Genomic DNA, 144179 nt, shown 5'->3' with positions numbered 1-144179 from the left:
AAGGCCGTGAATGTTCCAACTACCTACATTAAGATTAGTCTGCCTAATACTGTTGACAGTTGTTGTTTTCATCATTATTCTATTCTCCACGATACGGGGTTGCAGGCCACAAATTTTTGTTTTTTAAATGAAAAGTAATAAAAAAATTTAAAGTAAAATATAATGACATTGATAATTACTTAATGTTGTGATGATGATCTGCTGGAATATTGAAGTTAAATATTAGTAGTTGTAGTAGTCATGGTTTATAATTCTATTGTTTGTCTGCCTCTCTGATCGTTGAATGTATTTGTTGCCTGTATGTTGATAGCTCTTGTTTACATGGTCATCTTCATAACCTCCACTGTGATAGTAAAATTGGTCAGTAGCTGCAGGACTGTAGTGAGAATCTTGATGATCATTAACATATCGTCGATGTGAATGATGTTTCTTGGAATGATCATAGTAATATGCACTGTCGTAATGGCTATTATGGTCATAGTAGTTTTCACGATTGTTGTGTCTGCTATGGTACTGAATGGGACGATTGTATTGTTCATCATGATGTTGTATGTAAGCCTGGGTATACTGATACTGATCATGGTTTTGGTTTCTGGAATTATTATTCCAATCTGATCTTGGTTGATAAGACTTGTGTTTGTCATATTTGTGATACTGTTGTTGATCATGTTATTGCATTTAAGTCTGGTTGTACTGTTTATATCATCTATCACTGTGTTTATGTTAGCTTTATCGTTGAACTGTGGTAGAATACATGACACTGCTGTCAGCCCACTAAACTTTCCAGTGGCACAGTCAATTAAACAGTTCATTTGTTGACCAACTGACTCTGCACTTGTTTTCTCGGATACATCATTAGTTCCAACATGTAATATCACCATTTTAATCTGCTCCTGGTTTGTGACATTGGATATATAGCTGGATGCCTCAGAGATGGTTGATGTGCGAATTTTCTTCACCTTTTTATATTTATACATCTGATTAGGGTTGATGTGTTTTGTCATGGAATCTCCAATAATTAATATGTCAACACCCTCTAAATTATGATGGGCATGTTGTTTCAACTTGGCCACATCATTTTGTTTGTCCTTGATAACAATTACTTCTGAGGTAGTAGGGACATAGTGTTTTATTTCAGCTTGTAGGTCAGTAGAGGAAGTGTTTTCGTCATTAGCACCCTGTAAGCAGGCATACCGATTTTGAGTTTCAATTGGCTCTGGTTGAATATTCTTAATATCTGATGGTTGAATATTCTTAATATCTGATTTTACCTTATCCATTTCCTGCTTCCATTCCTTAGAAAGTGCAACTTGTCGACTTTTTGCTTCTATTTCCATTCCAGTTTGAGCTTTCACCAAATCGTCACGCCACTTTTCTCTAATATTAAGCAATTGTTGTTTAAGTTCGTTAATCTCTGTCGCCATGGCTGTGTTTTTGACCTTGAGTGTGCTTATCTCTGCCTCAAGTTTGTTTTCCTTAACCTTTGTAACACGATTTTCCAAATTATATTTCGATCCGCTTCACACAACTCAAGCATGATATCGGTAGAAACTATCGATCGACTTACATTTCCTTTATTCGAACTAAAATGGGTTAAATCCTGTGAAAATCGAAACACCAGAGCAATATGAATCAACCCGTCTACGCGGATATTTTGAAGCAGAGGCTCGTGCATGCGTAAATGTTTGGAACTGCGCATGGGTGGAGCTGCGCATGCACGAGCCTCTGCTTCAAATGTACAGCGTAGACGTATCAGAGGCTATTACCCTGACCATAATGAACGACGTAGCAGAGACATATGACGTCACCAGTTTGTGCGTTCTGCCCTCGGAGCAGATCTACCCCGTGGTCGTTTTCCAGTTGCATAATCTCGTGGCTGCGCACTCCTTACGAACAGCTGACGGATATATAACAAATACTACCGGAAATCAGCTAAATGTTCCGTATGAGTTTTGCATTTCGTAACACACTGGTTTCCAACAACGATGTTATCCGTAGATTAAATTCGACATTCCCCCGAATCTGTTCATAAAAGACATGTGTCGAGTGCAAACTTTCGTTCCGTTTGCAAAAAATTCCTTCTTTGTCTGGTTACGGTGAGCGAAACTGATGTTCTGGGCAGAATTCGGGAAGAATCTACATTTTAACCACATTTCTGTTTCACAAGTTTCACATATTACAGCCAGGTAGGCAACTTGATTGTTATTTTTCCCCACTGTGAATACGATGTGATTGCGATGGCGACCGTTAAATTTCGTACATTTGTATCGACTTTCGGTCACGATTTGTGAATTAACAAAATTTTTCTATTCTAAATCATTGAGAGAAAACCTCATTTGACCAGAAACGTGCAAAGCGTGTATGTACAGAAAACTGCCTGTCATCATCAACCCGATGGTCGAGTTACTTATAGTTTCATACACGGGCGCTTGCAACAGGATTTATGGTTAAGGGAGATAGGCTTGGGTAGGGTTATATACTAGTATAGAAATAAAGACAGGGTATGAAAGAATTGGGGGCATTTCGCCCAATTACCACTTCGCCCGAACGGTTTCGCCCGATTACCTGTTCGCCCGATTGCCATTTCGCCCGATTACCAGTTCGCCTGATTCCTCGTATGTTTGATATTTACGTGTAGTCAAAACAAGATAACGTAGAAGTCGAAATTTGTTTTTATAAGGTGACGAACGTGAAGTTTACAACGGGGTTGTAACGTAATTTTATGCCGTTGCGGCCATCTTGTGTGGGTCATACCATTTGTGTATTGTGGAGGAAACAATGAGTCATAATTCAAAATACCAAATGTTGCGTATTATTGAATATTGGTAATTCCCAGTTACATTTAACATTAACCATTTCTCTGACTGTAAAAAAGAGGAAATAATATATTATTGGTACTATATAAATTGTATTTAAAACTTTAAAAATACGATAACGACGTCGTGATTTGCGAGTTTTATTAGATTGATAAACGCCGAGGTTGGCTTTAGGTACTACTTAGTGTTCCAAGTTCCCAACACCGGAGGGCGTACAAAGGTTCCGTCAATGGTCAATCTTTGCATAAAATGCGCCGATTGAAATTATTCTGCTAACTACATCACTGTGAAAGTATTTTATTCAAACACCGATGTCGAAACAAGTGAAAAATCTGTGTATGACGGCCGATGCATACTTGTCCCATTGCCTGTCGGCCACCCTTCTATTGTGAATGGGGATGATTATCCGCAATGGCAGACATCAGTTGCAGTGATTGTTTGCATCGGCAAGAAAACCCTGACTAAAATGCGATCATATGGTAGATTTTATGCATTTTACCAGATGTACATTTCGAATCAAAACCCCCAGTAGGCCAACTGTGTAACATCGATAAATCGGGCGAAAAGGAAAACGGGCGAAGCGGTAATTGGGCGAACTGGTAATCAGGCGAAAGAGTTTGGGTGAAGTGTATTTTGGGCGAAGTGACTGTACCCCGGTATGAAACGTCCGCACTTGGAATCGCTGTACACCAAACGAATACGGCTGGTTTGTGAATAAACTCGCTCACTACACTCACCAAAAAACCAATCCACTTGACTATCAGACTCTTATTTATCCAATTTTGTCATACGTTTGTAATAATTTGTCTGTAAATTCGCAAAAAAATGATAATTTCTGGCACTATCGAGCGTCGCAGCGTGAAAAACACAACTACTCCCTGACAAGCTCCGCCCATCGAACGCTCATTGGTAGAAAGGGCTCGGGTCAAAGGGTCACCCTGATTTCAAATACAATAGCGGTCACTACGAATGTAAATACGGGAGCCAAAATCCGGAAAAAATGGGCGTTTCATCTCTTATGAAAGCTGGAAGATGGCATTTTATAGTTATTGGTAGGTACTATCGCATATAACATCAACTATTTTACACCAATCTCAATGCGTTGGTAAATGCTTTTTCGAAAATTCGCTGCTTTACAGGGGGTGCCACTCTTAAAGTAGCATTTCGTCGAACACGGTCTCGCGTTCGGACCGATTGCTTTAAAGTTAAAACAACACTTGTAAAACACGTTTAAAACGCTATTACATGTATATCTTATAATGAATAGATAATCGAATATGACTGTAATCGTTAATATGAATAAATTAGAATTTATTTTTCACCATAAGCATACATCAATCTACACAGTATATACACTGCAAGCTAGTTCGTCTCCTTTTACTGAAATTCTGTTTTTACATGTATATGTATATACAGGATTTTGTCAAACTTGAGAAGTGCAAATGAGAGTGATTGTATTGTGTGTGGGTCAGTTTACAAAGCGTGTTCTACGTCATTTGCGGCCACCACTGGGAGCGACAAGATTGTCAGTAAAAAGGTACATAGACTAGGACTTTGTTTGTTTAGTAATGTATAATATCATTATTTTCCGATTTCAATGGCAGATATTTTCTAGAGCTCTGAAATGTCTTGTAATAACAATATATAGGTCTAACCACAATAGACAACAGATGGCTGTGATTGGAAATAATAAGACAGAATATATACCGAGAAGTGAAAAAAAGACACGTTGAAGGTGTGTAAAGAACGTAGACAAACCGGTCACACTGTTCACGCTTACGACTGGTCACAATCACCCTCGTTTCCTTAGCTTATGTTTCCAGTCAAACTCCAATCACAACGTGACTGAGTCAATAACGTCACTGGATTTGTTCGGCCTCTAGGGGTACTCCCGTTGAAAAGATATACACATATGTGCCACCAGATGGGGTTCCAAATTCAGCATTTTTATATGGAAAGTGAAAATACCATCGCATAGCCATACCCAAAATAATCTGATTGTTAGGTGTCCGGTCCCTCGTGAAATTGAAATATTATGAGTTTATATTAAACTTGTATCGTTGTCATTTTTGCAAGCCTTTGTAGCTAATTTAGAAATCAATGTATCTGTGCTCTCGCTGTCGCTCGCAAATGTCGTAAATTACGAAATTTGGACGAGATTTACGAACAAAATAAATATCTATTAGTAGGATTTACGAACACATTTTGTACAAAATACCCTCGCAAATCGCCCTCATTTAATTGTCAAGACTCGACTATGATCATCACGCGTGTTACGGTTTGAGTGATTGTCATTTTAAAGTTAAACAATGTCCCGTTACTTCTAAGATTGCAACAATTGTTACATGGTGATCGCGATCAACACGGAACTGCCACTGAATGCATTTTTCCACTCTAAAGTTATTTTGGTGCCATCGCACATGCGTAGTTTAGTCGACATGTGTTTCAAGATACCCCGCGACATTACTCTCAGTATGGAACGGTTTCATGTCGCCCTTATCAAACACGTGATTTGTTTATTTATTGAAAATGGAGACTACGTCAAAAAGGAGCAGACAACTGCTCGACGAGTATTTTTCACGACGAGATGGAGAAACCGCTAAATCGTGTTCAGAACCAGAAACATATGGGTGTCCTAACCCTGCCAGCACCAAGAAACGGAAAGTTGATCGTACTGCAGCACGATTTCAGAAATAATGGAAGGTTAGCTGCGGTTCCGTAGCTCTTTGGTGCGTCATACAATCTAATTTTGCCCTACCAATTTCATTCGGACGTCTTGTTTTTATTTTTGTTGTTGTATGTCGAACATGGGCCGGCCAGTGTCTGTCACGTAAATAATGCGGTCGGCAACATAGGGCTATGATTCCACAGCTAATGGAAGGTGAGACAATGTTAGCGAATCGATCGAAAAATACTATAATTTGTGTAACATTCTTACCGGGCATTCTTAGCATTGAGATCGAGTTACAAGACCGAAAGTTACTTTTTCACTTTAATTCAGAAATTTCGATGAAAATAAATAGTCATTTTGTGTCGTCATAAACGTCAACATGCGGGTTTGCATGATGAGCACGGGAGATTACTTCATAATAATATTGATTGGCATAGAGTTTTTTTCTGAGAAATTTCCCGTGAAAATTTATTCACAGACTTGTGTTCTAGGCAGTGAACTTTTGAATGATGACTATTTTCCCCACTGTTAACAATGTGAGCTTATCATGAATATGTTTAATTAATACTGAGTTATTCAAATAAAGGTTCTGGTGTCTACCAGATGTTTTGTGATGTTTTGTTGTACCATCATAAATGGTACATTTTGTGGAGCAGACTGCCTAATTTTATGTCATGAAATTACACACAAAATTAGAGCTCAGGTTGCACCAGCAAGCACCATTTTCAGCATGCTGTTCTTGTTTTCGGCGGACGACAGAGGGGACACCTCCCTCTCCTTCCCCGTTGTGCTCGGTCGCGGGAAAATGCTCCGCAGTTTCCAGACAAAGTTTACTAATACTTTTTTTTCTTGATTAGTAAATTTACTATTACCTAGCAAATTCCAGAGAGAGCCCAGTGTATTCAATCGGTTAGTATGCGTGCGCGTTGATTTGCCCATCCTTCTTCGTGCACAATTCCAATGCAAAATCACAATCGGGTATTTCGTTATTTAAACAATAATTGCAGTGGCTAATTATTATACAGTTAATTTGTAATTTATTATATGCAATTATTACTCGCAGTATATTTTTCCAAGTGATTGAGGCTTTCACAAATTTTCTTCATGGTCCCTGTCATAATAATCTGACTGTATTTCAGTCTAGTTGAGTACGATGTGTATTTTCTTTTCAGAAATATACAGAGGTATAACATGGTGCCACAATAAGGATGGATATAACGAATCACTTGATATATGTGAAATCGCAACATTAATGTTGAATAAAAGGTTCTTTCAGTCTGATATTACCAGTAACACTGTAACCTTGTGAAAGCACATTATCCGAGAGAAGCTGATTGGTATCAACATTATGTCTGTAACGTTTACCAGTGATGACTGACTCCTTTAGTGTTAAGATAAATGACACGGCAGTTGATTTGAAACAGTATGGGTTTCCAACAGCCATGTTTTCTACAGAATATAACTTAGATATTCTAGTACTCTTCTTAGGCAGGATAAAACTATGCACTGGTGTGACCAAACCATGTAATATTATTGTCACACAAAACCTATTAATTGAATCTAATCCAGTAAATAGTAAAACTGTTCAAAGTGTGCGTGATATAAAGTGTTGTCGCATATTATCATAGCCTTCTGCTTCCGATATTTGTAGTGGCTGTCAGCAAAGTTCTGCTATCAGAAAAGCTACCAGCCAAAAACTTTAGATGAGCTTAGCCCTGATAGGAAGAAATGTGTCGTTTCGGAAATTATGTAAGGGATGTGTTAAACATAATAGCACCGAACGATGATTCAAACATGCTTTCGTTATTGACTCCAATAATCAATAATAGTAAAGTGCAACCCAAAGAACGTAGTTGGGACAGGGCAGTAATCCAGTTTGCAATTCAACTTTGGTGCAGGAGTTCAAAGGTTACTAGGATATCATTGACAACAAGTACTTGATTCTGCCGTCCACGAGATTGTTAATGATGTATAAAAATGTCATCAATCAAAGGCCTGGATTCAACCCAGATGTGTTTAGGTGGATGTACGACAATATAATAATGGATGAAATGAGCATACAAGAAGATTTGCAGCTTGAAAATAAGGGCGGCAAAAATCAATATGTCGGTGAAATTGACCTGGGCGAAGAATTCAATGACATTGACACCATTAAGCATCAACGGCGAGATGCCAGACTTGCGACGAAGCGGAGAGAGCACCAACCACCGTCAACGAAACGAGTCACCTTTTGATTATATAGGGTGATATCCCCCGGTGAGGTGAGCGAGAGTGTGACCTTTGACCCGAACCCTTTCTACCAATGAGCGTTCGATGGGCGGAGCTTGTCGGGGAGTAGTTGTGTTTTTCACGCCGCGACGCTCCATAGCGCCAGAAATTATCATTTTTTGCGAATTTACAGACAAAACGTATGACAAAATTGGATAAATAAGAGTCTGATAGTCAAGTGGAATGCTTTTTTGGTGAGTGTAGTGTGCGAGTTTATTCACAAACCAGCCGTATTCGTTTGGTGTACAGCGATTCCAAGTGCGGACGTTTCATACCCTGTCTTTATTTCTATACTAGTATATAACCCTACCCAAGCCTATCTCCCTTAACCATAAATCCTGTTGCAAGCGCCCGTGGTTTCATACACATTCTGGACGTGCAGTAGCTGCGGCTCCGTAGCTCTTTGGTGCGACCTACAATCGAATTTCGCCCTAACAATTTCATTTGGACGTCTTCTTTTTAATTTTGTTGTTGTACGTCGAACATAGAGCCACGGTTACTAACCGTGATAGAGCTACGGGATCTATCACCATTTAAAAACAGAAATCTGGCATACGTAAATTAAATCGCTTTTGCTTTCGATTACGATGGTGTGACGTACCTTTATTGTGAATTGATCGCTGGATGAATAACATTTGTGTTTGCATTTGCAATTTTTGTTTATAAATAAGCAATAATTTGTGATATTTTCAAACAATTCCCGCGGAAACCAAGCAAATTACGAGAAAACGGCAGCCATTGACATCCCCTCACACTCCCTGGCGCAGAATAAATCTTATCTCGTTTGGCGGTCATGTGATACAGTGGTGGAATAATAAAACTCACTCTTCCCATAACCAGTTATTCTCATTGTTCCAAGAAAGCAATCACATACAGTATTTATAATTGTATGATTTTTGTTTAATAATAGAAACTAGTTGCATAAACGCAATTTATCTACTGATTTCGGTCACGTGGTACAAAATTATAGGTCTCGCGTAATTTGCTATGAACTCTGAAATACAAAATGGCGTCTTTTGTCTTGTTATTTTTCTGCGACTCGGTGTACGGTAAATAAAGTCAATTTTTCATGACCACCTTCATCATTTCACAGCGCAAATAGGTTCTGGTCATTGTTTGGAAGTAAATAAACATAGTGAGTACTTTCGAAGGTCTTAAAATGTGATTTTCGCGACGACCAAATTTGGCATGTGGATTTTAACCGGTATTCAGTCGCACAAGGCACAGTCAGCTGGCGCACACGTGATAATAAAATAAATATGATATTTACTACATGGGGGCCGCCATCTTGAATGACACATAAAACTAAATAAGAGACAAGTTGTGAAACCCGTTTTTGACTCCCATGTGCGAAGCACAAAATGGGAGTCTTTGCAGTTAGTGTGTATGTGTGTATGTATGTCCGACTGTTCCACTGCTATCTCAAGAACCATACATCGGTTTTTGATGAAACTTGGTGCATAGATGCTCTGGGCCAATGCGCAGATATGATTAGGTTTTGGTAAAAATCCATGCTCGTTAATTACCTAATTTGCATGATAATTAGCTAATTTTTAGCTGTTCTATGACTGTTCCACTGATATCTAAAGAACCACTCATTGGATTTTGATGAAACTTGGTACATAGATGCTCTGAACATGTGAGCAGATTTGATTAGTTTTTGGTAAAAATCCGTGCATATTAATTACCTAATTTGCATGATAATTAGCTGATTTTTAGCTGTTCCATGATTGTTCCACTGATATCTAAACAACCACTCATTGGATTTTGATGAAACTTTGTACATACATGCTCTGAACTAATGCTAGGTTTTGATTAGTTTTTTGTAATAATCCGTGGATACTAATTACCTAATTTGCATAATGATTAGTCAATTTTCGATTTTCCACTGATATCTCAAGTACTAATCATCACATTTCAATGAAACTTGGTACATAGATGTCATATGACACTGCACAGACCTGATAGTTTTATGGTAATATCAGTACATATTAATTACCTAATTTGCATAATTAATTAATTTTCAGCATTTGATATAAGTACTAATCATCACATTTCAATGAAAATTGGTACATAGATGTCATATGACACTGCACAGACCTGATAGTTTTTATGGTAATATCAGTACATATTAATTACCTAATTTACATAATTAATTAATTTTCAGCATTTGATATAAGTAGTGAGCATTACATTTCAATGAAACTTGGTACTTACATACTCGAGGACTATGCAGAGATTGATTGTTTCTGATAAATATTTGTGCATATTAATCACCTAATTTGCATAATTAGTTAATTTTCAGCTTTTCCACGGGTATCTCAAGTACTAATCATCGCATTTCAATGAAACTTGGTACATAGATCCTTTAGGACTATGCAAAGACCTGATTAGTTTTAGGGCAAATAATTGTGCATATTAATAAATAATTTGCATAATTAATTTTCAGCTTTTCTACTGATATCTAAAGTACTAATCATCACATTTCAATGAATCTAGAATTATGCAGACCCAATGAGTTTCTGGTAAATATTTGTGCATATTAATCACCTAATTTGCATAATTAACCAACTTTCACACTGATATCTTGGGTACTAAACATCACATATCAATGAATGTACATGGATGCTGTAGGACAATAGACAGACCTGGATAATTGTCTGTACATATTAATTACCTAATTTGCATAATTAACCAATTTTAAGCTTTCACACTGATATCTAAAGTACTAATTATTCCATTTCAATGAAACTTAGTACAAAGATGCTCTAGGACAATGTACAAACCTAATTAGTTTGGGTTAAAAATCTGTTAATATTAATTCCCTAATAAGCATAATAATTCATAATTTTTTGGTTCTAATCACATTTCAATTAAAATTGGAAACATAGATTTTCTGTTACATTGCGCAGACCTCATTAGTTTTACACTCAAATCTGTTCATATTAATTTTCTGATTTGCATAATTAGTTTTCAGCTAAGTAATTTCGAATTATATTTAATGTGTCTCCAATACTCTCAGCACATGGGAGTTCTTTCTAAGCTTTCTTTGATTCAGATTCCTACAAATCAGGACAAAAATACCAATCTTTCACAAAAATATGGTCCGTTGGGGTTATATTAAGCCAACCGATAACAAAATTCGGCCTAATTCGTCTTTTTTGTGTGGAAAAATCCCTTGCATACAAACACCTAATTACGCGAAGAACCTAGAACACTTTCCTGGGGTATTTAAAACTAAAAATTTGCATTCCAGCTCAGCGGCCAATCAGCGACGGCCTAACGCTTAGATGACAATTTCGGTTTCAAATACCCCGGCTTAGTGTTAGTTGTCTCTTATTTAGTTTTATGCGTCATTCAAGATGGCGGCCCCCATGTAGTAAATATCGTATTTATTTTATTATCACGTGTGCGCCAGCTGACTGTGGCACAAGGCTTCATAGCCCTATGAGCCGGTCAGAGTCAGTCACGTAAATAATGCGGTCGGCAACATAGGGCTATGATTCCACAGCTAGACGTGCAGTCGGCTGGTCATCACCCAGTCACTAAAATGAAATCGCGTCTTTCACTGGGGCGTTCACATAAAAAAAAAATTATGTACGCAATTCCACCAATAATCTATTCAGAAGCTCAAGACGATATGCTGTCTTTGGACCATGCATTGTTGAGGTCTGTAGACTAACAGTCGAGAAACATATTTAAAAAAGAAAACAAACAATATCTTTTGTATACATAGTTAACTTGGGGACGACGTCAAAAGATCAATGTTGGATAAAAAACTTAATTCCTTTAGTTTTTTCCCAAACGCCCCCCACCCCCCACTGAAACTTAATTTATAAATATTGATCATGGCGTCAGACTACATTCACCATTAAATACAAATTGATAATCGGACAGTACTATGGCATAGGACTAGGTTGTAATAATGAAGGAGAATATACGCATGCGCAAACTACTTTTCTAGGTTCTGCGCATGCACGCACATATTTGAAAAACTTTGCTGTGTCAACTCATATAATTATCTTGGAATAATCTTTCAGTCAAATGGTAAATTTACAGAAGCTAGAGACAACCTAGCAGATAAAGCAATCAAAGCCATGTATGCACTAAAGCAGTCTTTACCAAAAGAAACAGACTGTAAAACGTACATCCATCTGTTTAATATATGTATCAAACCAATTTTACTGTATGGATCTGAAATTTGGGGAATGAAAAATATGAGTAACAATAACTGGGACAAAACTAAAACAGAAAAAGTGCATCTAAAATTCATTAAACAACTACTTGGGCTTAATAAATACACAGCGAATAGTGCATGTCGGGGTGAAATTGGAGCATTTCCATTGATAACTGAAGTGAAAATCAATATGATTAAGTTTTAGTCCCGTGTCACAGACAAGTCACAAAATAATTATACAAAGATAGCGTTAAGCGATCAGACTTTGTCAAAAGCACAATGGGAAACATCAGTCAAAAATATCTTGAAAGATGTAGACCTCTCTAAAACATCACAGCTATCACATCAAAATATTAAGGAAATTAGCAGCACTATTAAACAACAATATAATAACATACTGGAGAGAGAATATGACAAAAGAAAAAACAAAACTGAAAACATACATTAAGGTAGAGATGCAGTTTATTTGTGAATTTCAATCAAATATAGTTTTTTTCGTTTTTTTATATAGATTTTTATCTAAAGAACATTCTGTGAAAATTTGACCAATGAATTCTTATTGGAACACCGTTAAAATTGCTGTTTATTTTCTGGTTAAAAATAAAAAACACTCACACGTGGCAATGTTTATGTCCAATTGCCTAATTTGCATGAGTAACCAAATAACAGGACCTTTGATTGACAATATGCAAATCGAGATTGTACGGGTCATAGTTCATTCAATTCACGCACATGTGCAATTCATCTCAAATCAGTTCTCGCTCGCTAGCAAACCAAACATTATATTTCCTCAGCGTTTTTTCCTAATTTTTATCATTACATTATGCGTGGTGTGAAAAGAAAGAGGTAGAAAGAAGATTCAGATGATTTCTATGTCGGAAGAGGCAAAAGCTACACTGAAGGCATCAGCCCACCGAACGAAAAACAAAATCGATGTGAGCGTCCAAACATGACTTTCCCTGAAGGCATGAATCCGAGTTTCTGATTGACTGAGAGATTTTATTTTTAAATAATTGTTCTCAAAAAATAAACTGAGCATGTGAAGAATAATTTAACATTGTTTACAGTGATAACTGCTCATTGTCGAAACGAAGCTTACCCATTCACGCTAGTCACAATAAACATCATACTCTTGAATAGGCGTCAATGACTACGGTAAAACTTAGAAAATGACGCCAAAATACACCTTAAAAGTCCCATTTTATTTTTTTTCTAAATCCCATCCCGAATTTACGGCAGAATCTGGTCCCTCAAATAAGGGGCACGTGAGCTTTGATTCTAACCAGATATATTGCACTGGGTCGGGGAGATACAAACTTTTGTGTATCTTTTGTCCAATGGGTACCTGTACTTCGATCATTCGCAAGTTTTGCTAGGTGGTGCGAGACAGCTTTGTTTGCAACCGGACGAACTCCGTTTAATTCAATGAAGCAAACAACTGACAATGCTAAAATAAATTGCAGAGGTACGCTAAAATTAATTGAAAACAACCAAATAATTTCAATGAAAAATTAAAGCTGCAAGCAGCATCACAGGGGCCCAAGTATACATGCCATAAATAATGTCAAATGATACACATGATACACAATTAGTTTGAATGATTAGTACCATGAGGTCGAAATGCAGTTGGTTCCATATATTTATTTGAGATATAAAGGTTATTAATATATGGTCATGTGTTATTTTAATCAAATCTCTTGTTCAACATAGTCATGATAACACAGGATTCATCTTCCTAACTGCAACAGTGTTTGAGATACAACGATTATGCATATTAATGAGCTCACATGACCATATATGGTCATCTGTTATTTTATTCAAATCTCTTGTTTAACATCATCATAATAACACAGGTTTCATCTTCCTACCTGCAACAGTGCTTGAGATATAACAGTTATGCATATTAATGAGTTCACATGACCATATATGGTCATATGTTATTTTAATCAAATCTAAGGTTCACTGTTGTCATGATAACACAGGAATCATCTTCCTACCTGCAACAGTGCTTGAGATATAACAGTTATGCATATTAATGAGTTCACATGACCATATATGGTAATCTGTTATTTTAATGAAATTGCTTGTTCACTGTTGTCATGATAACACAGGAATCATCTTCCTAACTGCAACAGTGCTTGAGATGTAGCAGCTATGCATATTAATGAGGTTAGAAGCCCCCCACCCCATGGGCGCGTAGCCACATGACCTAGCCATATGCCATTCAGGGGAAAGAATGTATCTAAAGAGTAGAATACACATACAAAATTTTATTCCAATCGGACTAAAACAAAACATGTAGTTGCATAATTTCAATTTTCACAAAATGCAAGATGGCGGCCAAACCACGTGACTTATCGAAAATATATTATTTTTTTCATATGCAGTTGAGACCAGGCATGGTAAATATAAAAACATCTAGTAGATTCGTTGAATCACCTCTGAGAAACAAATGCCCAAACTTTTGATAAATTTTGTTTAAAATCCAAGATGGCGGCGAAACCATGTGACTGATCTGAAATTTCTTTTAGGTTTCTGAAAGGGTTAGATAGGCACATGCCATGACGCAATATTTGAGATTAACGCTCAAGTGTGGCATGAGTAAAAAACTACGGTACTTCCTGTTGAGAACAAACCCAAAATGGCGGCCAAACCACGTGACCAATCATAATGAATTTCTCAAATCTAAATCTGCTCCATATGTAGAAGCTAAGTACTGAATATGAGAACATTTTACTTGGCGGTTCTGAAGAAGAAGATTTTAAAGAGTTTTTTGCCGTTTTTAGGAAAAACAAAATGGCAGGAAAAGTCACATGACCGCTAAAGTTTTTATTGATGATATCTATTACACATGAGTTGTACTATATACCATAAAAAAATCTAGACGCCTAGACCCTCAGAAAGTGGTCAAACAGCCACTTCCGGTTTTATTTCAATCCAATATGGCTGCCAAACTAATTGGCCAATCAAAATTCTGAAAGCATGTTGCACCAGTTCACATTAGGGACTATCAGTATAGAGCATTATCAGACTATTCCGTTCAGCGGTTTTCTCAAACGGCTTGACGAAAAAAGTTACGGAAGAAAGAAGAAAAAAACGAACAATAAGAATAGGGGCCACGCCCTACAGGCTTGGGCCCCTAAAAACCGAACAATAAGAATAGGGGCCACGCCCTACAGGCTTGGGCCCCTAATAAATCACAGAGAGAGGTAACTTGATACATTACGGTAACAACTCTTGACGCGCTGACCGCTTCTCTGCGTTACGTCTGATGTTTTGTTTTCCTTGTCATAATACTTACTGATTGATGATTTTGTTTTGATTTTTGAGTTTTTTAGCCTGCAACTCGGCCACGACCTTTGCTTTTTCCGTGAAAAATGGGGAAGTTTACGTCAATTTGACGGACATTCCATTTTTTTCAAACTAACGAAGCACACTGTTTAGCACTCCAATTTTTTTCATTTGCCGATTTCTATTCAGAAAAATTCGACCGCTCGAAAATGCACCTTAATTTTGCACTCTTAAAACGTGTCAGATTTCCAACACAAATTATTTAAAACCGGTCGAAATTTTAAAACTTTACGTTAGGAACTGGAGCTCTCTTCTTGCAGGTGACCGTCGCCGGTAGTACAACAGCATGTTTTGTACATCCGTGCGCTGATTGTCTGCGACTGTCTTAGAAAATCCCTGAATAAGGCATTGCCAAAATCGGAAAAAATATAAAAATGCCTCCTTAAAAATCGAACAGAATTCAAATATTTCTTTTAACAAACATGTTGCAGTGGGAAAAATGGGATTGGAAACGATGAACAAAACTTCTGTGCCTCGCGTTTCGATTCTAGGATTACGCGATTATTCATTATTGTGCGTTCGCTTCCTGGAGTTGGTTCTCAATACTACATAAAAATCATCAAGGATAAATAATTTAATATCCCACTTTGTACTCTTCACGGTAAACCATAGGCTCTGAAATACTCGTAGATTTGTTATTGAAAATACATCAAAGAGAAGCCATGATGTTTTGATCGTGATAAAAGGTCACCTTCCTAGGACCGCCCCCTGTTTAATAATTCATGAGATGACGTCATATTTACTGGGCATTGCCACGTGTTTTTACCGACCCCATCAAAACACTGGTATGAATGACGTGTTTCTGATTTATATATTCAAGAGCACTTGTTCTGGTCCAACGATTTTACATAAAATGTCTATGTCTATACGTTAACTTTCAATTTCAATAGTCTAAAAAGTATGACAAAGCAGTAATTCCCGGTATAACGCGCAAATATGCAAATTAGCCTTTTTCTCGTCTTCTATTTTTAGCTCCGCTGTCGACTTTGTCGAGCGGAGCTTATCATATGAGTGATTGTCCGTCGTCGTCGTCGTCCGTGTCAATGTTTTACTTTTTCGACTTCTTCTTGAAAACTACAAGCCTGAATGCTTTGATACTTGGTGTATATGTACCTTGGGTAGACCTCTCTCAGATTTGTTCATTTCATGATGATATCTTCAATTCTCTAATTTTGGTGAATATTTTTGTCATTTTTAGTAAAAAGTGATATTTTCGACTTCTTGTTGAAAACCGCAAGTGCAATTGCTTTGATATTACATATATAGGTACTACATGTGGACCTCTCTCAGATTTGTTCATTTTGTAATGATATCTTTAATTCTCTAATTTTGGTGAATATTTTTGTCATTTTTGGTAAAAAGTGATATTTTCGACTTCTTGTTGAAAACCGCAAGTCCAATTGCTTTGATATTACATATATAGGTACTACATGTCGACCTCTCTCAGATTTGTTCATTTTGTAATGATATCTTCAATTCTCTAATTTTGGTGAATATTTTTGTAATTTTTGGTAAAAAGTGATTATTTCGACTTCTTGTTGAAAACCGCAAGTCCAATTGCTTTGATATTACATATATAGGTACTACATGTGGACCTCTCTCAGATTTGTTCATTTTGTAATGATATCTTTAATTCTCTAATTTTGGTGAATATTTTTGTAATTTTTGGTAAAAAGTGATATTTTCGACTTCTTGTTGAAAACCGCAAGTCCAATTGCTTTGATATTACATATATAGGTACTACATGTGGACCTCTCTCAGATTTGTTCATTTCATAATGATATCTTTAATTCTCTAATTTTGATGAATATTTTTGTAATTTTTGGTAAAAAGTGATATTTTCGACTTCTTGTTGAAAACCGCAAGTCCAATTGCTTTGATATTACATATATAGGTACTACATGTGGACCTCTCTCAGATTTGTTCATTTTGTAATGATATCTTTAATTCTCTAATTTTGGTGAATATTTTTGTAATTTTTGGTAAAAAGTGATATTTTCGACTTCTTGTTGAAAACCGCAAGTCCAATTGCTTTGATATTACATATATAGGTACTACATGTGGACCTCTCTCAGATTTGTTCATTTTCTAATGATATCTTCTGTTCTTTAATTGCCATGTGCATTGCTAACAGCGGAGCTATCTCAGCCGACAGGCTGCTTGTTGGTGAATTCTTGGGGTTTAAATTAAAATAGCTGATAAACGCTTTGGCCATTTGCCTCGAAATTTTCACACATTATTGACAAGGTGTTCCCCCTTCAAAATGCGTCCGGACAGTTTATTACGGCGAGTGGAACAAAAATAACAAGTCTGCAATTAACATGGATATATAAATTATGCAAAAATAGAAAAGAGTGAACTTTGAGGTCATGCTGTGCGACTTTGAAAGCCGTTAGAGAGATGAGTGGACGCATTTGAATTAGTAGTACCGGTATACCAAGGTATCCAGTGATGTAATTTTACCCACAAACGGACTTGAAGTTTTTAAGCTAATTTTTTTTAAACCACTTTCGTCCAAAAAAGCATATTTTTGACCCCAAATCAAAAACGCATTCTGGATATTTAAAATAAAGAAAAGTTTTACAAAGTTTGTATAATAAGCTTTCAGAAAATATATAACATGTTGGATATATAATACCATCTTCATTGTCTAATTAATTACTCAATTAAAAAGCAAGCCAAATAAACTGCATCTTTACCTTAAATTTAAAATTAATTACAATCTGGAAAATTACATTAATGTTTTGGATAATAATCAAAGAATATCAATGGCTAGATTCAGGACAAGTAGTCACAATCTGGCCATTGAAAAAGGCAGACATACCAATCCAAAAACCCCATTAGAAAATAGGATTTGTAAACAATGCCCATTACAGGAGATCGAAGACGAAATGCACTTTCTTTTAGTTTGCCCACGATATCAAACAGATAGAAATGATTTTATTTCCAATATTTTATTCCCCAAAGAAATCATTACCAACCTGCAAAAATTCACATATTTAATGAAAAGTAATGACAGAAATATAATAAAACTTTTAGGGGAATTTTTACATAAATCATTTATTTTAAGAAATGAGCTTTTTTTGGATATAATACCTTGACTCTTTTTTTCTATTTTTTTTTTTTACGTTCTCATACTTTGATATTTTTAATCACTTATATATTTATTGCTGTAAACCAATAGAACATTTGTAATTCTAAGGATGCAATAAAGTTATTATTATTATTTATACTCGGACCACAGTCAGCTGGCGAATGGCGGCCCCCATATAGTAAATATCGTATATATTTTATTATCACGTGTGCGCCAGCTGACTGAGTCGGACCAAGCCATTTTCTCGTCTTGGATGTGTGTTTTTTCATTTTCTGTTATTTTTGTCTATGGATTGGATAGAAAAAAACGAACTACAAATACTCCAAGATATTTTTGACTTCATTAAAAAATAAAATCGTTTTTGTAGGATGGAAACTTTTTGAGGTCAAAACCCCCTCACCCCCAAACTAAAGCAAATAAGTTCTTTATCCACATCGATTTTTTGACGTCGTCCCTTAGTGTTTTCTTGTACATAAAATGTATATACATATCTATATATTTTTTTTTCTTTTCGCTATTTCTTTAACAAGCCCTAATAATTAATTATTATGACCATTTATTTAAGAAAATGGGAACGGACTAGATTAGCAGTCACTTGACGGCTATTTTCCAATCCTATTGTCACTTGTGTTCTTGCAATGTCTTTAGTTTTTGAGGCACGGTTCTAGAACCCGTACCTACACACGAATTGGTGACGTCACAAAATACATGCCCTTCAATCGGGGTTGTTTCCTCGGTATATACGAATTGGTATATACAAATTACAATAAAGAAACTTAAAGTGCCTGTGCAATGCCCACCCTCACGTTTCCCATTTTAGATCTGTGTCCCACTGAAAAGGATAGTTATTGATTTTTTTGCTGAAAATGATTACTCGTATCCAAGTAAATTTGGGATATTTCTTGTGTTGTAGCCACGCCCACCTATCGTGAAACGGTCGACTGTTTCCGGATTTCCGACTCTCGCCGAAAGTGCGCCACCAAATGACAAAATGTGAGAGGAAGTCATACCCCTGAGCCATAATAACACTGGTAGTTCAGTATACTTTTAAACGATATACATTTTTCGGTCGGCGTTTTTTCTTTTTTTTTGTCTACCGGTATTTTTTTTTTTTTTTTTTTTTTATTTGAGAGAGAGTTTTTAGATGTTGTGTTGTGGGCAGTTGCAGTGAAACGTATAGCCATAGTGTATGTATTCACACGTTTCTAATCGATCCAAAGTTGCGACATCACTTAACCTTAGATTCATTCAACTGTCCTCGTCCATAAAAAAACGACTAGGTTTAAAGAGAAACGCCAACAACGTAAATCTGGCGCAACACTTTTGAAAGAAATAGATTCCGGACCAGCCCATGATCACCGAGGCGGATTTCAGAAGAGAGAGAGAGACGTCCGGCAAGTGTTTCAAGTCAGTTGACTTTTTTTGCGATCCTGATTATCGTTTTATAGAGACCATTTTAATAGTCCCTGTTAAGTAAAAGGTCGCAATAATTTTGACATAGACACGAAAACGAAGCTTCGGACAAACAGGAAATTACACAGCCCTTAAACACTGCTAACTGTTTTCATTTTCGAAGGCTAAAAGTTTCTGAATTGTTTGGTGATTGGTGTTGAATGTCGAATTCACACCTCTGTTCTTTTTTACCTCCATGCTTGCAGCTTGATCTGCGTAATAATTTATGAAATAAGAATCCGGGCTTGGTCAATGTGTTTGAGGGTCTATGGTTAATGGTTTCCACCAAATAAAGTTTTAATACGATGTTATAATTATGACAATCACGCCATGGATCAAGCTAACTCGAATCCACTCTGAATGTATCTGTATGTGTGTCGATCTCGATCTCGATTATTATTGTTATCCAATTAAACGCCGCTTTTAACGCACTTGCCCTCGCCGCAACCCGACGCGTTTAGCTATTTCAACAAAATGTCAATTTATTTCCACACGGCTGTCATTTATTTAGTAACTGTGATTTGTCGTTTTTTTAATTATTTTATAGTGATCACTATAGTCTAATGTTTAGAATGTCAAAATATGTTCTCTTTTATTTTAATTTTGAAAGTTTTACTCAGATGATTGATGAAATAAAAAAGTGTAGTGACGTGCCTAGTAACCTGCTAAATAACGAGATAATTCCGACGTCAAATTCTATTTTGTCCAGCAACAGTGTACAAACGTGCGCCGGTGTCGGTGACGATCACGGTGACCAGCTACACCAGAACGGACATATTTCGCATCTAACTCAACCCCATGCAACAAAAATTGATACTATGTGTTCATTATGGTCCATTCTTCCTCGACGAACAAGTACATAAGTGACAATATAGTCAAATACGAGAAAACTGCACAAGAAATTTGCCTTATTTACACGTATCGGCAATGCAAGCTGCCATGCGACTTTCCCTTCTGACGTCACAAGGGGAATGTCTGTATGCAAATGAGAAGCTAATGAGGAGCCTCGTTTTAAAATACACAAAAATAAAGTTGCCATAGACTAAGTTTAAAACACATTTTTTCACTTAAAAAAAAAAATTCATGCTTAGAAACATAAAAATTAATAATATTTATGTATCAATTGATAATTTTAGGCGTGAAAATAGCAGCCATTTCACAGGCACTTTAAGACATTACACATAAGGTAAAACAAATCACGTGACAATATAATGATAATAACGGTAATAAATCCTAGGTTAACAGTTGAACAGAATGATCATATCAGTCGGGTCACGCCAAGGGTCACGCACTTCGTTCCAAAATGGCCGTGTGATTGAAACTGGGTCTTGGCGTGACGGGTGAGGAAGACATCATTAAACAATCACAATATCACAATAAGACGGGGAAGTGGTTGCATATTACAGCGTAGCCAACATGGGAAATAAAAAAACGCTCAATACAAACGACATGGGTTCGAATCACTCTACATACACACTCACCAGAACCGAAGCAATCAGAAACCAGCAATTGTTTTGGCTTTCCCGTTCAACTCATCGGTACATTGGAGTAGTTAGAAAAATGAGTGTGCCATCGAGTGTGCCATCGAGATAAAACAAGATTAGCTTGAAAAGGCAGTGGGTTCGAGTCCCGCTCAGAGCTACCATAAAAACGTAAATCAAATAAAATGAAATCCTTCAAACCGTAACAAGTAAACTAAAAACGTCGCGAAAAAATAATAAACCTCACGAAACTCCACCATGCAAAACTGAATGAATAAATAATAAAATAACTCACGTCTTAAACTGGACGACGCGCAATTTGTGACAAGAGATAAACAAGACCCAGGTCAAGGTAAGTTTTGTTAAAGTGTCGATGGCGTTCCCTATATTACGAAAACAATTCATGCAATAGACCAATATCTTCTGTGGTGTTGTGGAATTTATACTGTGTCTGCAAAATTGTTGATTGAGGGTTCGGAGTCAGCAGTTAACATGTTAGAAAGTTTCACAATTAAATCAAATATCCAATGATACCAGTATATTTATTTCATTATTTTAACAACTTGTAATTGTGTGAATTAATCAAACGCGAGTTGTTTACACCAAAATATAACAATTTGTAATGGTGTAAAATTATTAAATGAGAGTTGTCTACACCAAAATACGTCTCAAATATTTGTCCACACATTTATTCTCTCAATTTAACAACTTGTAATTGTGGGAATTAATCAAACGCTAGTTGTCTACAACAAAATAAGTTTCAAATATTTGTCCACACATTTATTCTCTCAATTTAACAACTTGTAATGGTGTAAACTATTTAAACAAGACTGATTTGTCTACACCAAAATAAGTCTCAAATATTTGTCCACACATTTATTTTCACAATTTAACAACTTGTAATGGTGAAAGTTAATTAAAAGTGACTTGTCTACACCAAAATAAGTCTCAATTAAAGCTGCAAGCAGCATCACAGGGGCCCAAGTATACATGCCATAAATAATGTCAAATTATACACATGATACACAATTAGTTTGAATGATTAGTACCATGAGGTCGAAATGCAGTTGGTTCCATATATTTATTTGAGATATAAAGGTTATTAATATATGGTCATGTGTTATTTTAATCAAATCTCTTGTTCAACGTTGTCATAATAACACAGGATTCATCATTCTAACTACAACAGTGCTTGAGTTATAACAGTTATGATTATTAATGAGCTTAGAAGCCCCCACCCCATGCAGTTGGTTCCATATATTTATTTGAGATATTATTAATGTTATGAATATTAATGAGTTCACATGACCATAAATGGTCATCTGTTATTTTAATCAAATCTCTTGTTCATTGTTGTCATAATAACACAGGTTTCATCTTCCTACCTGCAACAGTGCTTGAGATTTAACAGTTATGCATATTAATGAGTTCACATGACCATATATGGTAATCTGTTATTTTAATGAAATTGCTTGTTCACTGTTGTCATAACACAGGAATCATCTTCCTAACTGCAACAGTGCTTGAGATATAGCAGCTATGCATATTAATGAGGTTAGAAGCCCCCCACCCCATGGGCGCGTAGCCACATGACCTAGCCATATGCCATTCAGGGGAAAGAATGTATCTAAAGAGTAGAATACACATACAAATTTTTATTCCAATCGGACTAATACAAAACATGTAGTTGCATAATTTCTATTTTCACAAAATCCAAGATGGCGGACAAACCACGTGACTGATCAAAATAATATTATTTTTCTCGTATGGAGCTAAGGCCAGGCATGGTAAATATAAAAACATCTAGTAGATTCGTTGAATCACCTCTGAGAAACAAATGCCCAAACTTTTGATCAATTTTGTTTAAAATCCAAGATGGCGGCGAAACCATGTGACTGATCTGAAATTTTTTTTAGGTTTCTGAAAGGGTTTGATAGGGACATGCCATGACGCAATATTTGAGATTAACGCTCAAGTGTGGCATGAGTAAAAAACTACTTCCTGTTGAGAACAAACCCAAAATGGCGGCCAAACCACGTGACCAATCATAATGAATTTCTCAAATCTAAATCTGCTCCATATGTAGAAGCTAAGTACTGAATATGAGAACATTTTACTTGGCGGTTCTGAAGAAGAAGATTTTAAAGTGTTTTTTGCCGTTTTCAGGAAAAACAAAATGGCGGGAAAAGTCACATGACCGCTAAAGTTTTTATTGCTGATATCTATTACACATGAGTTGTACTATATACCATAAAAAAATCTAGACGCCTAGACCCTCAGAAAGTGGTCAAACAGCCACTTCCGGTTTTATTTCAATCCAATATGGCTGCCAAACTAATTGGCCAATCAAAATTCTGAAAGCATGTTGCACCAGTTCACATTAGGGACTATCAGTATAGAGCATTATCAGACTATTCCGTTCAGCGGTTTTCTCAAACGGCTTGACGAAAAAAGTTACGGAAGAAAGAAGAAAGAAAGAAGAAAGAAAGAAGAAAAAACCGAACAATAAGAATAGGGGCCACGCCCTACAGGCTTGGGCCCCTAAATATTAGTCCATACATTTATCCTCTCAATTTAACAACTTGTAATGGTGTAAAATAATTAAACGACAGTTGTCTACACCAAAATAAGTCTCAAATATTTGTCCACACATTTATTTTCACAATTTAACAACTTGTAATAGTGGAAGTTAATTAAACTTGACTTGTTTACACCAAAATAAGTATTAAATATTTGTTGAGACATTCATTCACTCAATTTAACAACTTGTAATTGTGGGAATTAATCAAACATGAGTTGTTTACACCAAAAAAAGGATTAAATATTTGTTGAGACATTCATTCATTCAATTTAACAACTTGTAATTGTGGGAATTAATCAAACATGAGTTGTTTATACCAAAATAAGTATTAAATATTTGTCCACACATTTATTCTCTTAATTTAACACTTTGTAATTGTGGGAATTAATGAAACTCGAGTTGTTTACACCAAAATAAGTATTAAATATTTGTTGAGACATTTATTCTCTCAATTTAACAACTTGTAATTGTGGGAATTAATCAAACATGAGTTGTTTACACCAAAAAAAGGATTAAATATTTGTTGAGACATTCATTCATTCAATTTAACAACTTGTAATTGTGGGAATTAATCAAACATGAGTTGTTTACACCAAAATAAGTATTAAATATTTGTCCAACCATTTATTCTCTCAATTTAACAACTTGTAGCAGTGTAAAATAATTAAACGAGAGTTGTTTAATCAGTTGACATCAAAGCAACTTACCCGCAGACAGTGCACAACATCATTATTGAGCAATTATTAACAGGAACGTATCTTGGCATTAGGGTTAGGGTTGGGTCAGATATGGGCAACGGAATTATTAACAGGAACGTGTCTTGGCATTAGGGTTAGGGTCGGGTCAGGTATGGGCAACGCAAATGGCAAACACCCAATTGGCAAGATGTACACATGTACACTAACAGGTTATGGCACGCATATAGTTTAAAAACACAAAACTGTCAATTTTTTGGACAATTGTAACTCAATAATAGAAATATGTTGTATTTCTATATATATACACACTATATAGTCTCATCAAATGCAAACACAAGCAGGCAATCCACCGTGGTCTTGTGGGTCAGTTGTCTACATAGTGATCAGGAAGACCTGGGTTCAATTCCCAGTCTTTTCTCGCAAACACTAATTTGCAATAAAGCTAAATATGACAACAAATCATTTATTTGCATGACTACCCACATGGTTCAGTGGATATGTACAATGCCAGCAATGTGAGAGATTGCTGGTTCGAATCCAGTATGGTTAGTACCATTTTTGAATGCTGAAGAGTCGTCAAAGTACGAAGACAGTTGACAGCTGCAAGTCACGTGCAACAACAACTGACACGAGGAGCATTGCTGCTCTCCAAATGGGTCCCTTCTTCTGTATTGACCCCCTAAGGATTGCTAATCCCCCTTTCTAACTCTTCCCCCCCAAAATAATATATCGCCTCTTTTAGAATGTATTGACCCACAAATTAATGAATATTCATGAGCACAGAAACTGCTACATCATGAATAAATTAGCATAATTTTAAAAGATTTGCATAAAGTGTAGGTACGTCTTCTGGAGTCCTGCCGTTTTTAATTCTATTATTGTATTGGTTATAATAAGGAGAATAAACTTATTTATTTATTTATTATTTAACCATGGAGATAATTTCTACCCATACGCAAATTATCCGCTGAATTATCTTGAGAGTTAAATTATTGAATACATGAGAAGAAGTTGTAATTTTTGATGCGTAGAATAAATGATATTCAAATTGTATTTTTTCAGTCTAGCAATACTTTTAGCTCCGCTGTCGACTTTGTCGAGCAGAGCTTATCATATGAGTGATTGTTCGTCGTCGTCGTCGTCCGTGTCAATGTTTTACTTTTTCGACTTCTTCTTGAAAACTACAAGCCTAAATGCTTTGATACTTGGTGTATATGTACCTTGGGTAGACCTCTCTTAGATTTGTTCATTTCATGTTGATATCTTTAATTCTCTAATTTTGGTGAATATTTTTGTCATTTTTGGTAAAAACTATATTTTCGAGTTCTTGTTAAAAACCGCAAGTGCAATTGCTTTGATATTATATATATAGGTACTACATGTGGACCTCTCTCAGATTTGTTCATTTTGTAATGATATCTTTAATTCTCTAATTTTGGTGAATATTTTTGTCATTTTTGGTAAAAACTGATATTTTTGACTTCTTGTTAAAAACCGCAAGTTCGATTGCTTTGATATTACATATATAGGTACTACATGTGGACCTCTCTCAGATTTGTTCATTTTGTGATGATATCTTCAATTCTCTAATTTTGGTGAATATTTTTGTCATTTTTGGTAAAAAGTGATATTTTCGACTTCTTGTTGAAAACTGTAAGTCCGATTGCTTTGATATTACATATATAGGTATTACATGTGGACCTCTCTCAGATTTGTTCGTTTTGTGATGATATCTTCAATTCTCTAATTAATTTATTTTGGTGAATATTTTTGTAATTTTTGGTAAAAAGTGATATTTTCGACTTCTTGTTAAAAACTGTAAGTCCGATTGCTTTGATACTATTCATATTGTTCATTTTCTAATGATGTCTTCACTTCTTTAATTGAAATGTGCATTGCTAACAGCGGAGCTATCTCAGCCGATAGGCTGCTTGTTTTGAATTCAGGGCTATACTGCAAGATGTGTTTTAATGTCTAGTAGTAAACATGTAGCTTTAAATTCACAAATTTGGTTGCTTTTTGTTGCTTGCTTATAAATATGTGCACCAAATTCAGGCCATGTTAGCCTAGGCTTGTGAATTTATACATACCGGTAGATTTTCATCCCGTCCTTAACAAGCTCAGCGTTAGTGCGAGATTTAATATGTTTTCCTTGACAGTACTTCATTTTTATTTCAGAGTTCATCAATCATGGGCCGATACACCGGGAAGTCATGTCGACTATCGACTATGCTGATTCTAACAGCTTCTTTCTTCTTAGTTGAGATAATTGTTGGTTATTTGACCAACTCGATGGCGTTAGTTGCTGACTCATTTCACATGCTGTCAGATGTTGTGTCTTTACTTGTAGGGTTTTTTGCTGTGAGGGTAAGTCACTTTTTAACTCCATAGTCATCAAAGATGACAAGCGAATCTGTTTGTATAGGTGATTGTCTGTTGTTCCACATCCTGTGTCAACCTTTTTTCAAACGACATCTTCTTGAGAACCATTAACTCTGTGGCTGCTGGGTGGACCTTTATGAGATTATTTTTGTCACAAAAAACACGTATACCGTACTCGACCGCGTTAGCACCCAGTGTCCTCAACTCAGCAAATCATGATTTTATAGTTGTGGACGCTTGCCGTGCATCCCCCTTGGAAAAGAGAGCAAATACAATTTTAGTTCACCATGTGACAGATTGAGGGGGATATTGCGACTTTGTGGGAAAATAAATTTTGACTTTTACAATGAAGAAACAGAAATGGTCATAACAAATATGCACATTTGATTACAATATTTATTACGTACCCCCCAAATTTACAAGGTTAACAATATTAGAGTCTGTTGGAACACAGTCAAAATCTTCTTCATTATCGTCATTGTCGATTGTGTTGGATCGTACGCAAACTCTAGATGAAAAGCAATTTCCGCATGAAGTTTTCTTGCATGTCAAGTCTGTTATTAACCAATCACAATGCCAATGCAATTTTTCAGAAATTCCCAAAGACTTTCTGGTAACGCAATGCAGAAGTGAATTATTAATGTCACAGTATGATCTGTTGGAATTGATTTCGACCAATAAACGACATGATTTTTTTTTCAAAAACTGGTAACTAGTAGCAATTTTTGAGAGGTAAACTGAATACAAGTATGCCATGAAGTATTCACAGCATATAACACTTTTATTTTGTTAACAGGTCATTGTCGAAGTGTAGTTCTCGCATGATTACCGTGGTCTACGCATTCACAACATATTCATGGCAGTCGATATCCACACTGTAACATATAAAAACGATTACCAGTACCGGTATTCGGAAAAGTTAAACAATGGTCAAAGACCAAGTTTTATAGACATGTAATATTGTTGTTACTTGCACAGGGAACTCAATTGCCAAGTCTGAAGGATCTGGCTATTTTTCACCTGTAATTGTACAACAAATACCGGTATGCATATTGTGAGCTTGATCTCAAGATGTAGCAAGTTCTTCTGTTTCTTGATAATCTGTGTACTAATTTTGATGGCACTGAATAAGTAATTGTTACAAAGTACATAAACACATGATGGACCCTTGACTTCTAAATGGTTGCTGTGTCGACCAATTCACAGGCACTAACAACTAACATTTTTACATTTCAGATAGCAAGAAGAAGAACGAACAAAAACACATTTGGTTGGGTGAGAGCAGAGGTATTGGGAGCCCTTGTAAATGCTGTGTTTCTAGTCGCCTTGTGCTTCTCCATTGTCGTGGAGTCATTAAAAAGACTTTTAGATGTTGAGACAATTGAAAATCCAAAATTGATCCTTGTTGTTGGTTCTGCTGGTCTTCTCCTCAATCTCATTGGATTAGCACTCTTTCATCAACATGGTATGTCTAAACTTCGTACTTCATGAATATTAGATGCCTAACTGTTTATTTATCTATAAGTTGAAAACTGAAGTTTCATGATTGATTTGATTATTTTTTTTAGGTCATAGCCATGGAGGAATGAGTCGTGGACACAGCCACGGCAAATCAAGCCGGGACAAGCACAGTCATGGTCATGGTAAGCATGGCCACAGCCATGGTGGCCATACTCATATACATGAGGAGGATAGTCTTGATGACCATAAAAAAGAATTATCTGATACTGCTCTCAAAAGCATAACAATTGTAGATGAAATACAGGATGATATAAGTGATGTTATAATGGACAACCCAAAGTTAGGTAAGAATGCAGACCATAGTTCTTAGAATTCAAGGCTTTTATATGATTACTGATAATATTGAAAACAATACAACTAATCTGTAAGTGCTTCACTTGCTAAGAATTATCCTTTTGCTTTGTTAGTCCCCGTTTCAGGGGATTTCTGATTTCAATTTTCCGTCTGTGATGTCTCTAACATTTTCTCGAAATTCTGCAGCAGATATCGATGAAACTTGGCAGGTTGATGAACAAGTCTCTGCCAAATATGCAAAATATGAAAATCCTAAGTGGGTCTTTTTCATGATTTTCATCCAACACTACCTCTCCCAACACTACTGAGAGAACATAGTTTGGTTGCACTTGTGTACTCTGAGATTTTGGACCTGGGTCAATGAAAGTTTTCAGTTATCAGATTAAGGGAAATCACTTTATGATGTTTGCATATGTTTCATGTATTATTTTAACATGAGTATTTTATAATTAAATAACAGGGACTGTGATATTCATGTCTTGTTTTTGGGAGTTTGCAGGCAACAGCTCATTATAGTAAATGAATACAGTACAACATATTCTCTGCTTCTTGTTCTATGTACAGCATCCAGTGCCCAGCTGAATATGCGAGGAGTATTCCTACATGTATTGGGTGATGCATTAGGTTCTGTCATTGTAGTAATCAGTGCATTAGTTATATGGTTTGTAGAAGGTGATTGGAAATATTATGTAGATCCAGCAATGAGTTTGGCTATGGTTATGATTATCCTGTGTACAACTATACCATTGTGTAAGTATACTGTTATTATTAGTCTCTAATGAAAAAGCGTGTAAACCACAAAGTTGGATATCATTCTCAGTTTATATTCTGTGACAGGGTATTTACATCAATGCATGTATCTCAAATTAAGCAAATGTGGTGTTATGTCATGTACAAACATGTAGACAATAATGTAATAATAATCACTGAACTCAAGACTGCATTGAAGGTAATGATGAAATTGAGATGTTGTTCAGATTCAATTAATCTATCATCACTTGAAAATTAGTTATAAAAGAAGTACAGCACTGTGCAGACAGTTGGAGGTCAGACTATGGCAGCCATGACTGACATCATTATTAACCATTGACACTTGATGCAACAAAGTTTATTGGTTAATCAAAACCCTGAGACCAGAAAGCACTAAGCTCAATTTTTACTGTTGACAGATGGTATTAAATTACCAGCACATGAACAAGGCTGTCAAGGGAGCTGTAAATATAGGATTCGGGGTGCGGGTGGGGCATAATTCAAGTTTCTGTAACTTGATCTTGATTTTTATTGATTTCATGGTGTTTTTAAGCTCCGCTGTCGACAAGTCGAGCGGAGCTTATCATATGAGTGATTGTCCGTCGTCGTTGTCCGTCGGCGTCCGTGTCAATGTTTTACTTTTTCGACTTCTTCTTGAAAACTATAAGCCTGAATGCTTTGATACTTGGTGTATATGTACCTTGGGTGAACCTCTCTCAGATTTGTTCATTTCGTGATGATATCTTCAATTCTCTAATTTTGGTGAGCATTTTTGTAATTTTGACTTCTTTTTAAAAACCGCAAGCCTGATGGCTATGATACTACATATATTGATACTACATGTAGACATCTCTCAGATTTGTTCATTTCGTGATGATATCTTCAATTCTCTAATTTTGGTGAATATTTGTGTCATTTTTGGTAAAAAGTGGTATTTTCGACTTCTTGTTAAAAACAACAAGTCCAATTGCTTTGAAACTATATACATAGGTACCTCAGGTAGACCTCTCTCAGATTTGTTCATTTCGTGATGATATCTTCAATTATCTAATTTTAATGAATATTTTTGTCATTTTTGGTAAAAAGTAATATTTTCAAATTCTTGTTGAAAACAGCAAGTCTGATTGGTTTGATACTATGCATATTGTTAATTTTCTAATGATGTCTTCAGTTCTTTAATTGAAATGTGCATTGCTAACAGCAGAGCTATCTCAGCCGACAGGCTGCTTGTTTGATATTCAAATGTGTTGAAGTCTAAATAATTTATACTTGATATATTATATTATGTAATTTTTCTCTCTTAGTGAAAGAGTCTGCTATGATATTACTACAGACAGTACCAACTCATATCAAAGTGGAAGATATGCAGTCTAAACTAGTGAGCAAGGTAATGGACATTGACAGTAGTCTAGTATCTGATCTCAGATCTGCATACTTCTACAACTCTGTTTTCACACACTTAGCTTTCCTTCTGTCATTGCACAAATTAGGCAACTGTACACTAGTCGGGTATCTTCAAAATACTTATCAACTGATTCATCAAGTGTGAATTGTTGTCATTTAGTTCTAAATTTGAATACTGTATTTACTCTATTAGTGGCACATGTGCTTATGTAAATGAGAGAATGTGTTTGTGATGAAAAAGTCCAGTATACAATATATGCAATTTTTTGTTCAATTATAGTATTTACGCTAGCGATTTTTTTTACATCAGGTGAGTGGAGTATTAGCTGTACACGAGTTCCACGTTTGGAGACTAGCTGGTAATAAGATTATTGCTTCTGCACATATACGATGTAAAAATTTGACAGATTACATGCGGATTGCAAGTCAAGTAAAAGAGTTCTTTCATGATGAAGGTATACACTCAACTACTATACAACCAGAATTTGTAGAGGTAAGAACAAATATATTATGTTATTGTTTAACACATTGGCAGACAAAACACTCCTGGCAGTGTTTTTCGCAAGATTTTGGTCAAGGGTGATGGCTAATTTGCATAATGATTAGCATACAATTTATTTGCATAATTTATTCATTGGGAATAATTGTTCTGTATTTTGGAATGAAAATGTGAGTCATTGCTTGAATCAATAAAAAAAGAAAATCGTAACGCAAATATTGTTTTTGATGTTTCTATTATTAGGTTACTACACCAACAAATTACCAACACTGAGTACATTTTATTGGCCTTGAACACAACACCAAAAATCAAAATAATTTATTACACACTTTTGACACTTCAATTTTGCTTTTACCTAGTTTCAGACAGATCATATCCAAGCTTCAGAAATATCATTTGAGTGTAGTACTGTAAAATCTGTATTAGAAGCCACGGCTTCTATTAAGGTAGCAGGATAGTTTTTTTGCATGAAAAATGTAAACATCTATAATCGGAATAAATTTTACAAGAAACCATACAATCTATATATGTTTGGAAAGCTCTTGACTTGTATTTTCCTATTATTAATATTTTGTGAACATTGTGTTTGTTTTAGCGTCACGTGATTCTGAAAATCAGCGGGGCTGATAATTTAACTAACGTGAATAAAATTTTAATTGTCATCTCTACAGTCATTCATGCAATCAAAAACTTTACACTGTTTTGAAGCAAAGGTCATGAAGTTTAAATCCCTATTTCTATTTTTTGCATTAAGTTTTTTTCTTTCTTTCCGAAAGTCACAAATTTCAAGCACGTTTTTTGGTGTTAAAGTTAGAGTATACCGGTGGTTTGCGCGAGGTTTGTGAAAACACGCAATAGAATTTTGCAAATATGTAAATACGGATATGAAGCCAACATATCCAAGAGTAAGAAAAGCTAAACGGTGACATTGTAGCGCTATTCACTGAAACGCCATTTAAAATTAGGTCAACGGTAATTGCCAGAAACCGAACACCGAGAAATCGGCACTTTTATGATTTCAAACTTCAATCAACGTTAACTCCCGTTTTAGCAGCAAAATTTACTATTACTACCGGTATTTCGTTCCCGTGCATTTTGTTCGCATGAGTACATTACATAAAACAACCAAGTATTTGACCAGACAGATTTATTACATGTAACATAATTTACGAATTTAGAAAAACCTAAGCATGCAAGTATACTTGGTGAAAACTCCTCTGAAAAATGGATTATATAAACCAGGTCCCAGCATATTCTTATCATTGATCAACCTTTACATGTAGTTTGTGGCCTGTTATCAGAATGTTCATGCAATGCATAGCCACCACAGATGGCCGTATTTTATGGTTTGCAACCATATTTTGTAAAAGGGAGCCCCCTCCCAATGTAACTGCATTAACCCCGTGTTCAGACACCTTTCAATGGCAAAGCCAAGAAAAAATATTACAGAAATTTATTGTAAGTTTTTATTCTGTTAACATATAATTACATTGAAGTGGTACATTCATGTACTTTTTTGTTTATTCAAAATTTGTTGTTTCGAAAGCGATTGTTTTGTCTTTGCTGTACTTCCTGTCTAAAAAGGCAGCAGTGCACACATCTTACCAGCTGTGTGTAAAAACTACAAACAGATATCTTATCAGAAAACGGGGACTTATGTTTTGCCCTGTGTGCGTCCGTGCGTGCATCCGTGCGTCCGTGATCACCTGTATCTCGAACATGCATGGACCGATTAAGTTCAAACTTCACTCATACATCACACATTATATGGGACATATGCACATGCATTTTTTTCATGATCCGATTGAAGATAACCGAATAGCGGCCATTTTAAGGCTGAAAATGCATCAAAATCGCACATTTTCACCATTCCGGACCCGGATCTCAGTTATGCATGGACGGATTTCGTTCAAATTTGGTACATACATTAAACATAATAGGACCTTGATGCACGTCCTTTTTTTTTCCGGATCAAGTTCCAAATGACCGACTGGCAGCCATTTTGTTTTAAAGAATTCAGTTCTGGATCCGTATCCGAGACATGTCTGTAGTGATCAAGTTCAAACTTCACACACACAAGGTACATCATGTCACAAATATGTATGTGCATTTGTTTCGTGATCCGCTTAACAATAGCTGAATGATGGCCATTTTAAGACCGAAAATGCATTAAAATCACGTATTTTCACAATTCCGGAACCAGATCTCAGTCATGCATGGATGGATTTTGTTCAGATTTAGTACAATGTGTTGTACATATGCAGGTGCATTTCGGTCATGATCTGCTTTGAATGTATATGTCACTCAAATATGAACGGAACGGGGACGTGTCATTGACAATGACTTGTTTGTAAATAGCAAATAAAGAAAGTGGCCCAACTTAAAACTATTTACCCTCAGTTCAGTTATGTTTGTAAACCATGCATATTAATGAGATGCACTAGTTGGGTGTACACTGGATAAACAAAAACTTGGCCATTTGTTTGCACACAAGAAAAGATTCAGTTTACTTGTACAAGATATTTTTTTTTCAATAAAATAAATACACCAATGTATGTAGCATGCCTTAGGGAGCTATTCGTGTGATTTTCAAAAAAAAATGTGAAAAATGCCCAAAAAACTATTCTGCTACCTTAAAATGGTTCAATGCAACAGAGGGGATGCGGCTTATATTAGAGCATCTACACATATGAGAATGATGAATTTTTGGTTCTCAATTATTGAAAAAGAATTGGTGTGACTTCTATTAGGGATGCGGCTTCTAATACAGATTTTACGGTACTTAACATTGTATATATCAATCAGGCAATACTTTTCTCTTTTCAGTACACTGAAATTGATGGCCAGACTGACTGTATGTTAGAATGTTCACCTGATAAATGTGCTGAACAGACTTGTTGTGGTAATCGCAAACAATCTGTCCCACTTCTGGAAACCAATGGTGTCAGACAGAGAATTTCTGCAGGAACCTCCATGCATCAAGAATACTCCAGTCCTCATAGCTTGAATACATCACCATGTATGTCCGATGCTGTCTGTCAGGCTTCTCCTGAATGTATTATGATGAGGATAACATCCAAAGATGGTGAGGACACTCATTTGTAAAGTGCTGAACAACTTAGTTGATGATCAGTTGTTGGTGTTAACAGGGCCACGTACATCAAAATGTACATATTTTGTTTGACCAAGTTTTAAAGATTACACATGTAAGGCCAATCCAACAGTTGTGTTCAGGGTATTAAATATATATTATATATTTAATATTAAAGTTATTCCAGTATGTTTGCAAATTGCCTTGACCAAGTGGTGTCCACTCAATAGAGGTGCCTACAGTTTGTTGGACGAAACTCAATAAAATATAAATACATATTCCCAGTCATTTCAACTTTGATTTCTCAGTACAGTAACCTGGGAGATACGGTACATGAGTATACCATATTTGTCTGATACACCATCATCCCAAACCTCTCTCTCCCTTGGGCAATATTTCAGCAGGTGGTTACAAAAAACACTTGTCAATGTATTTACAGAAAATATCTCGTGCTGATCAAAGTTCCAGAATTATGTTATTTTTAGAACGATTCAATCTAACCTGGTGCCTAAATTAAACTGACTTGCGTGAATGGGTAAACTGTTTGACAATGAGCTGTTATCACTGTGATCACAATGATCAGTACATGTCTAAAGTGACCAGTTTACATGACTGTGATGTTGGCTACTAAACCAATGTTTCAATGTTTATTTTAAACTAGTTCTAAACTTTCATTTACCAACAAAAATTAACACCAATGCATATTTATGACATTAGAATCAGAATATCAGTTTGTTATCCTGAGGAAATGCAGACAATTTTTATTTTGGGCTGTAAAAATTTCAGTTGTGATACTGTGACTGCTTTATTCTTGGTACCTTGCAACCCCATATCATGACTAATGTTTTTATACTATAATGAATTAAAATAGAAAAATTGAAGCCAATACTAGCCTGAAAATATGCCCATTCTTTCAAAACATTGCGCAGGGCTGGTACATACATGTACGTAATACTATTGTATATCAATGCAAATACAGGAAGTAGTACCGTAAAATCTGTATTAGAAGCCGCATCCCTAATAGAAGTCGCACCCATTCTTTTTAAACAACTGGGAACCAAAAAATCATTTCTCATATGTGTAGATGCTCTAATAGAAGCCGCACCCCCTCTATTGGATTGTACCATTTTAATAGAAGCCGCGGTTTCTAATACAGATTTTACAGTAATCCTTTTGTAAGTTGAAAATGACATACCAAAATGAATAGTTGTATGATATATAATAGTGAAACTTTCAAATGGACAATGTATTTTTTATTGCCCATGGTCATCCAGGGGTGCTTAGTCCAAGCTAGCTGTTCAAAGATATGTCATTATATGCTAAGGTCTGGACTGAGTTTTAAAAGGGGATCAGATCTAGTTTTGGCTATACTAAGCATTCACACATAGTTTCTTAGTACAGGCTAACGTCATTGTCGTCTTCGCCCATTCGAAGGAAGGAAGTATGCATGAATGCAACTATGTTCTGAAAGTTTGGTTGTTCAAAGTATGCAAATATATCATAACAGAAGGTTTGGGGTTGAAAATTACCAAATGAGTACAATAGTTTATATATATATATTTTGTTGTTTATTGCATACAACGTTTACTTTCCTAACTTTTTTTTAAATTCCATGATACAAAAAGTACCTAAGTACAAATATTGAGTGCTGTAAACATGGCAGGCCAGAAATAGAGGGACTGTCAGCAGAATAAGAAAAACAAACAAAATAGCACTGTGCTTAGTTTAACTATCTGACTATAGGTTATTAGACCCAAGATTGTGACACCTAATGTCACCAACATGTATACTCTACATGTCTACTAAGTTCACTATATTTTTGTGAATGCATCACTTAATGACTCAGTGATTAAAACTCCAGTAAGATCTATTTTGAGATTATGTTTATGAGTAGTCAATATTAAAGTGCTGAATACTTGCCCCTAACTGTCTTGCATATATGTATGCCCAGGTACTGAATGATTTTTTAAAGTGCTTTTTATATACCTAATACATAATTGATTAACATTGTGATGACTGTCTATTTGAGCCTTATAGGCACCTAAATGTGTTCTTCTCAAAGAAGGTTTTTTGCTGTCAGAATATTTGTCTTTAAATTATCTAAATGTTATTGGCTGTATTTCGTTTTTAAGAACCAAGCTGAAACCTCTCTTCTGACATTTACAATGTTCATATTAATTTTTAAATCGCAGTTTTAATGTACATGTAATTGAACCACCAAATGATGATGATGTTGCTGAAAATCATACAAGGTGCAATTTGATTATTCATAGTTTTTATTGAATCTTCACAATTTATGATGTTCTCGGTTAATGTGTTTTTCACCCTCTGAACATTTGGTTTCTACTACTGGTAGTTCATGGTGGGTGAATGCTTTTTAGTACAGAGCTACATCCAAGTTGATTTCTCATTTCATTGATGAACGAAAAGTTGTTGATTTTCTATATATTATTGAGCATTTTTTTTCATGATCAACATTTGAAGTCTACTAATATTTACTTTTTTTCCTGTAAACAGTTCAATTGTCGAAAACTATTGCTATGTTCACACAGCAGCATTCTACTGTAGCCGAACTACTGCTCCTCCCACCAATTAACAGGAGATTATCTCTAATGCGTTCATACGGATGGGAGCCGAACAAGATCTGCCACAGTTAGATTCAGAACGGAACAGTGCCCTCAAATAATTAGTATAAAAAAACGTGGCTGAAAACGATATTGGTGTTGAGCTTGTGTTTTTTTTTTACATGGCATGATTCTGTTGAGCTGGAAGAAAAAATACACACTCACGATCGAGTCTGAGCATTGAGGTAGAAAAGTCAATGAACTGGTGTTATGATTTAGGTAATAGTATCTTGAATAAACAGGAAACGCTGCAACTAAAATGTGTTACAGCCTATTCGCTTAAGTTATTGTTCAACTGTTGTGATATGTGTTAGTTGTCAATCTAAACTTACTAGGAACATGTCACCTTACCATGACCGCTTCTACGATTTTTATCTCTGGTGTCTTTAAAAAGTATTTTCAATTTTCATTGGATCTGTTCAGTCCTTCTTTCAAGTTTTTGTTGCTTAATTTCGTACGCCATTTTTCTGTTTCCAGTTGACCTGTCAAACTATCGCAGTATTTCTTTACTCTGCCAAATAGATATTAGGACGTGTACCTCTTTGTCAAATTGGAAATTGCGTGAAGTTACGAACGATGTTGTCTCCACCATAATTAAGTGAGAGGTTACTTCAAGTTGAAGAAGACAATTGAAGGTGTGATTTGGGCTTTCGATAGTTGGACCCTGCATGTACACAGTCATGTCGGGGCTCAACCCTATTGGAGTTCAACCCAGAGGGTTTATTGGAGCTGAATTTGGCTCGAGCCGAGCACTTATACATGGCCATTTTTGTTGGCTTAAGCTGTAGGGCTCCGATAAAATGCTGTCGTGTGAACATAGCAATCATATTGCAATAGCTTTTCTTAAACTGTTCTGTAAAACCTTAGGTTAATCATTGTCTATATTCACACAATACTGTATTTGCTCTATTAGTAGTGCATGCACTTCACATGTCATGTTATTGGCTGTATTTTATCAATACAATTTTTGGTTTAGTTTTGTTGGAAGATGAACTTGTAATGTATCAAATATTGTATTTTTTTTTTTTTTCCAATGATTGTTTGTCTGTGTGTGGATGGGTACATGCATGCATGCATGCATGTTGTGAAGTCACTTGATCTCGTTCATTCCCATTAGTAAAATATTAATACTACAAGTCTGTAATACCTAATTTGTTTTATTTATTCATGTAACATTTTCAATATTTTTTCAAATTGTACTCATATTTGTATTAATGTTTGACCATTATGCAATGATTGTGAAATAAAGTACTTTGATGTGATGTGTATCATGCTGTTTCTGTGACCAACATTGAACCTACCAACCACATATTTTTTTTGGTCAACCCCATGATTTTTGCTCAAACAATAATTTATTTTCCTCTAGCAATTCAACAACCTGGCAGGAAATGGTCGCATTCACATTTGTCTTCCATGTGCAGAACACAATGGAAGGCTATGTCTGTATAGATAGATGTGTCAAATTCTGCTTATACTCCAAATTCTTCAATTAAGTTCTAACTTGCTCCACAGTCAAAACTTGAACACTGACAATTGTGTGCTGGCACATCAACAACAGTTATTTTATCTGCAATTTATGTCCTTTTTTGCACATTTCAAATTAGGTCCCTACGTGTTTCAGATACAATTGCAGTAAAGCTCGTCAATGGGAGTTGATTTGTGTCACAAAGGAATCTATGACAGTTGACTGGCATATTATTTTCATCTTCTTTTGCACAACTCTGCTTATTTATCAAATTCTCCCTGTTTAATCAGATCAAAAATGGTTGGTTCAAATACAGCTGTATTCAAGCACATAAAAAATCTGTTGTTCTAATCCATGATTACTGACAGGGAAGCCATTTGATTTACATCAGTTTACGTCATAGAAATGGTACATCCACAGGGATTTTTTTAAACAAGGAAACAGAGGTGCAGCGCCCTCATGCCATGGCCATGCGCCCCTTTACCCTGGGAAGCAGATCCTCTGGCAACAATAAAATTCTGAATGACCAGGGATCACATGTGGCAACGGTCTTCAACTGTAACCTGTCTGATAGTAATTTTGGCCCCAAGGAAGCCATAGAATGCTCCATTTTAACTTAGAATTATAGTTAATATACAAATTTATAAGTTTATTATTAAACCTTTATTGCAGGATATAAAGTGAAAATGTTTAATAAATAAACAATATATAAAAAGACTTAACATTCAGATTATCTGTGGCCTATACATAAGTTTACGGTATAGAACATAAAACTTTGAACATAAATGTGTTTCAGATGATAAAAGCACTGCAATGATCCTATTATCACTTTTAGTTAGACGCGTATAGAGTGAAAAAAGCATGTTTTTACAAACTATGCATGTGCAAATTTTGAATCTTCCTGTGATTTGTTTGTGTATTTGTGATAGCCAGAAACAAGTGATTTTTCAGTAAGTTCTGATGGAAAATTTACTTCAAAGTAAAAAATACATATACCTATAGATCTCAAAGGTCATCAAAAACAAGAACGGATTTTAAAAATGAAAATGGATTTTAGCTATTGTTGGAACACTTGATTGACTATTTTTTTAATTGTTTTTTGTTTTGTGGATCACATGTGGCAACGGTCTTCAACTGTGACCTGTCTTATAGTAATTTTGGCCCCAAGGAAGCCATAGAATGCTCAATTTTAACTTAGAATTATCAACAATTTCACACCCTAGTATGAAAAACCCTATCTCCCTCACTTGATGGCGCCACTGAATTGCTGTGTATTCTTGCAGTTTTTTTCTAGAAAAACCCCTGATACACTTGTACAAGTGTTCCAACAATAGCTAAAATCCATTTTCATTTTTAAAATCCGTTCTTGTTTTTGATGACTATTTTTTTAATTGTTTTTTGTTTTATTTTCAATTTATAGTGTATTTATCATTTAAATTTCGACAAGACAATGTTTTTATAGAGCTGAGTCGACTAGTTTAACAATATCAATAGCTATTTGATATGCCATATCTGCTGAATCGGCTACATAAGCATATCTTACGTAGCAACAAAATTGAGAGAATAATTGATAAGTTAGAGGGTCTGAAATATATGGTATAAATAGCAAAGGCACCCTGCTCTGCCTCTAACATCAGACGTGACGAATAAAGTTGACCAGTGCAGTGTCGCTGTCAACCTTACCGTTACGTTGTCTTGTATGTAGCGATCGAGTGGACGCGAACACTCGGGGATTTCGGAGGTCGAAATACTGCGAATTTAGAAACACACAACGTGTGGTTGACCAGTGCAGTGTCACTGTCACCCGGTTTGTTGTGTTTCAAGTTCGGAGTCTCCTTCGCCTGTTACGTGGTCGCCATTTTGTGAGAGAGTGAACAGTATATAAGGTTGGTATATTCAAAATTATACGTGAGAATACTGCTGTAATTATAACATGATCGGATTTATGTTGACGTCTGCTGTTCATACAAATGGCTTACTAATATTTCTTGCTGCCCTTATTCTAGGTTAAGTACATGTACCGGTAATTTACTGCAGAAGTAAACATGGTCTAGTATAGATCCATGAGTAAACACAAATATCACGTCTTGGTTGTGTGCTGTGATTGATCAATTTATGGTCACATGGGGGCAATGCAGTTTCACACTTGAAAGGAAAAGAAAGATCCTGCATTATATTCCATGACAATGTAGCATTTAATTAATATGGTTATGAGAGAAAATATGAAGAAAACAATTGTTCGAAATATTTTTAATAATAAGACACTTTGCGATGGACGTCTTTCACGATCAGTGATATTCACGAAAATATTTGTTCACAATTCTGTAGACTTTTTATAACTGGTTTTTCAATTCCCATCACCAATTAGATATAGTGTCGAGCCATGTCAGCTCATTTTTAACAAATCCAAAATCTCTCTGGATACTAGTACTAGTGCATGTGTGCAAATTTAATGGACGTACACTCAAAAATGTTTCCATAAAATGTTAGTAACAGAATTTATTATGTACATTGTAATCTGAAAAAGAGAAAGCATTTTCCCTTGCTATAATTATGCATTTTTTCTCTCTGTAACTTTATGTGGGAATCATAATGAATGAGGTTTAAAGTTCACAACTGGCAATTTTGCAATATATGTTGTCCATGGGGAAGGATTTTTTTTTGCAAATATTGTATTCACTCACATTTATTTTGTATTTACATGTTTATGTATACCATGGGGTAAAGTCCATTTATCTTTCTCTTACTGATTTGACTATATTGTGTAGTGTTCTTGTGGATTGTTGTCAGTCATTTGTTTTTTGTTCCTGGACTTTCCCTATATGACTTTTGTACAAAAAAATCAACGTTTCAATAGATATATTATTTCAGCAGTTTATTGTATCCAGTATACAGTGTTCTCTAGTATAAAAGCCGTAGTGTTAGAAAGTAGAAGATTGTAATGTGAATTTCTTTCATTAATGCTGTATAGTTGCTCTATCTTCTAGGCCTACCTGTGATTCTTGAGTCATATGTTGACTATGTCCTGGCCTCTTTACTTGCTTGTCAGTGTCTGTCTGGTATATACAAAATGCGACCAAGAAAACATCAGATTAGTAAAAAAAAGTAAAGCTAAAAGTCACTTGCTAAAAGTCAGCCATCGCTGTCCAAGGCAGCGATATGATTTCAAACACAGAAATTGAGAACTGCCAGTGCAGACACAATACATAAAAATGTACACTAAATACAGCTATCCCGACCAGCTATCGAATCGACAAATCGCCATGAGTGATGTAACTGGTGTTTCCATCTATTTATCTCTATTCTCAATATCTATAAAACACTTAATGTTGTCAAATTCAAGAAAATGTTCTGAACAGGAAGTCCATTCTGGGCTAGTACCATTGTCAAATGTTGGATAGTTGAGGACTATTTATACGGGAGATGTTCCAATAAAGTTGTTAAAATTTTCGATTGGCATAATAAAATCCTTGGATCAGAACTTTTTTTGTATTCACCAAAAAACAGTGCTGCTATGTTTCTAGACACATTTCCTGTAATTGTACACGGGAAAGTTTACTAATAATACTGATATTTATAGAGTAGTGGGTATAATTTGTAGACCTAATATGTCAACAAATTTCTGCTTTTTTAGCTCCGCTGTCGACCTTGTCGAGCGGAGCTTATCATATGAGTGATTGACCGTCGTCGTCTTCCATGTCAATGTTTTACTTTTTCGACTTCTTTTTGAAAACTACAAGTCTGAATGCTTTGATACTTGGTGTATATGTACCTTGGGTAGACCTCTCTCAGATTTGTTCATTTTGTGATGATATCTTAAATTCTCTAATTTTTATAAATATTTTTATAATGTTTGGTAAAAATTGATATTTTCGACTTCTTGTTAAAAACAGCAAGTCTGATTGCTTTGATACTATACATATTGTTCATTTTCTAATAATATCTTCAGTTCTTTAATTGTAATGTGTATTGCTAACAGCGGAGCTATCTCAGCCGACAGGCTGCTTGTTTTTCCATAGCAATCATACATAGTGATGACCAATAATCCACTTTACACCAATATCTGAATCTGATATTTATACAGCTAAAGTATCAGTTTACAAATCAGACTGAAATTTTTTTTTTACTCTTTTATAGAATCTAGAACTCAGTTGATTAACAAGTGAGTATGGCATGTTCAATTGACAACTTCAATTACAAGTCTATATCTGTCAATTACTGGTGTGCCTATTGATACAATGGAAGGCAGAATATCACAGTGACTTGTGAACACAGGCCAATTTTCAGCTGTTAAGAATATTCATATATTTATTTAGTTATATACAAAGCTATGATATTTACCGATTACTATCATTTCAGTCATTCTTTGAATGATATTATTTACATAAATATTGCTGCACTGCTTCAAGTTATTATCAACATTGCTACAATGTTTATTGAAGTTGTTTTGCTACAATAAAGATTGTTTTGACACATTCACAGCGCACCCAGACTTCATGTCGCCAGCATCGGAGCAGCCGACAACGCATTCAGTTTCAAGTTTTAATAAGTAGTGAAAACTTCAATAATTGATCACTTTGTATTAGTGTATCAACATTTACATAAACATTGTCATTCAAAGAATGATTGAAACGATAGTAATTATATACTCGTCCAATGCTTTTTTCAGATATCAATAATCATGGGACGCTACTCTGGAAAGTCATGTCGTCTGTCAGTTATGTTGTCTATGACCGCAACTTTCTTCTTAGTTGAGATAATTGTTGGTTATGTGACCAACTCGATGGCGTTAGTTGCTGACTCATTTCACATGCTGTCAGATGTTGTGTCTTTACTTGTAGGGTTTTTTGCTGTGAGGGTAAGTATATTATCAGTCATACAGTTTGTATCTTATGAGATTAAAGTATGGTTATGTTAACAGATAAATAATAGAGATGACATTCTGAAGTTGACACACTTGAAATTTTGGGCGAAAATGCAAATTGCAACCATTTCTAGGCAGTGTTGTGGTTTTCCATTCATCCCAATGTTGAATTACCTACAGTGTTCATCACCTGGTACAGTCGCAGCGTCTGTTCCACTGATATTTCAAGAACCATACATTGATTTATGATGAAACTTGGTGCATAGATGCTCTGGGCCAATGCGCAGATTTTATCAGGTTTTGGTAAAAATCTGTGCAACATTAATTACCTAATTTGCATAATGAATAATAATTTTTGGCTTTTCCACTGATTTCTCAAGTACTAATCATCATATTTCAATAAAACTTGGTACACAGATGTCATAGGACACTGCACAGACCTGGTAGTTTTTTAGTGTAATATCAGTACATATTAATTACCTAATTTGCATAATTAATTAATTTTCAGCTTTTGATATTTCAAGTAGTAATCATCACATTTCAATGAAACTTGGTACATAGTTACTGAAGGACGGTGCAGAGACCTGATTAGTTTTGGGGTAAATATTTGTGCATATTAATCACCTTATTAGCATAATTAGTTAATTTTCAGCTTTTCGCCTGATAACTCAAGTACTGATCATCATATTTCAATGAGACTTGCTACGTAGATCCTCCAGGACTATGCAGAGACCTGATTAGTTTTAGGGTAAATAATTCTGGATATTAATTACCTAATTCACATAATTAGTTAATTTTTTCCATGAATGTTCCACTGATATATAAAGAAACACTAATTGGATTTTAATAAAACTTTTATAGAGTATTCATCACATTTCAATGAACCTAGGACTATGCAGAGACCCAATTAGTTTTTGGTAAATATTTATGCTTATTAATCACCTAATTAAAATAATTAACACTGATATCTCAATTACTGATCATCACATTTGAATAAAATTTGGTACATAAATGCTCTAGAACAATAGACAGGCCCGATTAATTTTGGATTGAAATTTGTTCATATTAATTCTCTAATAATAATTCATAGTTTTTTTGTTCTAATCCCATTTCAATGAAACTTGGTACATATATATTACATTACGCAGGCCTTATTAGTTTTACATTCAAATCTGTTCATATCTGTTACCTGATTTACATACTTAGTTTTCAGCTATTCTATCAATATTTCAAGTACAAGTAATTTTTAATGGGTCTTCAATACTCTCAGCACACAGGAGTTCTTTCTAAGCTTACTTTGATTAAATTTGTTGAACATATGTTCTCAGTTTGCTATTTTTATTTTGAATTATTTTTTCCACGTATTCACAAATTTTGTTTTTAATTTAAGATATAATTGCCTTTTTTAAATTCTCACACTCGCACTTGAGATTTATTGGAATTGCTGACCATTTAGGGACAACGTCAAAAGATCGATGTCGGATAAAAAACTTATTTCATTTAGTTTGGGGGTGGGGGGTTTTGACCTCAAAAAGTTTCCATCCTACAAAAACGATTTTATTTTTTAATGAAGTCAAAAAAATCTTGGAGTATTTGTAGTTCGTTTTTTTTTTCTATCCAATCATGGACAGAAATAACCGAAAAGGGAAAAAAACAAACAAACAGAAAAATGGTTTGGTTCGAGTGTAAATCTGTGCGTCAAATGAGGTGCATTTGCAAAATCTTTTTACACCCTCCCAACAACCAACTGCTATGCAATACTACTGTCCGATTATCAATTTGTATTTAATGGTGAATGCAGTCTGACGCCATGACCAATATTTATCAATTAAGTTTCAGTGGGGGGGGGGGGGGGTGGAAAAAAACTTAAGTTTTTTATCTGACATCGATCTTTTGACGTCGTCCCTTATTCATTTCATATTACATTTTGAGGCAAATTGTGCTAAACATGGTAAGAAATTGCATTTTCATCCCAAACCAACTTGAAACTTTTTTGACTTAGTCTTCTGAATAAAAGTGCCTTAGCTCTTGGACCAAAATCATCAACACAAGCATAATTTGCATATGTCTTTGTTTTAAATGCTCCTGTTGTAAATTAATTCCTATCCATCAACTAGTCTGTCCAAATACCAACCTACTCTTAGGTTCTCCCAACATTGCATCTCTAAGATGATAAAGCTTTGGCTATATGCACTGAGATTTGTGGTACTCTTTTTCTGGAGTGGGATCATTCAATTCACGGGGCATAAACAGACTTGGGTCATACAACTTATTTTTTGGTTTGCAGATTGCAAGGAAAACAACTCCAAGGAATACATTTGGTTGGGTGAGGGCTGAGGTGATGGGAGCAATGATAAATGCAGTGTTCTTGGTTGCCTTGTGCTTTACCATCATGGTAGAGTCCCTCAAAAGACTTCTTGAAATTGAGAAAATTGACAACCCAAAATTGATTCTGGTAGTTGGTACTGCAGGCTTAGTGGTCAACCTTATTGGCCTGGCTCTTTTTCGTGAACAGGGTATGTCTCTTCAATTCATGTATTCGTAATATTAGTTTCATTTTTAGCTATAGACAGGGTTTATAGATTTATTAATAGTATATTGACAGAAATATGCATTTAATTTAGTCTGGTTTTCAAATGGAATTCTGGTATTTGTTCTGATGTCATCACCTCCAGTATTTTAACATTTTGATCTTGATTGATGAGAAAAATTGGAAATTTTCCAGGAAGCAAACCCAGCAAGAAAAGTCAGAGTGGCAGTAGTAAACATGGCCATAGTGACAATGGAAGTGAACATGGTAATCTTGAAGGCCATTCTGTCAAAGTAGAGCTCAGTGGAGTTTCTAGCAATGAACCTATTACCAGTATAGTGACTTTGGATGGTGTCCATGGTGATGGACAAAAAGAAAAGGATGAAAATCCCAAGATGGGTAAGTATTGATATAAAGTGTCCTAATTTAATCTCAGATGAAAGCATTCAGTTGGGTTGTAATTAATTTCAGAGCAAGTGAAATAAACTTTATCAAAGTATTATTATAAGCCTACAGTGAGCTTTGAGAAGATATATCACTATGACAGATGACCCTGGTGTATTGTGCTTTCCACCTGAGTGTATCGCTTTATCTTGTATTATTATCCAACTCTTTTAATGCCTGGAAACTCAACCTCATTCTAATGGCAATTTGTACATGTTTTTGTTCTCAGTTTCCAGTGCCCAGCTGAATATGCGAGCTGTGTTCCTCCATGTAATGGGTGATGCATTAGGTTCTGTCATTGTAATAGTCAGTGCACTGATTATATGGTTTGCAGAAGGTGATTGGAGATATTATGTAGATCCAGCAATGAGTTTGGCTATGGTGACCATCATCTTGAGTACCACTATGCCATTATGTGAGTATATAAAAGTGTATACTGTTGATAATTCTTTCAGATAATTTTTCAATCGGCAATGTAGTTTGGGGAAAAGCCTTTACCGTATTTGTCTTCAATTAGGCGCCACTTTGTTACACTTTCATGTCATGGTGGCGCTTATTTGTGGTTAAATTTGAGCAACTTTGTTTCAAATGGCGCTTATTTCAAGCACTTCAAGTTCTAGTACCGGTAACTGTGTTACAAGCCATTGTTTTTGCTCCATTCTGGTGATAGATTATTGACAATATTTTACATTACAGTCTGACGCTTAGTCACTGTAGCCTTTATTTTAAATACTGAGTAAATGACCCGTTTTCAGACAGTTTAGAAAGTTATACAAAAAATATCATTCTTTAGAAAACATTCACAGTTTGCCGTACAATCAACAGAAAAATAAAACAAACACAAATTCAACGCTTAGTAGTCAATGATCACGGTAGCAAAATCCGGTCATGCTGCATTCCACGGTTACGATTATTACTCAGTAGTAGTTATAATAACGTACAAAAAATAAAATGCAAGTAAAATTCAACTTAATTTCATCGTAAGCGAATGATTCTGGTCGCATGTAAACGCTCGGCGCGATTCGATGTCTGCCATGCTTCCTGTCTAGGACTTGACCTGGAACGCGTTTTTTGACCTGATAGGTCAAGTCGTTAATTAACCAATCAAAATGCTGGATGATGCCAACGTGATCAAATTACCATAGCTCATTTAAATAATGTATGAACGCAATGCGGAAGTGATTTGCCGATGTTTGCGATATTTTGGCTTTTATTTTGGTGGGAAAAACGGCATGATTTTTTTTTTTCAAATCAAGAAATTAGTTATTTTTGGAAAGTAAACTGAGCATTTAAAGAATAATTTAACACTGTTTACTGTGACAACAGCGCATTTGAAACAGAACATTTTCGCGTTGTTTTAATTTCGTTTTTATGGACTTACTGCGAAATTAAAAACCACGCTGATATTTTCTACAGTAGACTAAAAAGACATGTTTCAAGAGATTATAGACCGATTTCTTAAAAATTGTTAGAAACAAAACCAATTTATTTTACATAAAAGCCATTCGTACAGTAACAGCGAGGGACTTCCGCGATCGCGTCCATCGCTACGAACCGGTAACCGGTAGTCGATCCGCCGGCGCCCAATTCACGATCATTACGTGCCAAAATTTCAACTTTGTCTGGCGCTTAATTGAGGTGTAAAATACAAAGTTTTTGTGGCACTGGCGCCTAATTGAAGGTGGCGCTTAACTGAAGACAAATACGGTATATAATTATGCATTGAGAAAGACGTCATAAAGTTTGTGCGGTGGTAGGGGAACACATTTACTTCAAGGCTTTCAATTCCAATTTCAAATCCAAATTGCACCAACCAATCCAAATTTATGTTACAAGCAGCTTTCAAATAAAGCCTGCTCTAATTGCACAATGTATACAGATGTGTATCTGAACCAAGAGAGTTTAGTTTTTGAAAACGCCTCAACAAAAGTGAATTATTATCAAAACAAGTAAAATCAGTTCCCTTAGTGTTTTAGGTATTAGGTACATTTCATCCTTACGATTTTAACAACTTTGATTTTCCGATTTTCCCAGTGAAGGAGTCTACTTTGATATTACTCCAGACACCACCAACCCATCTCAAAGTGGATGAGATCCAGTCTAAACTACTGGAAAAGGCAAGTGGTAACATAAAAGCGATGGTTTATAAAGTTTTCACTTTATAACTTACATATGTACAATATGCATAGAATGCCAAGGTTACCTGTGTTTTTTTGGTACAGAGCAAAGTTTAATCATCAATTGTGAATCATTGAGAGATTATGCTTAACAAAAAATACATAAAAAACCAAACATTTTGATACTGATGTCAAAATACTTGTGTAGTTTTCACAACAAGAAATTTGTGCATGTAAGTGAGAACATTGCCATGTGCACATGAGAGCATTGCCATGTGCACATGAGAGCATTGCCATGTGCACATGAGAGCATTACCATGTGCACATGAGAGCATTGCCATGTGCACATGAGAGCATTACCATGTGCACATGAGAGCATTGCCATGTGCACATGCCCTTTACTTGTATTTCTGGGTGTAATCTCTTACACGAGCTTAACCTCATTACAGAAATGGTAACTACACTTTGCAGTCTTATAATATCCACCAAAAATAATTTCTGTCTTGACATAGGTAAGTGGTGTAATGGCTGTACATGAGTTTCATATCTGGAGACTGGCTGGTGATAAAATCATTGCATCTGCTCACATACAGTGCAGGAGTTTGGATGACTATATGGATATTGCAAGTCAAGTAAAAGACATCTTACACCACGAAGGCATACACTCAACTACAATTCAGCCAGAATTTGTGGAGGTAAGAAAAATAACTAATTATTTGAACTTTATGGGACCAAAATGCATGTCATTTTTAGTCCCCGTGAGACATGATCCGAAACAGTGACTTATGTCACTTCTCAGAGACGCCTGGACAGATTTTCTTCAAAGTTGGTACAAAGACGTGTCATAATGGGAGACGTGCACATCGATTTATTTTTGATTTAGTTTACCTTTGACCGACTGGCGGCCATTTTTGTCCCAAAAAACAGCAAAAATCAACATTTTGACATGTCATCAACAATTTCTTGGACATACCTTGATCGATTTCATTCAAACTTGGCATTGACATTAGTCATAATTGGTTACTGATGCATGTCATTGTGTTTCATGATTTGATTCAAAATGGCAGACTGGTGGCCATTTTGTTTTAGGGAATGAAGTTCTCTGACATGCACTGTTAACTTGAGAATGCACAGATACCATGTAATGAAATTAGTTGTTCTATGTTAATGATGTAGTAAGGGAATGCTGATGCAGGTTTTTACAGATAGCCATTTTGTATTATTTTTATTGGATCATTATTTGTCAACTTACTTTTCTCAGTTCACTGAACTTGACGATGATAAACAGTGTATTCTGGAATGCTTGCCTGAGAAATGTGTCAAGCGAACATGCTGTGGGCATCGTACCAAACCACCTGAGGTGTGCAATAATATCTCTGTGGGTCATAAGTATGTCGGCCAGAGTGATCCGCCGACTAGTGTCAAGCCTACTATGGTGCAATCCGACGTTAAGCCTACAGTGGTTTCATCTGGTGTCAAGCCTACAGTGGTTTCATCTAGTGTCAAGTCTACAGGAGTTAAATTAACATCACTTAACAGTCTAATTCCTATTTTTAGAAGTGTTTGATTTATGTCAAGAATGGAAAAATGTTATCCTACTTATGAAGAATATTTAGTTGCATAGTTCTTGATATATTTCAACTGTTTATGATATAATGCTCATCTTGCGTCTTTTATAATTTGTGAAATGACATCATTGTAATACGTATTAAAAGGCAAGGGTCATTGTGCCATGGACAATTTTATGTAAATGTCACATCTGTACACTGTATGAAACCTTATCAAATATACAGTTTGTTGACCTATAACCTTTAAGTATTAGGAAGTCGCAAAATGAACCTGTACAAATAAACTTTTTACCGGTATTGCGCTTTTTTTTTTACAGCAAAACAAATTTGTGAAAACATTGTATTGAAAATAAAATGTTAGCTTCCTTTGATCTGTTCTATATTTTAATTTGCAATGAGGGCATTATCTATTCTTGGACTCTCATTTATCAAACAAATAATAAAAACTATTAACTGATGGCATTATCACATGTACATATTGTCAGTTTATTCTGTGTGTATGTTAAAGTGTAGGGTATGGCATTTAATACTTATTGCTTGCTTCAATCACTGCTGTTTAAAACCAGGCAGCATTGCAATCGAATGTTGACACGAGCTAGAAGATATCGAAATGAGCCTCTGGAGCAAGAGGACACAATTGTCTTTTTGTGTAACCTTTGACACTACTGGCACACCATAGATGCAACGTTTGACACGGGTAGGTGGGACACAGTAAATGCAATCTTTGACATGGGTAGGTGGGACACAGTACGGTAAATGCAATGTTTGACATGGGTAGGTGGGACACAGTAAATGCAACATTCGACATGGGTAGGTGGGACACAGTACGGTAAATGCAACGTTTGACATGGGTAGGTGGGACACAGTAAATGCAACGTTTGACATGGGTAGGTGGGACACAGTAAATGCAACATTCGACATGGGTAGGTGGGACACAGTAAATGCAATCTTTGACATGGGTAGGTGGGACACAGTAAATGCAACATTCGACATGGGTAGGTGGGACACAGTAAATGCAACCTTTGACATGGGTAGGTGTGACACAGTAAAGGCAATCTTTTACGTGGGTAGGTGTGACACTGTAAATGCAACCTTTGACATGGGTAGGTGGGACACAGTAAATGCAACATTCGACATGGGTAGGTGGGACACAGTAAATGCAACGTTTGACATGGGTAGGTGGGACACAGTAAATGCAACATTCAACATGGGTAGGTGGGACACAGTAAATGCAATCTTTGACATGGGTAGGTGGGACACAGTACGGTAAATGCAACGTTTGACATGGGTAGGTGGGACACAGTAAATGCAACATTCGACATGGGTAGGTGGGACACAGTACGGTAAATGCAACGTTTGACATGGGTAGGTGGGACACAGTAAATGCAACATTCGACATGGGTAGGTGGGACACAGTAAATGCAACGTTTGACATGGGTAGGTGGCACACAGTAAATGCAATCTTTGACATGGGTATGTGGGACACAGTAAATGCAACCTTTGACATGGGTAGGTGGGACACTGTAAATGCAACCTTTGACATGGGTAGGTGGCACATAGTAAATGCAACGTTTGACATGGGTAGGTGGCACACAGTAAATGCAACATTCGACATGGGTAGGTGGGACACTGTAAATGCAACGTTTGACATGGGTAGGTGGGACACAGTAAATGCAACGTTTGACATGGGTAGGTGGGACACAGTAAATGCAACATTTGACATCGGTAGGTGGCACACAGTAAATGCAATCTTTGACATGGGTAGGTGGCACACAGTAAATGCAACGTTTGACATGGGTAGGTGGGACACAGTAAATGCAACGTTTGACATGGGTAGGTGGCACACAGTAAATGCAACATTCGACATGGGTAGGTGGGACACAGTAAATGCAATCTTTGACATGGGTAGGTGGGACACAGTACGGTAAATGCAATGTTTGACATGGGTAGGTGGGACACAGTAAATGCAACCTTTGACATGGGTAGGTGTGACACAGTAAAGGCAATCTTTTACGTGGGTAGGTGTGACACTGTAAATGCAACCTTTGACATGGGTAGGTGGGACACAGTAAATGCAACCTTTGACATGGGTAGGTGGGACACTGTAAATGCAACCTTTGACATGGGTAGGTGGGACACAGTAAATGCAACGTTTGACATGGGTAGGTGGGACACAGTAAATGCAACATTCGACATGGGTAGGTGGGACACAGTAAATGCAACGTTCGACATGGGTAGGTGGGACACAGTAAATGCAACGTTTGACATGGGTAGGTGGGACACAGTAAATGCAACATTCGACATGGGTAGGTGGGACACAGTAAATGCAACGTTCGACATGGGTAGGTGGGACACAGTAAATGCAACCTTTGACATGGGTAGGTGGGACACTGTAAATGCAACCTTTGACATGGGTAGGTGGCACACAGTAAATGCAACGTTTGACATGGGTAGGTGGCACACAGTAAATGCAACATTCGACATGAGTAGGTGGGACACTGTAAATGCAACGTTTGACATGGGTAGGTGGGACACAGTAAATGCAACGTTTGACATGGGTAGGTGGGACACAGTAAATGCAACATTTGACATCGGTAGGTGGCACACAGTAAATGCAATCTTTGACATGGGTAGGTGGCACACAGTAAATGCAACGTTTGACATGGGTAGGTGGGACACAGTAAATGCAACGTTTGACATGGGTAGGTGGCACACAGTAAATGCAACATTCGACATGGGTAGGTGGGACACAGTAAATGCAATCTTTGACATGGGTAGGTGGGACACAGTACGGTAAATGCAATGTTTGACATGGGTAGGTGGGACACAGTAAATGCAACCTTTGACATGGGTAGGTGTGACACAGTAAAGGCAATCTTTTACGTGGGTAGGTGTGACACTGTAAATGCAACCTTTGACATGGGTAGGTGGGACACAGTAAATGCAACATTCGACATGGGTAGGTGGGACACAGTAAATGCAACGTTTGACATGGGTAGGTGGGACACAGTAAATGCAACATTCAACATGGGTAGGTGGGACACAGTAAATGCAACCTTTGACATGGGTAGGTGGGACACAGTAAATGCAACGTTTGACATGGGTAGGTGGCACACAGTAAATGCAATCTTTGACATGGGTAGGTGGGACACAGTAAATGCAACCTTTGACATGGGTAGGTGGGACACTGTAAATGCAACCTTTGACATGGGTAGGTGGCACATAGTAAATGCAACGTTTGACATGGGTAGGTGGGACACAGTAAATGCAACATTCGACATGGGTAGGTGGGACACTGTAAATGCAATGTTTGACATGGGTAGGTGGGACACAGTAAATGCAACGTTTGACATGGGTAGGTGGGACACAGTAAATGCAACATTTGACATCGGTAGGTGGCACACAGTAAATGCAATCTTTGACATGGGTAGGTGGCACACAGTAAATGCAACGTTTGACATGGGTAGGTGGCACACAGTAAATGCAACATTCGACATGGGTAGGTGGGACACAGTAAATGCAATCTTTGACATGGGTAGGTGGGACACAGTACGGTAAATGCAATGTTTGACATGGGTAGGTGGGACACAGTAAATGCAACCTTTGACATGGGTAGGTGTGACACAGTAAAGGCAATCTTTTACGTGGGTAGGTGTGACACTGTAAATGCAACCTTTGACATGGGTAGGTGGGACACAGTAAATGCAACATTCGACATGGGTAGGTGGGACACAGTAAATGCAACGTTTGACATGGGTAGGTGGGACACAGTAAATGCAACATTCAACATGGGTAGGTGGGACACAGTAAATGCAATCTTTGACATGGGTAGGTGGGACACAGTACGGTAAATGCAACGTTTGACATGGGTAGGTGGGACACAGTAAATGCAACATTCGACATGGGTAGGTGGGACACAGTACGGTAAATGCAACGTTTGACATGGGTAGGTGGGACACAGTAAATGCAACGTTTGACATGGGTAGGTGGCACACAGTAAATGCAATCTTTGACATGGGTAGGTGGCACACAGTAAATGCAATGTTTGACATGGGTAGGTGGCACACAGTAAATGCAACGTTTGACATGGGTAGGTGGGACACAGTAAATGCAACATTCGACATGGGTAGGTGGCACACAGTAAATGCAACGTTTGACATGGGTAGGTGGGACACAGTAAATGCAACATTCGACATGGGTAGGTGGGACACAGTAAATGCAACATTCGACATGGGTAGGTGGCACACAGTAAATGCAACGTTTGACATGGGTAGGTGGGACACAGTAAATGCAACATTCGACATGGGTAGGTGGCACACAGTAAATGCAACATTTGACATGGGTAGGTGGGACACAGTAAATGCAACATTTGACATGGGTAGGTGGCACACAGTAAATGCAATCTTTGACATGGGTAGGTGGGACACAGTAAATGCAACGTTTGACATGGGTAGGTGGCACACAGTAAATGCAACGTTTGACATGGGTAGGTGGGACACAGTAAATGCAACATTCGACATGGGTAGGTGGCACACAGTAAATGCAACGTTTGACATGGGTAGGTGGGACACAGTAAATGCAACATTCGACATGGGTAGGTGGGACACAGTAAATGCAGCGTTTGACATGGGTAGGTGGGACACAGTAAATGCAACATTCGACATGGGTAGGTGGCACACAGTAAATGCAACATTTGACATGGGTAGGTGGGACACAGTAAATGCAACATTTGACATGGGTAGGTGGCACACAGTAAATGCAATCTTTGACATGGGTAGGTGGGACACAGTAAATGCAACATTTGACATGGGTAGGTGGGACACAGTAAATGCAACATTTGACATGGGTAGGTGGCACACAGTAAATGCAATCTTTGACATGGGTAGGTGGGACACAGTAAATGCAATCTTTGACATGGGTAGGTGGGGCACAGTAAATGCAACGTTTGACATGGGTAGGTGGGACACAGTAAATGCAATCTTTGACATGGGTAGGTGGGACACAGTAAATGCAATCTTTGACATGGGTAGGTGGGACACAGTAAATGCAACCTTTGACATGGGTAGGTGGCACATAGTAAATGCAACGTTTGACATGGGTAGGTGGGACACAGTAAATGCAACATTCGACATGGGTAGGTGGGACACTGTAAATGCAACGTTTGACATGGGTAGGTGGGACACAGTAAATGCAACATTTGACATCGGTAGGTGGCACACAGTAAATGCAATCTTTGACATGGGTAGGTGGCACACAGTAAATGCAACGTTTGACATGGGTAGGTGGCACACAGTAAATGCAACATTCGACATGGGTAGGTGGGACACAGTAAATGCAATCTTTGACATGGGTAGGTGGGACACAGTACGGTAAATGCAATGTTTGACATGGGTAGGTGGGACACAGTAAATGCAACCTTTGACATGGGTAGGTGTGACACAGTAAAGGCAATCTTTTACGTGGGTAGGTGTGACACTGTAAATGCAACCTTTGACATGGGTAGGTGGGAAACAGTAAATGCAACATTCGACATGGGTAGGTGGGACACAGTAAATGCAACGTTTGACATGGGTAGGTGGGACACAGTAAATGCAACATTCAACATGGGTAGGTGGGACACAGTAAATGCAATCTTTGACATGGGTAGGTGGGACACAGTACGGTAAATGCAACGTTTGACATGGGTAGGTGGGACACAGTAAATGCAACATTCGACATGGGTAGGTGGGACACAGTACGGTAAATGCAACGTTTGACATGGGTAGGTGGGACACAGTAAATGCAACGTTTGACATGGGTAGGTGGCACACAGTAAATGCAATCTTTGACATGGGTAGGTGGCACACAGTAAATGCAATGTTTGACATGGGTAGGTGGCACACAGTAAATGCAACGTTTGACATGGGTAGGTGGGACACAGTAAATGCAACATTCGACATGGGTAGGTGGCACACAGTAAATGCAACGTTTGACATGGGTAGGTGGGACACAGTAAATGCAACATTCGACATGGGTAGGTGGGACACAGTAAATGCAACATTCGACATGGGTAGGTGGCACACAGTAAATGCAACGTTTGACATGGGTAGGTGGGACACAGTAAATGCAACATTCGACATGGGTAGGTGGCACACAGTAAATGCAACATTTGACATGGGTAGGTGGGACACAGTAAATGCAACATTTGACATGGGTAGGTGGCACACAGTAAATGCAATCTTTGACATGGGTAGGTGGGACACAGTAAATGCAACGTTTGACATGGGTAGGTGGCACACAGTAAATGCAACGTTTGACATGGGTAGGTGGGACACAGTAAATGCAACATTCGACATGGGTAGGTGGCACACAGTAAATGCAACGTTTGACATGGGTAGGTGGGACACAGTAAATGCAACATTCGACATGGGTAGGTGGGACACAGTAAATGCAGCGTTTGACATGGGTAGGTGGGACACAGTAAATGCAACATTCGACATGGGTAGGTGGCACACAGTAAATGCAACATTTGACATGGGTAGGTGGGACACAGTAAATGCAACATTTGACATGGGTAGGTGGCACACAGTAAATGCAATCTTTGACATGGGTAGGTGGGACACAGTAAATGCAACATTTGACATGGGTAGGTGGGACACAGTAAATGCAACATTTGACATGGGTAGGTGGCACACAGTAAATGCAATCTTTGACATGGGTAGGTGGGACACAGTAAATGCAATCTTTGACATGGGTAGGTGGGGCACAGTAAATGCAACGTTTGACATGGGTAGGTGGGACACAGTAAATGCAATCTTTGACATGGGTAGGTGGGACACAGTAAATGCAATCTTTGACATGGGTAGGTGGGACACAGTAAATGCAACGTTTGACATGGGTAGGTGGGACACAGTAAAGGCAATCTTTGACATGGGTAGGTGGGACACAGTAAATGCAACATTTGACATGGGTAGGTGGGACACAGTAAATGCAACGTTTGACACTAGTTAGGGGGGGTCACCATAGATGCAACCTTCACTTTAGTTAGGTGGAAAAAAAAACTCCTGGCCCACTGTTGCCATGGCAACAGCAAAAAATTACATTTTTTAATACCTTGTCCCGAATGTATCTCCTACAAATTATGGGGGGAAAAAACCTTGCTCATTGTGGGCCCAAAGTTACTTCTGATATTTGTTTACTTTTAATACAACATTGTGATACTTTCCAGAACAAAGCGAGGTCCGCAGTATTATTTGACAACTTTGTTTGTTTAAAAGTGGAGGCTTTTAGCAATACAAAAAAAAGGTGATAAATTGAAAAGATGAAACAGTGAAAACACGTAATTATCTTGATTTAACTATTACCGCAAATGGCAAACTTAAGGAAGGGCTTAAAAATCTTTAAAAAAGGCTCAAATAGCACTTTACCCCCTTAAAACAAAACTTTGTTTAATTCCCAACCTAAGTATGATACTTAAGTATCGTTACGGTATGTTCAGGAGTATCTTAAAAACTCCAGTCATGTGATCTATAGTGAGCTATAGGGATATATCCCCTTGATTCTTTCATTAAAAAACAGTCAATACAATTTTATAATTGGATCCAACATGCATAACAAACTTTCAACAGCTCAATTAACCAAAATCAAATTTAAATCAACAAACTATTTGGAAAATAACGACAGATGCAGTAATTATAACGAGAAAAACAAGCTTATAACATATAGAACAATTAAACAATATTGAATTTGAACCATATCTAATCGTTAATAGTGACTCGCGTACTCCACCTGAGCCACCATAATCTCCAATTCAATCTGCCGCCATAAGTGTATTTGTAAAAAGGGCTGTATCATAAATGAGGAATTTTCTTTTCTTATGGAGTGTAGCAGCTACACTCGCATGAGGGAAGTTCTGCTTGAAGTTGTCAAAACAGGGTTAATGGTGCACAGAAGAAAACAATGTACTATCAGGGGGAAATTTCTGTACTCTCTCGGGGTCTCCACACTTGCCAGGGGGGAAACTCGTCTCGTCTCTCTATCTCGTCCCCTTGAGGTACGGGATCGGGAAAGTCACTTTAACTTTACAGTCAAATAAGACACACACAACGAAATACGTTTCAACTCTCGTCTTAGTCGATCTTTTGGAGCACTCTATAAAACACAGCGCCCTGGGGAAAAGTCCCCAAGACTCTCACAAGGCTGAACCAAGACTCGCCCAAGACTGGACTGCCTCAAGGCTCGCCCCTGGACTGCACTCTCGACTGCCCAGGACTGCCTTCTCTCTCTACTGCGTCTGTCGTGCTGTGTTCGTCAAGACCAACTCAAACTCTCTTTATTCATTTTCAAAACTCTAACCAATTACAAAACAGTAAAAAGACTCTAGGGCGTAACCTTCAATCATAAAGCCAATCATACTAAGTACTGAATACGTCATATCTTTTGATTAATCGTTCACTACATTAATAACTATGGAATACCAACTGTCAGAATCGCGACGGATATCTCGTATCTCGTAATTAGTTCCAAATCACTGAGCCAAGTTCCGTCCAAAACTTCAAATAGGCCTACACGATGACAGACATAACACAGCAATTCGCTAATAATCAACTAATTAAGTCGGTCAACAGATACGCGAAAACTAATTCATGACAGTACTTTACATACGTTTTATACGTCGCCATGAGTCCCATGTCAAACAGGATGCGAGGCAATGACCACCACCCTTTAATAATACTAAAGTTTAACTATTCATGTATTTTGTTTGTTTCTTTCATTTTTCTTTATGTTTGATTTTCTCTCAGTGTTATTGTTCTTCTGATTTTTGTTGTAACCATTTCTCTCTCTCTCGACTGAGAAAATTCAGATAACCTGATGAACTGAGGACATGCGAGTCACAGTGTTGTACATTTTGTACTCTCATCTAGTTAGATTATTTAAATAAATGAGTCACGTCAGTTGCACATATGAAATAAGGAAACATTTAGGAATGTGTCGGCTATGATTAAATTAGAGTTTCTGAAAGTTGCTTTCTCAGACACAAAGTCCATAGAACAGGGAATGTACCGGTAATAATATTTATCGCATAATCGTATCCTTATTTGGATATTGACTCAGAAAAACGAAATTACAATACCGGTAAAGACGAAAAACCGAAGTAGCAAAATGGAAGCACTAAAATTGAAAAGAATATAAAATAAAGAAAATTTTTATTTAGGGGCAGCTGGTTGTTTTTCGTAATGATTTTCTCTGGCACTGAAACAATTATAGTTTTGTTATTTTTTGGCTAAATTTTTTAATAAATCAGTTTATTAGTATTTGTGTTGTTGCAATTTATTAAATTTATTTCCTTCAACATTTTAGTCCTCTCATTTTCTTACAGCGTGCACTCAAGTAAGAAGAGCATTCAATCTCATTTTGGTCACAAGCAGTGCACTTTCTACCACTGCAAGGATTTTTTTATATCGTCCTTTCTCTATTTCTAAATTATGGGTGCTAAATCTCAATTTTGTTAACACTGCTCTATGTTTTGCATTTGTTACTGTTAGATAATTTTTATACTGGCAATTCCTCTTTAGCGTTCTATATGCATAATGCATTTGTTCTTGAATCTTGTTTTCGAATAATTAGTCCCCGTTCGGACGCAGTCCGAAAACGGGGACTTATGTTTTGACCTCTGTGTGTCCGTGCGTGCGTGCGTGTGTGTGTGCGTCCGGACCTGTATCTTAGAGATGCCTGGACCAATCACAGTCAAACTTCATACATACATCATACATGATATTATACATATGCATGTCAATTTGTTTCTTGTTCTGATTTAAGATGGCAGAATGGCAGCCATTTTTGTGCTAAAAATCATCAAAATCAAGCATTTCTCGGCTGTTTACAGATGGATTTTGTTCAAACTTGGTATATACATTAGACATTATAGGACCTTGATGCACATCATTTTGTTTTACAATCTGATTCAAGATGGCCGAATAGCGGCCATTTTTGTGCTAAAAATCATCAAAATCAAGCATTTCTCGGCTGTTTACAGATGGATTTTGTTCAAACTTGGTATATACATTAGACATTATGAGACCTTGATGCAAATAATTTTGTTTTTCAGATAAGATTAAAAATGGCCGACTGGCGGCCATTTTGTTTTAATGAATGTGGTTCTCGTGCCATATCTCTGACTTGCTTTCACTGATTATGTTCAAATTTTAAATATTCATTATACATCATGTCATAGATAAACAGATATATGTATTGGTTTGACGATCCTATTCAAAATGGCCGACTGGCGGCCATTTTGTTTTAATGAATGTGGTTCTTGTGCCATATCTCTGACTTGCTTTCACTGCTTATGTTCAAATTTTAAATATTCATTATACATCATGTCATAGATAAACAGATATATGTATTGGTTTGACGATCCTATTCAAAATGGCCGAATGGTGGTCATTTTTGTGCTAAAAAATCATCAAATGTCAAGCATTTCTGGCATTTATGGATGGATTTCGTTCAAACTTGGTACATACATTAGACATTACAGGTTCCTGATGCATGTCATTTTATTTTTTTCAGATTGGATTCAAAATGGTTGACTGGTGGCCATTTTGTTTTAATGATTGGGCTTCTAGAGCCATATCTCTTAAATGCTTTGACTGATTATATTCAAATTTTATATATTCGTTATACATCATGTTATATATATACATGTAATCAAAATGGCTGATTTTGAATGCTGTTCCAGAGCAATATCTCTCAATATGGACAAGTACTTTTTTGACGATCATATACAAATGTCAATCATTTTAATGTTAAAAAAATCATACTCCTGACATGGTTATATTCCAGCTATATTACTATAAACAAAACTATATATCTTAAATTTGATAACTAACGGGGACTGTGCCATGCATGGCTTGTTTTTTGAGATTAATGCAAATTGTGTTGATTAGATTGGTCACAGTCCGGACTCAGTAGATTGGTGTTACAATCATTGTTTTCCCATGGCGTATCTATTTCTAGATAGTGCAAAAATACCAGATACCCAATTAGGTCTGCCTTTACCATCCATCTCTATGCCAAGTCTGTATGCTTTATGGACTAGTGTGTTTTCATTCTTTGTTTTTATTTTTAGCCAATATTTTAACATTTATTTTATACTAGTCAGTAATAGGGTGTCTACTACCCAATTCCAAAATACATACCAAATGTAACTGTGATTTCGAAATTTGTTATGAAATTTCTCCATGGGTAGGCCACTCTCAAAAATATTTTTGTAGTACGCATTCGCTCATCCATATTTCGCTGCAATAGATCAGGATAGGTTTTACCAGCAGCACACAAATGTTATAATTTTTGTCTAGCTTTTATTAGCTCCGCGGTCGACTTTGTCGAGCGGAGCTTATCATATGAGTGATTGTCCGTCGTCGTCCATCGTCGTCCGTGTCAATGTTTTACTTTTTAGACTTCTTCTTGAAAACTACAAGCCTGAATGCTTTGATACTTGGTGTATATGTACCTTGGGTAGACCTCTCTCAGATTTGTTCATTTCATGATCATATCTTCAATTCTCTAATTTTGGTGAATATTTTGTCATTTTTGGTAAAAAGTGATATTTTCGACTTCTTGTTAAAAACCGCAAGTCCAATTGCTTTGATATTACATATATAGGTACTACATGTGGACCTCTCTCAGATTTGTTCATTTCATGATCCTATCTTCAATTCTCTAATTTTGGTGAATATTTTTGTAATTTTTGGTAAAAAGTGATATTTTCAACTTCTTGTTAAAAACCGCAAGTCCAATTGTGTTGATATTACATATATAGATACTACATGTGAACCACTTTCAAATTTGTTCATTTCATGATGATATCTTCAATTCTCTAATTTTGGTGAATATTTTTGTCATTTTTGGTAAAAACTGATATTTTCGACTTCTTGTTAAAAACTGCAAGTGCAATTGCTTTGATATTACATATATAGGTACTACATGTGGACCTCTCTCAGATTTGTTCATTTTGTAATGATATCTTTAATTCTCTAATTTTGGTGAATATTTTTGTCATTTTTGGTAAAAACTGATATTTTCAACTTCTTGTTAAAAACCGCAAGTCCAATTGTGTTGATATTACATATATAGATACTACATGTGAACCACTTTCAAATTTGTTCATTTCATGATGATACAGTATCTTCAATTCTCTAATTTTGGTGAATATTTTGGTCATTTTTGGTAAAAAGTGATATTTTCGACTTCTTGTTGAAAACCGCAAGTCCAATTGCTTTGATACTACATATATAGGTACTACATGTGGACCTCTCTCAGTTTGTTCATTTCATAATGATATCTTCAATTCTCTAATTTTGGTGAATATTTTGGTCATTTTTGGTAAAAAGTGATATTTTCGACTTCTTGTTGAAAACCGCAAGTCCAATTGCTTTGATACTACATATATAGGTACTACATGTGGACCTCTCTCAGTTTGTTCATTTCATAATGATATCTTCAATTTTCTAATTTTGGTGAATATTTTTGTCATTTTTGGTAAAAAGTGGTATTTTCAACTTCTTGTTGAAAACCGCAAGTCTAATTGCTTTGATATTACATATATAGGTACTAACGGTATATGTGGACCTCTCTCAGATTTGTTCATTTTGTAATGATATCTTTAATTCTCTAATTTTGGTGAATATTTTTGTCATTTTTGGTAAAAAGTGATATTTTCGACTTCTTGTTAAAAACCACAAGTCCAATTGCTTTGATATTACATATATATGTACTACATGTGGACCTCTCTCAGATTTGTTCATTTTGTAATGATATCTTCTATTCTCTAATTTGGGTGAATATTTTTGGTAAAAAGTGATATTTTCAACTTCTTGTTAAAAACCGCAAGTCCAATTCCTTTGATATTACATATATAGGTACTACATGTGGACCTCTCTCAGATTTGTTCATATTGTAATGATATCTTTAATTCTCTAATTTTGGTGAATATTTTTGTCATTTTTGGTAAAAAGTGATATTTTCGACTTCTTGTAAAAAAACCACAAGTCCAATTGCTTTGATATTACATATATAGGTACTACATGTGGATCACTCTCAGATTTGTTCATTTTGTAATAATATCGTCAATTCTCTAATTTTGGTGAATATTTTTGTCATTTTTGGTAAAAAGTGATATTTTTGACTTCTTGTTAAAAACCGCAAGTCCAATTGCTTTGATATTACATATATAGGTACTACATATGGATCTCTCTCAGATTTGTTCATTTTGTAATGATATCTTTAATTCTCTAATTTTGGTGAATATTTTTGTCATTTTTGGTAAAAAGTGATATTTTTTTCTTGTTAAAAACCACAATCATTTATGGTGAAAAATGATATTTTTGAATTCTTGTTGAAAACAGCAAGTCCCATTGCATTGATACTGATACTAGGCTGCTTGTTTTTATACAGTTAGACCATGGACGTTAGACAGCCGAATATGTAGCTGTGCCCATTAACTATTCAAACACGAACTACTAGTAATCCTTTTCTTGTACTGAGTCTAATTGAGCAAGTCACGGAGTACTTCTTCCCTATGTGACGATTATGCCCAAAATTAGCTGCGGATCCGTAGCTCTATCTTGCGACTGACAAGTGTTTTACCTTTTTCTTTATTACTTGGACGTCTTATTTTCAAACTTTGTATTGTAAGTCGAATATAGCCAGATACCGACGACCAAAAACGGCCCTCAGGGAGCTATGATTCCACAGCTAGCCCAAAATAAACTACACGAGTTTATAGTGAGCTAGGGAGTGTGTACTACTTGCATAACTCAAGTCATTCGCGACGATCGGTCGACCAGTGCAGTGTCGCTGTCAACCTTATCGCTGCGTTGCCCTGCATGTATATGTGGCCATCTAGCTGACGATTATTACTGTCGATGCTGTGATATACACTGATAATTTAGAATCACTATATTCCCAGGATCACGCGAAGGGTCACCACGGACTATCACAGCAGACTTCATCCGATTCGGCGCCATTTTGTGACGACTGCCTATATATATACTGTATCGCTATATACTTAGTAGGCACAGTCTGCTCTGTACATTGATGTACAAGAAATATACGTCAAGGTTGGTATATTTGTGGTGTATGCTGTTTGTAGTTGTGAAAAAAAAACAAAAAACAAGACATATAAACATATACATGAAGTGATTCGTATTGATGTCGCATTGATGGCTTACTGGTCATATTCTTTTAATTATTATTATAGTAGCACACATAAGATTATGATTATTAATTTATTTGTTGAAGTTGCTGAATTTGTCATGAATGATCTTGTATGTTGTACATGACATTACGATCCATCAATACAGCAGGTATAAGGGGATAAAGGTGACTTCAATAATTACAGAGGTACATGTATATCTCTAATGAGCATCACCAGTTAGTACTTCCATGATAGAACCAAGAAATACAAAGCAAAAATATGTACTCGGTAATGCCCGAAACCATCCCACTTGTAGTAGAAATACTGACTATTAATTTGCATCATGTTTTCAGTAGGACTTGGGCCCTAGGGGGAAAGTCTCTTTAATTACTTCATGTACCTACCCCTTCAACCCATCTCACTTGTAGCGTGCATGGTTGTGGATTACTTTATATTACGATTTATGTAGAGCCAAGACAACAAAAGAAAATTGTGTATTGTAATTTTAATTGCTATTGCTATTGCTCCACTTTTTTTCTGTCTCGGTCATACCACTGGCAATAGAGCTTAAACCACAAAAATCAAAGTCAAAATAGAAATGTGTCTTGTAATTATGACAATAACAATGATCCCCTAAAACAAAACTCAAACTCATCTTGTTATTGTTAAATCGTTCATTTTGTAGAGATTCATATTTTATTGTTATGTAAATTGGCTAATTTTTGTATGCAATTTTTTGGGGGAGAACACTGCAAGTAGTATATGCAAGTAAGTAATAGCATGTACTGAAAACGGGCAGTTATGATATGATCATGGGTACCCTGAAGAAGAATTGTACTTGCCATGTCATTTAACTTTAAAGGTTGCAGAAATGTTGACAATAGTCCATGGAAAAAAAATACATCTGTTGTAACCATGCTAGCAACTTTGAACTAAATAACAGCTATAATGAAATGGCTGGATTTGTTTGACTGAACCATAATAAATCCATGAGGTGAAACCATATTGCTGGTTTTTGAGGGTGTAATAATCTGCAAAGATGAAAACCATGGTTTATAATTAGAAAGTGAAAAAAACTTGAATATTTTTCTAGATAGTTGTTTTGTTTTTCGTTTACCCAAATGCTTTAAGTCCATGAGCTGTGTATTAGAGTGCACACTTCTATGCTATCAGCCCTCAACAAATGATACAGTCCATTGATTAGTTCAGTTCAACTCAGGACATTCATTTTTAATACCTTTTTACAAAATCTCTGAAGTCCAAATTAATAGTGGGCCGCTTAGATTAGATATCAGAGCATGTCTCAAACATGAATATTCATGCGACATCACATGATGATGAAATCTGTCAAACGAAAAGCTTTCTTTCTAATTAACATTTCTAGTTTAAGTAGTAGATGAATATGTTGTCAAGCAAAGCCTTGTGAGTAAGCACAGCTGAGCAGCTTATTGCTTTACCTAAATAAGAACTGACATCACCATAGTATGTTGAAGCGCAAGAACTGCGGACATCAAGTTATTAGTGCATTCGTGAGTTGAGCGTGATTCAAGATACTATGCATGACTGCTGGTGACGTCACTACTCATAAAGACTCAAAAGAAGCATTCGGAGAGTTGAGCTATTTTCAGTACATTGTCATTGAACCTTATCACTGAACAACATTTCTGAATTTGTTTTGCCTTGAATTAGCCACCTTTTTGCCTAATTTGTTAAACAGCAAACAAAATGAACCAGCAGTACAGAGCAATTTAGATTTCTCCATATTCCTCCTGTATGTACATTGGTCGTTCTCACTGCTAACTAATACTACCGGTAGTATGTAGCAGGTACTACCTGCAGTTTGATTTACTTAAAATAGAACTGATGTAACCATAAAACATTCTTCATGTAACCTGCCATTCCAGAACTGGATCATGGCTGTGTATGGATGAATTTAGTTCAAACTTGGTACATACATTGGACATTATGGGACCTTTATGCATATCATTTTGTTACATCATACATCATGTCACACATATACATATGTATTTGTTTGACAGTTCAATTCTAGATGGCCAAATGGCATCAATTTTAATCTTAAGAATTCATCAAAATGAAGCATTTCAGCCAAATATTGGTCGTACATGGACAGATTTCATTCAAACTTGCTACAAATACATTGAACATCATAAGACTTTGATGTAATTTTGTTTTTCAGATTTGATTCAAAATGTCTGACTGGCAGATATTTTGTTTTAATGAAATCTGTTCCAGATCCATATATATGACATGCTATGACTGTTCATGTTAAAACTTTATATACAATGTATTCAGGGCTGCCGTTGAGTTCCTCAACAAAGCAGAGCTGTTCATGTTACAGTTTGTCCATCAACGTCTAGCGTCTGCCAAAGTCAACTTTTACATTTTGATTTCTTCATGAAAACGGCAACTCCACTTTCTTTGATACTTTGTATAATTGTACCGTGGGTGGATCTCTCCCAGATTTGTTCATTTTGTAGTGATATCTTTAAATCTCTAATTTTAATGAATATTTTTGTTATTTTTGGTCGTCTTGAAAATGGCAAGCCCTATTGCTGCGATATACGTGGACACCTTGTGTATACAGAGACACCATTTTAGTTGCTTTCGAATATCTATTGATCTATCTATATATGCTACGTTCACACGACAGCATTTTATTGGAGCCCTACGGCTTGAGCCAGCAAAAATGGCTGTGTATACGCGTTCGACTTGAGCCAAGTTCGGCTCCAATAAACCCTCGGGGTTGAACTCTGATAGGGCCCGACTGTGTATACGCAGGGCCCAACTATTGGAGCCTAAATCACGCCCTCAATCGTCTTCTTCAACTTGAAGTATCCTCTCGTTTCAATTATGGTGGAGACAACATCGTTCGTAACTTCACAACAGTTGAACAGGCTGTAACACATTTAAGCTGTCATGTTTCCTACTCATACGAAATACTACAGTGATGTAGATTTGTTTTGGAGTAGAAGGTCATATAAGAAATGTGGATACTTTTCAGCGAACATCTACAGATTTCTTTGTGTCGCTTTGCAAAAAAACTGTCGTAGCTCTTTGAATACATTAATTCGTTTTTTAAAACTGTTAAAAGTATTAAATACGCTACGGTTCCGTGTATACAGAATATATTTTTAGAATTTTTTTATTATCTAAATTTGTTGTTTTATATTGAAAAAAATAGCCAGTATTTTCACCAGAGTAGGCGGTCGTTTTGACTTTAATCTTTAATCTACATCACTGTACTATTACCTAAATCATAACACCAGTTCATTGTCTTTTCTACCTCAATGCTCAGACTCGATCGTGAGTGTTTCTTTTTTTTTTCCCAGATCAACAGAATCATGCCATGTAAAGAAACAACACAAGCTTGACACCAATATCGTTTTCATTCATTTTTTTCATACTAATTATTTGAGGGCACTGTTCCGTTCCGGCTCTGACCAAACTGAATCGAACTATGGCAGATCTCGGCTCTCGTTCGGCTCCCGACCATATGAACGCATTGGAGATAATCTCCTGTTAATCAGTGGGAGGAGCAGTAGTTCGGCTCTGGTAGAATGCGATCGTGTGAACATAGCAATAGTTTGTGGGATCTTCTAGCAAACATGAAATACAAAGAGTTTTATGTCTAACTGAGTAGAGAAATAGTTGCGTAGCCTTGGGGAACCTAAATTCTAGCTAAATTGCTGTTGTGTGAATGTGGCAATAGTTGTCTTGAGTAACTGAAATATGTGTACTTTTATATAGGTAATTGTGCTGCCTCATGGCAAAGCAGTGAAGTTTATAATTGTAAACTCCAACCAAAGAGTATGATTACTGACTTAAAGGCACACCATTGGCACATACAGCAATGTAACAGAATATCCCTATTTACTGAGTTATTCTTGGCCAATAGTGTATTAGAATAGTCATTTCAAAGTCGCATGGTATGCGATGTATTAATAATGAGCAAACAACAGCACACAATAGAACTTTTGTTAGCTTTGTCGAGCAGAGCTTATCATATGAGTGATTGTCCGTCGTCGTCCAGTGTCCGTCGTCCGTGTCAATGTTTTACTTTTTCGACTTCTTCTTGAAAACTACAAGCCTGAATGCTTTGATACTTGGTGTATATGTACCTTGGGTAGACCTCTCTCAGATTTGTTCATTTCATGATCATATCTTCAATTTTCTAATTTTGGTGAATATTTTTGTCATTTTTGGTAAAAAGTGATATTTTCAACTTCTTGTTAAAAACTGCAAGTCCAATTGCTTTGATATTACATATATAGGTACTACATGTGGACCTCTCTCAGATTTGTTCATTTTGTTATGATATCTTTAATTCTCTAATTTTGGTGAATATTTTTGTCATTTTTGGTAAAAAGTGATATTTTCAACATCTTGTTAAAAACCGCAAGTCCAATTGTGTTGATATTACATATATAGATACTACATGTGAACCACTTTCAAATTTGTTCATTTCATGATGATATCTTCAATTCTCTAATTTTGGTGAATATTTTTGTCATTTTTGGTAAAAAGTGATATTTTCAACTTCTTGTTAAAAACTGCAAGTCCAATTGCTTTGATATTACATATATAGGTACTACATGTGGACCTCTCTCAGATTTGTTCATTTTGTTATGATATCTTTAATTCTCTAATTTTGGTGAATATTTTTGTCATTTTTGGTAAAAAGTGATATTTTCAACTTCTTGTTAAAAACCGCAAGTCCAATTGTGTTGATATTACATATATAGATACTACATGTGAACCACTTTCAAATTTGTTCATTTCATGATGATATCTTCAATTCTCTAATTTTGGTGAATATTTTTGTCATTTTTGGTAAAAAGTGATATTTTCGACTTCTTGTTGAACACCGCAAGTCCAATTGCTTTGATACTACATATATAGGTACTACATGTGGACCTCTCTCAGATTTGTTCATTTCATGATGATGTCTTTAATTCTCTAATTTTGATGAATATTTTTGTAATTTTTGGTAAAAAGTGATATTTTCGACTTCTTGTTGAAAACCGCAAGTCCAATTGCTTTGATATATCATACATATAGGTACTACATGTTGACCTCTCTCAGATTTGTTCATTTTCTAATGATATCTTCCGTTCTTTAATTGCCATGTGCATTGCTAACAGCGGAGCTATCTCAGTCGACAGGCTGCTTGTTTTTATGTAAATTAACCCTCGTTCAATGCTGTGCAAATCAGATGGTTGATAAAACTTTCAATATAGCATTTTTATCAAAGTATAATCACACCTCTTTATTTTGTGTTTATGATTGTAAACATGTGAATTATTGTTCATGTGTTCGAGTCTTAAGCCTACTGTAGTTGATGTTACAAAAAACTGTAGGGTTATAAGTTAGGTGAGGTTTACAATACTGGATTACAATCTTCATATGAATGCCACTGTTGTGGTTTGTAATCTGTGTAAAGACAAAATAAACACATGACCTGAATAATATATGATCAGTAGTGGTATATATCAATTGTAAACATGAGAGAAATGTTGTCTAGACAAGAAACATTGAATTAACCTCAAATGGGAATACTGTCTATAATCCTGGTTAATCAAAATTTAATACTGAACATAACAATGAAAACGTCATAGATATTGTATTTTGACAGTGAATGAAAATAATTAGTGTAACAGCTAATTTTATTAAATGCACCTTTCTACAAGACACCAACATCAAACAAATCATTATATAGAGAGAGCAAGTTACATTTTTGTTCCTTTTTGTTTGTTTTGTTACCCCTATTTTTGTCTTGTACCTTTCATTGACCTTACTGCTGATATTGTTTGAGACAGTGTTGTGACTAATAAATATAATAAATATGTAACTATAATTGGTATATCATCTGTTAAAAGAGATGCTTGGCTGGGCTCAAATTTCAGTTGAGTTGAGAGAGTTCCTTTTTTAGCTCTGTTGTCGACTTTGTCGAGCGGAGCTTATCATATGAGTGATTGTCCGTCGTCGTCCTCATGTGGACCTCTCTCAGATTTGTTTATTTTGCAATTCTCTAATTTTGGTGAATATTTTTGTCATTTTTGGTAAAAAGTGGTATTTTCAACTTCTTGTTGAAAACCGCAAGTCTAATTGCTTTGATATTACATATATAGGTACTACATGTGGACCTCTCTCAGATTTGTTCATTTTGTAATGATATCTTCAATTCTCTAATTTTGGTGAATATTTTTGGTAAAAAGTGATATTTTCAACTTCTTGTTAAAAACCACAAGCCCAATTGCTTTGATATTACATATATAGGTACTACATGTGGACCTCTCTCAGATTTGTTCATTTCATGATGATATCTTTAATTCTCTAATTTTAGTGAATATTTTTTAAATTTTTGGTAAAAAATGTTATTTTTGACTTCTTGTTGAAAACTGTGAGTCTGATTGCTTTTATATTACATATATAGGTACTACATGTGGACCTCTTTCAGATTTGTTAATTTCGTGGTGATATCTTCAATTTTCTAATTTTGATGATTATTTTTGGTGAAAAGTGATATTTTTGAATTCTTGTTGAAAACCGTGAGTCTGATTGCTTTGATACTATACATATTGTTCATTTTCTAATGATATCTTCTGTTCTTTAATTGCAATGTGTATAGCTATCTCAGCCGACAGGCTGCTTGTTTAAGGAGTAAATTTATAAAATGACCTTGGCATGTAGGAATATCAAAGGCACCAAAGTAAACTCATTGAACATCAATCACCTTTGATGTCTCCCTGAAGACTGATCACCTGTGCCTCCAAGTGAAAACTCGTGCATTATTCTATGACAATTTAAATAAATTGGTTTCTCTTGTTTGCAGTTGAGTTGATGACAGAGATTGAAGTTTGTACTTTTTATATACTTTGAACCAAAGAAAACTGTTCCATGTTGGATACATTTGACCATTCATCAAGTAAAGAAGTAGTACAGTAATGTATTTGAAAATGGATGTAAAGTTTGGAAAGATTTCACGTATAACTACTATGCTGACATTGACTGCAGTGTACTGTATAACAGTATCTGTGGTTGGAGTCCTGAATGACACTATGTTGCTTGTCACTGGTGCAGTTCATAGACTTTCTGATGTTATTGCACTCTTAGTTGTACTTGTTGCAATTGTTGTAAGTATGTTAATGAATAACTCAAAGTTTTAAGTTATCACTCTGATTCATTTATTTGCCTGTTATTGTAATGATTAAATAATAAAAACACAAAGTACACAATAGTTGTGTTCACGGTACACGAAGTACGGGCTAAGATTTAAACTAATTTGGGCTTATCTAGCATATTTGCATTTCGGCTAGATCCAATTGTGTCCTAGCACAGGGAGGGCCAGTCGTTAGCACGGGCTAAGGGGTGCCATTAGTCGGTGACCTTTGGTAAGCCGCTATTTACAAACGAAAAATGGATGACACGCGCGAGGTTCTATTTCTGCTGCTGGCATGTTTCGTTCTAATTTTGAAGTGACGTGCACAGGAACGCGAGAGAAGACGGACCCAACTTATTTGGATGCACAGAAACAGTATACAACTGGCGTAACAGAATACAGAGTTTTATTAATGCATGTCGTAGACAGTGAACCAAATTTATTTTGTCTACAATTGGAGCTGCTGTACGCTCTACTACAGCGACCCGATCAGTGTGGAAGCGAGCGCAGAGTAATGACTGGTGGAATAGAGTCGTTATACAAAGTTAGCCCTGGGCTAAGCGTTAGCACATACTTCGTTAGCCCGTGCTAAAGGTCTTGACCGCGTCTTCAATTCGGATCAGATTTAACCCGTACTTAGCATTCCTTAGCCCGTGCTAAGCGTTCACGCACGTTTTCTCAGCACGGGCTAAGGAATTTGACCTCTTAGCCTGTGCTAAGGAGCTGTGCGTGAACGCAACTAATATGTGTTTTCATATTGTCACAAGGCCTGGTCTTGGTGGTCTACTTTGTTATCAATTTGTAAGACAAATCTGAAGTCAATTGGAACACATGTAATGACCCTACTAGATCTAATAAGAATTATCTCATCAGATGTTTCTGTTTAGATGATCTGACATTGTCTGATAGCAATTGTCTTATGAGATTAACTTTGTTTGTGATCTGGCCTTGACATTTTGAAATAAATGTATGACTGTTTGTAGGGCCAAATAGTATAGTGTAGCCATTAAGATTCTAGTGAAAGAATAGTAATTGCAGAAACATACCTGTTTATTTTATGTTTACGCTTTAATAGAGGTACTAAATTTTCTTCTTCTCACATTTTATTTCGTAGATGTCAAATAAAACCAATACTGCATATAATACATATGGATGGGTACGTTCTGAGGTTTTGGGTGCGCTGGTTAATGCAGTCTTCTTATTAGCGCTGTGTTTTGCTCTGCTTGTACATTCAATACAATTGCTCACTATCAGTGAAGAAGAACATGGACATGGACATTCAGAAAGTTTTCGTCTCATGATTTCTGTTGGAGTAGCTAGTCTTGTTATCGGCATGGTGGGCATTTTTCTTTTTCTTGGTAAGTTCTTTAATTTTGATTTGATTTTTTTATAATTTTTTTTGTTATCAAATTTATTAGGAAGGGAATTTACATTCAACAGATGTTTATAGTGTTTGAGTACATTGATTTTTGACTCCTGTGTGCGAAGCGCACAATGGGAAAGTCTTTGCAGTTAGTGTGTCTGCATGTGTGTATGTGTGTCCGCCTGTTCTTTGTCTGAAATATTGAAGATAATATTTGGTAATCGTAGTCCTAAATAACTATTAAAAATAGCTAGACGTTTCGAGCAATGGCTCTTTATCGATAGCATAGAAGCAAGTGTGATAACGTACAGGTAGAACATAGGAACGTAAGAACGCGCATGAACTATAAGTTAGAATCACAAAAAATTCCACAATAGAACAAATAACGCGCCTTAGGTAGTGAGCTCAACAAATGAGTTAAACTGTTTGTTAATACCATGGGGTTCTTTAGTACCAAGGCGGAATATAGTTTCCTCCTCGACACGCCTGAGCTGATTTTCGTTGCCATTGACAACACATACACCAGAAATAGACATATCTGTAACATTATGTCCACTAGAATTAAAATGAAGTGAAACCGGATAATAACGATTTTTCTGTCTAGTTTGCCGTAGATGCTCAGCAAACCGATCACCCAGTCGACGAACTGTAGAACCAATATAAAGTTTCCCGCATCTAATACATGAAATGCAATATACAACATTCATAGTGATACAACTGAACGGATGTTTGACCTCAACATCTCCCTTGGGACCAAATATACGATTAGTGTCTGTAATAAAAGGACAAGTATTACACCTAGGACGATTACACGGGACAGAACCATATTTCTCAGGGTCTCCCGTTTCATCCGTATGCACCAATAACCTCCTTAAATTAGTGTCACGGCGCCAGGCAGTAGTAGGCATTAGTGGAAACGTAGAACTTGTCTCCTCACTGGTCTGTAAAATGTGAAAATGTTTGTACATAATGTTTTTAATCCTGACATTTAAAGGATGGTACGTAAGTGCCAAAATTACACGATCCTGATTGTCACGGGAAACTGTAGAACTAATACAATCAGTTCTTGACATTGACACAACCTTGGCCAATGCTTTCCCAGTGACATTACGAGGATAACCCCGTTTTCTGAAATAATCACATAAAATCCTCGCCTGGTTACGGAAATCAGTATCATCACTGCAAATACGACGTACCCGGAGCAACTGCGAGTAAGGTATGGAGTCCTTCATTCTAGTAGGATGTGATGATTCATACTGTAAATAACAATGTGAATCAGTAGGTTTAGTGTAGATAGATGTAGAAATGCGATCACCATCTACCTTAGTAGAAATATCGAGAAATGGTAGTGTTATTTCTGATATCTCATGTGTGTATTGTATGGCGGGATTAAAGTTCTTCACAAAGTCAATGAACTGTAATAACTCATCCCGACTGCCAGACATAGCACCAAAGCCATCATCAATGTACCTGACATAAAATTCAGGTTTAGTGCCTTGAAAGGACGAAAAAATTAATTCCTCTTGATATGACATGAATAAACATGCATAGCTCGGACCAAAACAACTGCCCATAGCCACACCTCGTTTCTGTATATAATGTTTACCATTAAAAGAAAAGCAATTTCCGTTCAAAACTAATTCCGCTAAGCGCACCAACACAAACGTAGGAGGATCCTTAACTGTCCTTTTATTCAGAAAATGCTGTAAAGCCAACAGTCCATCAGTGTGCAGGATAGATGTATAAAGGGATTTTACATCCATAGAAAACAAAAATCTGGGTATATCCGGTGTGAAACGAAATAACTCTAGTTTCCTAAGTGCATCATTAGTATCCTGAACATACGTAGGCTGTGACGCAACAATTGGTCTCAACATTGAATCCAAGTATCGAGCTATGTGCTCAGTCGGACAATTGCATGCTGAGACAATGGGTCTACCAGGGTTGTTTACCTTGTGAATCTTAGGTAATAGATAAAAGACTGATGTCCGTGGTCTGCGCACTATAAGATTTTTGGCCTCTATCGGCAAATCACCTTTAGCAATATAGCCATTAACCACATCACCTATTTCCCGTTGTATTTCATTCGTGAGATCCACATCAAGTGCCCGGTAGGAGTCTGTATCCGATAACTGCCTCTCTGCCTCAACCAGATACAAATCTCTACGCCAAACCACCACTGCTCCACCCTTGTCAGCTGGCTTAATAACAATCTCATCACGTCGTGACTTAAGAGAATTAAGAGCGTCACGTTCCTGACGAGTTATATTGCTATTTTGCCATTTCTGATTATTAAACTTAATAGTATGTATTTCTCGTCTACACACACTTATATAATGATCCAGAGTATCATTACGACCAGGTGGTGGTGTCCAATAAGACACAGATGGTGGTGCTCCAAATAAACGAGCGTTGTGAATAGTATCCATGTCCTGGCTAGCTTCATCGCGATCGCGATCAGCGTCCTGCGCATGGTACTCCTTCAGTCTAAGTCGGCGAAAAAAACTATCAGCGTCGCGTTTCACCTGAAATTCATTTACTCTAGATTTAACCGGAATGAAATTCAGTCCCCGACTCAATACGCTACGTTCGGATACACTAAGAGGGAGGTCCTCAGGGATAGTGACCACTCGGCGAACATTTTCGCGCTCAGCAAAAGGTAACCTGTACTCACCCTTTTCTTCATACTTACCTGCACAGAGTCTGTTCAATTTCATTAATTTGCGTCTCCGCAAAGCATGGTATAAACGCATATTCAGAGAATGAACAACCGTAAAACAAATGTTTATGGGTTTATGGGTTGTCTGAAACTTGGTATATAGATGCTCTGCACAGATTTGATTAGGTTTTGGTGAAAAGCCATGCATATTAATTACCTAATTTGCATGATAATTAGCTAATTTTTAGCTGTTCCATGACTGTTCCACTGATATCTAAAGAACCACTTATTGGATTTTGATGGAACTTGGCACATACCGTAAATGCTCTGAACTAATGCGCAGATTTGATTAGTTTTGGGTAGAAATCCAGGCATATTAATTACCTAATTTGCATAATGATTAGTCAATTTTCGGCTTTTCCACTGATATCTCAAGTACTAATCATCACATTTCAATGAACCTAGGACTATACAGAGACTCAATTAGTTTTTGGTGAATATTTATGCTTATTAGTCATCTATTTAACATAATTAACAAATTTTCAACTTTCACACTGATATCTCAAGTACTGATCATCACATTTGAATAAAATTTGGTACATAAATGCTCTAGGACAATAGACAGGCCTGATTAATTTTGGGTTAAAATCTGTTTATATTAATTCTTAATAATTTTTTTGATTACTTTTGTTAAGTTACTGTGTTATTTTGCTTCCCCTTATTTTGTAAATAAATAATTTTACAACTGATAAAAAAAATTAATCCTCTTCCAGTGCATTGAGTACAATAGATGGTGGAAAATGTAGTCATCTGATCCAATATGGCCATATGCGTCATGGTGTCATTTTTGTCATAAAAACACTTCAATATTAATATATTTATGTTGTACAACTTGTTGTACTGTTTTCTAGTAAGCTTGTTGACTATGTGACTTTGAACAGCTAGAAAATAAAAGATATTGAAGTAACCTAAATAAACCATAACAAACCACATATGCTACCTAACAATTATGAATACAATCTTGTCTCAAGATGGTAATGACAAGGGCCGTATTCAGACAAATGTTTATGGGTTGCACTCTATTTGTGCTTGCATATAATTTAGACAAAGTCGTATCAAAATCTGATCAATGACACGGCTATTGTATTTTAGTTGTTAATCATCATTTCCCCTATTGCTTGAATGTGTTCTTGTAGATGAACTGGTTGATTTCAATCAATACTTTTTGTGTTGCACATTATTTTTTTGGTTGAGGACTGTGTGATTCAAAATGGTTAGCTGATGAGCATACATTTTGGCTTGCAAACGAATATGTAATTTTTACAGCTCAGTAACACTGTTCCAGTGTACTTAGTACTAGTGAATAATTTTGATTGAATTGTTGACTGGTATATACGGTTGTATTTGACTTTGTATGTAGTGAAAGGTCATGTAAATATGGTAATGTAGTCATACAGTGCTGAATAGTATCTAGCCCTAGGTCATGACCTTACAGTGTTGAATAGTAAGTGCATGCCCCCCCCCCCCCCCGATGAAATACATGAAATTCTTAGTGAATTCTTCATTTTTTACCTTGTCCATATCATCGTAGATGAAGTTTAAAGTATATAGATGGAAAATGTCTGTCCTTGTTGTCATTGACACTGTAAAACTTTTTCTTGTGGTTATAAACAGTTTTTATTCATTAATTTCTTTTTAACTTATAATATATATTATATAATATTATATTAACCAGTGTGGGATCTCGACCAAGTTCTATTCTGGTTTGTATATTTTTCATATATATGTATATTTCTCTTAAAATTATCTTCTTGTGGTTACAATAACTCATCTGCAAAATGTGTGAATCTTATCAATCACTAGGAAATGTCAACCAAGTGCAATTTTCAAGATATAAATTACAATGAAATAAAACATTTGTTAGACATAAAAATAAATGGGCAGAATCTATTTAACTGCTGATAATGAGAACCAGATATTAGTAATATGGTTTCCAGGAGATATCAATTAGATAAGTGTAATACACTGATATGAATACATATAAAAAAAAACAAGTGCAGTGTTTCCCACCTTTTTCAAATCTGCCTAGTATTTTATTTTGCTTAAATATATTACTGCACTATTATTTGAGAATTTGGTTTCCAATTCATGCTATATTATTATAAGATACATTGAGATTAATACAGTATATGTAGTATTAGTTAAGGAAATTATTGGCTAGTATTTTTTTTGCCAAATTTTGTTTAGATATGTTGCTATTTTTTTTAAGGAAATTCATACAGTACCTGTAGTATTTGAGGAACATGAATATTAATTATTTTGTTATGTAATTATGATGACTTTATTGTTCTTGTCCATTTTTGTTCAGAATTGTTACCACCTACAAATTTTAGCCAGTGCTTTGTTTCAGGACTTTTATACTCACCTTTGCCATTCAAAAACAAGATATTGTGTCATTAGTTTGTATCCATCCATTCATTTGTTAATTTAGATTTTAAATCGACAAAGTTGTAGTCATCCATTGCTCAGTAGTCGCAACATGCTTTTTACAGATGATGGTGAAACCTAATCTGACACTAGCAAAATTATACTAAATGCAGATAATTGTTGCTGATTGTTGTCATATTATTGGTGGATGTTGGTTATAAAATAACACGCTTTTTATATAAGTTCTGTGCTTGTGACTTCAAAATCATGCATAATTATAGGTCCTGTAATTTATAATTCACAAATAGAATATAGCCATTGTAAATGGATGCGACTAGTAGATATGACCCAGTAAGGTACATCCATTAGATACCCTGTGATTCACAATGGATTAAAAGCAGCCTTTATTTATATTTGTAAATTATTGGTTTGATAGCATAATATAATCTCTGAGATGAAGATGTACAATTCTTTTTACACAACATTTGTGTGAAAACTGAACCAATTTGGGTCTCAGTGGCATTACCTTGATTAATTTTTAATTGGGATATATATTGGACAATACCTGTTGAACTTGTTCAATCTCTGTACTTAATAGAAGCTCAGTGCATCATATATTGATTGGTTTGTCTGCATTGATAATGTTGTTTACTTGTTCAAACTGTAATGTTAAGTGTCATGATTTAATCTTCCTTATTGTCTAGAATTAATTTAAAAAAAATTTAACATGGGTCCTTCCTAAAGTGTAATTTTAAACATACTAGCACTGACTGGTATATAATGTTGTATTTAGCTTCAGTATGTAGTGAAAGGTCATGTGAATATACTGAAGTAATGCAGTGCTGAATAGAATGTAGTTAAAGGTCATGAACTTATAGTATTGAATATTGTGTAGTCATTGTAAATAAAAAAGTCCATTGTGTATATCTTATGACAAACCTTTCATGGTTTCTGTAAATAGCACACTTGAATGCATCCAGTGCTTATTTAGTGTCACCAACTACAGTAGTCTAGCTGTAACTCTACTTTCAAGATGGCTCTCAGTTGGCTTTGCCTTTTCTTTATGAATAATTCTTAAAGGGATTCTCATTATCTAGTTTGCCCAAGTTGTAAGGTGCTTTGACGTGAAATGCAGATATTGAAGTAACCTAAATAAACCATAACAAACCACATATGCTACCTAACAATTATGAATACAATCTTGTCTCAAGATGGTAATGACAAGGGCCGTATTCAGACAAATGTTTATGGGTTGCACTCTATTTGTGCTTGCATATAATTTAGACAAAGTCGTATCAAAATCTGATCAATGACATGGCTATTATATTTTAGTTGTTAATCATCACCCCCCCCCCCCTATGTGTCCTTGGAGATGACCTGGTCGATTTCAATCAATACTTATTGTGTTGCACATTATTTTTTTGGTTGAGGACTACTCTACTTCAAAGATGGCTCTCAGCTGGCTTTGCCTTTTCTCCATGAATAATTCTTAAAGGGATTCTCATTATCTAGTTACCTTTAACGTAAAATGCAATATTTGCATTCAGATAATCAATTTTGTATGTGTTGGATAATCACTTCAATTCTCTAAATATGAATGACAAATTTATTTATTTTATTTTATGTAATGCAAAAAACAAATAATATTTTTGCCATAGGCAAGTATCTGTTCCATTCCTTTGAGAGAAGATCTGCACAAGAACTAGCCAAATGAGAGATCATTGTGTTTGTGTTACCTATATTATATGTGGTATACTTGTGTCGTGTTACTTTTGTTTTTGTAACTGCACCTTATTGAGATCCAAATGGGTAATATGAATAAATAAAAAAAATACAAATAATTATATTTGTTTTGTGCATTGTAGCTGTTGGCTTTTGATAATTTATCATATATCATACTACATCAATTTGATGATTTTTTTATACATGTAAATTTTAAATTTATAAAAACACAACATTTATTGAACTGAAATGGAACTAACAACTGAAAACTGAATAAATGTAATCAACTTGCTTTGTATACATGCATTCATCAATTCATGTAACTGTATATGCTGTTCTTGTTTACTTAGGATATGCTCCAGGTTTTGAAAGTGGAAGTCTGTTTTGTAAATGTGTCAGTGAGGAAAGAGAGCTCATTCAACAAACAAATATTTCTGAAGCAGATCAAGACAATGAGGAAGAGGAGGAGGAAACCCGTGTGGTTGGCATAAATACTTCATTTATTAGACAGCCAAAATCAAGTAATAAAGATATCTTATTTATCTAATTTACCAAATTGAAATTTTTTAGTTATTGTAAAACATCTAGGTATTTGGATTATTTTGAATAATTGTAAAGTTTTATCTAACACTGGATGTATGCATGTGCAATACATGAAAGGTATAGAAAGCTTTATTAGCTGTGCTGTCTTCATAGATGAAAGAGCAGAGTTGTTTATATAGGTGATAGTCTGTCCTATGTCCATCAACAATTACATTTCCATCATCTTCTTGACAACTACCTGCTTAATTGCTTTGATACTTGGTGTTTAGGTAACTTAGGTGGATTAGATTAGCACTCAAAGCTGTGCTGAAACTCTGGAGCTATTTTGACAGTCAGGTCACTAAAAATAAATATATAATAAAAATATAATAGAATTGTTCAATAAGCTTGTCATGTGTGAATTTATGGAAGTAAAATGTTTTTGTAGATTTAACTTTTGTTTTAATACAGTGTTTGGTCATATAAATTCTTCATTCAGGGATTGTTACACCCAGCGCCCATGAGATTGAGATACCAGTACTGTAAATTAGCTCAAAAAACTGCTTAACAATTACCAATGTTGATTTTCAACAAATTATAACATTCAAAATAAGGATGCAAAAAGACTAAAATATTATTTTAAATACTTATTATTCACTTGTGAACAATTCATATATATACTGGATAATAGTACAAATGGCTTTTGACTCCCATACCCCTGGTATACTGAATATGCCAGCATATCCTCAACGGACTAATAAATTTTGACTTCATCAACATCAATCCATTTATTAGAACTGATCTTGTCATATGATAGTTGTGCTGGGTGTCATGCCTGTGGGCAAGCTAGCTGCCCATCCTAAATCTCGCCATATAATACCATTGTTACCTTGCCCGTAACATCAAAGATGGAAGGGAAAGGTATATTAAGAGAAAAATCTGTCCGGCATTGTTGTTGTCGTCGTCGTCGTCGTTAATAATTGTTATTGTGTGCACAATAACTTTACTAATTCTATTCCAAACTTTATCAAACTTGGTCAACTTATTCAGCAGTATAAAGTCTTCCCTTATCATGCAAAAATTGAGAAATCTGATAAAATATTTTGACTGTTTCTACTTGACTGATCACTGGCGATACACATTCAAAGGTCATTGATCTCAGTGGAAATATGCATTGTTGTCTGTGTTGAATGAGGCAAATCATTTATCTATAATATCCTTGGTAATGTATCTACCAAATCCCATGGGAATACTAGACTGGGTTTCAAAACCAACTCATGGAGAGAGTTTTTGCACAGTCTGATACACATTTGCAAACCTAAAATCTTTACAGAAAACAAGATGTCAGAAAATCAATATAAACACTCATATGAATTGGGTGCCAAACTTTGATCAAGATCTGAAGTTAATAGAAAATCTGTTTAGTCCAAAGTTATCAAATCAAAAACAATACATAACAAATACATAAAAAGCAAAACGTTTAATCCACATTTTCAAAAAAAAATTGTACTCAAAAATAGGTATTTTCGACAGACACCTGTACAAAATACTTGGGCAAAAGCCAGCTAAGATTTTCTGGTATCTAGAATGATTTATGAATCTATTCACGTCTAAATGCAGCACTTTTTTTCTGAGACGGAGCATTTGTTTTTATAATAAAAAATCTGAATTACTTTGAATCAAGCTTGAAATTATGTTCCTTAAAATAATTAAACAAATTAGGCACCATTGTTTTTGTAAGATATTTACATTTATCAAGGGTATTCGGTAAACTTCTTTCCCACTGTTGTTTCAACCCCAAAACTTGTTTGTATTCAAAATGAATTATGCCCATGCATATTCATATTGAAACAAACTATGATAAAGGGAATAATATTATATAACAAAGGGCAAGGTTACCAGAGTTCAACTATGTTTGTAGTTTACAAGTCTTTGAATTTTGCATAATTTTTTTTTTTTTTTTTTTTTTTTTTACAGTAACTGGTTCTCAGCTTAATTTCAGAGGACTTCTTCTTCACATATTTATGGGTCTGTTGAGTTCTATTATAGTTATAAGCAACACATTATTGATGGAGTATTCAAACAGTGACTGGAAACTTTATATCTACCCAGTATTCAATATACTATTAGTCATCATAATGGTTGCTTTAGCTATTCCCCTCAGTAAGTATAGCATATCCACATTATTTATTGCAATCAATCAATCTGTCATGGGTTTTTCCGTTGCATGTGACAATGTCAGTCTCATCAGTAAAGGGGGTTACTATACCTGCATGGCTGAAACCTTTTCAATTGTCGGAATAGTCATTAGTCATTAGTTCTTTGACAAATATGGCACTATCGCATTCACCTATTGCTATGTTTACACGGCAGCATTCTATCAGAGCTGAACTACTGCCATCGATAAACAGGAGATTATTGTTCAACTCTTGTGATATGTGTAACAGTTGTCAATTTAAACCGTGACCACTTCTACAATTTTTATCTTCGGTGTCTTTTAAAAGTTTCTTCAATACATAATTAGGGGCCCAAGCCCGAAGGGCGAGGCCCCTATTCTTATTGTCCGGTTTTTTCTTCTTCATCTTCTTTCTTCCGTAACTTTTTTCGTCAAGCCGTTTGAGAAAACCGTTGAACAGAATGGTCTGATAATGCTCTATACTGATAGTCCATAATGTGAACTGGTGCAACATGCTTTCAGAATTTCGATTGGATAATTAGTTTGGCAGCCATATTGGATTGAAATAAAACCGGAAGTGGCTGTTTGACCACTTTCTGAGGGTCTAGGCGTCTAGATTTTTTTATGGTATATAGTACAACTCATGTGTAATAAATATCAGCAATAAAAACTTTAGCGGTCATGTGACTTTTCCCGCCATTTTGTTTTTCCTAAAAACGGCAAAAAACACTTGAAAATCTTCTTCTTCAGAACCACCAAGCAGAATGCTCTCATATGTAGTATTTAGCTTCTATATATGAATCCCATTTATGTTTGAAAAAATGTTTACGATTGGTCACATGGTTTGGCCACCATTTTGGATTTCTTCTAAACAGGAAGTAGTTTTTTTACTCTGGCAACACTTGAGGGAATATTTTCAATTTTGCTTCATGGCATCTGTGTATCAAGCCCTTTCAGAAACCTAAAAAAAAATTCAGATCAGTCACATGGTTTGGCCGCCATTTTGGATTTTAAGCAAAATTGACCAAAAGTTTGGGTATTTGTTTCTCAGAGACGATTCAACCAATCTACTAGATGTTTTTTATATTTACCATGCCTGGCCTTAGCTGCATACGAGAAAAATAATATTATTTTGATCAGTCACGTGGTTTGGCCGCCATCTTGGATTTTGTGAAAATAGAAATTATGCAACTACATGTTTTGTATTAGTCTGATTTCTTTCAAATTTTGTATGTGCATTTGTGTCATCAGATGCATCATTTTGCCCCAATAGCACACTGTTAGGCCACGTGGCTGGGCACCCATGGGGTGGGGGCTTCTAACCTCATTAATATGCATAACTGTTATAACTCAAGCACTGTTGTAGTTAGGATGATGAATCCTGTGTTATTATGACAACCTTGAACAAGAGATTCGATTAAAATAACAAATGACCATATATAGTCATGTGAGCTCATTAATATGCGTAATCGTTATATCTCAAACACTGTTGCAGTTAGGAAGATGAATCCTGTGTCATTATGACAACAGTGAACAAGAGATTTGATTAAAATAACAGATAACCATATATGGTCATGTGAACTCATTAATATGCATAACCATTATATCTTAAACACTGTCGCAGTTAGGAAGATAAATCCTGTGTCATTATGACAACAGTGAACAAGAGATTTGATTAAAATAACAGATGACCATATATGGTCATGTGAACTCATTAATATGCAAAGCAGTCATATCTAAAACACTGTCGCAGAGCAGAACATGTAACAAGTGTCATTATGAAGACATTGAATGAAAGATGTAACTGACATTAGAAATGGCTATATATGATTATGTAATCTCATTATTAAGAACATGGCTCATTATATATCCTGAAAACCATATTTCGATAACCAAACCAGGTAAATACATGGTACCAACTTCATTTTGACCTCATGTTACTGATAATTCAAGCTACCTGATTGTCTAACATGTGACCACATTAATTATGAAACAGAATCTTGTCAGCTTGGGCCCCGGTGACGCCGCTTGCGGCTTTAATTTCCATTGCATCTGTTCAGTCGTCCTTTCAAGTTTTTGTCGCATAATTTTGTACACCATTTTTCTGTTTCCCGTTGAGCTATCAATCTATTGCAGTATTTCTTTACTCTGCCAAATAGATATTACCGTTAAAGTCCTAAAGTCCGTAATAGTAACCGCACCCCCATTTCCGGCTTCGGGGTTAAAGAATTCTCAACAAAAATTGAAAACATGAAAAGTACCTAATACTAATTTCCTTTTATTTTCATTTTTTTTAGCTCCGCTGTCAACTTTGTCGAGCGGAGCTTATCATATAAGTGATTGTCCGTCGTCCGTCGTCCGTGTCAATGTTTTACTTTTTCGACTTCTTCTTGAAAACTACAAGCCTGAATGCTTTGATACTTGGTGTATATGTACCTTGGGTAGACCTCTCTTAGGTTTGTTCATTTCATGTTGATATCTTCAATTCTCTAATTTTGGTGAATATTTTTGTCATTTTTGGTAAAAAGTGATATTTTCCACTTCTTGTTAAAAACCGCAAGTCCAATTGATTTGATACTACATATATAGGTACTACATGTGGACCTCTCTCAGATTTGTTCATTTCGTGATGATATCTTCAATTCTCTAATTTTGGTGAATATTTTTGTCATTTTTGGTAAAAAGTGATATTTTCGACTTCTTGTTAAAAACCGCAAGTTCAATTGATTTGATACTACATATATAGGTACTACATGTGGACCTCTCTCAGATTTGTTCATTTCGTGATGATATCTTCAATTCTCTAATTTTGGTGAATATTTTTGTCATTTTTGGTAAAAAGTGATATTTTCGACTTCTTGTTAAAAACCAATAGTTCAATTGCTTTGATATTACATATATAGATACTACATGTAGACCTTTCTCAGATTTGTTCATTTTGTGATGATATCTTTAGTTCTCTAATTTTGGTGAATATTTTTGTCATTTTTGGTAAAAAGTGATATTTTCGACTTCTTGTTAAAAACTGTAAGTCCGATTGCTTTGATACTATTCATATTGTTCATTTTCTAATGATGTCTTCAGTTCTTTAATTGAAATGTGCATTGCTAACAGCGGAGCTATCTCAGTCGATAATTTTTAAACTCATAGTTGCTGTCGACATAGGAAGTAAAGTAAGCAAATAACACCGAATAAACGGCAAGGTAAAGACTATGTCTAATTATAGTAAATACGTACTGCGTGCGTGACTCGAACCGGCGCTCGCGTACGGCACCTAATCGCCTAGCTTCACGCCACTACACGTCTTCCCCTCGGCCACCGGGCATCCCCCATAAAAGGATGCTTAATAACCGAGCTTATTACGTGCAGAGAACGTGAAACCCGTCGTCGTCGTTGGACGGGTTTCACGTTCTCTGCACGTAATAAGCTCGGTTATTAAGCATCCTTTTATGGGGGATGCCCGGTGGCCGAGGGGAAGACGTGTAGTGGCGTGAAGCTAGGCGATTAGGTGTCGTACGCGAGCGCCGGTTCGAGTCACGCACGCAGTACGTATTTACTATAATTAGACATAGTCTTTACCTTGCCGTTTATTCGGTGTTATTTGCTTACTTTATCTCAGCCGATAGGCTGCTTGTTTATTAGCTCCGCTGTCGACTTTGTCGAGCGGAGCTTATCATATGAGTGATTGTCCGTCGTCGTCCGTGTCAATGTTTTACTTTTTCGACTTCTTCTTGAAAACTACAAGCCTGAATGCTTTGATACTTGGTGTATATGTACCTTGGGTAGACCTCTCTTAGGTTTGTTCATTTCATGTTGATATCTTCAATTCTCTAATTTTGGTGAATATTTTTGTCATTTTTGGTAAAAAGTGATATTTTCCACTTCTTGTTAAAAACCGCAAGTCCAATTGATTTGATACTACATATATAGGTACTACATGTGGACCTCTCTCAGATTTGTTCATTTCGTGATGATATCTTTAATTCTCTAATTTTGGTGAATATTTTTGTAATTTTTGGTAAAAAGTGATATTTTCGACTTCTTGTTGAAAACCGCAAGTCCAATTGCTTTGATATTACATATATAGGTACTACATGTGGACCTCTCTCAGATTTGTTCATTTTGTAATGATATCTTTAATTCTCTAATTTTGGTGAATATTTTTGTAATTTTTGGTAAAAAGTGATATTTTCGACTTCTTGTTGAAAACCGCAAGTGCAATTGCTTTGATATTACATATATAGATACTACATGTGGACCTCTCTCAGATTTGTTCATTTTGTAATGATATCTTTAATTCTCTAATTTTGGTGAATATTTTTGTCATTTTTGGTAAAAAGTGATATTTTCGACTTCTTGTTGAAAACCGCAAGTCCAATTGCTTTGATATTACATATATAGGTACTACATGTCGACCTCTCTCAGATTTGTTCATTTTGTAATGATATCTTCAATTCTCTAATTTTGGTGAATATTTTTGTAATTTTTGGTAAAAAGTGATATTTTCGACTTCTTGTTGAAAACCGCAAGTCCAATTGCTTTGATATTACATATATAGGTACTACATGTGGACCTCTCTCAGATTTGTTCATTTCATAATGATATCTTTTATTCTCTAATTTTGATGAATATTTTTGTAATTTTTGGTAAAAAGTGATACTTTCGACTTCTTGTTGAAAACCGCAAGTCCAATTGCTTTGATATATTATACATATAGGTACTACATGTGGACCTCTCTCAGATTTGTTCATTTTCTAATGATATCTTCTGTTCTTTAATTGCCATGTGCATTGCTAACAGCGGAGCTATCTCAGCCGACAGGCTGCTTGTTTGACTTCTTCTTGAAAACTACAAGCCTGAATGCTTTGATACTTGGTGTATATGTACCTTGGGTAGACCTCTCTTAGGTTTGTTCATTTCATGTTGATATCTTCAATTCTCTAATTTTGGTGAATATTTTTGTCATTTTTGGTAAAAAGTGATATTTTCGACTTCTTGTTAAAAACCGCAAGTGCAATTGCTTTGATACTACATATATAAGTACTACATGTGAACCTCTCTCAGATTTGTTCATTTCGTGATGATATCTTCAATTCTCTAATTTTGGTGAATATTTTTGTAATTTTTGGTAAAAAGTGATATTTTCAACTTCTTGTTAAAAACCACTAGTCCGATTGCTTTGATATTACATATATAGGTACTACATGTGGACCTCTCTCAGATTTGTTCATTTTGTGATGATGTCTTCAATTCTCTAATTTTGGTGAATATTTTTGTAATTTTTGGTAAAAAGTGATATTTTCGACTTCTTGTTAAAAACCAATAGTTCAATTGCTTTGATATTACATATTTAGATACTACATGTAGACCTTTCTCAGATTTGTTCGTTTCGTGATGATATCTTCGATTCTATAATTTTGGTGAATATTTTTGTCATTTTTGGTAAAAAGTGATATTTTCGACTTCTTGTAAAAAACCAATAGTCTGATTGCTTTGATATTACATATATAGATACTACATGTGGACCTCTCTCAGATTTGTTCATTTTGTGATGATATCTTCAATTCTCTAATTTTGGTGAATATTTTTGTCATTTTTGGTAAAAAGTGATATTTTCGACTTCTTGTTAAAAACCACAAGTCCGATTGCTTTGATACTATACATATTGTTCATTTTCTAATGATGTCTTCAGTTCTTTAATTGAAATGTGCATTGCTAACAGTGGAGCTATCTCAGCCGACTGGCATATTGTTCTTTAATTGAAATGTGCATTGCTAACAGCGGAGCTATCTAAGACAGGCTGCTTGTTATTACATGTTTTTGACTTTATTGTATTTTATGTCAAGATCTCAAAATGGGATACGATAGCAATAAAGAATTAAAGCCGCAAGCGGCGTCACCGGGGCCCAAGCTGACAAAATTCTGTTTCATAATTAATGTGGTCACATGTTAGACAATCAGGTAGCTTGAATTATCAGTAACATGAGGTCAAAATGAAGTTGGTACCATGTATTTACCTGGTTTGGTTATCGAAATATGGTTTTCAGGATATATAATGAGCCATGTTCTTAATAATGAGATTACATAATCATATATAGCCATTTCTAATGTCAGTTACATCTTTCATTCAATGTCTTCATAATGACACTTGTTACATGTCCTGCTCTGCGACAGTGTTTTAGATATGACTGCTTTGCATATTAATGAGTTCACATGACCATATATGGTCATCTGTTATTTTTAATCAAATCTCTTGTTCACTGTTGTCATAATAACACAGGATTCATCTTCCTAACTGCAACAGTGTTTAAGATATAATGGTTATGCATATTAATGAGTTCACATGACCATATATGGTTATCTGTTATTTTAATAAAATCTCTTGTTCACTGTTGTCATAATAACACAGGATTCATCTTCCTAACTGCAACAGTGTTTAAGATATAATGGTTATGCATATTAATGAGTTCACATGACAATATATGGTCATCTGTTATTTTAATCAAATCTCTTGTTCACTGTTGTCATAATAACACAGGATTCATCTTCCTAACTGCGACAGTGTTTTAGATATGACTGCTATGCATATTAATGAGTTCACATGACCATATATGGTTATCTGTTATTTTAATCAAATCTCTTGTTCACTGTTGTCATAATGACACAGGATTTATCTTCCTAACTGCGACAGTGTTTAAGATATAATTGTTATGCATATTAATGAGTTCACATGACCATATATGGTTATCTGTTATTTTAATCAAATCTCTTGTTCACTGTTGTCATAATAACACAGGATTCCACTTCCTAACTGCAACAGTGTTTGAGATATGACAGTTATGCATATTAATGAGCTCACATGACCATATATGGTCATTTGTTATTTTAATCGAATCTCTTGTTCAAGGTTGTCATAATAACACAGGATTCATCATCCTAACTACAACAGTGCTTGAGTTATAACAGTTATGCATATTAATGAGGTTAGAAGCCCCCACCCCATGGGTGCCCAGCCACGTGGCCTAACAGTGTGCTATTGGGGCAAAATGATGCATCTGATGACACAAATGCACATACAAAATTTGAAAGAAATCAGACTAATACAAAACATGTAGTTGCATAATTTCTATTTTCACAAAATCCAAGATGGCGGCCAAACCACGTGACTGATCAAAATAATATTATTTTTCTCGTATGCAGCTAAGGCCAGGCATGGTAAATATAAAAACATCTAGTAGATTGGTTGAATCGTCTCTGAGAAACAAATACCCAAACTTTTGGTCAATTTTGCTTAAAATCCAAAATGGCGGCTAAACCATGTGACTGATCGGAAATTTTTTTTAGGTTTCTGAAAGGGCTTGATACACAGATGCCATGAAGCAAAATTGAAAATATTCCCTCAAGTGTTGCCAGAGTAAAAAACTACTTCCTGTTTAGAAGAAATCCAAAATGGTGGCCAAACCACGTGACCAATCGTAAACATTTTTTCAAACATAAATGGGATTCATATATAGAAGCTAAATACTACATATGAGAGCATTCTGCTTGGTGGTTCTGAAGAAGAAGATTTTCAAGTGTTTTTTGCCGTTTTTAGGAAAAACAAAATGGCGGGAAAAGTCACATGACCGCTAAAGTTTTTATTGCTGATATTTATTACACATGAGTTGTACTATATACCATAAAAAAATCTAGACGCCTAGACCCTCAGAAAGTGGTCAAACAGCCACTTCCGGTTTTATTTCAATCCAATATGGCTGCCAAACTAATTGTCCAATCGAAATTCTGAAAGCATGTTGCACCAGTTCACATTATGGACTATCAGTATAGAGCATTATCAGACCATTCTGTTCAGCGGTTTTCTCAAATGGCTTGACGAAAAAAGTTACGGAAGAAAGAAGATGAAGAAGAAAAAACCGGACAATAAGAATAGGGGCCTCGCCCTTCGGGCTTGGGCCCCTAATTACTTACTTACTTACTAACCGCACCCCCAATTCAACAAGACTGTGACTGACTTCATTGTTTCAACCAGCTGGTCCAAAACGGCATTGTTCCTAAACCTATTCAATTGTTTCAACAACGTGCCTAAAATATTCACACCTATTTATTGTTCAGTGGTGATAAGGTGTTAGACAGGCAATGAAACTGCTTTTGTTCTGTCAATACTCCTTCTGAATACCTCTGTATGTGTTTCGTAAGTTTTCAACAATGAGCTGTTATCACCGTAAAAGTGTTAAATTCTTCTTCAATGCTCAGTTCATCGTTCGAAAACAAATAATTTCTTTGATTTAAAAAAAAACCATGCCGTTTTTTCATGGAAATCAAAGCCAAAAGATTGCACTACATTATCGGTAAATCTCTTCCGTATTGCGTTCACCATGAGGTCGCTGAACTGTCATTAACATATTAAATTGAGCTACTGTATGGTAATTCAGACACGTGGGCACCATCAAGCATTTTGATTGGTTAATTAGCGACTTGAGTTATCCGGTCAATAAAAGGTCAATAAACATTGTGTGCATTCAAAACATGGCGGATATCATATCGAGCGTTTACATGTGACTGAAATCATTCGCTTACGGTGAAACTAAGTTGAATTTTACATGAATTTCATAACAATTCAACAGATTTTTTTTCCGTGCATTATTATAATCACTACTGAATAATAATCACCAATTTCAAAACAAGTAAGTTATTCACTTGTGAACCGAAGCATAGCCGGATTGCGCTACCAATTAGTACCATACCGTGATCATTTGCTACTAAGCAGTTCATTTGTGTTTGTTTTTATTTGAAAGTTTTGTTAGAATATACTTTTTGTTACCAAGAAAATTAAAAAAATAAATGCATATTATATTAAATGTTATATTATATTATAGTAATTTTTTTTATCATGTGGACAGTTTTTTTTTATTGACTAATTTTTCAACGCCTATTTTAGAACCAAAGTAAGGCCTTTTACTCTTCCCTGACGCCTATTCAAGAGATTGAATGTATGGTGTATTGTTTGTTTTGTGCATGTGTTGTAGGCAAAAACTGACCACGCCACGCCCATTTAGTGATTGCAATATGTACGTAATAGAAACCGCACCACGAACTTGAGCTTTTGATCTAAATTTTTTAATTGATACGCGGTTTATATTAAGACTTTAACGGTAGGGCGCGTACCTCTTCGCCAAGCCAGAAATTACGTGAAATTACAAACAATGTTGTCTCTGGCATAATTGGCTCCAATAGTTGGGCCCAATATGTATGGTATACATGGTGGGAGCCATGTTGGGGCTCAACCCTATCAGAGTTCAACCCCAAGGGTTTATTGGAGCAGAACTTGGCTCAAACACGTATACATGGTGGGAGCCATGTTGGGGCTCAACCCTATCAGAGTTCAACCCCAAGGGTTTATTGGAGCAGAACTTGGCTCGAACACGTATACATGGTGGGAGCCATGTTGGGGCTCAACCCTATCAGAGTTCAACCCCAAGGGTTTATTGGAGCAGAACTTGGCTCGAACACGTATACATGGTGGGAGCCATGTTGGGGCTCAACCCTATCAGAGTTCAACCCCAAGGGTTTATTGGAGCAGAACTTGGCTCGAACACGTATACATGGTGGGAGCCATGTTGGGGCTCAACCCTATCAGAGTTCAACCCCAAGGGTTTATTGGAGCAGAACTTGGCTCGAACACGTATACATGGTGGGAGCCATGTTGGGGCTCAACCCTATCAGAGTTCAACCCCAAGGGTTTATTGGAGCAGAACTTGGCTCGAACACGTATACATGGTGGGAGCCATGTTGGGGCTCAACCCTATCAGAGTTCAACCCCAAGGGTTTATTGGAGCAGAACTTGGCTCGAACACGTATACATGGTGGGAGCCATGTTGGGGCTCAACCCTATCAGAGTTCAACCCCAAGGGTTTATTGGAGCAGAACTTGGCTCGAACACGTATACATGGTGGGAGCCATGTTGGGGCTCAACCCTATCAGAGTTCAACCCCAAGGGTTTATTGGAGCAGAACTTGGCTCGAACACGTATACATGGTGGGAGCCATGTTGGGGCTCAACCCTATCAGAGTTCAACCCCAAGGGTTTATTGGAGCAGAACTTGGCTCGAACACGTATACATGGTGGGAGCCATGTTGGGGCTCAACCCTATCAGAGTTCAACCCCAAGGGTTTATTGGAGCAGAACTTGGCTCGAACACGTATACATGGTGGGAGCCATGTTGGGGCTCAACCCTATCAGAGTTCAACCCCAAGGGTTTATTGGAGCAGAACTTGGCTCAAACACGTATACATGGTGGGAGCCATGTTGGGGCTCAACCCTATCAGAGTTCAACCCCAAGGGTTTATTGGAGCAGAACTTGGCTCAAACACGTATACATGGTCTTTTTTTGCTGGCTTGAGTCGATAAAATGCTGTATGCCTAATTATTTTTAGAGAACATTAAATACAAATCATGTGCGATAATGCAGGGCTTTTTAACATGGGATCCTATGGTTTATTGTAAAAATGCATGCCATTTGGGCCAAGTCAGTTGCTAAAAATGAAACACATAATCTTATGTGTATATTAGGTTAATTGCAACAAAACTGCTATAATGCAAGGTTTTTAAAATATACATCTTATTTTGAAACAACCAAGGGACATTTTATTGTTTGTTTCTTTTCTGTTGCATGAGTAACAGTGAATGATATGAATGAATACTAACCTAACAATATTTTGTGCTAGTCTGCTTATTGTGCATATTATCAGAATATTATTTCTTGCCTGTAAATTGTTCAAATAAATTTGTTTGTTGTATATATTATTTAATTAGACTGGTATACACTGGTTTTTAATTAAGTACTTTTGTTTGATTTCTCAGTGAAACAGTCTGCATATATTCTGTTGCAAGTGGTACCAGAACATATTTCAGTTGGATTTCTGAAGGAGAAACTAAAAAAAGAGGTATGTCTCACTTTATTGCTTCTGTTCTGCTGAGCAAAAGATTTGTTACAGTGGTTTCTTTTATACCTTACTGCCAATTCAAATAACACTTGAAGAATCTGACACTCGGAGACAATAACAAGTATTAGTATGGGCACACATGACCTAATTTGCATATTAATTAGCCAATTTTAAGCATTTTCACTCGCTTCTCATGTAATAATAAATTGATTTCAATGAAACTTTGTATATACATGTAGGTGCTTTGGGATAAAAACGCAGACCTAATTAGTTTTTGGTTAAAACCCTGTGCATAGTAATTACCTAATTTGCATATTAATTGTCAAATTTTAAGCCTTTTCACTTTTTTCTCATTTACCATAAAACAGATTTCAATGAAACATTGTATATAGATGCTCTGGGATAATGTGCAGGCCTGATTAGTTTTTAGTTGGAATCTGTGCATATTAATCACCTAATTAGTATATCAATTAATCAATTTTAAGCCTTTTAATTTTTTCTCATGTACTATTCATCAGATTTCAATAGAACTAGTTACATAGATGCTCTTGGGTAATGCACAGACTTGATTGGTTTTTGGTTGAAACCAGTGCATATTATTGACCTAATTTGCATAATAATTTTAAGCATTTTCACTTGTTATTCAAGTACCATTTAATGGAACATGGTACATAGATGCTTTTTGGTCTAGGTATATTAATGACTTAATTTACATATTAGCTAATATTAAACTTTTCCACCAATATCTTAACCACTCATACTGTAAAATATTTGGAATTTATTTTCGCTGAAGAAATGATTCAATGAAAATAAAATCCAGCGAATATACCTTTTTTCTCATATTTTACATTCAACTTATAAAAAATCAGTGAAAATAAATTCCATACAAAACATCCAAAAAGTCTTTTCAGCGAAAATTAATTCCAGCTAAGGTAAAGTATTTTACAGTATTCAATGAAACTTGGTACAAATAAAAAAATTTGTACTTGCCTAATTTGCATAAATTAACCAATTTATATGTGCTCCACAGATAACTTAAGGTGCCACTTTACTACTCATCAAATTTTAATAAAACTAGTAAATACAGTATTCCTTAATTGTACTTTATGCCTCTAATACCTTCAGCACACAGGAGTTCTTTCTAAGCTTTCTTCTGTTTCTGGTGGCATTATCAAAACAATGACAATGCTATATTTGTTTCACTATGGTTTTTCTCTCTCATGTAACTAGGTTTCTGAGGTTGCAGATGTGCATGAAATTCACATCTGGAGACTTGAAGGTGACATCATTATTGCAACAGCACACATCACTATCAAAGATCGAGGGCAGTATATGAGAATTTCTCGCAAAGTCAAGAATTTCTTTCATGATCATGGAATTCATTCTACAACTTTTCAGCCTGAATTTGTAGATGGAAGTGTGACAGTGCCACCTAACGTAAGATTTGTTTGTCCCCGTGTTCGGGCTGCCTCAATCTTAGACAAGCCATGGCCGATCACATTCAAACTTCACAGATACAACATACATCTTGGGATTCATATGCATGTTTATTTGTTTCATGATCTGATTCAATATGGCCGAATACTGCTATTTGTATGCTTAAATTCATCAAAATCAAGCATTTCTGCCATTCTGGAGCTGCATACCTTATATCATAAATTATGTTGTACTTATGAACATATATTTGTTTGATCAGATTCAAGATGGCTGAATGGCGACTATTTAAATTTCTGCCATTCCAGACCAAGATCTCACTTATACATAGACAGCTATTGTCCATCTTAAATTAGTACATACAATGAACATGTATATTTTTTTTTAGATCGGATTCAAAATCACTTAATGCAAATGCTTTTCTAGAGCCATGTCTCTGACATATATTGACTTGCTCGCAATCAAACTTTACAACTACATTATACATCATGTAATTTGTTTCAATTTTGTTTACTATTTAATTAACAGGGACTTGTTTTGTTTAATCCTGTCATAGTAAAAGTGTCATTCAGTGGTCATAGTACAAATTTTCTTTTTTATTTATCCCACAGGATAAGAATACCTCAGAATGTGCCCTGGAATGTCGTGAGGACAGTTGTAAAAATGCTCTGTGCTGCTCTACAGATAAATCAAAGACTGATGAGCTTCTTGAGAACCTGGAGAGGGAACCACTCATCCATCGTCTGCTTAGTGACAAATCTGAAGTTGATGACGGCTGTGAGAAATGCTGATCAAAAGTTGCTTTGAAGAATGCATCAAATGAAGAAACTAAGTTTATTTGAAAATTATAGCACATTTATAATATAAAAAAAACTGTATTAACACTCTAATCTCTCCTTGCATGTAAACAATATAATTTCAGAAAATGTGAAATGTTTTTAACAACAAGTGTGAACTATACGGTTAGCAACAAATATATAATGTAGACAGTTTCAGTTTTAAAGGGTAATGGTTGTCTTACTGCGTCCTGTTCAATATGGGACCCATATCAACGTATACAACTCATGTAAAATACATTGTTTTGCTGCTGCGTGATGACCACTGCCCTTTAATTCAAGTCACTAGTAACATCGCTTCTAATAAACTGTATATGCATAAACAGACATGTATTGGAACATAAAGCACAGTTTTCAAACTCATAATCTTGGCAATTGCCTCGCCACTGCAGGCACACATGCTAGCTACTGTGCGAGTACATCTGATCAACTGTCTGTGCTTGTTGGTTGACAGGAGCTGCGAGAATATATTCTCATAGCTCCTGTCAACCAATTGAGCATGTGTTAATAAATATTCGTTGCTGTTATGCATGATCTATAGATGGTCAGATATTGTTAGACACAATGTCATCGGCAACCAGAATTAAAGCAAATATTTCTCTACTTGTCTTGGATTGTAATTTAGATTTGCATTGGCATTCCTGCGTTTCTGTGTATTTTAGGTTTTAGGTGGCATGTTATAATAAAGTTTTTTTTATGTTATTTATTTTAATAATCTTTGAGAATTAGATTTGTTTGATAGTTGTTTACAGTAAGAGAACACCATTAGTGAAAGGATTGTATTGTGTGTTACAAGATGATGATTGGTTTCAGGATTAACTGACTTTAAAATATTTCTCAATTCTGTAAAACAACCTATTTCAGGTAGCATGTCATTTTAATTACGATAAAATAACACTATTGCACATTGAATTCACTTGTGCATCTGTTTTTCAAAAGTACGTTTTGAAGTATGTAATCATTGTGTAAAATTAAGCCTGAAGTCTGGTAAAAAGTAAATCATTAAATATGCTGTCAAGTTTTGGGGAATGTAATCCCCAATGTAGGTACTGCCCTTATCCCCGGCTAAAAAAACCAAAAACTTGTGGCGTTGAATGCACGTTCATTGTCAGTATTGTTATGCAAATTCAAACTAGCTAATCATTTACAACCTTCTGAGCCAGTGCAGATTAGCCCCTTATCTCCTGGCAACTGGAATGCAGGTTTCTTTGTTTGATCCATTCAAAAGAAAAACAGGTGTTATTTCCTTTGTTATCCAAAACTTGCTTAGTATGATTGTTAAACTATTAAATATGACATACTGTTCACTAAAATCACTACTCAAGCTAACATCAAAATATTCAGAGAGAGCTCAGGGAACTTTCTACAAATCTTATGTACTCAGAATGCATGAAACATCTATTTATATTGCTGTACACTGGTGATTGGTCTGTGATTGGTCTATGCCACATACTCAATAGCCCTTTTGAATGTTGTAAAATATTTATGTATTATAACATTCCAGATTTATGAAAACCATAGTATTTCTTCAACTCTGTAAGTATAGAATATTTGGGTAAACATATTTTTGATGAACTTTAAGTGGATGTTAATAAAGTCAAACTATTTTAATACTTCTAAATAAACATGATAGTAAATACTAATATTTCTATGTAATATTACTTTCAAATTGGATTCATTGCTGGTCAATCCCTATTCGTGAGGCTTTTGTACATTTGTTAATTTGCCCAATACCGGATGACACCTCTCTCTATTAATAGGAAATGCATCAGTGTGCTTCTGGGTAGATAAAAGATAAGTTTACTTTTGGCTAGATTATTTCTATATTTGCCGTTGTGTGTGCCAATAACTACACTGAATTTGCATCTAGTTGTGGTTTTGATGAACAAAATATTTGAACCACATCATTTTGAGATTTAAGTATTATCTATCTAGATGATTGATGGTGTTTAGTTGCCTTCTTCTTGTCTTCAACAGGAATGAAGTCTGCTGTGTAGGCAACTTGGAAAGCTAAGTGTATTGGTTGCCAATGTTATCTTCATAACAATGATCTTTACATTGAATGTAATTCATGTGGTCGCAAATGTTGTCATCTCTTACTATGTGGTTTATTGTTCCTCTTGGAATAAGGAGCTGTGGGCTAATGATTTTTGTCATGCAGGGCAGCCAGCAAAGATCTTATTTTCTACACTAATCTGATTCTTGTTTCCAAGGCAGGAGACCTGATACCAGTGATGGGCATATCTTTGATTCATTGTCAACCTCTGGGGGGTTGTAATCGAAAGTATGGGTTATCAGTTCAAAATGAATGCGTTCCAGGTTGTAAGAGTTCAACTTCACACAAGGGCTTCTATATGTTCCCATACATCAATGAATGGCTCCTCCACCAACGTTCACAAGAGGAGCCCTTGAATTGGACATGGGTCAGTGATTCATTTGATGGACTTGCACAGGGACTATGGAATGCTTGCCAGATCCCTCAACTAAACGAGTTAGGCTTGCACTGACAGGATTTTGTCCACACAATTACAAGGTTTCACTAGCATGCATAGGCACATCAGGGGAGTAGATAACATTGTGGTCAACTCTTTCAAATACAGAGCAGGTTTAATAGAGCAGATCTGGAGCCAATCCAGCAAACAATGTATTTCACACATGCTAAATATGCTGCATGAGATCCATAGCTTCAATCAGCTTACCAAAACAAATTACATTTACAAGCAGCCTCTTGGCTGAGATAGCTCCGCTGTTAGCAATGCACAGTTCCAATTTGAGAACTGAAGATATCATTAGAAAATGAACAATATGTATAGTATCAAAGCAATCGAAGTAGCTGTTAACAAGAATTTGAAAAAATATCACTTACCAAAAATGACAAAAATATTCATCAAAATTAGATAATTGAGGATATCATCACAAAATGAACAAATCTGACAGGACTACCCCAAGAATCTATGTTGCAAATATGAAAGCATTTGGTTTAACGGTTTTGAAGGAGACAAAAATGTAAAAAGTTGACGACAGACTACAGATGCTGGACAATCAGTAATATGAAGAGCTCAACGTCATCGACTTTGTCGACAGCAGAGCTAAAAACACCAGAAAGGACAATTTGGGTATATATGGGTCTGTATAGAGGGCACTATGTCAACAAATTATTACCAGTACCAACCAGGTCTATACCTTTGAGCATAGTGGTGCACAATAGGGGCAGATTTCAAGATAACAGTAGTTCATCCAGCAGAGCAAGATCCTAAATGTATTTCCAGCAATGCTGGATCTGCAGCACATTCATTTACACATATCTTTAAACCACCCAAACTAACATTTCTCAAGGGTTTAGAGTTGAAAAGGCAGTGTCCCAGAACCTTTTGTTGTGTCCACTACTCTAGTGTATATTCTTGCATCGATTACTGGCTTTCCCATTAGCAATCGAGTGAAAAGCTAGGTTTGGATTATCAGAGAAATGATGCAAGATCGCCCAATTTGCATCTCATCTAATGGCGGAGAACTACCATGCCACACCACTTGATGATTATAGTGGGTTCATTTTTGACGGTGACAGGTCTAGTTCCAAATATTGCCTTTGGCTCAGACCTGTTTATCCACTTCTGTTGGGCATATGTGTCCCACAAGGAGATTTCCTAGATCATACTGTCCAACCATCACAGGTGCATGGAATCCCTTAGGTGGCAGTGATATCCAGATTACCTTGCAGCCAGAGTACCAATGCCTCTGTTGTTCCAAGTGGATGCATCAGATACACATTTTGTCATCACCTGGGAGAAGCGAGGGGTGTAAACATTTCCCCGTTCCTGTTAGTAATTCTTCAGAAAACTGTCAATGTCAACCAATACGACTCTGACACACTATTGTAGCCAAGGATGGACCCCATTTCTGCTATCTTTATTGGTGGACAAACTGTGTCAGCTAGAACCCTTGTCTAAATGCTTTCATTCTCCTCAGTATTTGGTTTTTCAAGTGGGAGCCAATGTGATGATGCTTACTTTACTCAAACCTATACCACTACACTTTACCAAAGCCTCTGGGCTACTTTGGCCCTGGGCCATGTACTAAAGGCTGGGTTTTTGGAAATCACATAACACCTCCATGATCCACTATCATCTTGTACCCGATAGACAGACAATCACTAACTAATCCCGCAAACCTTAGCCTGTTTGTGGCGACCTAGATTTTGCCCTTGTTTTGACATACTACCCAGCCCCTTACACTGTGGATCCAAAACAATTAATCTTGGGAAGTGATTATTTCTCAAACACTGTTACCGAGCAGTGTCTGTAGTTTATCAACACTATATATAATGTCAAGTCTCTTATTTACACAGGTTCTACTATCAGTAGTATCAGTATTATCATCTACCCATGCCTGCAATGTAGTTCTTGGTGCAGCTCATATCTGTTTAATATGGTAATAAACTTGCATTGTTCATTGCTATATTATACCATCTTCTTTAGGGTTGCTAATCTGCCCTATAGTAACAGTCACACGTTAGATTTGCTGACGTAAACTGCAACCCTAAGTTTGTTGGTTTATTTATAAAACAAGTATCTATACTAGCATACCTACCCATCCTATGTGGGTGACTCTATGCAGATCAGCCTTCCTTGACCATGGTCAATTACTCTTCATTGGGTTGAAAAGGTTTCTATAATTTGAAATCACTGACAGACCTAAGAGCCTGGCCACATTCCAATTCGCAGGGTTGGCTCCTGTGTTTCACATGATAAATCAGCAATAAAACCCTATAGTAAATATCGGTAGTGCTTTTATATGCAAGTACAGTCTTGTTTAGGACAACCATAATATTTCAATTACACAAGTAATATGCATCAGTTTAACTATTAAGTACAATATTTGAAAAGTGAAATAAAAGTTCACTGAAGTAAAACTGCACACAATATAACAAAGCAACATATTTAATTATTTGTTTTTCATTCATTCTATTTGATTTTATATTTTCATCACCATTTCACTGACTTAGCCATTACGGCATACAACCTTTGAGCAGAGGTACATTTAAACAAACAAAACACAAGATACAGGGATGGCAAGCTATCTGCAGCAAAAAAAAATATAATAGGTTCATAAATAATCAAGGTGAATAATAAATATAACAATTCGTTTATAAATTACCTATTTTATTTAAAATGGAAGTATTGTCCATGAGTATGAGTAATAATCACATCATGGGACAAACATTACATATGGCATCAGTAAAAACAAGGCATCCTTTATTATCAATATTTATCATGTATGCAGAATAACTATCCAATATTTTTTAAGCAATAATATTATTAAATATTACAAAATCTTGAATAACACTATGAATGAATGGCTATTGCATGTTTGTCAGCATCCTGTGTACATCATATGTCTTAAATTAAGTATGTATATGTATCTCTCAGACAGATGTGAAGATACAGTGTTCTTATTTAAAGATTGTTAATGATCCCTTTCTACTATAGTTCTCAGGATTCTCGATAGCTACATGCAATGACAACAACATCCATCTGATATATGTTGTAGTTCCCTTCACTAAGTGACCATGTCTGCATCATCTAATCTTTTTACTGATATCCTGTGGGCAAGACTTGAGAAAACCTAAATCATTTAATGGCCAAATCTGCAAAATACAATAATAATTAAAGTCACTACTACACATTAAAGTTTGCCAATTTCAATGTGATATCATCAACATATTGGCAGGGCATAGGGGGAACACCATTTGTCAGTTTTACCGTGGGACTGTGGCTCACTATTTTCCCCCAAGGCCATTTTCTCTGGTGACTAAAGTGACATTTTGGGAACAGTTTGAAATTCTTGACATGTTTTGTTATTCCCACTTAGCTAGTAAACAATTCCATAATTTTAACCATACTAATAATAATAACTTTATTGCATCCTTAGAAGTTCAAATTTTCTATTGGTTTACAACAATAAATATATAAGTGATTAAAATAATAGCAAAGTAAGAAAATGTAAAAAATAGAAAAAAAAGAGTCAAGGCAGTATATCCAAAGAAAGCTCATTTCCTAAAATGAATGATTTATGCAGAAATTTACCTAAAAGTTTAATTATATTTCTGTAATTACTTTCTTCATTAAATATGTGAATTTTTGCAGGTTGGTAATGATTTCTTAGTGGAATAAAATACTGGAAATAACCATATGACCCCTGATTGACCGAGCACACCAAAATGTCATGTTACCAAAATAACAAGCAGCCTGTTGGCTGAGATAGCTCCGCTGTTAGCAATGCACATGACAATTAAAGAACAGAAGATATCATCATGAAATGAACAAATCTGAGAGAGGTCCACATGTAGTACCTATATATGTAATATCAAAGCAATTGGACTTGCGGTTTTCAACAAGAAGTCGAAAATATCACTTTTTACCAAAAATGACAAAAATATTCATCAAAATTAAAGAATTAAAGATATCATCATGAAATGAACAAATTTGTTCATTTTGTGATATCTTCAATTCTCTAATTTTGGTGAATATTTTTGTCATTTTTGGTAAAAAGTGATATTTTCGACTTCTTGTTAAAAACTGTAAGTCCGATTGCTTTGATATTACATATATAGGTACTACATGTGGACCTCTCTCAGATTTGTTCATTTTGTGATGATATCTTCAATTCTCTAATTTTGGTGAATATTTTTGTCATTTTTGGTAAAAAGTGATATTTACGACTTCTTGTTAAAAACCAAAAATTCAATTGCTTTGATATTACATATATAGATACTACATGTAGACCTTTCTCAGATTTGTTCATTTCGTAATGATATCTTCAATTCTCTAATTTTGGTGAATATTTTTGTCATTTTTGGTAGAAAGTGATATTTTCGACTTCTTGTTAAAAACAGCAAGTCCAATTGCTTTGATATTATACATATTGTTCATTTTCTAATGATGTCTTCAGTTCTTTAATTGAAATGTGCATTGCTAACAGCGGAGCTATCTCAGCCGATAGGCTGCTTGTTTATTTTTGCGTTTCTTTATTTTTTATTTGAAAATCCAACCAAACACTTTTTAAAAAAAAAAACGAGATGGGAAAATGTTTAACTGACATATTTTATTACCAGAAAGTGTTTTTATTGGCATTTGGGTTTATGTAGGTCAATGTACTTTCAGAATGAATGTGCTGATGAGGTGTACCGGTAGCTCATTGATGAGTTTGACTCCTTTCAGTGGAGGTATTGTGATCTAAGTCAATGGTGCTCAGTGCTCAGTGTTCAGGGTCTTTATGTGATGGTAGAGTATGTTAACTTAAGTTAACATATAAGGACACTGAATGTACTAACCTTAAAAAAAACTTTTCCTCGTAGAAGTGCATATGGCACTGGTCCATATTTTCTAGAATCAGTGGAATTTACAGTATTATCACCTTCCAACCATACATGACCCAATGGAACCTAATAAATAAATATGATGTAACATTGATGACCTCTCTCGTATAATCTTTGGCTCTGGTTGTTGCATCATCACTTTTGAATCCATTGTTAGGGATTACTTGATAAGGTATGTGCAGAAAATTAATGTTTTGGAGTTGCGTGGTAGAATTTAAAGCTGAATCAAAGCTACCATGTGCTATAGAAAACAACAGGTGGTTATTAAACTTTCTAAATTGAGGTACAGCAGATGCAGAGGAGGACCAATAAGATACAATCTAAAGGCTCAGCTTCAGACAAGCATGAGCAGAATTCAAACTGATCTGACACAATAAGCTCGAAAAATCAGTCAGACGTGGACCTGTAAGTACTCGTAAAAAATAACTATATTCTGGTCTTGATCACCATCTCATAACATTTTAACAAAGTGTGACTTATTGATTATTAAGTTTTACGCACATATTCATACGACTTTCTCCAAGCAGTAGGGTCTCGACATACTTCATCTCCAGCCATAGCTATTACTCTTTTACAAACAAACTCTTCATGGTTGGTAGGTGACTTAGCAATCACAATGTCACCTCTATGATGAAATAAAAAATAAAAATACTGAATATCATTCACAGAGTAACACAAGTAATTGAAAATGATACAGTCCCCGTTAATTTTTGGAAAGTTCTCTTTTTGCTCGTCATATTAAAGTGGAAGAGTTGTCGTGGGCATGTCCTTGAAACTTGAGTCCCAAGTGGCGTATACAACAGATTGTTTATTTACATCAAATTCGAACATGTGTTGCGTGACGACCCCTCCGGTTTAAGACATGGCAAAGAAAAACATAGATCACAAGTGAAAGCATGACCAAGTTATCACATTTTAAGCAAACAAGATGGCCATTAGTCGGCCAAGTTTGATCAAATTGCAAATTGAATTGACATGTACATGTATCCATTTATGACAATGAATATGATACATGGGTGACAGAGATATATTAATATGGCCACAAATAAAAATAGCCGTTATTCGGCCATCTTTGATCAGATTATGAAACACAGTGACATGTATGATGTATGTGCCAAATACAAATGAAAATGGTACATAAATCTTGGAAATATAGTAGTAAGGCCAAAAAGTCAGATGGCTGTCAATTGGCCATCCTTGATCCGATTTTGAAACAAAATGTCATGGACATGTATCCTAACATGTATAAAGTATATGCTAATTTGAATGAAAACTGACAAAGCATGTCCAAGATACCACATTTAAAATCAAAGAAAGCTTAGAAAGAACTCCCATGTGCTGAGAGTATTGGAGACACATTAAATATAATTCGAAATTACTTAGCTGAAAACTAATTATGCAAATCAGAAAATTAATATGACCAGATTTGAGTGTAAAACTAATGAGGTCTGCGCAATGTAACAGAAAATCTATGTCTCCAAGTTTAATTGAAATGTGATTAGAACCAAAAAATTATGAATTATTATGCTTATTAGGGAATTAATATGAACAGATTTTTACCCCAAACTAATTAGGTTTGTACATTGTCCTAGAGCATCTTTGTACTAAGTTTCATTGAAATGGAATAATTAGTACCGTGAAAACTCCAAAATTTCGACCCCTCTAAAAATTCGGCCGCCTATTTATTTGCCGGGGTTCGGTGTTTTATTTACCTCCAAATTTTCGACTCCACTAAAAATTGCCGACTCATTCTTATTCGAAAATTGCGACCAGTTTTAGTTTTCCCCCAAACGAAAAAAAAAACGATGTGAGCGTTCAAACGGGACCTTCCTCGAAGGCATGAATCCGGGTTTCTGATTGACTGAGAGATTTTTATTTTATTGGTAACGAAAATATATTCTAAATAAACGAAGTTTCAAATAAAAACAAACACAAAAATCTCGGCTTGCTGTGTTTCTGAATTGTTGATTATTACTGTACTCAGTAGTGATTATAATAATGTACACAAAATAAATTTGTTGAATGGTTATGAAATACAAATAAAAGTCAACTTAGTTTCATCGTAAGCGAATGATTCCGGTCTCGTATAAACGTTTGATGCTGTAGGATATCCGCCATGTTCTCTTAGGTCAAATAGGTCAAATCGCTAATTAACCAATCAAAAAGCTGGATGATGCCAACGTGTTCAAATTACCATAGCTTATTTAAATATGTTAATGTTATTGAACGCAATGCGGAAGAGATTGATGTTGTAGTACGATATTTTGGCTTGGATTTTGATGCGAAAACGGCATGATTTTTTTTAAATAAAAAAATTAGTTGTTTTTAAAAAATAAACTGGTCATCTGAAGAATAATTTAACATTGTTCACAGTGATAACAGCTCATTCTCGAAAGGAAGCTTACCCGCTCACGCTAGTCACGATAAAAATCATACACGTGTACTCTTGAATAGACAGACATCAATGACTACGGTAAAACTTACTCTATTTTAGCCGGCAGGATTGATTGAAATGTCCAAAAAAGGACGCCAAAATACACCTTAAAAGTCCCATTTTATTTTCTTAAATCCCATTTTATTTTTTAATCCAAGGGCGAATTTACGGCAGAATTTGGTCCCTCAAATAAGGGACACGTGAGCTTTGATTCTAACCGGATACATTGCACTGGGTCGGGGAGATAGTTTCCATGTATCTTTTGTCCAATGGGTACCTGTACTTCGAACATTCGCAAGTTTTCCTAGGTAGTGCGAGACAGCTTTGTCTTTTGACCTATTAGTTTTGTGCTGACCTCTTCTCCGCGTCTTGATGTTTTGTTTTGCTTGTCATAATACTCACTGATTGATGACTTTGTTTAGATTTTGAGTTACAACTCGGCCACGACCTTTGCTTTTACCGTGAAACATGAGGAAGTTTACGTCAATTGACGGACATTGCATTTTTTAAAAACTAATGAAGCACACTGTCTATCATCCCCATTTTTTCATTTGCTGATTTCTATTCTGAAAAATTCGACCGTCCGAAAATGCACCTTAATTTTGACTCTAAAAACACGTCACATTTCTAACACCAATTATTTAAAACCGGTCGAAATTTTGGAGTTTTTACGGTGCTTTAGATATCAGTGTGAAAGCTTAAAATTGGTTAATTATGCAAATTAGGTAATTAATATGTACAGATTTTAACCCACAATTATTCAGGTCTGTCTATTGTCCTACAGCATCCATGTACATTCATTGATATGTGATGTATAGTACCTGAGATATCAGTGTGAAAGTTGGTTAATTATGCAAATTAGGTGATTAATATGCACAAATATTTACCGGAAACTAATTGGGTCTGCATAATTCTAGATTCATTGAAATGTGATGATTAGTACTTTAGATATCAGTAGAAAAGCTGAAAATTAATTATGCAAATTAGGTAATTAATATGCACAATTATTTACCCTAAAACTAATCAGGTCTCTGCATAGTCCTAAAGGATCTATGTACCAAGTTTCATTGAAATGCGATGATTAGTACTTGAGATACCCGTGGAAAAGCTGAAAATTAACTAATTATGCAAATTAGGTGATTAATATGCACAAATATTTATCGAAAACAATCAATCTCTGCATAGTCCTTGAGTATGTAAGTACCAAGTTTCATTGAAATGTAATGCTAACTACTTATATCAAATGCTGAAAATTAATTAATTATGCAAATTAGGTAATTAATATGTACTGATATTACCATAAAAACTATCAGGTCTGTGCAGTGTCGTATGACATCTATGTACCAAGTTTCATTGAAATGTGATGATTAGTACTTGAGATATCAGTGGAAAAACCGAAAATTGACTAATCATTATGCAAATTAGGTAATTAGTATCCACGGATTATTACCAAAAACTAATCAAAACCTAGCATTAGTTCAGAGCATCTATGTACCAAGTTTCATCAAAATCCAATGAGTGGTTGTTAAGATATCAGTGGAACAGTCATGGAACCACTAAAAAATAGCTAATTATCATGCAAATTAGGTAATTAATATGCACGGATTTTTTACCAAAAATTAATCAAATCTGCGCATATGTTCAGAGCATCTATGTACTAAGTTTCATCAAAATCCAATGAGTGGTTCTTTAGATATCAGTGGAACAGTCATAGAACAGCTAAAAAATAGCTAATTATCATGCAAATTAGGTAATTAACGAGCATGGATTTTTACCAAAACCTAATCAAATCTGCGCATTGGCCCAGAGCATCTATGCACCAAGTTTCATCAAAAAGCGATGTATGGTTCTTGAGATAGCAGTGGAACAGTCGGACACATATACACACACACATACACACATACACACATACACACATACACACATACACACATACAGACACACTAACTGCAAAGACTCCCATTTTGTGCTTCGCACATGGGAGTCAAAAACACATAAGATGCCTGCCAGTCGGCCATCTTTGATCCAATTGCGAAAGAAATTGTCGTGGACATGTATCCTAACATGTATAATCCATGGACAAAGCATGTCCAAAATACAACATTTTCAAAAAACAAGATGGCTGCCAGTCGGCCATTTTTAATCAAATTGCTAAACCATTGCATGCGCATATGTCCCACATAAATTACTAGGCACATGCAAAGAATGAACGGAATCGGTCGAAAGGATTCTGAAATATGACTCCGGAGGGACGAACAGACGGACTAATAAAAATATATCCCCGATTATTAACATATTATTAACATATTACATCATCGCTATATGTGTATTACTTCATCAGTAAAATATATGTGTATTACAACATTAGTACTTCATTGCTTTTGTGTATCACATCAGTAATACATTATTGCTATATGTGTATTACATCATCAGTAATACATTATAACTATATATGTATTACATCATCAGTAATACATCATTGCTATATGTGTATTACATCATCAGTAATACATCATACCTATATGTATATTACAACATTAGTAATACATCGTAGCTATATGTTATTACATCATCAGTAATACATCATACCTATATGTATATTACAACATTAGTAATACATCATTGCTATATGTGTATTACATCATCAGTAATACATCATACCTATATGTATATTACAACATTAGTAATACATCATAGCTATATGTATATTACAACATTAGTAATACATCGTAGCTATATGTGTATTACATCATCAGTAATACATCATACCTATATGTATATTACAACATCAGTAATACATCATACCTATATGTATATTACAACATTAGTAATACATCATAGCTATATGTGTATTACATCATTAGTAATACATCATACTTATATGTATATTACAACATTAGTAATACATCGTAGCTATATGTGTATTACATCATCAGTAATACATCATACCTATATGTATATTACAACATCAGTAATACATCGTAGCTATATGTATATTACAACATTAGTAATACATCGTAGCTATATGTTATTACATCATCAGTAATACATCATTGCTATATATGTATTACATCATCAGTAATACATCATTGCTATATGTGTATTACATCATCAGTAATACATCATACCTATATGTATATTACAACATTAGTAATACATCGTAGCTATATGTTATTACATCATCAGTAATACATCATTGCTATATGTGTATTTCATCATCAGTAATACATCATACCTATATGTATATTACAACATTAGTAATACATCATAACTATATATGTATTACATCATCAGTAATACATCATACCTATATGTATATTACAACATTAGTAATACATCATAGCTATATATGTATTACATCATTAGTAATACATCATTGCTATATGTGTATTACAACATTAGGTATTCTGTGATGATGTCTGACATGCATACTCACTTTTGAATCCATTGAAAACGAGTTGAGAGATGTTCTGTGAATACCACATCCTTGCTAAGAATAGTAGGTTGCATTGAGGGCCCAAAACACTGCAAAAAATAAAAAAGCAACTAATTAGGCCTTGCAAAAAAAAGGTGTTCCTGGTTAAATGTTATTTTTTTGCTAAAAAATTTGACAGTGAACAAATTCAGCAGGTTTAATCAAATCGTCAATAGAGGGCGCTATATAGAGTTGGGAATAGTGATGCAGAGGTTTTTTTATTTAGACCTTAAATGTCTTCATTTTAGGTGTTGACAATAGAAACATTCTGAAAATTTTGTGGTCCAGTAAAAGTTGTGACCATTTCCACTTGTTATATTACAATGAATAGTTCTAAATGTCAATGCTTGCCAATTTTTTATGAATCAAAAAATATAAAAATACCAACACACCAAAAATGATTCGGTGTTTCTTTTACTAGAAGTCATCAAGTTGATGAACAGATGCTATTCAGCTAATGATCACCAACTGCCTCAGCATTTTTTACAATTTTTCTGGATTTAATGGTTCTGTATCAAAAACAGCTTTCCATTCATTTACCTCAGCCAATCTACAAGTATCGTTATTATATGTCATATAGAAAGAGGATTATTTACATAATATGATAATATGTCAAACTGGCATCAATAAAATAATTAATATTAAATATATGCAGTAATGCTTTATTTTCAAATCTACCATTCAGTAAAATAAATAATTAATATTTACCATATAAAAAATCCATTACAAACCAAAATATAGTTAAACAAGCCACCAAATAAATGACAAAGCCCATGAATAAATGTTCAAGAATTAAATGACCTTTTTGACCCAAAAATACACTCTTGATACACTTTGACTGTGAAATTGTGTCTATCAATCTATGTACCAGAATGTATTATCTATATGTGAAATTTGAATGAAATTGATCAATGTATTTCTGAGAACAGGCAAAAACACCATTTTCACCCTAATATTTGCCCAAAAGTTACATATTTTGACCCCAAAAGACCTCTTTATAAAATTTTGATTGTGAAATTGTAACTATCAACATACACTGTACAGTATGTATTGTGCATAATCTATATGTTAAGTCTGAATTGTCAATGCATTGCCAAGTACAGGCAAACATAACTTTTTGGACATGCCTGAGAAATGATTGACGACATGGTGTAATGTTTTGGTGTTCTTTTAGCGACAAAAATAGCAGCCAGTTAGTATGTCTACAAAATCAAAAAGCAAATTTACATGCATATGTATACCGCCATGTTTTGTTTTTATACCAACTAAACAAAATTGTTGCAAGCATATCCAAATCATTCTTCTTCTGGACACACTAAGGTAACAATACTCACAAAGACAAAGTCAGCTACATATTCCAATGTACAATGTGCAATACAGCCACACTGGATAACATAACGACATATTCCAAGAGTCTTCCAAACGATCCTCTTTAAAACCATAATTTATGATCCTGATGATGCTGAAACAAAATACACCATTGTATTACATGCATGTATTACTTCCTTGTTGGGTCTAAGACTCAATTTTCAAGTACATAGATGGTTTAAATCAAACAGTTTCTTCTACTCCATTTTACATCAACAATGTTTTATTGGGGGTGGTGGTATTTCTCATATGTATTATTGTATTACTCCATAAATCTCTGTGTAAAACGAATAAAAATCTATATTTCAAATGTACTTGAGTATGGTCATCAAATCTTTGAAGTAGACTCGAAAGAATTTTCACATAAGAACAAGTCTTATCACATATCATATGTATTAGTGTGACGCAAACAATTGAAACTTAACTATGGATCTAGTATATGACTGTCAGGAAGTACAGTGAATAAAAGCAAACTTAAGAGCATTGATTTGGAAAGATTCTTTGTAAAGTAAACAGGAATGTAGTAAAATGTCTAGCAGTACTGGGAGATTTAGGATAACACGGCATCAACTATATTCATGATAAATTGGATTGATTACAAAAGATGGATAATACCAAGGGGATCGAAATAGTTTTCTCTAAATTGCATGAATCATATCAGAACAAGGCTAAACTTGCTTGGAATTGTTGGCCAAACAATATTATAATTCATAATGGATTAGGTTTATGGCCTGAACAGACTACAGAATTTTAGTTGGATTAAAAGTTTCTATGAAATTAGTGAAGAAAGAATATAAAAAATGTTGGTGAAACTATTAGATATGAAATCCCTAGAACACTATGGCTGGATTAAATTCAACAATAAAATGGAAAATTATATGAAGGATTCCTATGATCGTCATGGCATCTCCCTACTCTTTAATGTGAGATCAAACACAATAGGCTTGGAAGGGAATAAAACATAAGGGTGACGATGTATGTAAGCTTTGAAATGATGGAAAGGATATTTATCACTTTCTATTTTTTTTGTAAATCAACTAAAAAAGTTAATTTTAATTAGCTCTGACCAATACAATCTGGAGGAGATTATGCATACACACATTAGGGTAGTGTCGTAACAGATCGTGGCAGGGCACCGAGATGGTGTGTGCCGTTCAGTCGGGCGATCACTACATTGCTACTCCACACTCCACTGGCCTGCTGGCATACTTGTACGTAAATATTATCAATCAAGATGATGAATAACAAGTTAACTATCACTTCATATAACTGTCGAGGTGTCAAATCATCTGTTGAAAACGTCAAAGATCTATGTTCTAACTGTGATATATGTCTACTACAGGAACACTGGCTCACACAATCTGAGCTTGAATTTTTAACTAAAATTAGTGATGATTTCTACGCTGTTGGAGAATCTGCCATAGATGAGATTTCGGGAAAACGTGTCGGGCGCCCGTATGGTGGTGTGGCAGTACTGTGGAGGAAAACACTTGGAGCCATGAAAATTAAACGTTACAATGATTCTCGGTTACTAGGATTAGAAATAGGGAATATGGATAATATGTTGACCATTATTAATGTGTATATGCCTGCTGACAGTGGGAACAATTACCATGAATACATTGAATATCTACACAAAGTGGGTGGTTGTATTGATGACACAATTGTGTATACGTCATTGGTGATTGGAATGCTAAAGTTAATTCAAAGTTCAGTAAAGAATTGGATTCTTTCTGCACAGAAAACAGCCTCACATGTTCTGACGTTGTCTTTTTGGGCACTGAAAATAACTTCACGTATTACAGTGAGGCTCATCATACCATGTCGTGGTTGGATCACTGTGTATCTACATCTTCTGCTCATAAATCTATTAGTAACGTAAAAATACTGCACGAATACATTGGATCGGATCATTTCCCACTAAGTATTACATGCAACTTTGATTATCTACCAAATTATGAATGTTTAATTGATACACCGTTGAGGCCTCGTATAGACTGGTCTAGTGCAAATAAGTCTGCTATTCACAAATATGTACAACAGACGGAAGCTATGCTGTCCTGCATTTCTATACCTCATGATGTGTTATCCTGTTGTGATTCTGCTTGCCTTGATGCAAGACATTGATTGGCAATTGATAAACTCTATGATGAAATTGTTAATGTTTTGAAACTAGCGGCTATTAATTGTATGCAATCAAAGGCACCTATTAAATCCAAGTGTGTACCAGGATGGAATGATTATGTAAAAGATCATCACACAATTGCTCGCGATGCTTTTCTGTTATGGCGTAACAATGGAGGACCTAAGCAAGGTCCATTGTCTGATTTAATGCGTATAACCCGAGCTAAATTTAAATATGTTTTGAGACTCTGTAGAGATAACAAAAGCAATATGAGAGCTGATGCTCTTGCTAATAGTCACCTTGATAAGAATGTTAACTTGTTTTGGAAAAACGTGGGTAAGAAAAAGAAGTCTTCACAACATTCAGTATCAATTGATGGTTATAATGGTCACACGAATATTGGTAATATGTGGGGGAAACATTATGCAAATCTACTATCCTGTGTATCGAACAACAAGGACGAACAATATGTAAGAAGCAAACTTCAGAATAGAAACTCATCACAGGACATGGTCGTACGTCCAACGGAGATTCAATGTAGCATACACGAACTTGCTGTTGGAAAATCGACTGGTCCTGATGGCATTTCTGCTGAGCATATCAAGCATGCACATGACCGTGTTCTCATTTTGTTTTCATTATTATTCACCGCGGCACATTTTCACGGCTATTTACCGCCAAATATGTTAGAAACTACGTTGGTGCCGATTGTGAAAAATAAAAATGGTGATATTACTAGCGCTGGAAATTATCGTCTCATTGCTACTGCTACTGCAATCTCGAAGCTGTAGGAGAATCTGATTTTGGAACGCTGTGGTCAGTATCTTCGTACGAGTGACCATCAATTTGGCTTCAAAAAAGGTCATTCCACTGATATGTGTGTTTTTGTACTCAAAGAAACGATCGATTTTTATAAACGTAATGATAGTCCAGTATTTTTATGTTTTTTAGACGCCTCTAAAGCTTTCTACCGTGTTAACCACTGGTGTTTATTTCGCAAGTTATTGCATAGAGACGTTCCAATTTCTATTGTGAGAATTATTATGTATTGGTATCGTAATCAACAGTTTAAAGTACGATGGGGATCTACTTTCTCCAAAAGTTTTCATACTTTAAATGGTGTTAGGCAAGGCGGTATTCTATCACCACGCCTGTTTACTGTTTACATAGATGGACTCAGCAACAAACTCGGCAATACGGGTATTGGTTGCCATTTATCTGGAAAAAGTCTTAATCATTTAATGTATGCAGATGACATAGTTTTAATATGCCCATCTGTGAAGTGCTTGAATCGTTTGCTGACTACCTGTACTTATTTTGCCAACAATCATAACATCAAATTCAATACTGATAAAACGAAATGTATGTATATACTGCCTCCTTGTAGTAGTATTACACGTATTCCTTATGTTTATCTAAATGGTACTAAGCTGGATTTCGTTAGTAATTATTTATACCTATGAGTTATTGTGAACACATTAACCAATGATAGTTGTGACATGATGCGTCAATGAAGTCTTTTTATGCAAGAGCCAACTATTTGGTACGTAATTTTAATAAGTGTTCTGTTCCGGTGAAGTTTACTCTATTTAAAACTTTTTGTACAACGATGTATTGTTTCCATTTAAGAGCTGCATTTTCCAAAGCTAATCTGAATGCTGTGCGGGTTGCTTATAACAACGCTTTTCGCGCTATTTTTCATGTCAGTCGTAACTTGAGTATTTCTGAAACTCAGATTTTAAATGGTGTTCCCACTTTTTTAAGTGTTCTGCACAAGTCCAGAGCTGGCTTTTACACAAGATTGACTTCTAGTGAGAATTGTTTAATTGTGGCAGCCATGTCTACTGACATGTTGAAGGACAGCAACTACTGGAAAAGGATCTTTTCTGATATTTATAAGGCGCCTTATTTCTAATGTCTGTTTTGCTGTTGTGTTTTTTAGTAATTTTCAACTTTATGTTATGAGCTGGTTCTCGAAATAAAAACTATTAGTATTATATTATATAATTATAAGTCACTCATCCACTTACAATGTAAATGATTTAAAATACAATAATATTTGATGGATTAAAGTAGTTTCTTTCTTAGTTTGTCATATGAGATATGAATTTCAAGAAAGAAATTTTAAATTATGCAGATTCAGGGGCCAATGACTGTGAAACTGTTTTGTTCACTATGGACTTTTAAGTGGCAGCAAATCTACTGGTATTGACAATGCTACAACAAAGCAACATTTGGGTCCATTTGGCATGAGTGAGCTTTCGCCTATTATGAGTTGGCGGGAAATAATACATTTTGAATTTTGAAACTTTCTCACCTGCCTATGGAAATTTAGAAATGAGGAGCTGAAAGATTTACATATATGAGTGCTTAAGCTGTTTCAAAGACTAATAAAATATTGTTATTATTATAGATATGATAAAAAGTAATATAGCTTTTTGCCTTTACAGTGAAGGGTACAAAACTGGGACATAACAACTGCGACAATAACTGTTATTTAAAATGAGACATTTGCTGAATGGATAATGTTAAGCTAACTCATTATAATTAATTAGAACTAACGATAATGTCACAATACCATTTCCGAATTGGTCAACTTAAATTTCAATTTTGATTCATAGAAATGTATATTTATAAAACGTTTATAATCATCCCTTTCTGCCATTTACTATTTATTTTATTTATTTTTATTAAATCTTTATTGCAGGATATAAAGTAAAAAGGTTGTACATCCCATATTAAAAAACAAAACAACAACAACAATAAATATAAACAATCAAAGAGAGATGAAAAAAAACTAATATATAAAAAGACTTGACTAATAAATAAATTCATTGTTTTAGCATAGCCGTTGCATATACATAAGTTTACGGTACAGAACATAACACTTCGAACATAAATGCGTGTCTACTATGATGATAAAAGCACTGCAACAATTCTATTATCACTTTTAGTCAGACGCGTATAGAGTGAAAAAAGCAAGTTTCGTCTAAAAGCATCAAATGTGGGAATGTTGGAGGACACAAACATAACGCTAGCACTACAGTCCCTGGGCCGAACAAGGAATAAACAAATAAAGAAATATGTCTCATTGGTTTAAGATTTATTTATTAACACACAATATCCCCTCAGAGGGGATGAAAAAGGTTAAAGGTTTGGTGGTGGGAATTGCAAAGCCAGGTATGAAAGGTTCATAAAATTGTATATAAATGTTTTCCCGAAAACCACTGTTTTAATTTAATTTATTTTATTTAAAATGATCGCAAAAATGCACATCGCGAAGTGGCTGGTGTAAATTATCAAATATTTTTTTTGGCACTAAACAATAATTTTTTAAAATAGCTTGAACAGCCCTCGTCCGATTGTTTCTAAATTTCAAATACCCATTACATTACGTTGCTCATCAGAACGATGTGATATAAGTTGTTGCATGCTTTGACATTAATCTAAACAATAGTGGTGTAAAGATGATTTAAATAAGACGCGCTAATTTATTTTTGTATGATTTTGAACTCTCAACATCCTCACCGGGTGACTCGTTTTTGACACGCGCCCACAGGCGGGCAGTATGCCTTGATTTCGTTAGTAGAATTTCAGTGAGCAGCACAATTCTTACCTTGAGAGAAACTGTACGACGTTCGAGGACGTCAACTATCAAGTGAAATTTCTACCATTGCATCACATTTTTCTCAAAAACCACAGACACACTTCTTGTGACGTCAGATGAAGAAGGGAGATCCCAAATGTTTGTTCATGCTTTCATTTCTCCATGTGGGATTTCATATGATTGGATAAAACGTTATGATGACCCTGGGTCACCAGCTTCAAAATGGCTGCGCCCATACCTTCCTCGATGGCGACTAGTTTTCAGAAGAAAAATCAAGGAAAATCAACAAAAATACGCGGAACAAGATATTCATTACATAACAGCCAGCTACTTATTTCATCTGGTGTACCGTCCCTCGATTATGTTATTGGTTAGTACATTGATTTATCGTCGTCGTTGTTGATGTCGAAGGCTAAATCAAACACCCTGTCATTGAACACCGGCAATTATCAACACTTGAGAACACTCTCGGCGCGACAAAGGCACCCCCTCTTCTTTAATATGTACCAAGCAATGCCTGACGAGCAAGCACAACCGAGTAGTTTATTGATTTACTGAAAAATAAAACTGACATAGACATAGAACGTCAACGCACGTGAACTGCAGATGTCGAATTATTTCGCGAGCGAATTGAGCAGACTCGTGTGTAGCCGCTGTTCAAAATAACATTATTCAAAGTTTTAGCTGTTTTCAGTCCGTTGTCAAAAAACGTTTGCTTTATCAATAAAGAACATTTTTGAAGATTTACTGATATGAATGACCCGTCTCGATCACTTCGAATAATTTGTGAGACAACAAACAAAATGGCGCCTCCAATAATAATAATAATAATAATAATAATATGAGGTTATTACGAGGATACCTCAAAGTATGCACAAGGATAAATAAAAAATAAAACAAATATAAAGACAATTTGCAACCAATGGTGAATACAGAATAGAAAACAATCTCTAATTTTAACCTAATACACTGATAGTTGTTGCTGTTTTGTTTCATAGCTGTTTTTTAAGAAGACAGCTAAGGGTGGTGCTAGTGTATGGTTTCCCATAATTAATATGAATTTATTCTGACTGTTTTCTTTATCAAAGTTTGGAACTTTATTTTGTGCAGTCAGAAATAATTTGTCCCTATGATGACTGTAAGCTGGACATTTCATTACAAAATGCTGCTCATTCTAAATTATATTTTGGCTGCACCATAGACCCTTTGCACAGATCACATGTTCTGTTATCCAAGGCTTGTTTTCTATTATCATTATGCATGTCTAAAATCCATTGCTTCTCAAATAATTTGTTTATGAATAAAATCTAAATTATTCTTATTTATTATTTCACTTGAATTTATAATGGCATTGGTGTAGCTTGCGGTAGTGTGCGACTGTAGCATTTTATGAATGGCTTTAAAAAGTTATTAAAGTGTATTTAATTTTTTAGCACCCTATTTATATCTTTGATTTGTTCATAACAATGGCTGACACAAATCATATGTAGTGTACTGATGAGATATACAGCGTTCCAATGTCATAAAGAAAAATACTAGTCAAACAAAATATACATGCACTTTTATTTGTGTGCTATTTGTTTCTTTATGTAAATTTCGTGAACATAAAACTATGCAAATAATTCCATTTCTACACTATGCATTAATATGTCGATACATGTTTTTTTTACATTTCCATTGCTGCAACATGAACTTCATCATTGATATTTATTAACTCTTGACCTTTACACACAATGGTGTATTAATTTCGCATGGATGATTTGTAATCCTATTCAAAAAATATAATACTTCCTGTATTTATATTGTATTGGTATAAATCTGTTTTTTTTATTTATTATATCCAGGTGGCGGCATAGCAGTTGGCACTGTTTTTCTTGTTGGTAAGTTTAAAGTCACTGAGTGAATCCTTGTTTACCTACTGTCCTTTAAATTTGCCAGCCGTAACCCTGAATATAAATACTATTGAAAAAGAGAGAAATTTTGTTGCACAGACTCACCTCAGTGGTGAATAATCAACTACTACAATCAACTGAATGAATTATTTTAATTTTAGTCATTGTGATATAGACATACATTGTGATATAGAGTACATGTACAGAACTGTAACATACTAGTAAACAATTCTTTGTTTTAAGACAAACAAAAATGTGTGGTTCTGATATCATCCCGTTCCAAAAAAAGGTAGGCTGGATCGGATTTAATTTTTTTGTTCTCCATCATGATATTATTTGCTTTGATCCAGCTTGCTGATTAGTTAACAAGTTCCATGTTTAATGATGTTTAAGGTACAAGTCTTATAGATTTTGCCAAAATACTGGACATTAGATTTGTTTTAAGTCTCATTAAAATCTTCTATAGTTTTTAGAAATTTGTTCATGTTTGGTCAAAAAACATTAGGGTTGGCAAGTAATTTTAGGTAGGGTCAGGTTATCAGTCACAAATGACACATATATTTTTTGTATAACTAGGCATGTTACTTATTGCAGAATTTTAATGTTTGATATTCATGAAGTTTACTATGAAATAATGCATATCTAACATAATAAAAACTTTTATTTTGTGTGATTTGATTCTGAGATTATAAATGAAAATGATTGCATTCTTCAACGGTCTTCTCTCATAGTTTATGCAGAAAATATTTGGATTAATTAAAAATTTGTGAGATAATGGTTACATTAATACACATTAATTTTCTATAGTTTTTATGCTCTTTGTGCAGAAAGTGTAATGGTCAAACACGACTTAATGTTTTTACGTTTTTTGTGTTTAAATTTTGTCATGTATCTCAAGAACCACTCATTAGATTTCAATCAAATTTGCTACGTGGATGCTCGGGATGAATTTCTTGCATACTAATTTGCATAAATCAGCAAATTCATAGGTGTTTCACAGATATTTCGAGTACTACAAATCAAATTTAAGTGCTTTTGGATAATCCACAGACCTGATTAATTTAGGGTTAAAATACCTTATTAATTATCTAATAAATTAAATAAAAAAATTTAATAACCACTTATCTTATCGTTTTTGAAGAACCATAATTGGTGCATACATGCTCTGGGGTAAGGTTTTTGTGATTGAAAAATAGAGGGCGCTGTTCAACAGCTCTTTTGATCATAAAATGTTCATAAATGACTACATAATGGTAGGTTTATTTAATTAAGTTAATGAGTGAAGCACACAAGAGGAGTCTTCGGTTGGATTGTCTTGTTTGTATGTGTGTGTATATTTGTGTGTACCAATTTGCTGCAAGATAATTTCACATAAATCAAAGATTATATATTGTATGCTAGATTATTGTTGCATCCTTTGACATTAAAGTGAATACACACTATAAACACTGAAAGCATATTGAACACAACACAACAAGATGACATTGATGCGTTAAGGCAGTTGGATGTGAATGTAAATTTCGTACAACTGGGCATGTTACTTTGTATAATGCATCATGAAATAGAACTACGGTACCTATTGTTTATAATGAAAACTATCATACTACAACCTCACGTAATTGTCAGTTTTTGGAAATGTTTTAATAATATTAGAATTCATATCAATAAAAATATGGCTTTTCATTCCACGTCACAGAGCAAAACTTTGAAATAAGAAGAAATAATTTCATAATAGAAACCAGTAAAAAATTATTTGTTTTGATTTTTTCCACTCCCTGCATAATATATTTGAAAATTTCAATACAGTCAGAGATCAAGTCTGTGGATATAATACTTATTTAATATTTTACATCACATGCATCATCTACTGACATGTCGAATTTGTCATCACATGGAATCGCCTACTATAACATTGTTGCACCAAATGTCATGTTACTTCTGTGCTTATTGTAATAGCATGTATATAGTTGCCAGTTTGTGTATAGCGTAGCCTGTACATATTAATTGACATTTTATGCCATGTGTTTTGATTTGGTTTATTAATATACCGGTATATGAAAAAATAGGACAAAAATAGAGCACATGCCCTAGTAATTGTAATCTCAATAGTACCTGTGTCACTGGATTTTTTTTCTAAACAAAAAATTATTGAGTTTTTTTTTTCTACAGAGGAAGATATGTATGGTAGTTATTCTAACTTATTAGTGAAGTACTTCCTTGCAGAGGGTATTGTATCAGGTCATGAAATATTTTTAGCTGCTGCAGACAAAAGACCTGATTGCACTTTAAAGGTAGTTCCTATCTTATGCATATGTATTTATTTGAAATGAACAACTGCTAGTTATACATATAAAAAAGATGATTTTTCTTTTTCACAAATAGCATACGTGTATTGACCCAAGTAAATGTGATGTGACTACAGCTGGTATAGAAGGCATCACAAGCACATTATTTTATGGGATAATGTACATTATTGCTTGATAACAGGACAGCAATCTGCAAAGTAATGATTAAGACCCAGTCAAGCACATTATTTGTCAGAGTAGAATAATCTAGGTGCAAATGACAAGGATATTTTATGACAAAAGAATCATGATTGGTTTATTTAAACATTCTGTAGGAATGTGGGAAAACATTGAATATTTGACTTTAAACACTGCTCAGTTATGGCTGCACATGGTACCAGTCAAAAAAACAAGGCTTTATAATTTCACCTCTGTGCATCCACACCTATATCCCATGGCTAAAACTTGTTCATTATTAACAGAAGCCTTATTATACACTAGCTTATATATTGCCATTTCATGTTCATTATTGGTCTGCAAGGTGAACAATGGTTAAACTTGTCAAAAATCGGTTTTGCAGTTCAATGTGTTTTTAATTCATGGATGTAAAACATAACTGTTCTTACAAATCTCAAGTTCTTATACAGGCAGGCTTATATACGTTAGTGTAAACTTTAATTCAACATCATAATGTATAGCTGAAATAATTTTTATATTATTTGCTTTCTGTATATTTTTAATTTAATTTTTGCATATTTTCTGATTTAGGTTATTGAATCTTATGTCAGTATCAGTTACTCAAACAAGCTTTGAATCTTTACACATTTTATATTACAGTTTATCTTTTTTTCAGGATCTGCCACATCCACTGGATGTTGATCTTGTCAAATCAGTTTATGAGGAGAGAGAAGAAAGAGACAGTGGGGAGAAAATGAAAATAGCCTGGCGATATGAAAGTCTACCAAAACACCAGGTGCTGTGATTTTTCAGTATCTTTCTTTCACATGCTGTGTGATAAGCATTGGCATGTCATTGTACAACTATTATCATACAATAGGTATATGAGGCCAAGTAAAAAATAAATTGTGTTTCCAGTAAAATAAGCTAACAAGATATTGGGTAGGCAGGTGTTTTTTTTTTATTTTAATTTTAATTTGATTTTAATAATGACCACAAATTGTTAATCAATAATCATTATAGTAGATTTTTTTACAGTCATGTTTAGGTCATTCACTCCGTCAAAGGAAATAAATGAACAAAATCATTTTTATAGGTGGAATGTGGCTAATTTGCATAAAAATAGTTTGCTTGAGGTAAAAGTTTAAAATATGGATAGTCAGGGTTATTGAAAACAACTATTTTTCCCCAATACATCACATGTGAATATACAATACATTAGGTACTATGTATATGATACAGTAAGTACCATATTTGGTCTATTAGTAACACTTATAAAAAATAACATAGTTGTATCTGTGGTCAATATAAGTTGTATTATAATAATGCAGCATACAATAAATGCAAGTTTTGGTGACAGGAATTGACAATAACTAACATGTACATCCTCAATTGGAGATTTTGTTGAAATTTCATCTCCACAAACATCACTATAATACATTATAGGTGTGTGACAAAGACAGGGAAATGTTTAAATTTTGATTTGAACTCAGTTTAGCTATTAGGGAGACTATGGTCTATTTTGTAATGTTCTTAAGACCTTCTTTGAGTTTCCTATTTGCACTAATTATCAGAACTACGATAGTTGAATGCTTTAAACATGTTCAGCGCCCTCAAAAAGAAACGTGTGGTTATCGACAAGTGCAACAATTTATGAGTCTTAAAATATTGAACTGAGCTGTAAAGAGACTTTGAAATAATCCCAAAGTCAATAGAGCTACTACCTAGGGGTATGACACGTGAAATTAACCATAGAGTTAACTGTCTTACCATTCAAAATAAGAAGGTTGCATTCCATACACAACAGTATTAATCTCCTATATGATGAAGTAATATCTATTTTATTATTGATTCCAAAATTGTCCTTGACATAATCACCTAGTTAGGGAGATGTTTGTTGTCATTGTCGTTGATTATGTCATCAAGTTTACCAACTCTGGTAGTGAAATTTCCAAGAATGACAACATCATCGTTTCTAGAAAATTAATAAATCTACATCTTTGTTTTTATAGATGAAAGAGTTTTCAGGCTTTCTGTAATTGCACCCAATAAATAAATCTTTACTTAGAAGCACAAATAGCTTTGTCAAAACTAACAACAAATATGGCTGATATAAAAAAAGCAAAAAAACACTGGCAATGAGAAAAGTGACACTGAAAAAAACAAACAAGCAAAATTCTGTTTAGCAACAATGGAGAAAAAACATGATTCTTTTAGAATCAAGGAATATAAGTATCACCAAATAATACCTTAGTCCATAGGTTTAAATGACAGAAAATTCATAAAGTTCACACATTTCATCAACTTTGAATTCATCGTACTCTCACTGCCATCTCCATGCACTGATATATGTTGTTTCACAGATTTCTTGAGAAAATCTTTTTTTGGCCTGTAGAGGGCGGTCTTTAAACGATATAATAAATGCAATACATGGGTTTACCTTGCAATAAATACACAATATATTTAGGGGCATGGATAATTAAAACATGCAAAAACATCTGTACAGCAAACATATTTTCTTCATTTAGGGGATAGGGGTCAAAGGTGATTTCAGTTACAGTACACACAAATTCCACTGTGTTGATTTTATACTCTGTTGAGTGTTGCATTGATTGAATTTTATTTTGTCTCAGTCCTCTCAGAGTGGTCTGCATTTTGGCCATTATTATGACCTAAGTAAAACAATGAAAGAAGAATTAGTTACAAGTGTAAAATGCACATGCTTTTATGCACAAGATAGACATTTACAGCAAAATTTAAAGTAAGTACAATCACAGTTCCTCTGTTAAATCTACTATAGAAAAAGAAATATTGGGTATTCTAGGGATATTCACCAGGTTTTAAATTCACTGGTTTGTGAAGGATACAATAAGTCTAGATTACATGAGTTACCATGACAACACAAGAGCAGTATGGTGACTGTATCAACCAAAACATGGTGGAGGTCAAATAACCTGTACTGCCATACTTTACGGTATTCTTGTGATAACCTTATTATTATACATCTTTTTTCTGTCTGCAGTAATATTTTAATGAGAGGTAATAGCTTGAAATGGGCTAAATGAGCATGCTATTGTGATGGTATTTATGGTAGTTCTGGCAAGGATGAATATTCACTGGGTTTTAATTTAGTGCATTTAGCTGTTAGTGAAGAAGTGAATATAAAAGCCAGGGAATAAGTAAATAGTACTAGTATGTAGATATGTATGTTCTGACTTTGATGTTGGTAGATGATAATTCAGTTTTTATTTTGATGTAACTATTTTAGAAGTTCCTGTAATATGAATCCATATTATGAAGAATTACTGCATTCAATTCAAAGACAAATAATTACAAATGGATATAATTCACCATCAACAGACGTAAGTAATAGACTACAGTATATGACTCGTGCATTAATCACTGCCTGGTTCACACCACTGCCTGGTTCACATCACTGCCTGGTTCACACCACTGCCTGGTTCACACCACTCTCTGGTTCACACCACTCTCTGGTTCACACCACTCTCTGGCTCACACCACTCTCTGGCTCACACCACTGTCTGGTTCACACCACTGTCTGGTTCACACCACTGTCTGGTTCACACCACTGTCTGGTTCATACCACTTTCTGGTTCATACCACTTTCTGGTTCACACCACTGCCTGGTTCACACCACTGCCTGGTTCACACCACTGCCTGGTTCACACCACTGCCTGGTTCACACCACTACCTGGTTCACACCACTGCCTAGTTAATCAAAATACTGATAAAGTTTCAGTTTTCACATTCCTGCTCAGTTTTATCATTTTGATTGATTGCATATTGATAATGGTAGAATTGGAACCATGATTCTATTACCGGATGAAACATAATTTCACGACAATGTGCTTTTAAACAACATTAACAACAACATGCTTCTAATATATTTAATTGTAATTTACTATTTTCAACAATATTTGGGCATAAAATTATTTTGTTGTTGTTAAATGTATATGTATGGTCAAAATTAAATTCAAATTGGTCATTAAATGACATACCTATCGTACTGGAGCTTATGTATAGACTGCCTCTATATTAATGTATCAGGTCAAGTGACTGCCATGATTATATTATATTGTTGTCATCAATAAGTCAACATTCTTCTAAAAAACTTTTTTTCAGATGTTCAGAGTTGATTTTTAAATTGTCCTGTCATGTTGTTTTTACTTCATGAATATTCCCAGGAAATTTTTCTTCAGTTCTATATGCATCATTGATTTACATTCTCCATGTTGAGTTATCTTTCATTGACAGCATATAATGTATCGTGTTCATAACTTTAATTACAACAGTACAATGTGTTCATTTCCAGAATAAAAACAGAAATATTCTGCGCATAGCAATCCAGTCACTTGGGACTCCCCTGTGGTGTGATGAAGGTGGCATTCTTCCAGCAACTGATAAATTTGATCCATCTTTATCAAGATTTCTACATGCTTTGCGAGCATTGATGCGATCTTCTTTAGCTGTATGTTTAATCACCATACCAATGCATCTTCAGGTATGTCTCATTACGGATATGTTGCATCCTATTCACCATACCAATGCATCTTCAGGTATGTCTCATTACGGATATGTTGCATCCTATTCACCATACCAATGCATCTTCAGGTATGTCTCATTACGGATACGTTGCATCCTATTCACCATACCAATGCATCTTCAGGTATGTCTCATTACGGATACGTTGCATCCTATTCACCATACCAATGCATCTTCAGGTATGTCTCATTACGGATACGTTGCATCCTATTCACCATACCAATGCATCTTCAGGTATGTCTCATTACGGATACGTTGCATCCTATTCACCATACCAATGCATCTTCACATGTGTCTCATTACGGATACGTTGCATCCTATTCACCATACCAATGCATCTTCAGGTATGTCTCATTACGGATACGTTGCATCCTATTCACCATACCAATGCATCTTCAGGTATGTCTCATTACGGATACGTTGCATCCTATTCACCATACCAATGCATCTTCAGGTATGTCTCATTACGGATACGTTGCATCCTATTCACCATACCAATGCATCTTCAGGTATGTCTCATTACGGATATGTTGCATCCTATTCACCATACCAATGCATCTTCAGGTATGTCTCATTACGGATACGTTGCATCCTATTCACCATACCAATGCATCTTCAGGTATGTCTCATTACGGATACGTTGCATCCTATTCACCATACCAATGCATCTTCAGGTATGTCTCATTACGGATATGTTGCATCCTATTCACCATACCAATGCATCTTCAGGTATGTCTCATTACGGATACGTTGCATCCTATTCACCATACCAATGCATCTTCACATATGTCTCATTACGGATACGTTGCATCCTATTCACCATACCAATGCATCTTCAGGTATGTCTCATTACGGATACGTTGCATCCTATTTACCCCCATGTTCTTATAGTCTGTGTTTGACCCGCGTCATGGTCTTGGAGGCCAGATATTCTATGAAATTATTAATATTTAAATATTAGTATTATATTTTTCATGAAAATAATTTACATGGTCATTATATTAGATGTTCCATATATGATTTCTATATTTCAATATTTGTGTTTATTTCTGGTCAAAATTGTTGAAAGTCATAATGCTAACATGCTTTCGATTTTACTATGTACTTGATTCTTACTTGCAGCTTATACTCATTGATCTATCTTTGTGTTCTTACTCAGTGTTCTTACTCAGTGTTCTTACTCAGTGTCCTTACTCAGTGTCCTTACTCAGTGTTCTTACTCAGTGTTCTTACTCAGTGTTCTTACTCAGTGTTCTTACTCAGTGTTCTTACTCAGTGTTCTTACTCAGTGTTCTTACTCAGTGTTCTTACTCTGTGTTCTTACTCTGTGTTCTTACTCAGTGTTCTTACACAGTGTCCTTACACAGTGTTCTTACTCTGTGTTCTTACTCAGTGTTCTTACTCAGTGTTCTTACTCAATGTTCTTACACAGTGTTCTTACTCTGTGTTCTTACTCAGTGTTCTTACTCAGTGTTCTTACGCAGTGTTCTTACGCAGTGTTCTTACTCAGTGTTCTTACTCAGTGTTCTTACTCAGTGTTCTTACTCAGTGTCCTTACACAGTGTTCTTACTCTGTGTTCTTACTGTGTTCTTACTCAGTGTTCTTACTCAGTGTTCTTACTCAGTGTCCTTACGCAGTGTTCTTACTCAGTGTTCTTACTCAGTGTTCTTACTCAGTGTTCTTACTCAGTGTTCTTACTCAGTGTTCTTACTCAGTGTTCTTACTCTGTGTCCTTACACAGTGTTCTTACTCTGTGTTCTTACTCTGTGTCCTTACACAGTGTTCTTACTCAGTGTTCTTACTCAGTGTTCTTACTCAGTGTTCTTACTCAGTGTCCTTACACAGTGTCCTTACAGTGTTCTTACTCAGTGTCCTTACATAGTGTCCTTACACAGTGTTCTTACTCAGTGTCCTTACATAGTGTTCTTACTCAATGTTCTTACACAGTGTTCTTACTCAGTGTTCTTACTCAGTGTTCTTACTCAGTGTTCTTACTCAATGTTCTTACACAGTGTTCTTACTCAGTGTTCTTACTCAGTGTCCTTACACAGTGTCCTTACACAGTGTTCTTACTCAGTGTTCTTACTCAGTGTTCTTACTCAGTGTTCTTACTCAGTGTTCTTACACAGTGTTCTTACTCAGTGTCCTTACTCAGTGTCCTTACTCAGTGTCCTTACTCAGTGTTCTTACTCAGTGTTCTTACTCAGTGTTCTTACTCAGTGTTCTTACTCAGTGTTCTTACTCAGTGTTCTTACTCAGTGTTCTTACTCAGTGTCCTTACACAGTGTTCTTACTCAGTGTCCTTACTCAGTGTTCTTACTCAGTGTCCTTACTCAGTGTTCTTACTCAGTGTTCTTACTCTGTGTTCTTACTCTGTGTTCTTACTCAGTGTCCTTACACAGTTTTCTTATTTCCATGTCAATGACTAACCCTTTGAATATCATGATGTTTTCTCACCAAAATTTTCCAAATTTTTATGCATTTTTTACCGGTACATATCAAATATTTGATATTCTCACAGCTTTGTTATTCAATAATAAAACAAAATGTTGATGCCAACATTTAGTATCACTTTTGACAACCATCACTACAAAAACCAGCACCACCCAAAATGGACACTTCAAACCTAATATTTGAAAGAAGAATTTGAAATATATGTAAATGTCAAATTTTCCCTATTTTGCCTCCCTATTATTATTGAAATTATAGTCAAATTATTTTGTTTTTGTCTTTAATCAGGATGAATCTTACATTCATCGAATTGAAAATCTCACAGATACCACAGTCAAGCTGGAATCTTTTGCTGGATCTGAGAAAGAGAAGTATCCTGTGTATAAAGATTACCATGGTATGTCTTCATTAGGAGATGTTGGTTTTCAAAGATGTTTTCATCTCAAGATTGTTATGGAATTAAACACCAAATATGTTCATTACATCAGCTAGAAATCATCAGAAGTATATAATTTTTAAAATTTTGACAACAAGGACTATGTGAGGCAAATGAAAGTCTAGGAGATGGAACCTTGTAGATGTGTTTACAAGTGTTTTTGTTTTTTTCGAAAATATTAAAAGTGGCTAATATATGAAATAGTGTTTGTAAAGTTAATGACTTGTGTCCCTTGTGATGTTTGAGCTGCTATTAATAACTATGCGCTGCAATTTTTATATTAATGACATGTCAAATGGTACATGTTGCACACACTATTAAACTCATTGTACCCACTTTACAGCACCAAACAAACTGGGCAACTAACCTTTCGTAGATAGCTGGAGAGTCCTGGGTAGCTTACTCTTTCCAATGCCAACTCATTGATACAGTCATTCCAGGATCTCACAAACAGTAGAACAATAAAAGTGCAAACAGAAAATATACCAGGTTGTAAAGAAGTGGACGATAGTCAAATCAAATGTCATATGTATTTTATGCAATTAAACATGTAATAGTTTCTGATTGGTAAATCTTGTTATTCCAGAGATAGATCTGGTTTCATCACTGGTAGACAATTCACCCTTGTGAATAAGGGCAAATGCATGAAATACAAGTCATTTGTTTTTACATGATCATTCCATTATTATGTATTTTTGCTAGTTTTTATCCTTCATTGTTATTATTTATAGACATGTAAGCAAATCTAGGAATCTTACTCAAAAACAAAACAAAAACAGGCACAATCATATTGGCTTATGTGAGTCACATTATACATGTAGGTGTCAGTTCTACAGACTGCTGGATTCTCAGATTACATAGCCATTGCGTGCCTTCAGAATACCGGGGTTTAAGCCCTGCACACTACTATGGGCATACAAATGTCTTGGAGTCAGTAAAAGATTGTCTTATTTCTTTCAGGTTTATTTACAATACACAAGTTGCCTCGTTTGAATTCTCTGACATGTCATGTGCCAGATTCAATGGACTTGGCCTTCAAGTTGAAGAGGAAAAAGCTGACCATTGAGGTGAGTTACATGGTAAAACAAGCTTTGAGTGACAAAACAACATCTGATTTACAGGTGTGTGATGTAACACGATCTTCTTCATTTTTTTCAACCATACAGCAATCTGCATACATTGTATCATTTTCTGAAAATATAGAAATCTGGAAATATGCCCCCCCACTCCCCATGTGTACATTGTATCTCGCCCCACACAGACCTACGGGCCATGTCCTACTTGCTGACTGTATGTCCTTATGGGAAAAAGTTGCCACGTAGATGAGTCTAAGCTCAAGTGATAGAGCAACAAGTACATGTAGTATGAAGGGTGAAACCCAAACCCAAAGCCAACACCCCATGCATTCTATACCTTAAGGTGCTAACATTAAACGGTCTTTTGATAATTCCTTGAATGACAGCAATAATAAACAAAATCCCAATAAACACCTTAGATTGATATATATCAAATCGTACCAACATTTTTAAGCATATTGGCTGTTGACAAAAAGTAAAGAAGAGCTACATCTCCAACAATCCTTGACTATGCGTACATATGTCAATTCATGAGGTGTACTATTTTCACAAGGGATTGCATTTCATTTTTCATTCCAATATAAGAACACAACAAATCTATGCATAGTTTCATCATGCATACAATAAATAACTGATACATGCCAAACAACTGCTCATTATAAAATTCTCTATTTTCACTATTGAGGGGTAAATCGGTGAAACTGAAATCCATTAGTGCAATTATTTTGATTCATGTGGTTTGCATGTATTTGAACATACTATAAATAAGCAGCTGCTCACAGTGTGATTTTTTGTCACTTAAACTGTTTACATTTGACATGGAGCTAGAATATCATTTGATCATTAAATGTTATTTATTATATTTTCCAGAAACTACATTTACCGCCAGATTTATCAGAGACAGTCAGTCGAAGTCAGGGTGAATCAGCATGTGCATCAAGTTTATCAAAAATAAAATTAGATTTTTAATTTTAAGTACACGGAGTGTAACGAATAACCAAGTAAATTAAAACTTAATTAGTCAAAATACCTCATTTTAATTAAAGGAGGAATACAGGAGAAAATGTGTTTTATGCGAAACCATGGTACCATTCAGCCACACAGTAGAGATGGTATCCCTAGGCCAGTGCTGACCAGTAGAAATGGTATCCCTAGGCCAGTGCTGAACAGTAGAAATGTTACCATTCAGCCATCATTACACAGTAGAGATGGTGTCCCTAGGCCAGTGCTGACCAGTAGAAATGGTATCCCTAGGCCAGTGCTGAACAGTAGAAATGTTACCATTCAGCCATCATTACACAGTAGAGATGGTATCCCTAGGCCAGTGCTGACCAGTAGATATGGTATCCCTAGGCCAGTGCTGAACAGTAGAAATGATACCATTCAGCCATCATTACACAGTAGAAATGGTATCCCTAGGCCAGTGCTGAACAGTAGAAATGTTACCATTCAGCCATCATTACATAGTAGAAATGGTATCCCTAGGCCAGTGCTGACCAGTAGAAATGGTATCCCTAGGCCAGTGCTGACCAGTAGAAATGGTATCATTCAGCCATCATCAAACAGTAGAAATGGTATCCCTAGGTCAGTGCTGACCAGAAGAAATGGTACCATTCAGCCATCATTACACAGTAGAGATGGTATCCCTAGGCCAGTGCTGACCAGTAGATATGGTATCCCTAGGCCAGTGCTGAACAGTAGAAATGATACCATTCAGCCATCATTACACAGTAGAAATGGTATCCCTAGGCCAGTGCTGAACAGTAGAAATGTTACCATTCAGCCATCATTACATAGTAGAAATGGTATCCCTAGGCCAGTGCTGACCAGTAGATATGGTATCCCTAGGCCAGTGCTGAACAGTAGAAATGATACCATTCAGCCATCATTACACAGTAGAAATGGTATCCCTAGGCCAGTGCTGAACAGTAGAAATGTTACCATTCAGCCATCATTACATAGTAGAAATGGTATCCCTAGGCCAGTGCTGACCAGTAGAAATGGTATCCCTAGGCCAGTGCTGACCAGTAGAAATGGTATCATTCAGCCATCATCAAACAGTAGAAATGGTATCCCTAGGTCAGTGCTGACCAGAAGAAATGGTACCATTCAGCCATCATTACACAGTAGAGATGGTATCCCTAGGCCAGTGCTGACCAGTAGAAATGGTATCCCTAGGCCAGTGCTGAACAGTAGAAATGTTACCATTCAGCCATCATTACACAGTAGAGATGGTATCCCTAGGCCAGTGCTGACCAGTAGATATGGTATCCCTAGGCCAGTGCTGAACAGTAGAAATGATACCATTCAGCCATCATTACACAGTAGAAATGGTATCCCTAGGCCAGTGCTGAACAGTAGAAATGTTACCATTCAGCCATCATTACATAGTAGAAATGGTATCCCTAGGCCAGTGCTGACCAGTAGAAATGGTATCCCTAGGCCAGTGCTGACCAGTAGAAATGGTATCATTCAGCCATCATCAAACAGTAGAAATGGTATCCCTAGGTCAGTGCTGACCAGAAGAAATGGTACCATTCAGCCATCATTACACAGTAGAGATGGTATCCCTAGGCCAGTGCTGACCAGTAGAAATGGTATCCCTAGGCCAGTGCTGAACAGTAGAAATGATACCATTCAGCCATCATTACACAGTAGAGATGGTATCCCTAGGCCAGTGCTGACCAGTAGAAATAGTATCCCTAGGCCAGTGCTGAACAGTAGAAATGATACCATTCAGCCATCATTACACAGTAGAAATGGTATCCCTAGGCCAGTGCTGAACAGTGGAAATGTTACCATTCAGCCATCATTACATAGTAGAAATGGTATCCCTAGGCCAGTGCTGACCAGTAGAAATGGTATCCCTAGGCCAGTGCTGACCAGTAGAAATGGTATCATTCAGCCATCATCAAACAGTAGAAATGGTATCCCTAGGTCAGTGCTGACCAGAAGAAATGGTACCATTCAGCCACCATTACACAGTAGAGATGGTATCCCTAGGCCAGTGCTGACCAGTAGAAATGGTATCCCTAGGCCAGTGCTGAACAGTAGAAATGGTATCCCTAGGCCAGTGCTGAACAGTAGAAATGATACCATTCAGCCATCATTACACAGTAGAGATGGTATCCCTAGGCCAGTGCTGACCAGTAGAAATGGTATCCCTAGGCCTGTGTTGAACAGTAGAAATGATACCATTCAGCCATCATTACACAGTAGAGATGGTATCCCTAGGCCAGTTCTGACCAGTAGAAATGGTATCCCTAGGCCAGTGCTGAACAGTAGAAATGATACCATTCAGCCATCATTACACAGTAGAAATGGTATCCCTAGGCCAGTGCTGACCAGTATAAATGGTATCCCTAGGCCTGTGTTGAACAGTAGAAATGATACCATTCAGCCATCATTACACAGTAGAGATGGTATCCCTAGGCCAGTGCTGACCAGTATAAATGGTATCCCTAGGCCAGTGCTGACCAGTAGAAATGGTATCATTCAGCCATCATCAAACAGTAGAGATGGTATCCCTAGGCAAGTGCTGACCAGTAGGAATGGTATCCCTAGGTCAGTGCTGAACAGTAGAAATGTTACCATTCAGCCATCATCGTACTGTACAGGTGGTATCCCTAGGTCAGTGCTGACCAGTAGAAATGATACCATTCAGCCATCATTGTACTGTAGAGATGGTATCCCTAGGCCAGTGCTGACCAGTAGAAATGGTACCATTCAGCCATCATCACACCGTAGAAATGATATCCTGGGCCAATGTTGAACAACAAAAATGGTACCCCTAGACCATCATTGCACTGTAAAAATGGTGTCCCTAGGTCAATGCTGAACAGTCTCTAGGCAAGTGTTGAAGAGTAGAAATGGAAATCTTCAGCACACTTTTTCAAATGGTACCCCTAGCTGAACATCACACAGTAGAAATGGTACCCCTAGGTGAACATCACACCATAGAAATGGTACCCCTAGGTCAATGTCAAACAGTAGAAATGGGATCCCAAGACTATCATTACACTGTTGAATCTGTACTCCAACACAAAACCACATCACACACACTATTCTATTCACTATTGTTAATTTCACTGGTTGCTATATTGCTCTATCAACAACTTATAGGTTAACAAGTCCCCATGATGGACGTAATCCATAACGAGAACATTCCAGTTTTTGTGAAAAGGTACATGACTCTTCAAATATTTGAAAGATTGCATACATGTTCATTTACATTTTCGAAAATAGTAAAAAGTAAAAAGTTCTCCAAGTTTAGAACGTGTTCACATAAATTCCAGTGATTTATATGGGGCACTCATTGCAGATTTGTAGATTTTGGTGCACTCGCATGTATGAGAGATGTGTGGTCATCCACACACAGTTTTTTTTTTGGCAAGATATAATGTTAGTAAAATAAGGAAAGTATTACTTCTTAAACACTACTTTTAGTAAGCAAGACGTTCTTGCCAACCAACACACATATGGTTTTATTTTATGTTCACAAAACTGACATAAAAACAAATGCTCACGGAACTGCTTTTCGTGTTAAAAAACAGGGGGGGTGGTAAAAAAAAACTACAATGTTTGAGGCATTTAACATTGGTTTCTATGGAGAACCTAGAAACATCCGAAAGGTCATGGCATATATCTATAACTAGGTAGCACTTTTGAAACAAAATATCGTGATCATATCTTCACCTTTATCTAACTCTGGAGTAAATAAATTATTTGGAAATATCAGGAATAGAATTGTAGTGACGATGATTGATAACACTATGCCTAATATTATTCACAAAAGTAAAGTCCAGACTTCCCTGTCTTTATGTTCTGACTTGCGTAGTGATAAAATAAAGTCAGTAGTTGAAATATGTTCGTAGAAATGTCAGCAAATATCTTGCCCTGTATTTAATATGTTTGTTGATTTGGATTTGAAGTTAATTCGCTTTATGGATTATAGAATTGGATATCGATCGGCATTGCAGTTATTTCTACTCCACTGGTGAACATAATCCGATGCCATTTTATTGTAGAACAAAGAGACCGCGCAAATACGTTCGTTTGATTAAAATGCATATGGAAAAATATGACACCTTGACAGATTTGAATTCTACACGTTTGCTGCTCTGAATCACATTAATACAAACTTGGCCTCTAGTCGTCGGTCATACTAATTACTAGTTCGTTCGTTAGTTATCATATCTTACATCGCCGACAATTCACCTGCATCTCATAACATTATCTGTGTGGCACGTTTGTTCAACATCTATTAATCGTTTAGTTTATATGTCACGAGAGAATGCATACGCACAGCCCCAAATCTTGAAAACCAACAGTAATCATTTCGATGTACTAGTACACTGCACCGTCCCTCAACAGGGACGGTGTACACAGGAAGGCCACAGGATTGCGTATATCGTACTGCCGTATATATTGATCAACGTTATGATGCCGCAAACAATGACAATAATACTCCTTTTTTTTTTGAAATTCACGAATCTGACAGTGAAATCGTAAATCAGCTATATGTCACATTTAACTGTTCAGAATGTAAGAAACGGCTTAAAGCCCTTTCACGAGTTTGTCCTTGCGGGGGAGTATAATTCAAGCTATTTTAATCTCCGTATAGATGTACTGGTCAGTTTACTATGCTTGAGTTATAAATGAATAGTACTAGTATTTATTTATTGTTATCCTAATCTGTAAATACACAACAGCCGTCATATGTCCACCCGGAACACCAATTTCATTCTTTACTTCGTTAGTGCACCAACTATGCCTTATGTATCATATTCTTTCGTTTGGAATAAATATTTTGCGATATTAAAATGATCATAAATAGTATTTCTATGGCAATGTTATAGATTTTTATTGCTACTAAAATGGAATATTTTGATAAATATATAATTTTAAACTGGAATCAAATGTAAAATTACTCTAGTGGGACAATTTGCACTAATCTGACGTTGGTGGCGCGTTTGTAAAACAACACCAATAAAAAACATTCGAGCCCACTCGGGCATATTGGCGATGGAATCCAGAGCCAAAAAACGTACGCTAGTCATGCAGATATTATTCTAGAACTTTATCTTACAGTGTTACTCAAATGTATATTAACATTTAAAAAACATAAATTCCACTCAAAAAGTATGTACGTGAACCATGTGTAGAGGGCGCCCTTGTGATAATTCACATTCACTACCACTATACGCGACTAAGTGAGCATGGCTCATGACCATAACAACACTCATCAGTATTCAAGAATACAAAACAGATTGGCAATATAATTTACAATTTTACCGATGCACTAATCTAATATATGTAGATATTGTTGTAACTGAATTCAATTTAAACTATTAATACTAGTATATACTTTGGAATACTAGTTTTAATAAGAAAAGTAAGTAATATGTGGAAAACGTGAGTTCATGTGAGTGATTTTTAATTCTCAGTTACCAGAGCATTTTCTCAACCTCAGCATCACACATTATTCAAAAGTCTTGGAAAAGGTTTTCTGATCGTTCGAGGGAAACTGTACAATAGGCGCTCGGACGATTAATTACAATACATATATTAGTATATTGCGCAATAAAGCACCATATTGTTTTGTTTTGCTTTTATTGTTTTGTAACAAAGATGGCCACCAGTCGCTCATCAAGGATCGCGTGACAAATATACATGGGACATAGCAACCAAAACGGGGATTAAAATACCCCGTTATATTGCAAACCTAACAAAATATAATGTTCGACATAATAATATATTGAGAATACAGAATTAAACTAGCCACCCAGTAACGTCAACAACCACCACATGTGGAATATAACCGTTCCCTATACAATCGTTGCAACGTGAGAAACAATAGCATTTGTACAATATACCCACGTGATCTCGCCCCTGTTGAAGACCATTATCCGTTCCGTGTGTTTTATAAGTTTTAATCGGATAAATATACTAGTCAGTTTTAGTGCGCCGTGAAAGGTTTTGAACAATACGCTACCCCACCCGAAGCATATGTCATCCAAAATTATATTGCGCTATTTCGTCCTTTCCGGGAAAGCAAATGCACAATATTATTTTCTGTTCAAAGGGGTATATAAAGAGAATTGTTTATACCCTATTTTTGATGGTTATAGTATTCGTTTTCTAAATGCACGTTCGTTGTTATTCCAGTACTAACATGGCATGACCTTTTCCTCCTAGACAGAAATAACTATCTGCGCATTATGCTATGACCATGTAAGTTCACTTCCGGTCCTTCAATCCAACCCGAATATTCGTAGACAGTAGAAATAGCTAGGACTCAACAAGAGACATATTCGCACTATTCCCATATTCAAAAGGCGGAGTGTCAACCAATCAGACATGAGTTTAAATCCCTGCATATGTCTGTTATTTCTGTATTGTATCATTTCAGCAATGATATTCAATGTTGCTGGGATATCGGTAGTTACGGGTGGTTGGCATAGAAACTACGATTTGGGAGAAAATCAGTGCAGCATGTGGACTGCACCGTCACAAATTACAAAGGGACATTTAAATCGCCTTTTCATGTGTTAGCCTTGAAAAACTGCAAAAATAACAGTTGATAGATAAAATCCTAGTCGCACTCACGCCATTTTTTGAATTTATTGCCACTAGATTCATATGGCAATTATTGTTGATCGCGTAACCGTTCAGATGTTTGGACTAGTCATTAAATGCATTTTCCCATTTTCCCCGAACGAGGCTGAATGCGATCTGGACAACCAAAATACATGTAGTGTCCTCGTTTATTATGTTATTATATGTCAATGAGGCATTGGTCTACGGGGACGTACAATACAGTTTATGGGCATCACATGCGTAGTTATATTATACAAAATTTCCTGGGTACATTTTAGTTTCTGAACAATAATATTAAATAACATAACACATTATTAGCAGTCAGTGTTCACGCTATATACGAAGTACTGGCTAACATTAAAGCTAATCTCATATGTTTGCATATCGGATAGACTCAATTGCGTTCACGCATGGAGTTTTTTTTAGCTCCATGGTTCACGCAAGGGAGGAAACATCGTTTAGAACGAGCTAAGTAACGCTCTAACTTGTTAAGAATATACAAAAATCTTCAGTCATTCTTACTTGTACAGTAACAGTACAGTAACTTGTAAGGTATACATGTAAGTTCTATACCGTTATAAAACAATACCAAAGCAAATTCAGAAAATAGCACATAGTTTCTTATTTTCTTGGGAACAAAATGTGCTCGCGTTGATTTTCATGTCGGAAATGACATACCCAAATGAATAGTTATGAATATAATAGTAAATCTTTCAAATGAACATTGAATACAATGGTGTTTTAGGCGCTTAGCCCGAGCTAAGCGGTCACGTACACTTCATCAGCCCATGCTCACGATCTGAACCGGGTCTTAAATCCGTAAAGCCAGATTTAATCCGTAATTCATGGCACAAGGCATTTGACGTCTTGAACGCTATTAATTTGAGGTTATTACGAGGATACCTCAAAGTATGCACAAAGACAGTACAGCGAAAGTATCGACCGACGCGCAGGTATCGAGGTATCCTCGTAATAACCTTATTATTTTACATCTTTTCCATCCAAGAATACATCATGGGAATGCCGGATTCCAAAAAGTTTAGAACAGACTCAGTGAGCTTCTTTGTGTGGAGTCCGATCAAACTCTGGTGGCAGCCATGTTTGTTTTTATTATTAGAGGACGCTTACGCGCGCAATCATTTCATATTTGGAATTCGCATTTCCTAATATGGTAGGATGAAAATACGCAAAATTACGGCACGCTGTAACGTATGGCGTTACGGTGACAGATGTATAATAATAAGATATATTATGAATCCTTGATAACATATTTGTTATTGTCGTAACAATGACAACAAGAGTTACTGCAGTACACTAATATTACGCTTACTTTACCGTTGACGAATCCTTGATGTGTTTTGTATACAAAATAACAATAGTGATGGTCAGCTGTTTTCCCATGCAGTTTGAGTGCAAACAATCACACGGATGGTGTACACCTTCTCATCTCGAAATTCACTTCGTCGGCTGTACAATGAGTATTTAGATCTAAATTTCCCCTTGAGCAGACGAATAGTTTGCCGTGTTATCGCTCGGATGTTATGGTATCAGATATAAGTAATAAAATTCAATCACTGAATGCCTACCACCCCGCCGATCACCGGTACTATTGGACCTATGGAAAACAGGTCGATCGACGGATTTCGTCGCAAGTGCTTGTGTTCGAACAGTCCGGGTTGACACCGGGAGAGCGCACTGACATGTCAACATCCCATAAATTGCTTCATAACTTACAATCGAGAGTTATTGTCGCATGGTACAACAATATTTAAGCTAAATAGAAATTCGAGAGACCAATAAGTCGCAAGGCGATATGAGCTTCCCCGGCCAACATTGCTATACACAAAAACATGTTGGCGTGACCATAAGTTCTTCATATTTGTTTGTTTGTTTGTTTGTTTGTTTATTCATTCCTCCGATCAATGTCTGAGATGTAGCAGGGGCTGACGCCCATATAATAGCCACTCCCCACAAATAAGTTACAAAATATAAAATGAACAGGACAAATGATGACAGACATTTATTACAAATACAAATACATACGGAATGTTATATAAAATGTGAATGTCAAATTTGCTGCAAGTGTCCATGTGCACCCGTTAGAATTTGATTACTAACATTACTTGTAAAAGAATTTACACTCAAAACCGTCTGGGAAAAAACACATTTTTAGTCGGTTTACTTTCGCACGTTCGTGTAAACTTGACCAATTTAAATTACCAAGTTGTAAATACGGTAATTTCAATTGTTTTGTGATTAATCGAGCAGCTCAGAACTGTATTTTATTGTTGTAGCTCGTTTCGTGTTATCCTTTTTATTTAAACACAGCAAATATTTCATATTTGCACACAAGTACAGAGATGAGAATTAACATATGCATGTATAATTTATTAAAACATATCATAAATTAGATTATACGTACACCGGTTGAGTGCTCGACAGCGCGAATAGCCAATAAGCGACCACGTTACAGCTGGTGATTTCTTGCATTAATAAGAGGCAAGCTATATTGTTACTGGCCATTATTCCCAACTGCAAACTTCAAAACAACATTATTATTTTTTTAGCAGTGAAGTCGTAAATAGGGCGTGGTTCTAACTTCTGAATGGTCGATGTCAACAAATGGTGACAATTAGAAAATTATTAGTTGATCTTGTCTAGTACTTCAAATTAAATTAAAACAGCTAGTGCAAGTAACTGTACTCAGAGGAGATCGGGAGTGGTTTCGGCCGACGCCCACAAAATACTCCCCCGTTGTGTTTGCAGCACTAAATGTCCGAATAGTCTGAAGTTAACTATTGCCACGTTAACATAGACCCTACAGCATATCTGATTGTTGCCATACGAATAACTGAGGCATTTTAAATTACAGGAAAGATAAGATCGGTATTGTTTTGTACATTCACTTCAAAATTGTTTTCACTTGAAAAAAAATTGTAGCAACTGCATTTGGGGAAAACTGAATCTTGTTTTCTCCGACAGTCAATTTAAAATCACTTAACTTACAAATATTGGTTATGTAAATATTGGTGTATTAGTTATAAATGTTCGTCTCTCTCGTTCCTGCCCTCCCGCCGTTAGCCTTCTTATAGGTAATTATGTTCTTCTGTCAGGTCAGTGTGTGCGTGCGTGCGTGCGTCTGGCCCGCATCTCGGATATGCCTCCGATCACATTCATACTTCACACAGGCATCATGAGATTGGTGTAAGTTCATCCGTTTCATAATCTGATTCAAGATGGCCGAATGATGGCGGCCATTTTAATATTAACAAATCATCAAGATCAAACATTTCTGCAATTCCGGGTCCGGACCAGATCATGGTCGTGTATGGACAGATTCCGTTTAGCCCTTGGTACACATATTGAACATTATGGACATTTACGCACGTGATTTTGTTGTTCATATCTAATTCAAAATTCCGTATAATGTTGTTTAAGCCACGTAACGAAAATTCAGCTAATATTTTTTCACAACTACACATTCTTGATATATTTAAACTTCATAAACTCTTAGCCGCTACATTCATTCATTCATAACCTTACCTATCAAGATTCACCCCATTCCAGGGGCGGATACAGGATTTTTTTATGGGTGGGGGGGGGGGGTCCGGGGGGGGGGGTCCAAACTTTAAAATCGCCAGACTAAGTTAATGTTTCTTATATTATACAAAAACAAATTGAATACATTTTTCAACGGGTGGGGGAGGGCAATAACCCCCTCTAGATCCGCCACTGCATTCATTGTGTGATTACTTTGGACCACTTAAACATCACCACTACACTAGACAACAACGCCAACAACATTTCTATCTTGACAAAGCTAACACAACGTTGGGACAGTTTGCTACTACTTTAAAGGAGCAAAAAACAGTATCCCCCTCCACATACGATCAATACGAAATGTATCGAAATTTAGAAAACTTTTAAAATTACATTTATTGCATGAAAATAATTTAAGTAATTTAGCCATTAATCATTTAATTATTTCATTCATTCATTCATTCATTCATTCATTCATTCATTCATTCATTCATTCATTCATTCATTCATTCATTCATTCATTCATTTACTCCCTAAAATACTCCAAGTCCCTCACATACTTGTACTTAGTTTTGTTTACAAAGGCTGGGCTCAGACTAGACTAGCTATAGTTATTTTCTGAAGCCCCTTTCATTCATTTTCTTTGATTTGTACCATACCAAATATTGTATTTCTTACTTCAGGATGTATAAACGTATTATTATTAATATTGTTATTACTATCTGGCTCAATCATAAGTTGTTTAATTTAGTTTATTTAATAGTAATCATCCGTAATCAACATGCACTTTATTCTGTCATTCCCTAATTGTTTTGCTTACTCACATTACGAGTCACAAGCCGAAGGTCAAAGGGGACAGTATCGGCTTAATTTATATGTTGTTAAACACTCCCACATGTTGCATTTCAGAGGTTCAGTCATCGTTCAAATTGAAACTGAACTAATACCCAAAATTTAATTAATTTTTGGCTTAAAATTGAATGGTATTAGACAAACTGTCTGTTTTTAGCTGGTATTAAAATGATTCGCTATTAAAACTGTGTTCAATGACAGTTTGACTTTGCATTCATATGATAGGAGATAGATGCCCGCTCATTTATGTATCTTATATTATTTCAAAACAATAAAAAAGGTGCATAACAAATACAACACATTTGGGTGACCAATAAGATGTTTAAAATCTCACCAATTAACAAACACCTCTGTGTGGGAGGATGATATTTAAATGGAGATGACTAGATCTTCATTTTTTTACATTTATAACTCAAATATGACAAAAATTCTCAAGGGAGCACGTAACTACTTTGTGATTAGTTGGAAGGATAATATCATCATTCAAACCGACAATTTTGTTTTTGTATCCTTTTTGTGTTTTTAAACATTGCCATTTCTGGGAGCGTACACTTATTGACGGAAATAGTAGATACATAGCTGTAACTATATCTGTGAGTCTGACAAATACTTAAATTAAAGAAGTTCAACGGAGTACGGGAAATATTTTATTTTAGCGATATGTAACGATTACTGGTATTGATGAAGCGTACTTTATTAGATACTACATAATTCTATAGGTTTATAATCCCATTATTCCGAACTGGAAATAAAACTCTATTCAACTGGTGAGGATGCTTACAATGACGGCATCTGCAATGGATATCTGTACGACATAGAGCAAGAAGAGAGATTATTTGCTTAAGCCGATTGCGTGTGCACAAGTGTTGTAACGCTTTAGCGAGTGTTTGCCCAACTAGAAGCTGACTACTCCGCGCCATTTCACCCGGAGAAAGGAGCGCTGTGCAATAAAGCTAGCTAACCACCCAGGCTCAATCGCGTTATGAATAAATATTATTATTCCACTGATCCACAAAAGAGGGCACCGGGAAATAATTTGAGCCTCCTTCACCATCAACTCGTACACATCTCACCTAGCCACGTCACTCATTTTATACTCCAATCCAGATGGCGCATTCATGTGCGTGGGCAACAATATGACGAGCAGATCTCCGTGCCTTTTTTCCAACGAATATTGTTTCCACCACACCGTGTACAAAATTGTCGATGAATTATGCATCATTTTGTACCCCAAAACGGTAGGATAAAATGAAATGCATTCTGCAGCTTATACTATAAAATAAAATAGAAAACGAAGTATCTTATTTAAACAAAACATATCCAGGCAACTGTCCTGCCCAAGGCTTGATTCATTAGAATATCACAGTTAGTTGAATCCACCGTTAATTATTATTATATATATTTCCTATTTTTATAGGTGATTACACCGTACGAAGGATTTCAACGTGCATGAATTGTACAGAATTCACGAATAAGATCAATTTGGACCGCTTAATTTTGCCAGTCTTTCATTCACCTTTGCATACGGTCAATTGAAGAGTGTTATGTTTAATTATTGTATGTGCTGGATGAACAATTTGCCTTATTTTCAGAGTCACTCAAACAGAATAATTCCCTGTAAAGCGAGCAGTATATCGCCATCAGACCTGATAATACAACCATGTATGCGTTCAACCGCTTAATCTCGATGTACTGGCACACATGCTCTTTTCCATATCAATCGATGCGCAGGTTAATATTAATTCCGCTTCAAATGTGTGCGTGGTATCAAGCCCCAATCCACCGACCGACATTTAACCCCATTCCCATATAGTTGGTGGCATAAATGGCATACTCGTTATATGAATAACGTGTCTGTTATATCAATCACTGAACACATACAAGTGAAAGGATTTAAGTTGACCTTCACGTGTTGTTCAATCCGGGGTAATCGTGCTGGACATCTCAGTGAATTGTCTGTATTTAGACAGTGAACTATTTGGATAAGTGTACCTTTAGGTACTGGTTGAAAACGTACTGATGTAATTACCAATCTTGTGATAATACATCAATTTGTTGATAACATACAATATTCACTATTGATCTAGATTGATACATGCCATTCTATTTAAAAAAAAAACTGACAGTGATTTCTAGGCTGAATGTCAAATCTTGCTTTCACGCCTTGAGGTCCTTTCATGAGTCATTTCTTGGCTGCACATATTGAGATTCTGTCATCAGTTACTTCTTGGCTGCATGTCTTGAGGTTTTTTCATCAGTCATTTCTTGGCTCTATACCCTGAGATCCTATACCCTATACTCTGTAGTCTTTTCTCTGCTGCACGCTTACGATCCTTTTATCAGTTGTTTTTAGGCTACGTGCTTTGAGGTCCATACATCAGTAATTTTTTGCATTCGTGCCCGAGATCCATACATCAGTCATTTATTTGCCTTGGTCACTTGATGTTCTTTCATCAGTTACTTCTTGGCTGCATTCTTTGAGGTTCATACAACATTCATTCCTTACTCTCGTGCGTGAGACCCATACATTAGTCATTTCTTTGCCTTCATGCCTTCATGCCTTAAGATTCTTTCATCACTTACTTCTTGGCCACGTGCTTTGAGTATCTTTTATCAGTTACCTCTTGGCCACTTGCTTCAAGTTTCTTTCATCAGTTACTTCTTGGCTGTGTGCATTGAGGTTTTTTTATCAGCTATTTCTTGGCTGTATGTTTCAAGGTCCATACACCAGTCCTTACCCGCTTTCATATCTTAAGATCAATACATCAGTCATTTATTTGCTTTTGTGCCTGGAGGTTCTTACATTAGTTATTTCTTTGCTCCATGCTTTGAGTATCTTTCATCAGTTACTTCTTGGCATTTGTACCTTGAGCTTATTTCATCAGTTATTACTTGGCTGTGTACCTTATGGTTTTCAAGTCCTTTCATCAGTTATTTCTTGGCTGCATGCTTCGAGGTTCATACATCAGTTTTTATTTGCTTTCGTTTTTTGAGATCAACTCATCGGTCATTTATTTGCCTTCGTGGCGTAGGGTTCCTTCATCAGTTACTTCATGGCTGTGTGATTTAAGGTTTATTCACCAGTTACTTTCTCGCTTCATTAGCTTCATTGTCTGACCTGAGATCCATACATCAGTAAATTCTTTGTTTTGGGCCTTGAGGTTTTTTCATCAGTTACTTCTTGGCAGCATGCCTTGAGATTCTTTCATCAGTTACTACTTGGCTGCATAACTTGAGGTCCTTCCATCAGTCATTCCTTTGCCCCATGCCTTGAGGTCCATACATAAGTCATTTTTGCTGTATGTTTCAAGGTTCAAACAACATTTACTTACTTTTGTCCTTT

At 35.6% G+C, this 144179-nt stretch overlaps 5 protein-coding genes across 6 annotated transcripts; 4 read left to right on the top strand and 1 right to left on the bottom strand.

Annotated features, from left to right (window-relative positions):
• Window positions 1-1846: 1846 nt before the first annotated feature.
• LOC100375017 (proton-coupled zinc antiporter SLC30A1-like) lies at window positions 1847-38420 on the top strand. Of its 2 annotated transcripts, none has more exons than XM_085500925.1 (8): window positions 1847-2186; window positions 26768-26956; window positions 28208-28436; window positions 28540-28776; window positions 29351-29536; window positions 30841-30923; window positions 31251-31433; window positions 34266-38420. In XM_085500925.1, the coding sequence occupies exons 2-8, from the start codon at window positions 26780-26782 to the stop codon at window positions 34542-34544; spliced, it is 1374 nt and encodes a 457-aa protein (XP_085357051.1). In that variant the 5' UTR covers window positions 1847-2186; window positions 26768-26779; the 3' UTR covers window positions 34545-38420. The 2 variants fall into 2 exon arrangements, with proteins under 2 accessions (XP_085357051.1, XP_085357052.1); XM_085500926.1 differs by lacking the exon at window positions 1847-2186 and adding an exon at window positions 21043-21662.
• A 1838-nt stretch (window positions 38421-40258) lies between these two features.
• On the top strand, window positions 40259-50607 carry LOC100375450 (calcium/manganese antiporter SLC30A10-like). The gene is made up of 9 exons (XM_085500924.1): window positions 40259-40505; window positions 42757-42781; window positions 43289-43477; window positions 45771-45999; window positions 46209-46412; window positions 46687-46872; window positions 48492-48574; window positions 49087-49269; window positions 49836-50607. The coding sequence occupies exons 3-9, from the start codon at window positions 43301-43303 to the stop codon at window positions 50139-50141; spliced, it is 1368 nt and encodes a 455-aa protein (XP_085357050.1). The 5' UTR covers window positions 40259-40505; window positions 42757-42781; window positions 43289-43300; the 3' UTR covers window positions 50142-50607.
• A 13283-nt stretch (window positions 50608-63890) lies between these two features.
• On the top strand, window positions 63891-97223 carry LOC100378077 (proton-coupled zinc antiporter SLC30A1-like). The gene is made up of 8 exons (XM_002736277.4): window positions 63891-64241; window positions 71172-71472; window positions 72613-72856; window positions 80020-80190; window positions 82169-82354; window positions 93228-93310; window positions 94541-94747; window positions 95356-97223. The coding sequence occupies exons 2-8, from the start codon at window positions 71284-71286 to the stop codon at window positions 95533-95535; spliced, it is 1260 nt and encodes a 419-aa protein (XP_002736323.2). The 5' UTR covers window positions 63891-64241; window positions 71172-71283; the 3' UTR covers window positions 95536-97223.
• A 3126-nt stretch (window positions 97224-100349) lies between these two features.
• On the bottom strand, window positions 100350-116120 carry LOC102806445 (mitochondrial inner membrane protease subunit 1-like). Its single transcript, XM_006818393.3, has 6 exons — window positions 115974-116120; window positions 110199-110326; window positions 108826-108914; window positions 103457-103580; window positions 102911-103021; window positions 100350-101224 (listed from the first exon to the last, which is right to left on the bottom strand). Exons 2-6 carry the CDS (start codon window positions 110304-110306, stop codon window positions 101156-101158), a joined length of 501 nt encoding a protein of 166 aa, XP_006818456.1. The 5' UTR covers window positions 110307-110326; window positions 115974-116120; the 3' UTR covers window positions 100350-101155.
• Window positions 116108-129872, top strand: LOC102806670 (elongator complex protein 4-like). Its single transcript, XM_085500931.1, has 10 exons — window positions 116108-116334; window positions 117809-117844; window positions 120026-120147; window positions 120995-121114; window positions 122952-123079; window positions 123587-123680; window positions 124652-124840; window positions 127622-127730; window positions 128730-128836; window positions 129716-129872. Exons 1-10 carry the CDS (start codon window positions 116187-116189, stop codon window positions 129812-129814), a joined length of 1152 nt encoding a protein of 383 aa, XP_085357057.1. The 5' UTR covers window positions 116108-116186; the 3' UTR covers window positions 129815-129872.
• The last annotated feature ends 14307 nt before the right edge of the window (window positions 129873-144179 follow it).

Source organism: Saccoglossus kowalevskii, chromosome 1 (assembly GCF_978046115.1).
Source record: "Saccoglossus kowalevskii chromosome 1, keSacKowa6.1, whole genome shotgun sequence".
Classification (NCBI taxonomy): domain Eukaryota; kingdom Metazoa; phylum Hemichordata; class Enteropneusta; family Harrimaniidae; genus Saccoglossus; species Saccoglossus kowalevskii.
This window is presented reverse-complemented; position numbering and strand designations above follow the sequence as displayed.

What these genes read in the sequence shown, in the direction of transcription:
- LOC102806670 (XM_085500931.1), top strand. Translation starts at nt 116,187, where the DNA reads ATGGCTGCGCCCATACCTTCCTCGATGGCGACTAGTTTTCAGAAGAAA. An exon ending in CCATACCAATGCATCTTCAG is followed by an intron (nt 124,841 to 127,621) that starts GTATGTCTCATT and finishes GTCTTTAATCAG; the next exon opens with GATGAATCTTACATTCATCG. An exon ending in GGAAAAAGCTGACCATTGAG is followed by an intron (nt 128,837 to 129,715) that starts GTGAGTTACATG and finishes TATATTTTCCAG; the next exon opens with AAACTACATTTACCGCCAGA.
- LOC100375017 (XM_085500925.1), top strand. Translation starts at nt 26,780, where the DNA reads ATGGGCCGATACACCGGGAAGTCATGTCGACTATCGACTATGCTGATT. An exon ending in TAGGGTTTTTTGCTGTGAGG is followed by an intron (nt 26,957 to 28,207) that starts GTAAGTCACTTT and finishes TTTACATTTCAG; the next exon opens with ATAGCAAGAAGAAGAACGAA. An exon ending in AGCACTCTTTCATCAACATG is followed by an intron (nt 28,437 to 28,539) that starts GTATGTCTAAAC and finishes TATTTTTTTTAG; the next exon opens with GTCATAGCCATGGAGGAATG.
- LOC102806445 (XM_006818393.3), bottom strand. Translation starts at nt 110,306, where the DNA reads ATGGTTTTAAAGAGGATCGTTTGGAAGACTCTTGGAATATGTCGTTAT. An exon ending in ATGTAGCTGACTTTGTCTTT is followed by an intron (nt 108,915 to 110,198) that starts GTGAGTATTGTT and finishes TATTTTTTGCAG; the next exon opens with TGTTTTGGGCCCTCAATGCA. An exon ending in GGAGAAAGTCGTATGAATAT is followed by an intron (nt 103,022 to 103,456) that starts GTGCGTAAAACT and finishes TTTATTTATTAG; the next exon opens with GTTCCATTGGGTCATGTATG.
- LOC100378077 (XM_002736277.4), top strand. Translation starts at nt 71,284, where the DNA reads ATGTATTTGAAAATGGATGTAAAGTTTGGAAAGATTTCACGTATAACT. An exon ending in GGGCATTTTTCTTTTTCTTG is followed by an intron (nt 72,857 to 80,019) that starts GTAAGTTCTTTA and finishes TTGTTTACTTAG; the next exon opens with GATATGCTCCAGGTTTTGAA. An exon ending in TGCTTTAGCTATTCCCCTCA is followed by an intron (nt 82,355 to 93,227) that starts GTAAGTATAGCA and finishes TTGATTTCTCAG; the next exon opens with TGAAACAGTCTGCATATATT.
- LOC100375450 (XM_085500924.1), top strand. Translation starts at nt 43,301, where the DNA reads ATGGGACGCTACTCTGGAAAGTCATGTCGTCTGTCAGTTATGTTGTCT. An exon ending in TAGGGTTTTTTGCTGTGAGG is followed by an intron (nt 43,478 to 45,770) that starts GTAAGTATATTA and finishes TTTGGTTTGCAG; the next exon opens with ATTGCAAGGAAAACAACTCC. An exon ending in TTCAGCCAGAATTTGTGGAG is followed by an intron (nt 49,270 to 49,835) that starts GTAAGAAAAATA and finishes TACTTTTCTCAG; the next exon opens with TTCACTGAACTTGACGATGA.